At 41.9% G+C, this 144,179-nt stretch overlaps 1 protein-coding gene and 1 long non-coding RNA gene across 3 annotated transcripts; one reads left to right on the top strand and one right to left on the bottom strand.

Annotated features, from left to right (window-relative positions):
- The first annotated feature begins 23,719 nt into the window (after window positions 1-23,719).
- On the top strand, window positions 23,720-27,846 carry LOC140065685 (uncharacterized). Of its 2 annotated transcripts, none has more exons than XR_011848022.1 (4): window positions 23,720-23,929; window positions 24,543-24,629; window positions 26,993-27,130; window positions 27,247-27,846. It is a non-coding gene; the product is annotated as an uncharacterized lncRNA (long non-coding RNA). The 2 variants fall into 2 exon arrangements; XR_011848021.1 differs by having other exon boundaries at window positions 23,720-24,222.
- Window positions 27,847-45,832: 17,986 nt separating this feature from the next.
- Window positions 45,833-132,310, bottom strand: TMEM278 (transmembrane protein 278). The gene is made up of 2 exons (XM_072156050.1): window positions 131,465-132,310; window positions 45,833-47,840 (listed from the first exon to the last, which is right to left on the bottom strand). The coding sequence occupies exons 1-2, from the start codon at window positions 131,732-131,734 to the stop codon at window positions 47,571-47,573; spliced, it is 540 nt and encodes a 179-aa protein (XP_072012151.1). The 5' UTR covers window positions 131,735-132,310; the 3' UTR covers window positions 45,833-47,570.
- Window positions 132,311-144,179: the final 11,869 nt, after the last annotated feature.

The following is a 144,179-nucleotide window of genomic DNA, read 5'->3' as shown; positions in this document are numbered from 1 at the left end:
GTTGTATGAAGCCCTGTATGGCATCTTTCTTTTGATGCACCTGATTTTTCCGAAGTAAAAGGCGGTTGCTTTTTAAGCATGTTAAAGGGGTTGTAGCAGGTCTGAGGAGTCTGACCTCTTAGGTTCCCACCGATCATGAGAACAGAGGTCGCATAAGTACTAAAGGAGCTTCAGAAATTGCAGCTTCTGTAATTAAAGGGCACCTGTCACCAAGGACCTCATTTTTCATTAAAGACAGATTGTAAAAGCCCATGACACCTGCAGTGCAAATATGCCTTTCTGCCTTTTCTAAGCATTTTAAATTACAATATAATTGTGTGTTATAACTTTCTCTTGCATCCTGACAAAATCCTGGGGTAGTCACAGAGGCTGGACTTTGGTTTGGATGCATTTCAAAAAACAACATGTGACTTGTCTGAGCTGCAGGCTGTCTCCATGTTTGTGCTCCTGTACAGCTTGTCCCTCCCCCACTGATGTCAGGCTGACCAGGCTGTGACCTCTGAGAAGGAGCAGGAGGTGGAGCTAGACAGGAGCACAAAGCTGGGGGCCAAGCTCTGAGGAGTGAGTAATAGACAAGTCACATGTTGTTTTTTTAAATGCATCCAAACCAAAGCCCAGCCCCTGTGACTACCCCAGGATTTTGTCAGGATGCAAGAGTAAGTTATAACACACAATTATATTTTAATGCAAATGCTTAGAAAAAGCAGAAAGGCAGATTTGCACTGCAGGTGTCATGGGCTTTTACAATCTGTCTTTAGGGAAAAATGAGGTCCCTGGTGACAGGTTCCCTTTAATGAGAACTTGACCCCTCATCTCATCATTGCCCTGGAGGTTGGACCTTCAACCATCAGATTAGAAGCAAAAGACTGCGATCCAGCACTCCAACGAATAGTGAAATAAAGTTCTTAAAGGGGTGTTCCCATTTCAGCAAATAATCGCAATGGTTCGCATAATGAAAAGTTATACTGTTTTCTAATATACTTATTGTATCGATTCTTCACGGTTTTCTAGATCTCTGTTTGCTCTCCTTCTATAGAAAACTTCTATGTTTACTTCCAGTGGACAGAAATCTGACCATGGTCACACAGGTGCACGGCTCGTTATATCACAGTGCTGATTACTCTCTGTGATGTAACGAGCCGTGCACCTGCGTGACCATGGTCAGATTTACAGTAAACATAGAAGCTTTCTATAGAAGGACAGCAAGCAGAGACTTAAAAAACCATAAGGTATCAATACAAAAATTATATTAGATACAGATAATAACATTAATTTGCCAAAATGGGAATACCCCTATAAGGACTTTATTTCACTATTTGTTGGAGTGCTGGATCGCAATCTTTTTCTTCTACTTTGGAACCTGCTTTGGGGCGTAAGTCTGTGCCACCTTCGGATGTGGAAGGATCAGGTGAGCTGAGAATATGGATTTGCTTCAACCATCAGATTATTACAATATGGTATAACTACTAAGAGGGGGCATATATTTTGAGACTCTACCAAGGAGATTTGGAAAGAGATGAAGAGAGGAGGAATTTGATTTCCTACTAGATAATTTCTGCGACATATGGTAGCCTTTATTCATTTTTTTATCATCTATACCATGAATGGGAAATTTATTGGTAGGCCAACCCCTTTTAATTATCTTCCGGTGAGTCTTATGTTCCTATTCATAACCTCGCTCATAAAATAACCAATTCATCAGTTTTTGTGATAATGCATGGACCACATACTCCAGCTTCTTGCAGCTATATTTAATCTATAATTAGATACCATTGGAGCGTGAAACGTGTTTTTATACCCTGCAGTATGATGGTAATTCTGCAGTCTATTCCTTCTTCTGCCTCAATGCTTCAATAAACTTGAGTTTTACAGCATTAGCTTTATGCGCCAATTTACTCGGGTTTCTTTTTTCAGATTGTCGGACAGGGTAGTGTCTGAACAATATAACTTTCAGAGAGGCTTACAATAACTTTCTGTAATATGGGTAAAGTAGGTAGTAGTAGGTACATGTAGTAAAAATATAAAATTGATGTTAAAGGTAATCTATAATCAAAATCCATCATGATAAACCAGGGACACTCACTCATAGATCCAGGTATCGTGACTGAGATAATCTTCCTAAATTTGTTATCCATGGCCTCCTTCCTTCTAAAATCAACTTTTATAATTATTATAATGAGCCAGAAGGCCTATGGGGTGCGTTATCAGAGCCCCTATGCTGTAGCTTCACAGGCTGTTACACTTCTCTCCTAGCACAGTGTAAGATTACAGCAGGCAGAGGGAGGGGAAGTGCCAAAAGAGCATGGGGTAGGATGAGACAAGGTAATAGTGATTTTAGAAGAAGATATAAGATGATTAGCACAGTCACAGTGTCTGGATCTATGAGTAAGTGCCCCTGATTTATCATGAAGAATTTTGATGGTAGATTTGGGTAGATTTAGTAATCTCTTTACAGAAATCAACAATATGATAATCTTTTAAGAAAGTATAAATGATCTACTTATATTAGTATTATAATAGGGCCTCCCTATTGAGAAGTATATTTATATACTGACACATGTGGGTTACAATCAAACACATTTATACACTCATATATACACACATTTATTTACTTATATGCATACACATACAGTATATACTCACCACATACAGTATATACACACCACATACAACATAAACATACATACAATATATACACACCACATATACACACATACATACAGTACAATATACACCCATTTACTTATATACATACACATACAGTATATACACAACACATACAGTATAAGCATACATACAGTATATACACTCCACGTATACACACATACAAACAGTATATACACACCGCATATACATACAGTATATACACACCACATATACACACACATGCATACAGTACCATATACACCCATGCAGCATACACATCTCGCATACGCCAGCGTATTATAGCCCCGCTGCTGCAAGTTCGCAGCCTGATACATCAAGAGGCTTCCGCGTAGAAAAAAACCCCGCAGCCGGCGACTTTTAACGTATGAAAAGTCGCCGTCAGCAGCAAGTGCGCAGGTGCGGGGACAGTAACGCCCCTCCGCTCAGCCGGCCACGTCCCACTGGCGTGAAGGTGGTGGAACAGGGCAAATAATCGCAAAAGCTAGCAATAAGCTAGCATTTGCGATTATTTCAGGGCCTCTGCGCCACTGGCGTTACGCAGAGGTCCTGATAGATATCCCCCATAGAGTATATACACATCATATCCAAACACAAACAGCAAATACACACAATACCATATACAGACATACAGTTGCAGCACTGGGGACCTGGGTTCTAGTCCCACCGAGGTCAACATCTGAAAAGAGTTTGTATGTTCTCTCTGTGTTTGCGTGGGTTTCCTTCGGGTCTTCTGGTTTCCTCCCACACTCCAAAACATACTGGTAGGTGATTAGATTGTGAGCCCCATGGGGACAGAGACTGATTTGGCAAGTTCTGTGCAGCGCACAGACATACACCATATACACCAGATGCCAGGGCCCCCTGACAATGTGGACCCCATAGCGGCTGCTATGGCTTCTACCCCTGTAGTTACGCCCCTGCTGCTCTCTCTGGCTGTAGTATGCTATGAGCACTAAAAGTAAAGGGGTTAATCTTCACTGTTAGAGCTGTTTAAACACACACAGGGAGATTAGATGTGAGCTCATGCAGCCTCCATAGACACACACTGTACAGGCTGGAATACGCATCTCTATGGGAGGTATAAACTGTATGTTTTTATTACAAACATAGCAGAATGCCCTGATTTATCAGTGAGGGTGCTGGATCTCTGCTTGATGTCATTCCACATGAAGCTTCATTGTTTACTTCCTGGGGTTAGAAAACCGTCTCAGGTGCTCAGCTCTGATTACTCACTAATATATATAAAGCACCATGCACCTGTGTGACACCACATGACCAGGGGCCAATGTCTATCCACTGGAAGTAAACACTGAAGATTTCTATAGACTGAGAGAAAGCAGAAATTAAGAAAACGGTGAGGAAATGATACAGAATGTATATTGAAACATTATATAACTTTTACTTACACAAACAAAACAAATATCAATTATTTGCTGAAAGTAGACAACCCTTTTAACTTTAACCTGAATTAAAGTTAATTGTTTAAGCATCTTTCAGATTAACCCTGACTTTAGTAGGCTCTGATAAAATATTTTAGTGTTACTTCATATGCTGTTACATTGGAGCGCTAGTAGTCATGTTTCCTAGATTGTCATCCACACTCTCATTCTGGATTGATAACATCTCACTAATCTCTTCCTCTGCCCAGGCTGCTCGGGGTTAACATTGCAATCAGTTTTCTCATCTAATCTTCCCAGTCCCATTTTCACTACCTCTCGCCCCCACCGACATAAATCATCTCCTGTATACATTACGGCAACACACATGTGTGCAGCCTATAGCGCAGGACACAACCCCATCATCACTTCATAGCGAGGATCTTCTTCTTGTAATAGAACAGGCTATATTTCACTTATTTCTCAACTAACGGCTTAGGCTGATGTGTCGGCCAGTTATTAAAATTATGATTAACAAAGCCGAATCTTTAATGGATATTAAAATTCATCACGCTTGAATTATGAATGACTGCATAAATTGTCATTGGCATTAGAAGCATGCATGCATTCAGATGTATAATAATTGAGATTGTTGTATAGCTGCTGGAACAGTATTCACCATTGACGTAATTCCTATTAAACAATATAGAAAAGGCGCTGGTTGTCATAACACTCTTCATCAAGCAGGGTCTTGTTAACTCATATGTATATGCTTAGGGCATACTGGGAAATCAATTAATGTTCGGATATGCATATAAATTATTCAGCGTCTTCCATGTAAATACATTATGTCTATATTAATACAAATGTTTGTATCCCGTGTGTAAATTCAGTGTAATGAAGTGATACGGTATTAATATTGCTAGCAACAGAATAAAAAAAAATGTCTGATGATTTATTATCCACCCAAAAAAACTAATAATTCTGTATAGTTATCAATGCCTGGGAATCAGGGCAAACATCATTGTATGGGTTATACCATGAAGGTTAAAAGAAAAGGCTATCATTTTGGAATGGGACCCCTTATACCTTAGAAAATATACATATTTCCATACTCAAACATATGAGTTACAATCACACTCCTTTATACACTCATATATACATATATTTATATACTTATATACATACAAATGCAGACTATAAACTCCATATGCACACATACAGCATAGACATACATAGAGTATACACACACACCACATACAGAATATACATAAACCACATACAGTACCATACAGACCTTTGCAGCATATGCATATATAGCAAATACACACATACATACAGTACTATACATAGACATACAGCATATAGACACACGTACAGTATATACACACCACACATACACAGCGTATACACACCCAATACCACAGATCTCGGGGCCCCCCGACACTGTGGGCCCCATAGTGGTTGCTATAGCTGCTACTCCTGTAGTTACAACCCTGTCTGTTGTGTCCTCCATGCCTAAATTATTCCTTACACTTCCGTGTGTCTAAATGCAACACTTCCCAGAAGGATTGCTAGGAGTGGTATTGTGGTATGTATCAGGCTTCTCTGCTTGCAATATCCCAAGCTGCAACGTGTGCGTTTCTGTGCCACCAGCACACAACTGCGATTCATCAGAGGTGCCTACAAAGATTACTGTTAAGCTTCACGCCCCAGCTCATTGATGGAAGATATTTGTGCATTGCAAGCTATTGTCATTCATCTACATTCCCTAAGTTACTTATTTCTAGTCACTCGGCTTAGAACATTGTCCAACACATTTCAGGTTACCCACCCTTAGCCATTGCCTTTGAAGACTGTATAGCTTTACTTAAAGGTGCTACAAAATGTGGCACAACCTAATTTAAAGTATGCAAATGAGCCTGTGGGGCTCCAGGCTCCATATATGTTAACCTATCGAACCTGGAGCCCCTGAGGCTCATTTGCATGCAAGCTTTCATCCTGGTGGTAAATGTCCTTTAAAAATATTTTAAAAACAGACTGTCTATAATGAATGGTTGTGAGGACCTTAAGCTGCATCCACCGTATAACACTTTTTAAGGTATTACTCCATTAATCCCAGAATTAGCATATTTCTGTCCCCAATATGCTAATGAGGCTTTCTATTGTGTGCTGGGTGGTTCCAAACCAGGACATCTCTTTTGATAGTGGAGGCCCTAATTAGCATATTATGGTCCAAATTTAACAAAAATTGTATGATACCTTTAGGTTTGTGCTTAGAGAAGGCACTAAATGGATCAACCACTTTTTGAGTACTGTAAATACAATTATTAAAGGTACGCTGCATTGAAATTGATTTAACTAAATCAGATTTTTACAGCATATCAGTTTTGCCTGTAATGTTCATATACATTAGGTCTTTCACAGGATTTTCCAAAATAAATTTTCATGTTCTAGTATAATTTAAGTTTTTTTGCAGAGTTTAACTCATCAGCACCAAGTACTTATCTTCAGATAATAAACTGTCCCAAGAGTCACATTTATCGAGTACCCTATTAGCAAACAGGCAGCTCCCCCGCATCTTAATTCCACACTCTAGGTTCACATTAATTCATCTTTAGGCAAGGAATCAAGACAGTAAATATAAACCTGACTACAAATCAATAAATTGTCCCCTGAAACTAGGAAAGTTGGGCAATGTGACACATGAGAAATTAACATTGGAGCTTCCTTGATTAATAATTAAGGTTTGCTCTGGGGACATTGTAGACAATGTTAATATGGGTGATTGTCTGATGTATCTTCTGGGTTCATATTCTGTACACCCTCCATAAATATTATATTATTTTAATTTGCCGCTTATAACTAGACAGTTGAATCCAACATGACAAGACTGATAAAAACCCAACAAGATATTTAAGGCAGGTTACTAGTTCAGTTTTCTATCCCAGTTTAATAGTTCAGTTTGCCCACTGAAGATCTATAATGGTCTAAAGGTGTCCTTATCCCGATATATTACTACTGATTTGACAACAGAAAATCTGAAGAAAATTGCTGGAGAGACATAGCTGTGGAATCTATCAATAGACTGAATGGACTGTTTGCCAAGAACAAAGGAAAGGTTACTTTTGGAACCTGACTACGAGGGAGACTGTTTGTAGTCAGGATCCACTAGTTAACTGCTGAGAGTGGTAAGCAAGAAATATTACACCCAAGAGGGAAACTGGTTTATAACTATGCATATTTGATAAAAATTACTGAAATCTAGTTATGTTTCACCTGACTTTCCTTCGACAGCAGATGTCTGGAAAATAAGGGTTTGTCAATCTTTCTCCCCTCTCATAACATATGTATTTCTGCCAGAGTCATTGTTGTCTATATGTGTCCATGCAGAATTTGGATAAGAGACTGGACGAGCATTTGGTCAATAACAATCTCAAGTGTGTGGCCAGATAAGAGATTTTAACTGTAAACTATTATCACTAGTATCACCATGTGTACCCCTCCAAATTCACAAACAGCGCCTCGCCCAGCAGATTGGAAGTCCTCAGAAGAGAAGGGCATTGCATTATATCTACAAAAAAGACTTTTATTCTTGCCCAAGATGCAGTCAAGGAGGCGGGCTAGCTTGACCGTGCAGTCAAGCACACACCGCCTCCTGCCAGCAGTTTCCACTGCCAACCTGACCTCCTTGTATTTTTATCCATACAAGATGGAGCTGCTGATAATTTTCCTATCAAAGTTTTTGCAGTCTATACCACCCACATGCAACTTCGTAACAAACATTAATTAAAATAAATGCATGTTTGAGTCAGATTGAGCAGATTTATATATTCCACAATATTCCACAACATCAACAACAATTTAAAGGGGTTATGCCACGAAACAATTGACTGCAAAAAGCTGTCGAAGAGGTTAAAATATTTCAAATATCTATTTGTAATGGTTACCTGGAAGTAAAAGTACCTTTCTATTTGTTATTATGATGCTTGTTCAGCCTCTATTCTGCTCCACACAGAAGCAGATGTGGGAGGGGCCTAGCAATCAGCCTTCAGAGTCTCCTTCCACCTGCTTTGCTCAAATAGTCCCTGCATTTACTGATCCAATAGAAGTCCAATAGAAATGTGTCATACGCCCCATGTTAAAAGTGCACCAAAAAAAGTTGGTGCGGTCTGTCAAAGAAGTGCAGGGGGCACCAGATTCATGAAGAACGTGCACCAGAAATCCTGAATCTGGTGCCCCCTGCCCACTACACAGGACACTGCACATAGTACACATGTACTATGTATTCTCACAGCATCATGGTCGGTCAGGCTGACATGCATGGCGGTAGTCTAGGTGGGTGCAGGGGAGGCAAACCCCACGTGTATCGTCACTCCAAAGTGACACTTACCCCTGAGACCTAGCATGATGCTGTGAGAATACACTGAATTGCAACTAAATCACTAGATAGATATTTATGAGATAGATATGAGATGGATAGATAGATGACAGATGATAGATAATAGGACTTGGATAGATAAATAGGTGACAGCTTCTCACATGGTACTGATCTTTAGCCCTGTCAGGGACAGGGACCCCTTTGCAGGACAGCATGGAGGGACAGTGAATGGTGGAGAGTACAGGAGGAGGACTGCAGGAGAGCAGGGTAGCATGGAGGGACAGTGAATGGTGGAGAGTACAGGAGGAGGACTGCAGGAGAGCAGGGTAGCATGGAGGGACAGTGAATGGTGGAGAGTACAGGAGGAGGGCTGCAGGAGAGCAGGATAACATGGAGGAGAGTACAGGAGGAGGACTGCATCAGGAGAGATCAGAGCTCAGCCTGTTACTTGTGTTATCTCTGCAGCCTCCTGTGTGACCTGACTAATGGTGGAGGGAGGAAGGGGCTGCTACATTGCTATGATCCATGTTAGGGGAGGACTCCTCTGTGCAGCAGATAGTCATGTCTGGCTGCAGTTACCTTGTATCTGCTGCTGTAGGCTCCTGTGTGACCTGACTAATGGTGGAGGGAGGAGAGGGCTACATTGCTATGATCCATGTTAGGGGAGGACTCCTCTGAGCAGCAGATAGTCATGTCTGGCTGCAGTTACCTTGTATCTGCTGCTGTAAGGACCTGTGGAGCTGGTAAGCAGTGGCCATCACAGCACAATCTCTGCCCCTCCTCCTTTCTCACTTCCTATTGGCTGCAGTGTGTCAGGTGATCTCTCTGTGTGGAGAGGAGCTGTGAGCCCGGTGGAGTGATCTGTAGTGCAGAGCAGCTGCTCGGCCAGATCAGCTGTTGCTCAGGACGGGACACAGCTACCACTAGAGGGCGCCAGCAACCAGGACAAAATGAGTTATCTCAGTAAGGCTGCATATTTTGTAATAAGTTTAAATGGTGAAAGTACTTGTCACAATGCATTGGACCCAATTACAGCCATTTGCTATGGTGACACAACCCCTTTAAGTAAAAAAATATTATCCTGTCAGCACAGCCTACCATGTATACAAAAATAATTAATTAATTAATTAATCCACAGAACCACCGTCATGCAACTTTGTAGTAAACTCTGACAAAATGCAAAAATTACATTAAAAATGAATTCAAAATTTTGCAGCAAAGGTAACGTTAAAATTTTTAAAGATAATTGCACTAAATGTTACGCAGGTTACTCATGCACTCTCCCTTACACAAAGCAAACCTGAATAAAAACCTATATATTCATAAACCAAGCTAATAAGATCACTTTTAAATGGGTGTAATACATGTACCATTGTATTAGCCATGCAATAACAGAACCTCCTGTTACGTTGTTTATATAATAAGAAAAATGATCACTTCACATATGAAAATCAGAGAGTAATTGTGCTCTCAGATTGTTCTGGGTAACACTGGGTTGATAACATAAATATAAGTTCCTGTTATTCCTTTCCTAAATTTAGCTACAGATAAAGTCAATATTTACTTTATCTGTGAGCTGTGAGAATCTCCTCTCTGCACCTGGAGCCTTCTTCTCCTTGCATCCCGCAGCCTAAGAAGCTAAAAGAGGGGCACTCTTTAGTGGGATATAACATTGGATCTCTGGCACCTAGCATCTCATTCACCCTTAGATATTAACTGCTAAAGTTGCAAATATATATATGATTCACACTCAAAATTGTCACTTTAAACATGAATAGTTTCCTGGCACTTAGAAACTCAATGGGGTAGATTTACTTACCCGGTCCTGCTGTGATCCCGCGGTGCGTTGTCCGATGAGGATTCGGGTCTGCCGCGATTCACTAGGCTTGTGTCCCCAAGTTCCTGCATCCGTCGCCTCAGCGCCGAGGTCCGCCAGAGTTCACATTCTTCTTCCCGATGCTTGTAAATGCGTGTCTTGCGACACAATTCTAAATGTTAAATCCTGCAAGTTGTCCGAATCTACCGTCCAACAGCCTGCCCCCTGATTTCTGTTGCGTGCAAGCCGGTGCTGATGCGCCAAAATCCGATTGCGTGCACCAAAATCCTGGGGCAATTTGGTGCAAAACGGAAATTGCCGGGAAATCCAACGAAAATGCGTCTGATGGATCATTAGTAAATCAGCCCCATTATTAGATTCACATGAAAGAAGAGATTGTAGGTGCCAGGGATCCAAAGTGAATTACATATTCAAGGGAGAGTTTGTCAATATTTTTAAAAAGAGAAAACCCTTTAAAGCTGGAAAAGAAGGCAACTGTATATACTACAAAGTGTCACATGTTCTTATGTTTGTATTTTAGCTTAACCCTTTCACAACCCGTGACCTAAAAGCTCATCACGGGTCGGCTGCAGGTGCATGGAGTGGGATCACAGGCTGAGCCGTCTCCATAGCCGGTAAGTCTTTGCTGCATATGGCAGCAAAGATTTACCAGTAACACCTTCTAGCACCAATCACAAGTGCTAACCCGCACATTGCTGCCGACAAAGCCGTTGGCAGCTTCATTGCCATCTTGTTGGAGATCGTCGCTCCCTGTGACGTCATTGGGGGCAGCGATCGGTTGCCATAACAGCCTTGGGTCTTCCGAAGACCCGAGGCTGTCTGGATTAACCCTTTCATTACAATGTGCTAATTGCACATTGTAGTGAATGAGGATGAAAATCCCCATATATTGGCATACTGTAGTATGGCAGTATATGATAGGATCAATCAGACAACCTCGGGTTAAAGTACCCTAGGGAGTCTGAAAAATAGTAAAAGTAAAAATAAAAAAAAGTTATAATTAAAAAATGCCTGATCTATCAAAATATAATAACTTTTTTAACTGTGTTTAATCCCGTAATGGAAAATAGCGCCCAATTTTGAAACTGGCCCTTTTTTGCCATTTTGAAAAACATAAAAAATTTAATATAAAGTGATCAGAAGGTCATACAGCCCTAAAAATTCTACCATTGAAAATTTTATCAGTAGTCACAAAAAATGATACCACCTACAGTTACGTACACCGAGGTATGAAAAAGTTATTAGCGCCAGAATATGGCGAATATGGTTTTAATTTTTGTAAATGTATGAAAACATTACAAAACCTATACAAATTTGGTATCCCCGTAATCACAACGACCCAAAGAATAAAGTAGATAAATCATTTGTGGCGCACAGTGAAAGCAGTAAAATCCAAGCCCACAAGAAAGCAGCACAAATGCATTTTTTCACCAATTTCACTGCATTTGGAATTTTTTTCCTGCTTTCCAGTACACGGCATGGAAGAACAACTACCATCACTATGAAGTGCAGTTTGTTACCAGAAAACAACCCGCCACACAGCTCTTTATGTGTGAAAAACAAAAAGTTATAGATTTATGTTTGTTGGGAGTGAAAAATACAAATACAAATAAGCTCCCATCTCACTACAGAAAACAGCTTATTCCTTAAGATTTCAGGCTCTCTAAACTCCTGCGTCCTTGACCAATCGGTTAACACATATGTCATCCTGTGTCATTTTCTCTAGATAGTCGACAGATAATACTATTACATTATATATTCAACCTTGTAATCACAATTAGTTATTTATAGATCACATGGTGACACATTCGATTTATAGACTGAGGATGCCTGCCATGTTCTATAATGTGAGATCTTGGGGTTATTATCACGCTGATTAGTGAACACATTAGGCAGCCATAGAACTTTTACCTATTAATATCTGTAGACATAATAATATCTATCTATCTATCTATCTATCTATCTATCTATCTATCTATCTATCCACAATTCAAATAAATGGGACTGCACTCCAAAGATGAGGTGAAAAATACAGGTAGGTACTTTATTAACCCACGTGTGACGTTTCAGATTCAGGATCCTTTTTCAAGCTTTATCCTTAATAGGGCCTGAAACATTGCACTTGGGTTAATAAGGTACCTACCTGTATTTTTCGGCTCCACTTTGGAGTGCGGCCCCTTGTTTGGAATTATGTGTCAAGACCATAGGGGGCATGCAACCTACGTGATAATGCTGCTTGTATGGTGCTGCTGGACTTTTGATCTATCTATCTATCTATCTATCTATCTATCTATCTATCTGTCTTATTACTCATTTATAAGTCCACTTACCTCAATAGAAAGTACAGACTCTCTTTTATCCAGTGACATAAGAATCAATATACCACAAGGTGTCTGAACTCTTCCATATATTTTCATCCGAGCAAACACAGCTAAAAATACTGTCAGAAAAACTTACATCAGCAACTTGTAAACTTATCTCAGGGGCCTGAGGAGCAAACCACACAGTTCCCAAAATGTTATTATTGATGTAAAATGTAATAAATGAAACCTTCAATGTATTTCTCTAAAAATATAAGAAATATTTGAGTTTAATCTTTGTGTACTATACGGTAATTTATAGGCTTTGAATTGCCTAGTACAAACATTATTGGAAATACAAAAGGGAACAATGAAAAAACTAAATAATTGCTTACAAAATTGTCAATAAAAACAATAGATTGGGCATTTCAAGCTAATTTTTTGTATATGACTGCAATAGGGGAATCCTATGAGGTCATGGCCAAAGAGATGGTCCATCCAGCCTTAACACTACTCCTGTTGCCAGTTAAATTTTGTGACATACTGACCTTGCCCATGAGCAACCAATACTATCCAACTTGTATTTAAAATAATGACATTAACAAAAACAAAAAAATCCACACATTGTGACTTTTTTATTTTTTAGTGGGATATTGGATATAAAGCACTGGAAATAAACAGTTAACCAATCCAAAATTTCAGCATGATCAAAAATTCTGCAAAGAGTTGGAAGCAATACTAAAAACATCCGGTCCCTGCACATGAGGTAAGAGAGTTGGGACTCTGGGGAGGGTTGAAGAAGATTACAGATGCTGGGAAATTATGACTCCATGTACTGAGTGTTTTGTTCTTCACGCTTGTCCTAAGAAGGGGTTTTTTTCCATTTCTAAGAAAACACAAGTATATTTTGAGGTTTTAAAGTAACTTACATGACTAGGAATTGACTGTGAGAACAGTACGGCCATGTTCCTTTCTTCTTCCCAGAGTTCTCTGCCCCATGTAACATGGTGTGCTTGTGGCCATTTTGCTAATAAAGGAGAAAAAAAAATAATTAAAAAAAAATCGAAATTTGTTCCCACCAATCCCTGTAAACTTTGGATTCATGATGAATTGAAGTTTTCCTGAAATTCTAAACAAAGTTTAGTTATTTTGCTATCCTGAGTACATATAAGAAACTTGTCTTCTTGGTTTAAGAACCCGGTGGTATGTAGTGCTTTGTAGGAGAGTGGAGCCCCAGCCTCAATGTTAACCCTTAAAAACCTCCCCATAAAAATTATTTTTGAAAATGTTTTTAAATAGACCTTATAGGGAGTTCCAGCACAAAAGTAGCATATGTTTAGAATAACCATCTTTTGGTTCATATCCATGATATTTACTCAACTTATACAAAAGTGTCTTTAGTTACAGGAGGATCTGTATCTTCTCTGTATCACATGGAGTCAAGCCGCCGATTGTTTCTTATAACCACCCCATAATACCTAAACTCCCCTGTAGTGGCACTGCAGGGAATCGGTATAGTTCAACCTCTTACTACAAGGTTTCCCATAGATCAAGCTGATTATTCAGGGTCCCAGAATGTTATCCGCAGGACAATGTATTTGAGTGGAATATTTTGGGGAAAGAGTCCATATATTTCTAATGTTATTATATTTTATCTAACCAGCACACCAAACTTCATCCACATAAAGCTTTACTACTCCTAAACCTGAAGGATCTTAACAACCAAAAAAACGCACAGTAATAACCCATCTAGTCATGTCAACAAAGCTTACAGTGACCCGCCACTGGAAAGACCCTATATGCCCCAATATATGACGGCAATCAGCAAATAAACACCACATCCGCTTGTGAAAATGCTATTGAGACACAAAACAATAAATTATCACAATTTGGCGCTCAATGGGAGAATTGGACCAGAAACCCACACTTGAAGGAATAACTTACTAACCTCATAGCTTCATTCCTAAATGTCCCCAAATTAAATAGCAACACTCTTTCAAACCTAAGTTGGATGTTTTACTTTTTAGTTGTTCCATTCACAATCCTCGGGTAGTTTCTGGATATGTTAAACGAATGGGAGAACGGTATCAAGTTAAACTTATACACACTCGAGAAGTAATAGATCCCGGCAAGAGACTCTGCTGCTATCCTCTGGCACTAACCAATTAAAACACTAACCTACAACTAACTCCAAAAAACACTAACAAATTAAAACACTAACCTACAACTAACTCCAAAAAAACACTAACAAGTTTTACTTGTTAGTGTTTTTTTGGAGTTAGTTGTAGGTTAGTGTTTTAATTGGTTAGTGCCAGAGCATAGCAGCAGCCATGAGTTTACTAGCACCAGCTTATGTAGGAGTAGAATGTTTATGAAGAAAGTATTTGTAAATGCCATCTTTGTAAAAAAAAATATATATATACAGGCAGTCCCCGGGTTACATACAAGATAGGTTCTGTAGGTTTGTTCTTAAGTCGAGTTTGTATGTAAGTCGGAACCCTATACTTTATTATTGTAACCCCAGTAAAAAAAAATTTTGGTCTCTGTGACAATAAATTGTCATAAGAACCAGGATAAACAATAAATCTTAATTACAGGAACCATTGATAACTATTATAGCTGCTTATTGGAGCCTAGGACTAAAGTACAGTAAATTACCAAAATCCAGAGGTCCGTTTGTAACTAGGGTTCGTCTGTAAGTCAGGTGTTCTTAAGTAGGGGACTGCCTGTATATATATATATTTTATCACACATAAACTCTGGAATTCTAGAATGATATAGATTTTTTTCAGTAATATTATAGTAGATTATAGTATTAGTATTATTATCTGTGTGCTGATAAATCTGTCACATATATGTAAGATTAGTCTCTAGTCCATTGTCTAATATATTCTCAGAATTTCCACCTGGATGATAATCTTGATGTTCCCTATTGGAGCTCTGGATCAGTAAATTGATCTTTTCTCACCTGAAGACATGAATGTATATGCTCAATACTATCAGATAATGAATAATCTTATGATTAATTCTATTCATAGAAAGCCAATTACATGGTACATAGGGAGTTGTGCCTCCTTTTCTTGTCTTCCAGGCATGTTGGATGTATATTCTGTGGAGCCATATTTCTCTTCTATATTATTTGTTATTCATTGATAAAGAAATGAGAGGACCCCACATCATTAAAATAGAAACCCAAAAAAACTATGTTATAATTGCATATTTGCCATGCTCTGATCCAAAACATTAACCCCTTAACAACTTGGCCCTTTTTTATTTTTGTGTTTCCGCTTTTCACTTTCCACCTTCAAAAATCTATAACTTTTTATTTTCCCATGTACAGAGCTGTGAGAGCATGGTTTCTGCATGACAGATGACATTTTATTGTAACAGTATTTAATATTCCATGGTGACTACTGGGAAGTGGGAAACCAATTCCAAATGCAGTTGAATTGGTAAAAAAACAGTTTTGCAACATTTTCTTGTGGGCTTGGTTTTTACGACTCTCACTGTGCACTGCAAATGGCATGTACAGGCAGTGCCCGGGTTACGTACAAGATAGGGTCTGGAGGTTTGTTCTTAAGATGAATTTGTATGTAAGTCAAAACTGTATATTTTATAATTGTAGATCCAGACAAAAAAAAAATTTGGCCCCAGTGACAATTGGAGTTTAAACATTTTTTGCTTTAATGGGACCAAGGATTATCAATAAAGCTTCATTACAGACACCTTACAGCTGATCATTGTGCCTGGGGACTAAAGTAAAGCATTCAGAAAGCTTCACCAGAGGTCAGAGGGGTCAGTCTGTAACTATGAGTTGTCTGTAAGTCGGGTGTCCTTAAGTAGGAGACTGCCTGTATTCTTCATTCTTTGGGTGAGTACGATCATGTGGATACCAAATTTATATTAAGGTAAAATGAATACATTTATTTTAATACATTTTATTTTAATTCATTTGAAGAAATTTTATACCAAAGGGAAAAAAAATCCTTGTTTCCCCATCTTCTCACGCCGATAACTTTTTCATATTTCAGTGTAAGGAGCTGTGTAAGGTGTAATTTTTTTGCAGGACAAACTGAGGTTTTCTTTGTTACCATTTTGGGGACTAAATGACCTATTGAACAAATTTTATAAAATTTTATGTTGAAAAAATGGTGAAAAAGTGGTGTTTTGGATAGATTGAGATATTTGGGGTGGAGTGATTACTAACATGTATATAATTTTATTTTTATAATTTTTTTAAACATTTTTTAAAAAAAAAATGTACTATTTTTTTAACCCTAGGTTGTCTGTTCAATCCTACTTTATTCTAGCATATGGATAAATTGTTATAGATTTATAAAAGTGTGCCACTGGGTGGGTACCACCCTGTAGGCCAGACTAAACCCTGACCTACCTTTTCAAGTCCTATCTATGAAACATGTATTTGATAGTTATACTAGGGCAGGAGACATACTAGTACAAGTATTATTATATAGTATTATACTAGTATTATTATATTTGTTAAAAGTCAGTTTCACAACCATTTATTTTAGGCACACAGGGTCTACTGAGAACTAATAATAACCACCATATCACAACAGGATGTGCAGGACATAGTGGCGGTGTAAACTGCGGATCCTCCCACCATGATTTATTAATGATCTCCACATCCTATTATTTGTTTTCTATGCTTCTACTTATTGCATGAAACCCATGACATTCTGTCTTCCCTTGGTTTCCTGCATCTTCGAATTGTTTATATTGTCATGGAATAGGACAAACCTCTTCTTCATTAATTTCTGAATGCACTGCGGTGTAAATATATCCTTCTCTATGAACACTACAGGATGGATAAATTTAGAACACGCCATCAATGTCTAAGTAAAACAAGGATAAAGTAACAAACTTACTGTCTTAAAGGGATCATCCCTATGCATTGAACGTGTATGGTATTGCGCTTTAGTAACATACTTATCAATGGAGCTGCAATAACACACAGCCTGTGGATAGGAGTGGTTCTGTAAAACAAACCCTATAATTTAGTTGTACAAATGTTCCTTAAGGCATTTACGAGGAGTTTTCTTGAATCACATGATGATCCAAATTGGCCAACGTCACTACAAATTGGCCATAGTGCACTGGTGAAAGCTGCTTCCCAGGGCAGTGATGTCTTGGCCATCGGACACAGGCAGCACAGTCATATTCAAGGGAATGGAGCTGAGCAGCAATACCGAGCACCACCACTATAAAATGTATGGTGCTGTTCTTGGTGAGCAGTGAAAAAATGTATTAAAAAGGACAGGTTATAAATGTATATATTCCAGAAAACCCATTTCATTATATTTATCTGGCACTTCCCAATATGCTAATTATTAGAGCAGGTCAGCAAGGAATGCTGGTAGATTTTAGCTGTAAAGCCTATAGACCTCTGTCTTTCTCTTTTATGCCAGGCAGCTTTATCGTGCCCGTGCATGTGAAATATTCAGCTGCTAAGATGATTAAACGTTCTGCTTTATCCCTTTACTGAGAGGAAACAGATGTTCCTGAACAAATCTGCTTGGCCAATATTTGCAAAAAAATTTATATAATTCCAGCAAAATGCTTGTAAATTTAATATGCCGAACGCTCCGATCCTTTATCCAAAACAAATGGAGGATAACAAACTGTTTACTGGGGAGACCCTGAATGCATGTTTTATCAATTTAGACTACAATAAAAAAGATCAATCAGAGACTCTTTATAATTATAAAAATATAACTGGAAGATTTCTTAACCATTTCTAATGTTTTTTTTTTTATCTGAAGATGTTTGGATCTTACAAGTCACTTTGGAACACTTTGATTTGGCATCAGTTATATTAGAATATTTGCTGTACTTTTTCATATTTTTCTCATGGCATTGTTAAAGGGCATCTACCACCAGGATGAAGGATTGTAAACCAACATAATGACTTACTGATGTGTGCCCCCTCTGGGAGGAACAACTCTTCTTCTTTTTTTCTTCTTATGCTTTTAAAATTATGCAAATTCCAGGTTCCATATGCTCATTTGCATAATTTTGAATAGCCTTTTTCTTTTAAAACAAGAGCATAAGAAGATTAAGAAGTGCAGGGCAAACCAGTATGTATGGCTTACAATCCTTTATCCTGGTGGTAGATGCCCTTTAAGTGACATTTTGGATGTTAGTTACTTTGGTGACACCTATCTAAAGTATACATGCACGCACCCAACATTTTCCATTTAATTTTTTTACATGTGTTTTACTGCTTTCAGAAGCCTGGGCTTGCTATGGAGTTTACCAGAGCCTGTCTCCAAAAGCTGAAGTACTCTTATCTGTAGATGGATCCCAGAGTCTCTGGGTGCAAGCACAGCCAAAATGATATAGGATGCAAGGAGCCCCTGTTCAAAAAGCAAACAGGGACTCTAACGTATTTCTCTATGATGCAAGAATCCGCCTCCACCGCTTTGTGACTGGTCTGTGGGATTTAGGAGGATTATTTGTTGTATAGCAAGGCAGCTGAATATATAGTGATATACGTGGTGGTAGAGAACACCAATGACAAATTAAGACTGTGCATTATAATACTGCTTTGACTAGTCCTAGTCCAACAGCTACTTTAAAGAAACTGTTAGGGCATATCCTCTCTCTGGATTTTCTGTGTGGATTGTGGTTTTTACCCTCTGCAATGCAGTCTGCAATAAAAACACACAATTCGGTGCCGTTGTTGTCACAGAAGGTCTCCAGTAGATTGGCAAGAGGTGGTGTAAAAATACTATATCTTCCTCTGGTCCTACTGTTACCCTCAGTCTCTGTTGGAATTCAGAGGCTTAGCCGAGACGGCACCTCAACTACTACAGAACTTGCTTCAGCTTTATCCCCAAGGCAGCAGCAGGTTCACACCGTCAGCTCTACATCACCTCTGGGCCTCTGTATATCAACAGAGATGATGGCAGAAACATAATCCTTTGTGATGAAAAACAGGTTTTAAAAATTATGCAGATGAGCCTCAGGGGTTCCAAGCTCCATTGACATCTATAGAGTCTAGAGCCTCTGAGGCTCATTTGCATAATTAGTGAAACATTTTTATTGTAAATACAAGGCCCTGAGAAGCTAAAAGAAAAGCAGAACCTGTCAGAGGGGGCACTGACCAGTATGTCAGTGTGCTTGGTTTACAATTCTTTATCCTGGTGGTAGATTTCCTTTAAAGCTTTTACTTTAATGTTGGTCCCTGAATGCTCTAAGAATCCATATCCTCGCAGAGTGTGGTTAACTGTGTGACTGCTAGAGAATCAAGAGTGCTTGTCTAGTGGGATAACAAGGTGACTGCTTGTGAGGAAAGAGCAGATGTAGATTTGGGTACATGTTGGCCCCCAGAAAGCAATAGATGATAGCAGCATATATTTAATTTACTAATTTTAAGTGTGAAGACTGTCTTTGGTGTGATTTATGCTTAACTTGTGTCCCGAGTGAAAGGTAAGCCCAAGATTAACTGAGTTAAATAAATTAACCCCTTGCAGTCATAATAAAGATCATTGCTGGTTAAATACAAGCTTGGGTTTGACATTGTAAGTTGCAGTTGCTTTAAGTGAAGTCAGAGACAAAAAGAGTTAATTATGAAGTAATTTCAGTAATTTGCCCCCTTCACCTTTACCCTTACACATACATACAAGACTTTTAGATACATTGATGGAATTTAGAATATGTTAGAAGCCTTTTTTCTATGTTGAGGCGTTCTACCTCTGCAATATCTTGACAGATGGGTTTTCATTTTCTCTCCCGGTCCATGCTTCGGATCATCTCATACATTTCTACACTGATTTGTGTTTTTTTTATATCACAATCTTGAGATTTAGATTGAGACAGGTCAGAGGAAAAAGCTTTTAACCTGTAAAAGCAGTCTAGTGGAAATGATTTCTGCTGGAGGTTGCTATAAAGTAACCTCTTTCCATTTGATATCTCAGATTTGATTTCCTTGAGGCTGACAGCTGTATCACAGGTGTTATATTTCACCTCCAGTCCGGAGTAGAAGATGACGAGTAAAATGTTTTGCTAAAAGCTTCTCAATCATTCTGATGTCCTTGTACATGCTGTATATTGTACAAGGAATAGTGCAGTGATATCATGTTGTTGCATAACAGAGAGGTTCATTAGACAAAACCTATTGCCAAAATTTATTGTAAGAGCTACACATACTTACCGTCCATGATTCATTCATCGCCTTCTACTGTATGTGAGAGCGAAGGGTGAATTAAAAGGGTAACATCTGCTTCCCACCTTCTATAGTCATTAACTTACATGTATGTATTGTAAATGACCCATATCTGATTGATGTCATGTTGTAAACATACAAATTTTTTTCAATAGTGCCACCCCTGTTCACAGGTTGTGAATGGTATTGCATTACATCCAAAGGAGTAAGGAAGAGAGGCTAGACCCCATAGCAGAGCTCTGAATGGGGCCCACTTCCCCTTGAAAAAAGTCATACATATCTATACACACGTTTATACAATAACACAAATTTATATACTCATTTACACATTTATATACTTTTGTACAGACACATAAACAATAATACGATTATACATACAGTATATAAAAATCTAATACACACATGCAGAATATACATATCAAATACAGACAAATGAATGTATTCATATGAATACATATACAGTATATACACACCATAGATACACATGTATACAGCATTAACACACCATATACACACATACATATGGTACCATATATAATATCTAATACAGTATATAAACACACACATACAGTATATATAAAGCATACACAAATTCAAAAGAAAAAGTTTCTGAGGCACAGCAGAGTCACAAAGCAACAGTTCCAATGATTCCACAAGTAGAAGGCATCAAGGGGCAAAACAGCGAAGATACTGATCAATATGTATAGATCCTCGGTGGTGCTCAACTTTAAAAAAGGAAGATGCAAATGCACATAGCGAAGAAAAAAGCAGTGGCACTCACCGGTCAGATGAAAAATAAGCCTAGGCTTGAGAATTCGCATAGTTGCACGAAACGTCCCGTCGCCTGCCGTGGTTAGTGTCTTCCCCGCACTGCCACATGGAACAATAAAGTCCACTTATTTTTCATCCGACCGGTGAGTGCCACTGCTTTTTTCTTCACTGTGTGCATACACCATACACAATTTGCAGCACATACATCCGGCTCAGGCGTGCACTGTTATATATTTAATGGTGCACAACTTCCTTTTATTATTTTGTCATGTTGGGTGGCTGGGCCCCCTGAAACTGCAGGTCCTGTAGCAGCTGCTATGGCTGCTACCCCTGTAGTTACGCTTTGGAAAACAACCCTATTCAATTCAGTTGAGTTGCAATATCAGAAACTAGCCACAATCAGATGTGGATCTCTTTAAGACTAACAGAAATTATTTTATTTTTATTCCTTTGGATCCACTCCAAGTCCCTGGTACTGTCAACCTATATGTATTCTCTGTGCCTAGATTAGCATAAGTTATGCTCTTCTGCAGTAACTTGCTGACAAATTCATACCAGAAAGGAACATAGTATAGACAGTGATGGCCAATTAACTTCTAATTATATGTGAGGAGGGGGAGATCTGCTTTAATTGCATGGAAATTTGTGTTTCTTATTTTCTCATAGAAAATTGGTATTTTACTGCTAGAATTAATTATAATATATCCAGCATTGATTCCTGCAGGAATGTGACTCTCATCATCTAAAGGTGACAGGAGCTTATGACGGGAGATGACCTGTTGTCTGCAAATTAAAATTACACTTTAACTATTTTACATACCAACAGAATACAGCTGTGTTGTGGTAAGGAATTATGAGTTACATAAATCTTAGGCTATATTCACACTGCCGTTGCCCGCCCGTACCGCACCGTAGCGGGCAACGGCAGTGTACGGGAAGAGGAGGAGGAGGTGAGCGCAGCTCACCCCCGCCCCTCTCCATAGCAACCTATGGCGCACGGCGCCGTATTACGGGAAAAGATAGGACATGTCCTATCTTTTTCCCGGGTACGGAACGGTACGGTGCCGCACGTGTGCGGCACCGTACCGCTCCCGTAGGGTGCCGTGCGCCCATAGGAGTGTATGGGGGACGTATATTGACGGTATATACGTCGGCCGTATATACGTCCTCCATACGTTCGTGTGAATGTAGCCTTAGGCTTAATGGGGGGTAATTTCAAGGGCTTACCTACCACAAGATTACCTGAGACTAACCCACTGAGATCAAAAAGGGCAATACTGTGGATGAGATTGAAATTGATCCCATTGTATTGTAGTATATTGTATATTTAATAGCAGGGTACAGGGAGAATATATGAGGGACACGGCTTTGTACCTTTCCTTGTGCACTCTTTAGGTGCCGTCTGGGCACTTTTTTTAGGGGTTTTATAGTTTGTGTTGTTGCTGTATACATTTTTTGCTTATTGAATAAAAGTATTTTACTTGATTTTTGGTCACTTTATGCATCATCTTTTCTCTTTCAAGTGTTGCAAGGTTTTCACTAATGGATAGAATCACTTGTGTGCTTACTGTGAGCAGGGGGCAGATTAAGACATGGCCATGGGCCCTGGGCTATGTGAATATTATAGCCCCTACAAGTCAAAAAATAATTTCTTACATATGGTGCTAGAATCAAACTTTTTAGGTAACGGAAGATGTGTCCCCTCTGACTGCTTTCACTATGTGGAGGACCTGCAAAGGTCCTGAAATGGCTCTTGTTTACATCTTTACAGGGACAGATGTACAAGGATTTCATGGGTGGAGGCCCTTCTCAATATCTGGTGGGGGGTTCGGGTGGCCATGGGCTCCCAAGAAGGCTTGAATCCACTACTGACTGTGAAAGCATATAGCCTAGAAGATTCTGTCATCTTTTAGTTATGTTTTTTTTTTAACTTAAAACAGAACTGGAGATACAAACAATTAAAACAAATGCAAGAACTGGATCTTTATCTACGGCTCACTTTCCCAACTATGGGGCAGATTTATCAAGCAGTCTGAAAGTCAGAATATTTCCAGTTGCCCATGGCAACCAATCACAGCTCAGCTTTCATTTCACCAGTGCTCATGAATATTTTAAAGGGGAGCTGTGATTGGTTGCCATGGGCAACTGGAAATATTCTGACTTTCAGACTGCTTGATAAATCTGCCCCTATGTCTTTAACTGCCCGCTTCTCCAGTTCTTTAGCTCATAGAACCACAAGCCAGATGCTACATTGTGGCCCCGCAGTCTGAAAAGCATTAATAAAGGTTGTCTTTTAGAAACGCTAGAATGTGCCAGATGGACCGAACCACTGAGAGCAGCTAGAAGACCGGCGGTGACAACACAATGAGCTTCAGTGAAGTCAACGACAGATAATTTTGTTACCACTGTGTAAGTCTCACAGGGAGAAGAGGAACATGTGTTACTTGTCAAACTAGAAGATAGAAGAAAGCACAAATGTCTGTACCTCCATCATTCTAAATAATTGGAATAGACTGAGGAATAGTTCCTAACACAGAGCCAAGCTTACAGTGTGGATGATACAATATCGGAGGAATGCATTGTATACAATTCTTTTATATACTGTCATCAAAAATTATATTTATTGGTCAAGTAACAGTAACATGAAGAAGGAGAGATGAAGGAAATACTATTTAGTATTTCTTCCCGGCCAGTGAGTTATGGTAAACTCTACTATGATATTATGGTAACCAGAATTTATCTTCCAGATGGCAATGTTGTTGCATGGACCTGCATGTGTCAGATGTTAAGGGACCCCTTAAATATGTCATGTGTGCGCTGGGGTCCATTTTGCTTAATGGGGGGATCAGTCAGGATGGAGGTCATGTATAACATGACCTAACAAGCAAAGTTACGATTACCTAGCTTGGATCTATGAGTAAGTGTGCAGGTGTATCATGCTTGGTTTTGATGGTATATTTTCTTTAAGGAACCTTCCAATGCTAATTCATCCTCTAACTTTTCTCATTTATATCACTAAAAGCAACAGATACAGACCCTACTTTTCGACAATGGACCTCTTGATGCTGGCAACTTACTGACCTTTACTCCTAGGCTGCAGTAATCAACTGTAAGTTACCATATTTGTCTGCAATGAAGCTTTATTGTTAATTTTCTTTCCCAGGATAACTCGAAACTTTGCATATACAATTGTCCAAGGGAGAAATATAAATTTTGTCTGGAGAGACACTTGCACAGTACAGTATACTTGTTGCAACTTACATACAAATTTTACTTAAAGGGGTTTGCCCATGAAAGAAAGCTCTCAAATTATAATCCCCTAGTGATGTTTACACAGTAAAGATCATTTTTAACCCCCATATTTTACAATTTTACTCAGTTTAATTGTTGTTTAGCTCCTATCACCGTGTATTGTTCCAGTAAGTAGACACATTGGGGCTTTACTAAGAGTCCCGCAGATCTTACTTTCGTCAGCTTTTAGAAATTTTGGGATTTGCACAGCTGTGACAGCTATTTAGAGGGGGATTGTGTTGATCGGATTTTGGCGAATCGCGCTGACTTTCATGCGACAGAAATCAGACTGAGCACGGGATTTAACTTTAAAATTGTGTCGCAAGACATGCACTTACATACACCGGGCAGAAGAAGGTGAACTCCGGCGGACCTGATCGGGGAAGTGACAGATGCAGGAAAACAGGCGCACAATCTGTTAATCACGGCAAAGTTCATTCTTGCCGGACAACACACAGCGGGGATCGCGATGGACCGGGTAAGTAAATGTGCCACATTATGATCCATCTAGTGCTGCGAGATGCTGTGTGCTGACAATGTGCTTAGATTATCAGGTTTAGCTACGCTTTTATTTAGCTTATAAATATACTACTAGTATCTGACACAGAAAAAGAGAGCTGAGACAGATCAGAGATGAGAGATGATGAGATCCAAGAGATGGATAAAAGAAATTCTCAGCTCTGCTTCCTCACCTATAACACAGAGTCAGCTCTGCTATATGCCTCCCTTCCCTGGATAAAGACCTTACCTGTTTGCAGCTAGTAGAGTAAGTCTCTGCACACTGCTTGCTGGCAGGAAGTGCCTGTGTCTGAGCTAGTCTTGTAACCTAGGGGGGAGGGGCAAGAGGCAGAGAGTACTGCAGTGTGCAGACAAGAGAAGTTATTCATGAGAAGAATCCGACCATAGTCAGAAGATTTATGGTCGGATCTAGGGGCAACCAAAATTGTAAACACTAGGACTGATAGAGACAGGATGGAATTATATCTGTGAAATGCTGTATTAATAATGGTAAATTATTTTTGTTATGTTGTTTCTTATTTTGTTTGTTGTTTTGTGTTATTTTTGTTACCCTGAGTATATTTAAGAATCTTGTCTTCATTGAAATACCCCTTTAAGAACAAACCTAAATAACATATCTTGTTTATAACCCTGTATATTAAAGGGGTATTCCCACAAACTACAGTTAGGGCCTAACTTGCTGATCAGTGGGGGTTTCAGTGCTGAGACCCCCACAGATCGCAAAAAATGAGGGGACCCCTCATCGCTCAGTCAGGCTAATGGAGCAGACGGCCGGGCATGAGAGCTGAAACCCCTAATTATCAACAAATTAGGCCTAACTTTAGTTTGTAGGAAAACCCCCTTTAACTAATCATAAATCACAGTTATACAAATAATTTTGACTAAATTGCCAAAATACTTAAAATTTCTTTAAAGCTTTCTCCACTAGTCATTATTAAATTTATTTGACTCTTTATTCCATGCCCTTATAAGAATAAGGTGATAAATTGCAGTTTGGTTTCCCCTGAAGTAGTGAGATAATGGGGTGTGCTTGCAGCCTATTGAGTTTTCCATGGCCCTTGTACTATTTAGATGTATCGTCAGTCGATGGAGCGCCCCCCACCCCACCCTCCTGTCCTCGCTCTATCTCAGTGATGGCAAACCTTTTAGAGGCCGAGTGCCCAAACTACAACAAAGACCCGCTTATTTATCGCAAAGTGCCAACACAGAAATGTAATTTGTGATTTATACTCCCTTCTCTGTCACAGTTTTCATTGATACCAGCACTCTGAGGACACCAATAAAGCAGAATATAGTCCCAGGTAGAGCTGTCACTTTAATATAGCTCTGTGCACAGCAAGTCCTGGGCTGTCTGGGACTGCAGGAAGATACCTGGAGTCATCTCTGGTGATGGCCTGAGTGCCCACAGAAAGGGCTCTGAGTGCCACCTCTGGCACCAGTGCCATAGGTTAGCCATCACTGCTCTATCTCATTTAACTCTTAATGGGCCATACATCATCCTTGTTCTATTCTGTCTGCAATAACTAAAAATGAAATATTTGTTTTGTGCTGCTGCGAATGTGAACATGAACAACATGTGCTTCTCTCAGAGGGACAATTGGTCCTCTGCTCACAGCTGTTGTTTTTGTCCTGATGTTTGTTCTGTTTTACATTGTATCGCAGGAGTATCTACTGGGTATTTCACGCTCTGGTCAGAAGATGAAATGTGAGAATTGAAAAAGTATGTGGAAAATCTGCAGATTCATATTAAAGTGCAACTCCAGGCTGTGTTCACAGTGACGTCTGTGGTATAATTCCCAGGTTCTTAAAATATTCCTAAATTCTGTGTTAAAATATTCAAAAGTTGTTTTGCCTAAATTTTAATCTATAAAAACAGGTGCCTTTTTTCAGATCTGAATTTAATTTTTTGATTCTAGGGTTTTTCTGTTCGGTTTTCCGTACATGGTTATCTTCCCTAAGCTGCGGAGAGAATCTGTTTGGAGTTTGATAGTATAAAGCTTCAGACAGTATTAGGTATTTCCCTGGTGATTGTTTTAGCAAAGTGTCGCAGGAACAGACCAACGTGATGCCTCAGGTAAGACTGTTGTATAACCATCAGGCTTGTTTCCTCACTCTGTAACCACCAGGCCTGTTAAATCCAAAAATGGTGCAAACGATCTACGCATTTTGACGCTATGATCATGACTAAGACGCATAGCATCCAAACAAGCGACCGTTTGCACATTGAGTTTATACTGTTCCTCAGCTGCTAATAAAGAAGACTGCTTTTACATTTACCCTAGTGGCGTCTCGTGAGTTCTGAGTACTTTTCACTTGTTCCATTTTTGGATTCTATGGCTGTCTTTTCAACTACATGCACCGGGGCTGATACCAGAGGACCGTGAACTTCAGTTGTTTGGGCGAGCTGAATTCCCTCCTAACAGGTGTTACACTATTTTTATTGCACCATGCCTGTTACCTCCTTGTGGATAAAGTTCTATAGTTCTCCAACACCAAAGTCCAATAAAATCCTTTATACTCTAAATAATGTGATTTTTACAGCCTTACTCAATCAAGTGCACAGTGAAAAATATATGAAAGGGCCCAATGGACTCTGTTCTCCCACCCTGCTGACAGGTTGTGTACCGCTGACTCAGATAATGGGACATTTTAGTATAATCTCGGTAAAGAGTTTTATGGAATAGATGCTTTGCTATTGCTATCTCAACACTGTAAAATGAGGCTATTTGTATGTAGTCTCTGTAAGCTCTGCTGTTTGCAGGTATATTTATACCAGTCTCTTTATCAGCAAAGCTCAGGCTCAAGATTGAGGCAGTGACTTATTCATCTCTCTGATGGTAGCTGTATCATACTGAGTGAGTGTATAGCCGCCTTAAATCTCCGGCCCACTACACTGCCTTGTACCACCAGCTCCTGGATTACTAAACTCCATATCTATTACATCCACATCTTCTGCTCCGCTATGTGTTCAGCTCAAGGAGATAAATCTCGCAGAAACATTCAAATTGCTCTATTACAAATTTTTTATTACAAGTGAACGAAACAGCTACTGAAAGAGATAGTTACTGCGCGGAGGTTTACAGTTCTCCAGGGTACATGTTCCTGGTGATACTTTTGAGAGAAAAGTAATATATGATAAAAATTGGAACATGAAAAAATAAACAATAGTCAGAAATTTTGTTTCTCAGCTCCAGCATGAGTTGTCTAATATATGTTTAATTGTGATGACCTTATCTTACTTTGGGTCACAGACCGCTGATCAGTGGGGAGTGGGTCCCCAGCAAACACACCAAGAAGTGCAGATAATAACCACAGACTTTTCATTGTCTACCATGTATACATACAGATGTGTAATTGTGGCTGTGGTTGGTCATGAAGTGATGACGCAGAGGTTCATGTCGGCTTCTTAAATCAGTTAGATACACGTGGCGTTTTTGTTGCGTTTTATTCATTCCGTTTTTGCATCCTTGAAAAACGCATCATATTTACATATTGGCTTTTTCAATGGGTTTTAGGTTAAAATGTTTAAATTGGCGTTTTTTCCCCTGCTTTTGTTTGTCTGCGCTTTTTGAGGTGCGTTTTCATTGCATTTTCCAAAGCTGTTGGGTTTTTGAAAACGCATGCATTTGTGGTCTGTGTTTTTAAAAAGCATGAGATTGCATGCACAAACAGCAGGGAGGAGATCACTACATTTTTACAAATTCCAAGAGACACAGCTGCTGGCAATTAACGCACATGAAGCATTGCATTTTTAAAAACACAAATGCAAGCAAACATTTGAAAATTTGTGCATAAAAATGCATGCGTTTTCACCTCATTCGAAATTGCAGCAGAAACGCAACAAAAACGCCACATGTTATATATATATATATATACACGTTTCATAGTTATACCCTTTCCACACGACAGGAGCTAGCAATCTGATCGTTGAGGGTCCAGGTGCTGGGACCACCACTGATCACTAGTACAGACTCCCAAAAATCAGTATAAGATGGGTCCCATTATTACTAATAGATGGAGTGTCTGGTTAATCATACTTACTATTGCTCCATTCAATTGGACGGGAGTGCTGAAGTTACTGAGCACAGCGCTCAGCGATCTCTGGCATTTTCATTCAGTCTATGTGAATGCCAGAGATCGCTGAGAGCTGTGCTCGCCAGTTTCAGATCCTTTTATAGAGTTGAAGGATAGATACTGACTAGAGATGAGCGAGCACTAAAATGCTCGAGTGCTCGTTATTCGAGACGAACTTTTCCTGATGCTGGAGTGCGCGTCTCGAATAACGAACCCCATTGAAGTCAATGGGAGACTCGAGCATTTTTCAAAGGGACCATGGTTCGGGAATAAAATGTGTTATTTAATTGAAAAAGAATGTCTTCTCATAAGTTAGCAGATGTATGCAAACATCTGCAATCTATTCTTCACTGTTCCGCGCGTATATTATCTCCCGACAAGTTAGCAGATGTGAAGAACAGTGAAGAATAGAATAAAAACAGTGAACACAGGATCATTTAAGTGAAAAACACAGTCAAGAATAGATTGCAGATGTTCGGCACATCTGCTTACTTGTCGGGATCCGTGCTGCCCCTCCCCGAGTGTCTCCGTGCTGCCCCTCCCCGAGTGTCTCCGTGCTGCCCCTCCCCGAGTGTCTCCGTGCTGCCCCTCCCCGAGTGTCTCCGTGCTGCCCCTCCCCGAGTGTCTCCGTGCTGCCCCTCCCCGAGTGTCTCCGTGCTGCCCCTCCCCGAGTGTCTCCGCGCTGCCCCGAGTGTCTCCGCGCTGGCCCAGCCCCGATGTATCCGCGCTGCCCCAGCCCCGATGTATCCGCGCTGCCCCAGCCCCGATGTATCCGCGCTGCCCCAGCCCCGATGTATCCGCGCTGCCCGTTCCCCCGATGTCTCCGTTCTGCCCGTTCCCCCGATGTCTCCATGGTGCTGCTCCCCCGATGTCTCCATGGTGCTGCTCCCCCAATGTCTCTGTGCTGCTCCCCGGTGTCTCTGTGCTGCTCCCCGGTGTCTCTGTGCTGCTCCCCGGTGTCTCTGTGCTGCTCCCCGGTGTCTCTGTGCTGCTCCCTGGTGTCTCTGTGCTGCTCCCCGTGTTCTTCAATGTGTTCTTCACACATATATATTGTTCTTCACATACTATTTTGTTCCGCGCGTATCTTCCGACAAGTAAGCAGATGTGCCGAACATCTGTAATCTATTCTTCACTGTATTCTTCACTGTGTTTTTCACTTAGATGATCCTGTGTTCACTGTGTTCACTGTTTTTATTCTATTCTTCATTGTTCTTCACTGTGTATTTTTAATTAAATGCTCGATCTCGAGCAGGGGAAATACTCGTCCCAGCAACGAGCCGTTTCGAGTACCTTAATACTCGAACGAGCATCAAGCTCGGACGAGTATACTCGCTCATCTCTAATACCGACCTACCGATCCATCAATTAGTAAAGTGGGACTAACAATCTATTGTCATGTGGTGGTCCCTGGAGTCAGACCCTTGCCAATCAGAGTGTATTCCGCTATCCCGTGGATAGGAAATAACAGTCAAACTTGCTACAAACCCTTTAGTAGGCACCACATGCTATAAACTGTAAAGTGTAAAAGTAACTAAAGGGGTTTTCCAGGATTTTAGAAACATTATTGTTTTCCTCTAATAACAGGGCCATACTCCAGGATACTTATTGCATTGTAGTTCTGTCCTATTCATTATAATGAAGCTGTGGTACCACACAAAACCAACTGACAGGGTGTAACCACAATTTTTTTCACCCTGGAAAGCCCCTTAATTACTACAATGACCTTTTTTCCTTGAGACATGGACTTTACCGTGATTCTAGTGCATGACAATCGTTTGGAAATGTAATTTTCTTAACTGGAAGATGACGTCATGGGGTTGCGGTTGCTATAGTTATATTCCATTGTTTCTCAATTTCCTCTGCAGGGAGTCCTATAAGTGTCTCCTGGTATATTCAGCTATAAGTGACTCCTGGAAATCATTCACGGCCCAGGTGCTTCCAAGGCCTGACTCGTGCCAGATCCACGAATCCCCCTAGAACGCAGTAATCCATTTACTTCTAGTGTAATTGTCTCCATACTCTGTGATCTACGATACATTGTGCAGCATTTAATCCGCGCTCCGCTTTCATCTTGTCCCATTTTATAAAATCATCATTAAATGTATAGTCAGTGACCGCTGCACCCGAGCCGGGAATATTTGCATGGCTGAAATACTTCATGGCAATTTATTACTTCCAGTTTCTCAGACTTCTCTTTTTTTTAGATACAGTCTTAAGCGCAGTGGAAAATCTCTGTCTTGTAGCTTTTTTAGCACATGATTCATAATTTAATATAGGTCCCATAGGTATTGACTTGGGAAACCAGGAGACCAGGAGAAAGGATGAGGCAATATTACTCTGGTAATTTAAAAGCATTTAAAAAAACTAAGCAGAAGTACCATAAAGAATTGGTGAAAGCTACAATCTGACAAGAATATCTCTGCTAAACTATTATTTATTATTATCATTATTATAGGACTCCCCTTCCCCAATATTTGAACTTCCCTTGTGACCTGTAGAGTTTTCAATTATTAAAGCAGTTGGTGCTCAAGCTGTGGTTCCAACTTGAGGCTGATTTCAGACAAATGTCAAAACCGCCGTATGTTACCCTTACCGTACCGTTGAGGGACAGGTAGCATACGGCCCCATACACTTCAGTGGGCGGTATATCCATCCATTTAATTTCCCACCGTGCTGTTGATTTCAATCTACTACTGTATATACTCAGGTATAAGCAGACCCAAGTATAAGCCTAGGTACCTAATTTTAACACAAAAAACTTAAAAAAAAAAGAAAAAAAAGAAAAAAAAGAAAAATTGACTCGAGTATAAGCCGAGGATAGGAAATGCATTGGTAACAGCCTTCCCCCAGTATACATTTAGCCAGTGCATGCTCCCCAGTATACAGACTGCAGTCCCTGCCCCCCGAATAAATAATATGCAGCCCCTGCCCACCAGTTTATAGCCTGCAGCCCCTGCCCACCAGTTTATAGCCTGCAGCCCCTGCCCCCCAGTATACAGCCAGCAGCCCCTGCTCCCCAGTATATAGCCAGCAGCCCCTGCCCCACAGTATACAACCAGCAGCCCCTGCACCCCAGTATGCACCCAGCAGGCCCCTTGCCCTAGTATACAGCCAACAGCCCCTTGTCCCCTGTATACTGCCTGCAGCCCCTGTCCCTAGTATACAGCCTCCAGCCCCCTGTCCCTAGTTTACAGCCTGCAGCCCCCAGTATACAGCCCCTCACAAGGAATGCCAAGCCTATCAGAAATGCTCGCTGATGTTCTAGTGTGTACGCCGCCCTCGAGCGTCGTCACAGCTCGAGCGTCGGCACCGATGGAGAGAGGGAGCCGGAACATCGATGGACAGAAGAGGACCTTCCGAGGGGGCGTCGGAAGGTGAGTACACTGTTTTTTTTTTTTTTTTAAATGTGCTATTTTCCGTTATGGTGTTTTAGGGCAGGAATAATCTTTTTTATATTTTGATAGAACGGACATTTTAGGATGCGGCACTACCTAACATATTTATGATTTTTACAGCTTATTTATTTTTATATGTGTTCTAGGGAAAAGGTGGTGATTTAAACCTTTACTTTACAGTAATAAAAATAATTATTTATTTATATAGCGTACACAGATTACGCAGCACTGCACAAAGCATGTCAAATTGGTCCCTGTCCCCCATGGGGCTCACAATCTAAACGACCTAACAGTTTGGAGTGTGGGAGGAAACTGGAGTACCCGGAGGAAATCCACGCAAATACGGAGAGAACATACAAACTCTTTGCAGATGTTGACCTGGGTGGGATTCGAACCCAGGACCCCAGCGCTAAAAGGCAGAAGTGCTACCCATCAGCCACTGTGCCACCCTGTATTTTTTAAATATTTTTTTACATTTTTTTTTACTATTATTTAAAACCCTCTATGGTACTTTAACCCTGCAGGGTCTGATTGCTCATACTATATACTGCAATACTAATCTATTGCAGTATGTAGCAATATTACTGCTGATCTCTAATAGTGTGTAACTTATAGGCTATTGGAGATCATTATACATGGCAAACCTACAAGTCTCTATGAGACTGTAGGCGCCATCACAACCGATCGCCACCCTCCGATGAAGTCACGGGGGTCAGCGATCGGCAATCCAAGATGACGGTGTCCATCTGCAACACTGTCAGGTGCTGTGGTGTCAGGTTCGACAGGTTAACTGCCGCAATGAGTGTCAGCACCATCAATGTCCACATGATAGCATAGGAGTCATACAGTCAGACGGTATTTTAAGAGGATATAAGCTCAAGCTGCTCCAATTGAGGCATTACAAAATACAGTTTGGCTTTATATTGTAACAATTCCTTTTAAGGGTTAGTTTATTTTTTTAACTCAGTAACCACTGTTTAGGGACATTTCTGAATAAAGGTTCCGGTACTTGCTTGATGCAATATCAAATGTATTTTTTTTTTTATTGCAGCAATCTAAAAAAATCACGTAGCAGCTTCAGTTTTGCAACGATTCTGAAGCACGGATGTGCAAATACATACTGAGCTCATAGCTGTTAACCCAACTCTTATCTCTTCTTGTCTTCCGGCGGCACATGTGTTTGATAAAGGCTGCCATTGAAGCAGAAACGTTACACAATTTTGTACATTGCCATAATAATAATTTTCACATTTGATATTTCATCAAGCTGGACCTTTATTCAGAACTTATAATAGGAACCCATCCAGTGCACCCAATTCAAAAATATGGGGTGCGATTACAGGACTTTTTTCTGATACTGTTTATGGATAGGCAGAACTGAAGATGGATTAATAGATGCAATAGTGCCAGGACTTCCATCTCAGACTGGAGGCAGCCAAACAATATCTTTACCTAAATATACACTCCAGCTGACCTTACGCTTACTGACGTCAGTAGAAGTCTATTTCTAAACTAGTGAGTCCTAGTCTCACTGTAATGTGACAAATGGGAAATAAGACAAGACTCCGCACATAGGTGCCAAAACCTCTGTGTTTATATCCAGTTGATAATGGAAGTTTAAATATAAAAAATTGTAATAGGAAGTGGAAGGGTTACAGTGATACGACTCTGACTTCCTCAGTAGCTTCAGTGAGGACTTGACTTCCCATTTTTTATGCTTTGGAGCCCTGCAGGGACATAGAGTTTTAATTTGACAGTATATCGTCTCTAGATTGAAGCAGCTTCTCTTGGAAATGTGCATAACAAGAAATGTATGGAAGTGTTTTTCTACTGTCAGGCCAGGCAGCAGACAAAAGCTCTCAAAATTAATAGGGCCATATCCTTCCCCCTGCACAATAAATAAGAGAGGAGCTGCTGATCGGAGGACAAAACCCTGAAGCTTTCTGATATATTTTTGTTTTAGATTTTCACTATTACAATGTCTAAGGCCAAAGGCATTTAAAGGTGAAATAAATCTTTGACTGACAGAAAACAATAATAGATTAAAAATATCCACTTCTCTCCCAGATAGCAAACCATTTCTACTTCTATCTATCTATCCATTTCTATCAATGTATCTATCTATCTATGATTGTCTACTATAGTGATCAGCTCTAAAATGTTCACTAAAATGTTCAGTTCGCAGCTCCAAATTAAACCAATAATCTGTCTAAATACAGAGGAAGAAACAATCCATATATATATATATATATATATATATATATATATATAATGGTAAATCTCACCTGCGGAGTTTAGTAACATGTAGCAACATGCTTTTTTGGTCCTAGCCTTTTCTTGGGGTCTGGAGGCAGCCGGGGCCCAGAATACCGGAATGGCTGGCGGTCGTGGCCTAGGGCGCGGTGATATCACGGTGCTTGGTATGTGGACCGATGGGCTGACCTACAGCTGGCAGATCTCCAGCAGGTGGTGTGTGCAAGAAATATGGAGGGAGAGGCTGAAGTACTTGTTTCTCCCTGGGGCAACCCCTGAGTATCTGTAAGATGAGTCCCTGGGTAATGGATGGGGAGCCCATGGTGGTAGACAGCCATATCCAGGGATCAGACGGAGGCAACGTTGTGCAAATTAACTTATGGTTCTTTATTGAACAGCAGGCAACTGGCCTAAAAGGTTCTGGTACTGGTGGTGGAGAGTGGTCCTCAGGAATAAAGCACCAGCCTGGTAGTAGTTGCAGGCTGGGATAGTTGAGGTGGAGCTGTGTCCAGACAGTGGAAGCTGCAGCTCTGGCTCCTGACTCAGTTCCTGGGATTGGTTTCTGTGACAGCACTAGAGGTGTGCTACACACTGTGGCAGATTTACTTACCCGGTCCGTTCGCGATCCAGCGGCGCGTTCTCTGCGCTGGATTCGGGTCCGGCCGGGATTCATCAAGGTAGTTCCTCCGACGTCCACCAGGTGGCGCTGCTGTGCCGAAGTTCCCTGAAATGCACTGAAGTTCACGATCCTATCCTGGATGAAGGTGAGTGCAAGCTCCGCGACACAATTTCCTTTTTTAAATGCGGCGTTTTTTCCGAACCCGTCGGGTTTTCGTTCGGCCACGGCCCCTGATTTCCGTCGCGTGCATGCAGGTGCCGATGCGCCACAATCCGATCGCGTGCGCCAAAATCCCGGGGCAATTCAGGTACAATCGCCGCAAATCGGAAATATTCTGGTAACGCGGCGGGAAAACGCGAATCGGGCCCTTAGTAAATGACCCCCACTGACTCTCTATTTACTCTGATCTGACTCTCTGCTCTGTAGAAAGACCAGCTAAGACTGGACTAAGACCAGGGATTTATACCCCCCTCCCCGGTCAGGTGATAGCACCTCTTCAATCACACTCCAGTTTACAATACAGCCACATAATTGGATAACAACTTACGACCATTTTACTATTGCCTTCGCAGGTAAAGACTACAGCTGCTATTACATAATCTCTCAGTGCTAGAAACTTACCAGAGGGTTCATGACTCCCTCTGACAGCTCCTAACCTGGAGAGGGCACTATTTGCAGAGGTATTGCACTAGACAGTGGTGATATGCCACTCACATTCCCTCCCACTTATCCCAGACGGCCAGTGACATCAGCCGGCTGTTTGCAAAACTTGCGCATGCACTAGAAGTCTCATCTGGGAGTTTTGCAGACAGCCGGCTGATGTCACTGGCCGTCTGGGATAAGTGGGAGGGAATGAAGATGGTATATAGAGTAGGAGGACACACGCAAATTCCATGAGGCGCTTGGGTAACGTCAGCCAGAGCACTTATTTTTTCGAAATAATGATGCCCTGGAATTAATGAAAAATAGTGCTTTCCTCTATTAGAGGTAACTAGCACGCCTGTGAGGACAGTCTACCATCAGTAATCTGGTGCAAGATGTCCTGTAAAGATAAAAATCTCATCTTTCAGAGAGAGAGAACTGGAGATACAGGTATGTTAAATAAATAGAATCACAAGCCTTTGAAAGATGAAATTCTTATCTTTAAAATAACATCACTACCATGTTTCTAGGTACTATAGAACTCCTGATAGGAGCATTTAACATAAGGTGCCCCCTCTAGCCTCCTAACTTGACTCATCTCAGGCAAAATATGACTTGTCTCGGCTCATATTTATATGATTTTGCATTTGAGGAGATTTTTTTAAATAGGTAAACAGGCAAGATTTCAGATACAATAGGAAATTCTAGAATGGACATGTCATACACTACCTGAGGGGGCTAGTAGTTTAATGGGGTGAAATCTGGTGACAATATCCCTTTATGGCTGCCTATATTAGTATTCTGGCTCCACATGGATTTCTACATTTCTGTGGATGTATATTGTGGGGATTATCTAATCCTATTAAATATTTCCCCATACATGAATTGTATTCACTTTACATGTTGGGTTTCTATTTTCAATCTGTATTTCCATGACCTTCATTGTGCAGGTAGCATTGGATAATGAAAAAGCGGGAAGAAACTTCCGAGAGGTGCAGGTCTCCCATTTTTTGGACCATTAACTTGGCCTATCATATCAGCGCCAAGTACCACGGACTATAAGATGCATAAAAAATCCTTTGATTCTCTCAGAAATCAAGGGTGTGCCTTATAGTCCAGTGCGTCTTATATATGAACCGCACTCACAGACAACAGCTGCCTTGAGCTGTGAACAGGTCTGCCACCTGCTGGTCATTCATCCTTATAATCAGGTGCGCCTTAAAAGCCTTATAGTCCAAAAAATACCTGCCTCCATCTTAGGCAATCAATGTTTGTTCCAATGTTTTTGTGCATGAAATGTTGTATTACTCCCTGTAGTGGGCACTGTAGCGAAAATAATACGCCATCCCCGTGGTATGGATACTTTCTCATATCATGCAGTAAATCCCACGTGCAGTTGCGCACCATTTCCTTTGCCATTAACAAGACATTCTTTACCCTTCAGCGGGTAACTCAATCCCTCATACATTGAGTCATATTTGTCCAGACAATTGAGACTTCATTGTTCTCTTTCTGCAGCCGCTTTGCAGTTTATATCCTTGTATTACATGACCAGAGGAGTTCACCAAACAAAGGACATGGTTTTCTAACCTTTCAGCTTCCATTATCCGAATTGCACTACATAAAGTGTTTTGAAAGACCAAAGAGTTATATTGTGCTATTTAAGGTGAGGATTCGGTAGCAATGTAAGAACACTGTTACTATAGAAAAAATAATTTCCTTTTGGTTGCAGTTTATATAAACTGAATTCAGCCAGAGCACAAGGGGAACACAAGCAATGTTATCTAATCTAGCTGGTCAGCCCCATAAACTGCAATACCTGACACTACCCATGAACATTGTGGCAATGTGAATAGGAATATGCAGAGCCGCTAATGTCCTCATAAGTCAATGGGATCTTTTGGTGGGCCAGGTTTACCCTAATTTTTAGTTTTCTTATCCTATGGCAGTACAAAATGTACACAGAGGAGGTCTTTGTTTAAGTGGTTGTCTGACTAAAGCTCATTGCCCACCAGCAAGTTCTGTCTGAGAAACTTTCTCACTGCCGGGATCAGGAAGTTAGAGTTCTTCTTATGTAGACTTTGCCAATTAAGGCCGCCTTGTAGGCATGTAGTAGACTTATAGCCATTGATGCTCCACTAGGGGATTCTGGGAAATATGCAAATACATTTTCCAGGATGGGACACATTGGGGCACATTTAATAAGGGTCCGTCTTACGCATTTCTGTCAGGTATCCCAAATTTTCCATTTTGCATAGAATTGCCCTGCGGTTTTGGGGCATGCGATCGGATTGTGGCGCATCGGCAACGGCTTTCATGCGACACAAATCAGGGGGCGTGGCCATCGGACATCCCGACTGATTCGGACAAACCGCGGAATTTAAAAATCTAATTGTGTTGCTAGATCAGCACTCACATGCAGGGAAAACAGAAAAAAAACATGTTCCCAACAGTAGACAGCACTGTCTAAAGGGATTGCAGGATTTCCCAGACCAAACCTAACACAAGATAAAAAAATCATGCAGAGTACATGTAATTTAACAGTAAGAAACACGGCTACTTGTAATGTGCACACATTTGTAAATGGTTGAAGGATTAGTGACCGTTTATAGGTTTGTAATATTTTTTGTACTTATCAGGAGAAATTACAAGTAAAGAGTGGGTATACATCTGGAAAATCTAAAAAATATATAATTAAAAAATCTCCTTAAATCTTGGGATTCAGGGAGACCCACGGATGCCATGACTACCACTTTTCCTAAGGAACAAGTTCTAAAATGGACCCACTACTGTTTTTGTCATTAAAGTTTCACAAAACCGATAAACAATTCCTCAGCCAGAACGTCATATTCTACATTTGTTATGTGAGGAAATAATTATTTGACCACAATAAGTTCTTAAAGCCAAGTGTTATGCAATGCAAGATAAATATTTGTACCCTCCTGATTTCAATGCACTGGGGAGATTTCTTTCAGGATTTTAATATATTTTCCAGTTTCTGTTAGAAAAGTGAAATGGTATCCTAACCGTCATTCTGGAGATCTCCCAGCATCTACCCCCTCTTCCATTGTATACTGCAACTGGACTTTTAGCATTTAACATTTTAGCATATCATTGACATAGCAGTGGGGGGTGCAGAGGTAGAAGTCACACCTAAACACTGCTACATGGTTGGTGGAATCCCTATTACAGATTTTGCTTTTTGGCAAATTAACCGGTTCGCGGCGGCGGTCGCGTTCTGATGCATGGAGAGGGCTCGCGGGCCGAGCCCTCTCCATAGCTGGTAAGTCTCTGCTGCATAGTGCAGCAAAGGCTTACCGGTAACACCCGCGATCGGTGCCGGCACCGATCGCGGGTGTTTTCTTGCTGATCGCTGCCGGCAAAGCCGCCGGCGGCTTCAAACTGATGGCGGCGCATGGGCGCCGCCATCTTTCTGAGGATCGCCGCTCCCCGTGACGTCATCGGGGAGCGGCGATCCGTCGCCATGGTAGCTTCGGGTCTCACGAAGACCCGAAGCTACTTCGGGTTAATCCATTCATTACAATGTGCTATCAGCACATTGTAATGTATGAGGAGTAAAATCCCCATATACTGCCATATTGCAGCATGGCAGTATATGGTAGGATCGATCAGACAACCTAGGGTTAAAGTACCCTAGGGAGTCTGAAAAATAGTAAAAATAAAAATAAAAAAAAAGTTAAAATAAAAAAATTATAATAAAAACACCTAAAAATTCAAATCACTCCCCTTTCCCTAGAACTGATATAAATATAAATAAACAGTAAAAATCATAAACACATTAGGTATCGCCGCGTCCGAAAATGCGCGATCTATCAAAATATAATAACAGTTTTTCACTGCGTTTAACCCTGTAACGGAAAATCGCGTCCAAAGTCAAAACTGGCACTTTTTTGCCATTTTAAAAAAAATTAAAAATTCTATAAAAAGTTATCAAAAGGTCGTACAGTCCTAAAAATAATATCATTGAAAACATCATCAAAAGTTGCAAAAGATGACACCACCCTCAACTCCATACAATGAAGTATGGAAAAGTTATAAGCACAAGAAGACGGCAAAAAAAAAAAAAAAAATTTGTTCATGAGGTTTTAATTTTTGTAAATGTATGAAAACATTATAAAACCTATACAAATTTGGTATCTCTGTAATCGTACCGACTCAAAGAATAAATTAGATGCGTCTTGTGGCGTGAAGTGAAAGCCGTAATATCCAAGCCCACAAGAATATGACACAAATGCGGTTTTTCACCATTTTCACTGCATTTGGAATTTTTTTCCCGCTTCCCAGTACATGGCATGGAATATTCAATGCAATCACTATGAAGTGCAATTTGTTACGCAAAAAATGAGCCATCACACAGCTTTTTACGTGTAAAACCAATAAAGTTATAGATTTTTGAAGGTGGGGAGTGAAAAATGGAAATGAAAAAACGGGAAATGGCCTGGTCCTTAACCGGTTAAAGGGGTTTTCCAGGGTGAAAATGTTGGTACTATACCCATAAAGTAGGTCCTCAATGTCAGATTGGTAGGGGCCCAAATCCCAGCACCCCCGAATGTCAGTTGTTGATAAACATAGAATTAAAGGTGATTTTCCCCAAAACAAGTAACACCCTATCCACAGCACCGTACTTAGTAATCTCTGTCAGCTCCATGAAGAAGAACCGGGCAGCGCGGTTCATCTCAGGGAGTGACAAGGGGTCTGACAGGGGTTCATCAGACCCCCGTTCTCGTTGTCTGTGGAGGTCTGACTGAGACCCCAACCATCACTGAGACCCCCACTGACCCCCACTGACTATCCTGTGGATAGTGCTTAACTTGTTTCATGGGAAAACCCCTTTAAACATCGAGCGGCTCTGTTCTTAGTAGGGTGCATGAACCCCAGCGCAAACCCCAGGTATTTTACTGGGGTTTGCGCTGGGACTGTGCCGCATGCAATCGGATTGTGGCGCGGCTGCGCTGGCTTCCATGGTGACAGAAATTGGGGGGCGGACCGTCAGACGATCCGACTAATTCGGACTGAGCGCGGAATTTAACTTTAAAATTGTGTCGGAAGCCCATGCACTTACATGCACCAGGAAGAAGAAGGTGAACTCAGTTGGACCTGAGCGAGGAAGCGACACATGCAGCATATCGGGCGCACGATCTTAGGGAATCGCAACAGAGTGCATGATCGTCAGACAATGCACTTTTGGGAACTCCATGGGACCGGGTAAGTAAATGTACCCAATAGGGTACATACATGATCTTATTACACATATAGCATGTACACACCATATATACACATATATTCAGTATAAACATACAATATACACACATACAGCCTAAACATTTGTACATATAGCATATACAGGCAGTCCCCGGGTTACGTACAAGATAGGTTCTGGAGGTTTGACCTTAAGTTGAATTTGTATGTAAGTTAGAACTGTATATTTTATAATTGTAAACCCAGAGAAAATGTTTTTGATCTATGTGACAATTGGATTTTAAAAATGTTGGTTTGCCATCCGAACCAGGATTAACAATAAAGCTTAATTGTAGATGCCTTTTATAGCTGTTACAGCTGATCATTGTAGCCTAAGGCAAAAATACAGTAAATTACCAATATCCAGAGGTCCAATTGTAACAAGGGGTCGTCTATAAGTCGGGTGTTCTTAAGGTGGGGAACCGCCTATACATACATTATATAAACACACCATACATCATATACACACACATACAGCAAATACAAATCACATGTACACATTCATACATTCATACACACTTGTATATTCTCACTTTCACAAGTCTTCTTATCCCAAGGGGGTGTCAAGAGTCCACATAAATGATTTCATACAGGGCAGTGGCTGCTGACAACATGGGGGAAGTAGACGGCAGGAAGTAGAGATGAGAGATTTCTTGTCCTGTTGTCCCGCTGTCCCCTCCCCCAACATTTCTTATCTGGGCTGCCGGCTTATCTATGCACTTTGGAAGAAGTGCACTGTTATATACTGTACATATGATACTGTACATGGTGCAAATTCTTTAGTGGGCCAGGCCAGATGCTGGGGCACCTTGACACTCTGGGCCCCATAGCAGCTACCATAGCTGCAATCCCAGTAGTTACGCCCCTGGTTGGACCCCCCACTTATCTGATTTTGATTACCTTCTTAGTCCTTGTTAGTCACTATCTGGGGGCTTTTTGTACAACTGTATTTTGCACTATGTAATACCTGTGTATAAAACCAATACAGGGGTTTAAAAAAACATTTTGCCACTTGAATACAGCTGTATGTTCAATTTAATTATAAAAACTTAAAGGGGTTTCCTCCTTTCAGAAAATAATTTATATGGTTTGCATCAGGAAAAGTTATACAATTCCTTATACCTTGTATCAATTCCTCTTAGTTTTCTACATCTCTGCTTGCTCTCCTTCTATAGAAAGCTTCTATGTTTAATTCCAGTGGATAGAAATCTGACCATGGTCACACAGGTGCATTATATCACACAGCTCTTATTACTCTCTATAATACTAATGAGCCTTGCACCTGTGTGACATCACATGATCATGGACAGGTTTCTATTCAGCGGAAGTAAACATAGAAGCTTCCTATTGCAGAACAGCAACAAAGATCTAGAAAACTGTGAGGAATTGATACAGAAAGTATATTAGAAAATTGTATAACTTTTTCTTTCACAAACCATATCCATTATTTGCTGAAAGTGGACAACCCCTTTAACTCACACATCTGCCCCCAGTAAAACCCACTGCATTTCAGATGCTTCTTTTGTGGAGATATAAGTAGGTAAAGGTAGGTTATGTTATCGTAAAATGTACTTGATCCCCTTGACAGGTTTGCAAGTATTATCCACAGGGGATAACTAGCTGATCGATGATGGTTCAACTGCTTGGAACCCCACCAATATTGGGAATGGGACCCCCAGCTCACTTGAGGATAGGGATCCCATTCTCATGGATGGGTTGAGCATTTGCCCTGTTTCTCCATTCAGTTGTACAGTAATGAAATAAATAGTAAAGCACAAAGCTGACCCTATCATAGAAGGTGAATAGAGCAGTAGGACCCGTTCCCGTTATTGTGATCAGTGGGGGTCCCAGCAGTTGGAACCTCACCAATCAGCTTGTTATTGCCTGTCCCGTGAATAGGTGATAACTTAAATACTTGGGACAACCCTTCAAGTGTCTAAAAATGTAGAGTTAATATGAAGGCACCAGTATTATAACTTCACATAGTTTCTAAATTGGGGCTCAAGAGTCTTCTAATCCCCTACCCTTCCCTTTATAGTGATGATATTTCAGGATTGTACAGTGACCTTGCACAAATATACAGTTCATTGAATCTGTCCAGACCCATATAACCTATTTCTTTCTTATACAATGAAGATGACGATATTTCATAGTGAATAGGATTTCATTTTTAGTTCACAGCAATTGATGTGGAAAGCTGTAAAGAGCTCTGGCACCTTGTCATCTGTTCTCAAGATATTGTTTCCTTGTGTGAATATAGCATATACTCTTATACATACAATGAAATGCTCTGCTCTAACATTGACCTGCAGCTATTTATGGCCTTCCTGTCCCTCGAGTATCTTGTATATGTCTAATGGCTTCATCTAAACACATTTTAGACCCCCGTAAATAGCTGAGCATGTTCTTAAAGGGTCATCCTGCTAATCAGTGGGGGTCTAACTGCAACCAGTCATGACAATAGGGGTCAATTGATCCCCCAAAAAATGGAGAAGCTCATCAAACATCCATTTTTACATTTCTGACATGCTTGAGTTACATAGGAGAAGAAATTTGCTGCCAGCTCCATGCAGAATCCTGACATAGACTTTTTCCATACAGCAATTGACATTTTTAATGTTTTTACATCTGTATATGGGAGGTGGGGTAGAAGTGTGGACAACACTCATCATGTGACAGTTCCTAAATGATATAGAAGTCCTGGTCAAACAACCCAAGGAAACAGTACAACAGGAATGCACGAGTGGGGCACCTGAAACTCTCGATCCTTGGGGGGGGGGGGCGGGGGGGTTACAGTATCCATATCTGAGATGTTCAAACAGAGAAACTGCTGGAATTTGTAGTAACAATGCAAGACTTGTCAAGTGCAGCTCAAAGACTACCAAGATTGGTCAAGATAACTGTAGATCTTGAAAACATGTGACAGCTATTACTAGTTAGAAAAAAAGAGATGAGTACAGAGACTTGTTGTGACCACCTTGTAGGGGACATAGTAGGTATGCAAAAAAATCGCCCAAAGACATCCAATACTCTATATATCAAAACAGGAAAATATGGAAAACAATGCACACCAGAATAAAATAGCTGTGTATTTCAAAAATTGTTTCAAATTTTACTGACCCCTCAACAACATGTGAAGTATCTATATGTCACATGTCGTATGTGGGTGTATGGAGAGGACTCACAGGCTGACAAACGCGGGTTTTAACTTAAAAATTGTGTTGCATGCCAAGCACTTATATGCACCGGGAGGAAGATGGTGAACTCCGGCGGACCTGATCGGGAAAGCGACGCATTCAGCAAGTCGGGAGCACAATGTAAGTGAGTCCCGGCACAGTGCATTGTCGTCGGACAATGCACTTTTGGGATCTCCTCCGGAACGAGTAAGTAAATGTGCCCCAATGTGTAAAATCCCCATATACTGCCATACTGAGTATGACAGTATATGGTAGGCTCAATCAGACAACCAAGGGTTAAAGTACCCTAGGGTGAGTAAATTGTAAAAAAATTGTAAAAAGAAATTTAACAAAGTTAAATAATAAATTAAATAAAACTAAAAATACAAATCACCCCCTTTCCCTAGAACTGATATAAAAATAAACAATAAAAATCCATGTTAGGTATTGCCACCTCCAAAAATGTCTAATCTGTCAAAATATAATAACACTTTTTCACCATATTGCAATATGTGAAAAATTTCATCAAAAAGTGATCAAAAGGTCATGGAGTCCCCAAAATGGGGGACACCTCACATACACTCACCGGCCACTTTATTAGGTACACCATGCTAGAAACGGGTTGGACCCCCTTTTGCCCTCAGAACTGCCTCAATTCTTCGTGGCATAGATTCAACAAGGTGCTGGAAGCATTCCTCAGAGATTTTGGTCCATATTGACATGATGGCATCACACAGTTGCCGCAGATTTGTCGGCTGCACATCCATGATGCGAATCTCCCGTTCCACCACATCCCAAAGATGCTCTATTGGATTGAGATCTGGTGACTGTTGAGGCCATTTGAGTACAGTGAACTCATTGTCATGTTCAAGAAACCAGTCTGAGATGATTCCAGCTTTATGACATGGCGCATTATCCTGATGAAAGTAGCCATCAGATGTTGGGTACATTGTGGTCATAAAGGGATGGACATGGTCAGCAACAATACTCAGGTAGGCTGTGGCGTTGCACAAGTATACGGGCACACGGGTCTTTTTTTCTACAAGGTTTGTGGAATGGAGGGATTGACATTTACTTTAAGGGGATCTTTTGGGTTTCTTTCATTGCTATGGCCCCTAGTACAGAAATAATAATTTATGTTTTGGTCACTTTTCTAAAATGTTCTATGTTATCTAAAGTTTATTTCCTTCACCCATTCTTCATTTGCAATTATGATTAATACAGACAGGTTACAAAAGGTATTCAATGTACTATTTTAGTGCTTTTTTCACTTTAATAAAATATTACATCGCAAATTTGTGCTACTTTGTGTGCTTTGACTGCAAGCTACAGCATAACATACTTTATATACTTTATAATAACACAGTGAAAAAAGGAGATAGATATCTTGTTCTTTACAATGTAGAATCTACCACTGGAAATGACTGGACAATCACCAACCACAGGTTAAATATTATAGGTCTTAAGAATATGAGCTTTTATGGTACATAGATAAAGGGACAATCTCATGAGGACATCCTCTGTCTATCTGCCCTATTACAGTATATGGATATAATGGATTGGGGTCTCCATGCTTTGGGAAGCCCCTTTTAGGAGTCGCAGGAAAGAAGCCACTCCTTGGGGTAACCAACCTATTACAGTCAGCCATTCATCTTACATCATGGAATATTAAACTGCACAATAAATATATTGAAAGGTAAAACTTTCTTGGTTGATTTCCACAATATAAGACACATTTAAATGGACTTTCATGGCGTTGCTCACCTTTACTAATATTTGAGAATAGTTCTCTAGATGGGTTAGCCATTTTTTGTATTTCTTTCACAACATAGGGGTGATGTGTAACTGTATTCTTTTGTATATGTGTGGTGTGGATAGGGCCTAACTAGCTTGGTGAAAAAACCTCTTTAAATGAAATTTACCATCAAAATCATGCATGATAAACTGGGGACATTACTCAAAGATCCAGGCACCGTGACTGTGGTAAACTTCTTATTTTTGTTATCCATGGACTCATTCCTTCTAAAATTCTTCTTACGTCAACTGTTACACTGTCTCACCCTCCTCCCTCCTTTGCTTCCTCAGCAGAAGTGATCACTGCAAAAGCAACCAGGGGATGCTTAAGCTGCCCCTCAGACTCATTAGCATAATTATAAGAGTTAAAAATGTTTTATTTTGATGGTAGATTTCCACTAAGACAGACCAACAAGAATATGGTCCTAGAGAAACCTTTAAGCCTCTGTGGAATCATGAGAATATATGATGCCCATTGCATAATGTAAAGTAATTGAGTGGTCTCATGCACACGATAATATATGGGGTCGTAAGCTAATTGCATAAATCGCAGCTACCTCACGGCTCCCATAGAATTTCATTGTGCACAGTCACGGTCTATTGTGACCGAGCTGGACGGCCTCGCTGCAAAATATAGAGCAGTTCCTATTCCTGAACGGTGGCCTTTCAGCTCCCATCTGAACCAAAACGGGCTGCAAACTTTCCCCTCTTTTTGGCCCATTTCTGCACACCAGGTGTAAATGTGTAATTGTACAATATTTATATATATGTTTGTAAACGTTCACAGTCTTATAGGAAATATAAATAAAATAAAGAATATTCTACAGTATATACTGTACAACAATATGGGGTTACATTGGGCATGGCGCTGTATATGCAGCAAACAACAATGTTATTTTCAATGTATCAAATCATTGATACATCATTGATCATTGCTGCTCAAATTTCTTCATGCTCTGATCTTCCACTTTCCATGGACCGTCCTTGTAGATAACAATTAAAAACGAGTTGCACAGTTTTATAAGCCATTATACCCAAGCCTTGACATGATTATTCCATTCCCGGACACAGCTGCATAGACCACCTTCCTCATACCACCTCCACCGAATGCCCTTATAGAGAGCTCTGGTGTAAGGCTGGAACAGCATGAAGAGACGTAGACGTCGAGCAAGGCCACAGTACACGGCCATGGCCAGGACAATGAGAGGAGACATCATGACAAATCCCAGGATGATGAGAGCAGAGGAGCTGTTGTCATCCAGAAGGGTCCTACAGTAGGAGGCATCAGAATGAAGGACCTGGGTAAAAGACAAAAACACAAGGTCATTATAGAATTCTGTATCTGTAGATCAATAGTTCTCATAATTAGAAAAAACTTGTTGAGATGCATGTTTTCTAAGAACAGTGCTACATTTATCCATGGGTAGTGTCTAGTATTCCAGCTTAACCTTATTACCCACTTATCAGCCCATACAACTATACAGGAACCTCAACTTACACCTCAGGACTGGAGAATATTAATCCTATGATGAATAGAGTCTGTTATGGAGCCATAGATTATGGTGGATGATTATTTTAATTGCTGATATCCGAATTGTACTGAAAATAAAATTAGACTTGTAGATGAGGCTTATCCTGAGCCATGAAGGTGACTTGTGTCAGCAGTGTCGCCTGAAATACAAACTAAGTCTGCTTCCCCCTCATTACCGAGGCTTGGTATTACAATATGAAATGTTACAACTGTATTTCACTGAGCCGTTTGCTACCGGAAAGAAACTTGTGATCATATGACGGCACAATGTCTTCTGCATTCAATATAGATCTCTGTATAGTTGTAACATTGATTCAGGAGATTTGCCAAGGGCAGCAGATAGAGGCGATGAATAAAAAGAACTTTCCCTTAGCTATAGAGAGGCAGTAAGGGAACTCGTTTCTGTGTGCAGCCGTGCGAAAAATTACACAACCGGCACTGCTTTAATATCCCAACCTCCAAGTGCTTGTGAAGGTCAATTCCCCTTTGAACTATCACAACTTCTCTCCCACTCCCAGCACTGTTTCTAAATGTATCATTACATTAATTGAGAATTTTTTTTTCTTGTTTTCAAAGTTGAAAAAAATGTATAAAACTTCTGTTCCAGAGACAGCATCACCAGACACGTACAACACAACCTCATTATTTTCTCCAAAAACAGACTCAAAAGGAGTCATTTGTGTGTGTCTTGGTTTTTCTGGGTTATGGACTGGTTAGATTTATCTATATGAGGCAGCTGAGTCTGTATTTTTTTTTTTTTTACTTTTAACTAAAAAGTCACACAAAAGTCTCAAACACTTCTGTAACACTCTTTAAAGTTTTTCCTTTTTTTAAAAAGTCCTATTATTTGATACTTTTTAACCAAGATTTAAGGCAAAATTGCGACATTTCCATACATCCACATTTAGATTTTAAAGATATATCAGGCGCAACACTGAAAAATTATTGTGCAGAGTGTAAAAATACCAAATGTGCCAAAAAAAGTCATAAATGATAAGTCATAAAAAAAGATAAATGACCCCCAAAGAGAGACTGCCTATAAAATGAGAGTCAAAAGTTCCAGCAAAGCCTTTTACCTCAGAAACCAAAGGGAAAATGACATCTGACTGTCCCAGCTAATAATGGAAGAGCGGGTGTAAGGAAAATGGCCACAATCTTGAAAGCTGTCATATTACAATACAATAAAACTTTATTGATCCCTGAGGAAATTGCAGTAGTTTCGGCTTGGTATAATACGATAATGAAGGTCACAGACACAAAGACAGGAATACAAAAAAATAAAAGAAAAATACAAAAAAAATCAACACCAAGTAAGTTGCTGGTGGTCAGAAGGATCTGGGGAGGGTTCGAGGCAGAGGGCTACTAGTCAGCCACTCTTCATATCCACCGATACCGATCACTTCTCGAACATTGATGTTGGAGTAGTATTTGATGTATCGAGTGCCTTTAGTTTTCTATGATCAATTTAAGTTTGTTACAGCTGCTCACCTGCCAAATACTGGCGATGGGACTTTTTTCCAGTGAAAAGTCATGGAGCATGTAATTCAACGGTTACCACACAGACATCCTCCAGAGATTGACATGTCGGTCCATAACTATTTGATCCAGCACCTTCAGCTCTGTGTTCAGCACCACATGTCAAATATCTATGCATCAAGGTGTATGTCCATAGGCCGTAGATGCAACTTTCTCTGTTGGTAACTTTTGATATATTGCAATTCTGATGTTATGCTTCATTACCATATTCCCACTGGAAAACTTGCCTGTCATCCAAAACAAAGGCAATCAAGATGGCAGCCATATACTTGTCCTAGCCTAAAAGATAGATCCCCTTACACTTACCTGCTGGATGAATCAGATGTGTCATGTATCATAATATCACCTAACAATTGGTCTATTAACTAAGAATGCATGCATGATCCAGGGTACTGAATGGCTACATGTCAAAAACACTGATAAAAAAGGTCACCTCTGGGTGTCTAGAACAGATCAGGGGTTAATATTGGCATCTCTAGTTGAAAGAGTGAGTAGTTGTGTATGTGTTTAAGACACAATATTACCTTGAGGTCCAATGAATTGAAGAGGTTTTCACTTCACAGCGGGTTTATTTTCTAGGACAGTGATGGCGAACCTATGGCACTGGTGCCAGAGGTGGCACTCAGAGCCCTTTTTGTGGGCACTCAGGCCATCACCAGAGATGACTCCAGGTATCTTCCTGCAGTCCCAGACAGCCCAGGACTTGCTGTGCATAGAGGTATTTTAAAGTGACAGCTCTACCTGGGACTATTTTCTGCTTTATTGGTGTCCTCAGGTGCTGCTATCAATGAAAACTGTGTCAGAGAAGGGAGTATAAATCACAAATTACATTTCTGTGTTGGCACTTTGCGATAAATAAGCGGGTCTATGTTGTAGTTTGGGCACTCGGTCTCTAAAAGGTTTGCCATCACTGTTCTAGGACCTATGTACATCTTCTACATCAACACTCTGTAATGTTATGCCTGTACATTTTAATATAACGGCCCAGTTCTGTATTATTTTTACATGTGAATAATGTCCCTCCATTGCTGAATAGTAGAACGCTGGTCACGTTTTATAATGTCAGTGCTCTTACATCGGAAAGGCAGGAAAAGGCTGTGAACTTAAATACACTCACGTTTTCCCTGCAGCTACAAATGTGTAAAGTGTCTCTAGACAGTGATATTCGCTTTCATTCATCTGCACCGGGGGGATTGTTCTCATCGGGAACATGAAATATAAAAGTTAATTACATCTCTAATCTGAAAAATGTCATATTTCTGTCATTAATACACTTTGTCATGAACATGTCCGCCCATAATGTTATGTGATCAGCGCTGAGCTCACACAAATAAGTAGCAGTAATGGAATTAGCTCAAAATATAAAGGGACATTTTGGTGGAGAGAAGGAATCGAGGCACAAATAAACTAGGATTTATACCTTGTATATCAGTATAAGAGAATAATGTGTTTAATATTATGTTAAATATTAAAGCTATTATTTGACTTTCTTCCTGTGGGCTTCTATATCGCTACTATTTCCTTTATTATTTTGAGTAGACTGCTCAGCACATTGTGTATGTTAGTTAACAGACAGATTGCTATCTTTAATTATAATTGAGAGCTGATATCTAAAAGAACAACTGTAAAGTTCTTTTGTTTTTCGCAAATCAATAGCTCTTGGGATGTAAACAACTTTGCCTATTATCTTAGTTAACTATATACACAAGTTTCTTTATTATACCCCTCAGATGATGTCAGTGCTGCAACAGCCCCCCCTTGTACCTGTGCTGACAAGCCCTGTGAATCCAAAGTTTGTTTATCTGTTGGTCTCATGGGAGAGGAGTTGCTCCCTGGCTCACAGAAGAGGACATCATGTGATTCTGCTCTCTCTGTCTATGTAGCAAAGCAGGACTGTGTTTAGGACTGTGGATACAGATATCTCCTACACAGAACAGCGAGGTACACGATTTCCTCTGTTTCCTGTCAGTTACTCCATCCCAGTCTGTGATTCTACAGAACTTTCTCCGTCTCGCTCCTCACCTCATGCTGCAGCCCTTCCCCACCTTGTAATTGGCAGTGTAAGCTCTGTGCAGATAAGCTATTAACTATGCTCACACAGCACAGGCTATATACACTTCTTGTACTAATGATGTATACCACTTATTACATGTCCCATGCTACTCCATGTTATTTAAGCTGCCAGGCTATTCAACACATATATCCTGTATGTGCACTGTGCAGTGTTCAATGTATTTATTTGTAGGAATCTCACTGGATTTGCTGCTAAATTACTTTGAGAAAGAAAACAAGGCATCATGGGATCTGTTGGCAAAATAATTGGAATAAGCTTGAGGACATATACAGGAAGACTGTAGTCTCGGCCCACTTCACCTCTGGTGAGAAATATTTTTGTAAAACACTTTTGGAACAGAAAATGTCATAATATTGGACAGAAAAGGGCAAGTAATACAATATGGGCATTGTTCTGGTCATTATAACTTTACAGTTACACTTTAATTATTACATTCTCCTAGGGTGAAGTAATATTCCTCACCCATTTGATGTGGAAATACCTAGAATCAGAGGTGTAGCTACCAGGGGGGTCAAGGGAGCAGTGGCTACAGGCCCCATGGACTTTAGGGGACCCACTTAGGTTTGCTTTACCCCCTATTGCTGAATCCCTAGCTACGCTTCTAACTCAAATCCCAACTTTATAATCTTATACTGAGATGTTTCTGCTCCCTGCCAAAAAAGGGATCAACAGAAAATCAGAAAGGTCACCGACCTATGTCTGCTCTAGTGGCCAGTGTAAAAACTGCAAACTCTCAAGAGTCTGTATGTGGTAATCATATCAGAATTAAAATGTGCGATAGATCTGAGATGACAGATACATGTCACCCACATCTCCAGTCACTGACATATGTTCACATACTTTATTACATCAGAGAGAGAAATAATCAAACAATTTTCATCAGAGCAGGAACAAGTTTATCATCTTCCCAAACACAAGAGGCTCTTTCTTCTATTTGATTCCATCACAAAATTGCCTGTAATGGTCCCAAGTCTTACAGATGACTGGGCTTTGTATTATCTGAGGGACACAAATACCAGACCCCACAGTCAGATGATAGAAAGAAGTTTTTCTGTGCTGCATTTTAGTCATTAAATCTAAAAGCCCAGAAGATGAAAGTGCTAAGAGAGCTGGAGAGCAGTTTGTATCTGGAACGTGGACGAGGACTGCTGAGTCTGATCAGTATCAACAGCGAGGGCACGGGGTCCTTATTGTGTAAAGGATTGTAAAAGTGACATTACCCTGTGCTTTCTGATGGCAGTGCCACAATAACAAGTAAACATTTCTTTTTTTAGCTATCACTTGTTCAATTATCTTACACTCACACCTGTCTAGAGTCTTTGTAAGTCTCTATTTCACTTCTAAAAAGTTATGGTTGTATTGTATTTTGCAGCAAAAAAAGACTTAAAGTGTAACAGTTATTTAAAAAAAACTTTTGATATGTTGTAGGGCATGCAATTTTAAGCCCTTCTGCAATTGGATTAGTTAGCCGAATCTTGGTCCTTCTTCTATGCAGTAACGTTTCCCCTGCTATTAGCCTCTGTCAGTGACTCCTCCAATGGCCGTTGCTAGGGCTGAATACAGAGTAAGAATGTATATGTGAGACACAACCCCTCTCTCTGCTCTCACCTGATTTCCTCATGGCTGCTTCCAGTCATGTGTTGCCAGGAGCCCTAACTAATGTGATAATAACACACCTACACTCTTATCTCTCCCTGTAAACCCTCAGCTTTCCCAACACTTGTATATAAAAAAATAATCCACAAGAAGCTGCAGATTTTACACAGTATCCCCACCCCCTCACACAGGGCAGCAGGAAATGGCAGAAAGAAGAGTGAGAGAAAGAGAGAGAGAGCAGTTATATGTTCTCTGTGCCTCTCCAAGTTTTCAATCTGCTCCATGTCTGCTCCAAGTCTTCAATCTGCTCCTGTGCTGCAGTTTTAGATAGATAGCATACCTCCCAACATTTGTGAAAGGGAAAGAGGGACAATATCCCCCTAAGCCACACCCCCAATCACTCCCTGGCCACGCCCCAAATTTTGGCCATATTATAATAATAAAAATCATCTCAATTAAAAAAAAAAAAAAATTATCCTCTATGGGATTTGAACCTAGAACCTGCAGTGTCCATGTACAATAATGGCACAGCACCTCAACCAACTGAGCTATGACCTCTGTGATTATCTAGGTTTAGAATTTTGGCAACTAAGAACTATGACTACTGTTACACTGTGACACAGATTTAATGCCTTGGTATATAGAGAGGGATTATTGTAATTATTGAGACTATTATTATTATTATGGAGATTATTATTATTATGGAGATTATTATTATTATTATTATTATTATGGAGATTATTATTATTTTTACTATTATTAATAATTGTCTCCATAATAATAAAAATAATAAAATTTATAATAATAATAATAATAGTCTCAATAATTACAATAATGACCTCTGAGAAGATTCCTCTCTATCAGTGCATTAAGTCTGTCATTTGTATATAATAACCAATATCTTTGCTGAACTTTTGATCCCTTGGATGTGATCATGGCTCTGGGCCATCATCAGGGGGGGTTTAGTGTGACTGTGTTCAGGGGCCCTAGCAGGAGACGTGGGCTCCAAGTCACAGAAATCCCTCCTTCGTTCCCAGGTGTAGGGAACTCACTGTGCAAACAGGTCCAGATTATCATTCTGGGGGACCCACAAAATTTGCTAGTCAGGGAGCCCCAAACTTCCTATTGACGGCACTGTCAGGGATACATCACAAGAGGCGCCGTGTTTTTCTAAGATAAGAATGTAGTACATAACAGCATACCATCCTAGTAGACTGTTACTTTGCATATTTAGTATATAACTTCAATAAATTATTCCATCCTGTTTATCCGAGAGCTGTAACAAGCAACATAGTACATCAGCAGGCGACGCTCTCCCGGGGAAAGGTAAATAGTGAGCGGTTTCCTCTGGTAAATGTATCGCACGCTTCTCACTCCAGCTGGCTTTCTGCATTCAACAAATGTTACCGTGTCTTTCTATTTAGGCGGTAATTGGTTTTGCGGATGCAAATATAACTCTAGAACTATTATCACTCCTATTATAAAGATCTTCTGTCGGATTAGAGAAAGTCAGGACTACAACAGCTGCTGCATACCCCCTGGACTCCCTCCTGGAAGCAGTCAGGAAAACATTTATTTGAGGTGTTAATGGGTGAACACTACCTGCTGATTGCTCAGAGATCCTGGGGAGCCATGTGTAGAGGAAGGTCTAGTAATATAATGTAGAATCATTAGAGAGATCAAAGGATTGGGCTACTACAAAGCCTGCTTCATAGGTTGTCATAGTAACCTTTATAACGTGAAACTTTTATCAAATTTATTACAGTAACAATAAATATACATATGTAGAAACAATGTATGTTCAGCTCACCATGTTGGCCTCCACTGCTCAAGTAAATAAAGAATAGACCCAAAGCCTGGTACTCCAATCAGCAGAAAAAGAAGATCTTATCCACCACTCCAAGATCTTGGGGAATAATAGTTTGTTTTATTATCAATCCATCATAAATGTGCAGTTATAGCAAGGCCTAAGTTGATCCTACAGCCAAAGGTGACACGTTTCAACCTACAGGTCTTAGTCCTGGTCTAACTATGACCAAGACGAAATAAATCAAAACACGTCAGATCAGCTTTGGCTTTGCTGTAACTGCACATTTATGTTCGATTGATAATAAAGAAAGATTTTATTTCATAAGACACTGAAGAGCTAGACTTTTTAGATTTCATGTGCAGGGCCAGTTACAGGTTTTGTAGTTGGGCCCAGGGCTTAAAGCTACTTCTATCTGTATTAGTTATATGTTATTTGATGTCTGAGATCCTTTCTGGACAGTTTTTTAAAAAAAAAATGACTTTGTTCTATTAAAAGGGGCTATGTCAAGTGTTAAAGTTACCACTGCTGATCATGAAAATGGGGGTCCTGTTACCTGTTGTGAGGGAAATAAAAGGGAAGCATTCATTCTGCTGATCAATTAACTTTCTATGGTACTACTATGATAAAATGCAGTGCTGTTAATAGCTAGGCCCAGACTGGCTAACAGGTGAATCCATAGATGGGACCCTGAGCTTGTTGGGCCCCCAGGCTCAGACCGAGCTATGCAGAACAATTATAGTATGTCATATAGATATAATTCATCATACAACATTTCCACCACCCTAAAATACTATGGGTAAATTATCTAGAAAATGCCCCAGTTTATTTTTAGACACTGTAGATGCATTGGATGAATGAGATGACATATAGATATAATCTCCAGCCAACCAATATACCTGGACCTTCTCAATCACGCTGCAGGGCCAATCACATTTCCACTGCCTGAGGCCTGCTACCAGGTGGCATGTATTCCTGACTCACAGAACTAACATATCCTAAGTTAAAGGCAGAGGCCAGTCAGCAGGTTACTGACAGGGTCCTCCTAGGACTACAACATCTCAAGGCAAGGGCAAGAATGCATCTATAGAGTAAAAGAGGGATGCAGCGGCTCTCACTGATTGGGTGAGGCCTTATTTGAAACATGCAGTATTACAGCTAACGGCTTTGTTTTAGGAACACTTATATAAGGTAATTGTATGTAGCTGGACAGTGATTGTCCCCAAGAAAAGAAATTACTGGTGGGCCCTAGACATTCCAATCCTACACTTTACATGGTTATCTTAAGCAGTCCCATAAAGTATGAATGGAGTTACACTCCATACAGATGGGGAACGTGTGGTTGAAGGAGATTTTAAAAAGATGATAACCAACTATACATTGTAGTTAAAATTCTGATTCCTATGTGGAATTTCAACTCAACTCTTTTTTCAAAAACATAGTCTGGTTGAAAAAAGAAACATTTCTTGGCTCTAAGCTACTATTTTACCAGGTATAATCTAACCCTGATATTGTATTATTATGGAAAATTCTCCAAGTGCAAGAGATTCCGGTTTGATGGTTGCATAGACTGAAGTTAGTTAAGTTTGGATGCAAATATGAAACTTCTACTGAAAACTAAAAATATGTTTAAAAAATGAGGATGAAATGAAAAAAACTGCTGCAAATTTTAAAAAATATCTATTTATATGTTACAAATTATAATCAGGAGCACAGAATAACCAGAAATAAATCCTACTAGACATGGCCATTGTTACCCATAATGTACAAAGGGGCACAAAATGCCTCAAAATCCTTTGAAAGAAGCCACAAAGAGATGTAAACCTTTGAATTTTTAATCACGAGACCTGGAGCTGTCAGGAGGGAGGTGACACAATAAGACACTGAGGGATTGATGTCACCTCCTCTACTGAATATTTACCTGGACAATACATACTAAGAATTTTCCTGTTTGCTGTTCAGGAAGAATGAGTTCTAAATCTGGAATATAATAAATTATAGATTGAGTTCAACAAATAGGCATGTCGGCAGAGATATGGATAGTGTTCTTATAACATGGCGGAAGAGAATGTGGCTGCACTGCCATTCAAAGATAAAGATGAGACGGAAAACAGGCATTGGTCATGAAAACACCTTTAAGAAGAAGCAAATAGCAACAACTTGAGACCTGGTGCCACATTGAAGATGGGAGTGTCTTCTTATTCTTGAAGGAAATCTACTTACTCCTGGGCTCTGTGCTGCTGATTCCAAAACATATCTTAGTTAGGCACAAAAACCCTTACTTATGGCAAAAAGTCTACTTTAGAAGTATTTCAAATGAAGTTCAGGCGCTGCAGCAACATCTTAGCCTATATTCGGCGGTTCACCGGATTATAATTATGCACACCTCCTCTTTTGCTGGCCTCCTCTCCCTGCCCCAAAGAAACAGGAGGAGAAGGCCGGCAAAGGAGGTGTGCACAATTATAATCCGGAGGACCGCCGAATGTAGGCGGTGTAGCAGGAGCACCTCAGCTTCATTTTAAGGACTTCTAAAGTCGTTTTTTTGCCAAAAGTAAAGTTTTTTGTGCCTAACCAAGATATGTTCTGGAAGCACAGCAGTAAGTGCCATTAGCTAAAAAAAAACATCATAGATTGGTAATAGATTTAGTTTAAATCTAGCGCTAAAGCATATTTTGCAGAGATAGATTTTTTGCCTGACTGCGACCTCCTTAGTGCATTTGAAATCTCAGAAATTCTCCTTAGTCTGTCTTGTGGCAGTAAGTCTGTCAATCTTTTTGCTCACCTGGTGGCACACTCTACAAGCACCGCAAATCAAATGTCTCTCTGTCCTCTAATGGCTTCCTTCTTGGCCCCACCATCACTGAGCAACTCCTAATACTCTATGGTGATGTACCCAACCCCTCAAAGCCTTTACTGTAGAAGTTTCCTCCTAGCCACTAGACATACTCTTTGTTAGTTCTGTGCTCTTGAGCTTCTCAGACTTGTGCACCTATGGCGGTACAACTTTTGAGCTCTGCACATACCGTAGATTTAAAAGAAACCACTTTTTCCCCACTGAGAGCAGTCTATCACACATTTTTGACATATCTGTCAATATTAAAGATACCTGTGTAGTGCTTTTTTGTTGGAATATGTCATTTCACTCTAGTAGGATACAAAACAAAGATTTATCGATATTCATGTATTACCAGTCTGTGCAAAAATATAATAGGCTTGCATCAAAAAAATGTGTAAAATGGTTGGATGAAGTTTTAACAACAGCATAGAAAATAATATTGAGAGTAAATGTCTATTGTGACCATTGTAAACAACTCTCCTATGGACTGTTTAAAGAGCATTTTTTTATGGGGAAAGTGTCACAAACAAGTTAATATGTCTATAGGGAACCATGGTCCTTATCACATTATAACAAATCACTCCCAGGACCCGACTGCAGGAGATTTCTTCATTTCATTCATGATGAAGCATCCTGTTTGCTTTCACTAATGCTGAGAATTGATGGCCTAGAATATAAGTCTATTACTTTTATGAGCAGCTATTATAACTGCTTCCCATTGTTTCTCATCTATGTAGTGGACCATTAAACATTAACATTTTGCATTTGCAATGTAAGTTACAAAGTAGCAAAATGCTGACATTAACTGAGCTATAAGTTTGCAGAGTTATTGTTTTGTGCCCTTGATATTACATTGTAAATGGAGGCATCTTCCGGCCTTTGAGAAGTCTGTCCCCAAAGGGGGATAGATGACATGTGCCTTGTATGAAAGAATGCTGGTGAACCCCCTTATTCTACTAAACTTGGGTGTCATCCAAGGTTTTTACCCCATCAGCACTGCATAGAAACTTGATCTCTGTTGGAGGGAACTCAACCAGGTCACTATATTAAAGGAAATCTAACATTTGTTTTGATGCATTATGAATAGAGATGAGCGAACACTAAAATGCTCGGGTACTCGTTATTCGAGACGAACTTTTCCCGATGCTCGAGTGCTCGTCTCGAATAACGAACCCCATTGAAGTCAATGGGAGACTCGAGCATTTTTCAAGGGGACCAAGGCTCTGCACAGGGAAGCTTGGCCAAACACCTGGGAACCTCAGAAAAGGATGGAAACACCACGGAAATGGACAGGAAACAGCAGGGGCAGCATGCATGGATGCCTCTGAGGCTGCATAATCGCACCATTATGCCAAAATTATGGGCAACAGCATGGCCATGACAGAGTGACAGAATGAAGCTAGATAGCATCTAAAACATCCAATAATTGACCCTGACACTATAGGGGACGGCATGCAGAGGCAGCGGCAGCAGGCTAGAGAGTGTCATGGCGACATACCCTAAATGGACTCAGGCTTCAAACCAATGGGTGGCAGAGAGGAACCAAAGGAGGTGAGCAAGAAGCGCTCAAATAATATCGGTACATGATAAAAGTTTGCCAGTATATTTTGTGGATTACACAGCAGGGTGGCGACAAAGTTAACATGGAAGCCATGAAAACAACCCAAAATTCTGCCTGACACAGCTCGTTTGATAAGGGGACGATGTATGGAGGCAGTGAACTAGTAGTAGATTAAAGGTGCTGCAGTTAAAACTATGTTAGTTGGATCTTGGCATGGAGCTGGCGCTCCGCTGCCAGGCGAGCTTTCGCCAATCCAAGCCCCTGTCTCTAGGCTACTCCCCAAACAGCACTTCTAAGAACCTTTTGTATAAGATCAAGTGTAGTAGCGTTCTTATAAGTTTAGGATATGCCGGGTGAGGGGAATGTAAACAGATGCGCAAGAAGCGCTGAAATAATATCCCTAAATGGTAAAAGTTTGCAAGTATATTTTGGGGATTACACAGCAGGGTGGCGACAAAGTTAACAACTTTGATGTGGAATGCCCTGTAATAGCTCTTGGGCGGTGTGCCTTTTATCGCCTAGGCTCAGCAGTTTCAGCACCGCCTGCTGTCGCTTAGCGACGGCACTGCTGCTGTGCCTAGAGCTACCGACTGATGGCGCCATGCCCACGGATGGTAATTCGGAGGAGGAGGAGGTGGAGGAGGGGTGGGAGGAGGTATAGTAGGCCTTTGAGACCTGGACCGAGGTAGGCCCCGCAATTCTCTGCGTCGGCAGTATATGACCAGCCCCAGGGTCAGACTCGGTCCCAGCCTGCACCAAGTTAAGTGTAGTAGCGTTCTTATAAGTTTGGGATATGGCGGGTGAGGGGAATGTAAACAGATGCGCAAGAAGCGCATGATGCGCATGGAGCTGGCGTTCCGCTGCCAGGCGAGCTTTCGCCAATCCAAGCCCCTGTCTCTAGGCTACTCCCCAAACAGCACTTCTAAGAACCTTTTGTATAAGATCAAGTGTAGTAGCGTTCTTATAAGTTTAGGATATGCCGGGTGAGGGGAATGTAAACAGATGCGCAAGAAGCGCTGAAATAATATCCCTAAATGGTAAAAGTTTGCCAGTATATTTTGGGGATTACACAGCAGGGTGGCGACAAAGTTAACAACTTTGATGTGGAATCCATGAAAACAACCCAAATTTCTGCCTGACACACCTCGTTTGATAAAGGGACGATGTATGGAGGCAGCTATATGGACGACTTTTGGAGGTAGCAATGGAGACAACGTGTGGAGGCTGCTATGGAGACAATTTAATTTGGATAGTGCCTGTATGTGGCAGTCCCAAACATTTTTCAAACCAGAGGAGCAGGTAGGTGGCCCTCCAGTAAAATGGGATAGATTGAGTGCCTGTATGTGGCAGTCCCAAAAATGTTTCAAACCAGAGGAGCAGGTAGGTGGCCCTCCAGTAAAATGGAATAGATTGAGTGCCTGTATGTGGCAGTCCCAAAAATTGTTCAAACCAGAGGAGCAGGTAGGTGGCCCTGCAGTAAAATGGAATAGATTGAGTGCCTGTATGTGGCAGTCCCAAAAATTGTTCAAACCAGAGGAGCAGGTAGGTGGCCCTGCAGTAAAATGGAATAGATTGAGTGCCTGTATGTGGCAGTCCCAAAAATTGTTCAAACCAGAGGAGCAGGTAGGTGGCCCTGCAGTAAAATGGAATAGATTGAGTGCCTGTATGTGGCAGTCCCAAAAATGTTTCAAACCAGAGGAGCAGGTAGGTGGCCCTCCAGTAAAATGGAATAGATTGAGTGCCTGTATGTGGCAGTCCCAAAAATTGTTCAAACCAGAGGAGCAGGTAGGTGGCCCTGCAGTAAAATGGAATAGATTGAGTGCCTGTATGTGGCAGTCCCAAAAATTGTTCAAACCAGAGGAGCAGGTAGGTGGCCCTGCAGTAAAATGGAATAGATTGAGTGCCTGTATGTGGCAGTCCCAAAAATTGTTCAAACCAGAGGAGCAGGTAGGTGGCCCTGCAGTAAAATGGAATAGATTGAGTGCCTGTATGTGGCAGTCCCAAAAATTGTTCAAACCAGAGGAGCAGGTAGGTGGCCCTGCAGTAAAATGGAATAGATTGAGTGCCTGTATGTGGCAGTCCCAAAAATTGTTCAAACCAGAGGAGCAGGTAGGTGGCCCTGCAGTAAAATGGAATAGATTGAGTGCCTGTATGTGGCAGTCCCAAAAATGTTTCAAACCAGAGGAGCAGGTAGGTGGCCCTCCAGTAAAATGGAATAGATTGAGTGCCTGTATGTGGCAGTCCCAAAAATTGTTCAAACCAGAGGAGCAGGTAGGTGGCCCTGCAGTAAAATGGAATAGATTGAGTGCCTGTATGTGGCAGTCCCAAAAATGTTTCAAACCAGAGGAGCAGGTAGGTGGCCCTCCAGTAAAATGGAATAGATTGAGTGCCTGTATGTGGCAGTCCCAAAAATTGTTCAAACCAGAGGAGCAGGTAGGTGGCCCTGCAGTAAAATGGAATAGATTGAGTGCCTGTATGTGGCAGTCCCAAAAATTGTTCAAACCAGAGGAGCAGGTAGGTGGCCCTGCAGTAAAATGGAATAGATTGAGTGCCTGTATGTGGCAGTCCCAAAAATGTTTCAAACCAGAGGAGCAGGTAGGTGGCCCTCCAGTAAAATGGAATAGATTGAGTGCCTGTATGTGGCAGTCCCAAAAATTGTTCAAACCAGAGGAGCAGGTAGGTGGCCCTGCAGTAAAATGGAATAGATTGAGTGCCTGTATGTGGCAGTCCCAAAAATTTTTTAAAACAGAGGACCGGGTAGGTGGCCCTCCAGAAAAATGGAATAGATTGAGTGCCTGTATGTGGCACTCACAAAAATTGTTTCAAACAGAGGACCGGGTAGGTGGCCCTCCAGAAAAATTAAATGCATAAAGTACTATAGGTAGAGCCAGTGGGCCCTGTCAAAAAATAGCCAGTTTCCTCTGCTTTACTGTACAAAGAGCAGGAGAAGGAGGAAAATGAGGAGGAGGAGGAGGAGTGGATAAATTATTCAGGTTGAGCTTCCTTCACCTGCTGGAGATTGGAAATTAGGAGAAATCCATGCTTTATTCATCTTGATAAGCGTCAGCCTGTCAGCGCTGTCAGTCGACAGGCGTGTACGCTTATCGGTGATGATGCCACCAGCTGCACTGAAAACCCGCTCGGACAAGACGCTAGCGGCAGGGCAGGCAAGAACCTCCAAGGCGTAGAGCGCCAGTTCGTGCCACATGTCCAGCTTTGAAACCCAGTAGTTGTAGGGAGCTGTGTGATCATTTAGGACGATGGTATGGTCAGCTACGTACTCCCTCACCATCTTTCTGTAAAGATCAGCCCTACTCTGCCGAGACTGGGGACAGGTGACAGTGTCTTGCTGGGGTGACATAAAGCTGGCAAAAGCCTTGTAAAGCGTACCCTTGCCAGTGCTGGACAAGCTGCCTGCTCGCCTACTCTCCCTCGCTACTTGTCCCGCAGAACTACGCACTCTGCCGCTAGCGCTGTCAGAAGGGAAATACTGTTTCAGCTTGTGCACCAGGGCCTGCTGGTATTCATGCATTCTCACACTCCTTTCCTCTCCAGGGATGAGAGTGGGAAGATTTTGCTTGTACCGTGGGTCCAGGAGAGTGAACACCCAGTAATCGGTGCTGGAATAAATTCTTTGAACACGAGGGTCACGGGATAGGCAGCCTAGCATGAAATCTGCCATATGCGCCAGAGTACCAACGCGTAAGAATTCACTCCCCTCACTGGCCTGACTGTCCATTTCCTCCTCCTCCAACTCCTCCAACTCCTCTTCTTCTGCCCATACACGCTGAACAGTGAAGGACTCAACAATGGTCCCCTCTTGTGTCTCGCCAACATTCTCCTCCTCTTCCTCCTCATCCTCCTCCACCTCCACCTCCTCCGATATGCGCTGAGAAACAGACCTCAGGGTGCTTTGGCTATCAACAAGGGAATATTCTTCCCCCGTCTCTTGTGACGAGCGCAAAGCTTCCGACTTCATGCTGACCAGAGAGTTTTTCAACAGGCCAAGCAGCGGGATGGTGAGGCTGATGATGGCGGCATCGCCACTGACCATCTGTGTTGACTCCTCAAAGTTACTCAGCACCTGACAGATATCAGACATCCACGTCCACTCCTCATTGTAGACTTGAGGAAGCTGACTGACCTGACTACCAGTTCTGGTGGAAGTTGACATCTGGCAGTCTACAATCGCTCTGCGCTGCTGGTAAACTCTGGATAACATGGTCAGTGTTGAATTCCACCTCGTGGGCACGTCGCACAACAGTCGGTGAGCGGGCAGTTGGAGGCGGCGCTGCGCTGCCCTGAGAGTGGCAGCATCTGGGCTGGACTTCCTGAAATGCGCACAGATGCGGCGCACCTTCGTGAGCAAATCAGACAGATTGGGGTATGTCTTGAGGAAACGCTGCACTATCAGATTTAACACATGGGCCAGGCATGGCACATGTGTCAGTCTGCCGAGTTGCAGAGCCGCCACCAGGTTACGGCCGTTGTCACACACAACCATTCCCGGCTTGAGGTTCAGCGGTGCCAGCCACAGATCAGTCTGCGCCGTGATGCCCTGTAATAGCTCTTGGGCGGTGTGCCTTTTGTCGCCTAGGCTCAGCAGTTTGAGCACCGCCTGCTGTCGCTTAGCGACGGCACTGCTGCTGTGCCTAGAGCTACCGACTGATGGCGCCGTGCCCACGGATGGTAGTTCGGAGGAGGGGTGGGAGGAGGAGGAGGCATAGTAGGCCTGAAACACCTGGACCGAGGTAGGCCCCGCAATCCTCGGCGTCGGCAGTATATGAGCAGCCCCAGGGTCAGACTCGGTCCCAGCCTCCACCAAGTTAACCCAATGTGCCGTCAGCGATATATAGTGGCCCTGCCCGGCAGCACTCGTCCACGTGTCCGTGGTCAGGTGGACCTTGTCAGAAACGGCGTTGGTCAGGGCACGGATGATGTTGTCTGACACGTGCTGGTGCAGGGCTGGGACGGCACATCGGGAAAAGTAGTGGCGGCTGGGGACCGAATACCGAGGGGCGGCCGCCGCCATGAGGTTGCGAAAGGCCTCGGTCTCTACTAGCCTATAGGGCAGCATCTCCAGGCTAAGCAATCTGGAGATGTGCACATTAAGGGCTTGGGCGTGCGGGTGGGTTGCACTATATTTGCGTTTCCGCTCCAGCGTCTGGGGTATGGAGAGCTGAACGCTGGTGGATGCTGTGGAGGATCGTGGAGGCGACGATGGGGTTTTTGTGGCAGGGTCCTGGGCAGGGGGCTGACTAGCAGCTGACACAGGGGAAGGAGCAGTGGTGTGCACGGCCGGAGGTGAACGGGCTTGTTGCCACTGAGTGGGGTGCTTAGCATTCATATGCCTGCGCATACTGGTGGTAGTTAAGCTAGTAGTGGTGGAACCCCTGCTGAGCCTGGTTTGGCAAATGTTGCACACCACAGTCCGTCGGTCATCCGGTGTTTCCTTAAAGAACCTCCACACTTCTGAAGATCTAGCCCTCGCCGCAAGAGCCCTCACCACGGGAGCTTCACTAGTTGACAGTGGCGCTGATGCACCAGCTCTGGCCCTGCCTCTCCGTCTGGCCCCACCACTGCCTCTTCCAACCTGTTCAGGTCGAGGACTCTCCTCCGTCTCAGAAGCAATGTGTTCACCCGGCCTCTCAACCCAGCTTGGGTCTGTCACCTCATCATCCTCCGATCCCTCAGTCTGCTCCCCCCTCGGACTTCCTGCCCTGACAACAACTTCCCCACTGTCTGACAACCGTGTCTCCTCATCGTCGGACACCTCTTTACACACTTCCACTACGTCAAGAAGGTCATCATCACCCACAGACTGTGACTGGTGGAAAACCTGGGCATCGGAAAATTGCTCAGCAGCAACCGGACAAGTGGTTTGTGACTGTGGGAAGGGTCCAGAAAACAGTTCCTCATAGTATGCCGGTTCAAATGCCAAATTTTCCTGGGAGGGGGCAGACTGGGGGGGAGGAGGCTGAGGTGCAGGAGCTGGAGGAGTGGCGATTTCGGTGACATGGGTGGACTGCGTGGAAGACTGACTGGTGGTGGACAAATTGCTCGAAGCATTGTCAGCAATCCACGACATCACCTGTTCGCACTGTTCTGGCCTCAACAGTGCTCTACCACGAGTCCCAGTAACTTCAGACATGAACCTAGGGAGTGTAGCTCTGCGGCGTTCCCCTGCTCCCTCATCAGCAGGTGGTGTCTCACCCCGCCCAGGACCACGGCCTCTGACCCCTGCAGTAGTTGGACGCCCACGTCCCCGCCCTCGTCCTCTACCCCTAGCCCTCGGGTTAAACATTTTTAAAATGAGAGTTATAACTTTATTTTTTTTTTTACTTTTTTTTTTTTTTTTTTGTGTTTTTTTTTTTTTTTTTGTGTTTTTTGTTTTTTTTTGAGTTTTTAAAACCAAACAATGCTATCCTATTGCTATGGCTATTTTCTAGCCAAGTATCAAAGGAAGCACAGTACTATGCCAGATGAGATGACACTGAGTTATTGCCTAATAGAAATCCAACCCCTACTGAATTTTGCCACTTCGGCCTTTGCTATGGATATGTGCGCCACTAAGCGCAGAACACAGCGGTCGCAAGTCCCACTACAAATTGCTCAGAATTGGCAAGTACATGCACTGCAGAAACTACAGCCACCAGCAGATCAACCAGAAATCAAATATATAGAACGCTACTGTAGGCTTCAAGATCAAGAAGCTGTTTGTATTCTCCTATGGCTATTTTCTAGCCAAGTATCAAAGGAAGCACAGTACTATGCCGGATGAGATGACACTGAGTTATTGCCTAATAGAAATCCAACCCCTACTGAATTTTGCCACTTCGGCCTTTGCTATGGATATGTGCGCCACTAAGCGCAGAACACAGCGGTCGCAAGTCCCACTACAAATTGCTCAGAATTGGCAAGTACATGCACTGCAGAAACTACAGCCACCAGCAGATCAACCAGAAATCAAATATATAGAACGCTACTGTAGGCTTCAAGATCAAGAAGCTGTTTGTATTCTCCTATGGCTATTTTCTAGCCAAGTATCAAAGGAAGCACAGTACTATGCCGGATGAGATGACACTGAGTTATTGCCTAATAGAAATCCAACCCCTACTGAATTTTGCCACTTCGGCCTTTGCTATGGATATGTGCGCCACTAAGCGCAGAACACAGCGGTCGCAAGTCTCACTACAAATTGCTCAGAATTGGCAAGTACATGCACTGCAGAAACTACAGCCACCAGCAGATCAACCAGAAATCAAATATATAGAACGCTACTGTAGGCTTCAAGATCAAGAAGCTGTTTGTATTCTCCTATGGCTATTTTCTAGCCAAGTATCAAAGGAAGCACAGTACTATGCCGGATGAGATGACACTGAGTTATTGCCTAATAGAAATCCAACCCCTACTGAATTTTGCCACTTCGGCCTTTGCTATGGATATGTGCGCCACTAAGCGCAGAACACAGCGGTCGCAAGTCCCACTACAAATTGCTCAGAATTGGCAAGTACATGCACTGCAGAAACTACAGCCACCAGCAGATCAACCAGAAATCAAATATATAGAACGCTACTGTAGGCTTCAAGAAGCTGTTTGTATTCTCCTATGGCTATTTTCTAGCCAAGTATCAAAGGAAGCACAGTACTATGCCAGATGAGATGACACTGAGTTATTGCCTAATAGAAATCCAACCCCTACTGAATTTTGCCACTTCGGCCTTTGCTATGGATATGTGCGCCACTAAGCGCAGAACACAGCGGTCGCAAGTCTCACTACAAATTGCTCAGAATTGGCAAGTACATGCACTGCAGAAACTACAGCCACCAGCAGATCAACCAGAAATCAAATATATAGAACGCTACTGTAGGCTTCAAGAAGCTGTTTGTATTCTCCTATGGCTATTTTCTAGCCAAGTATCAAAGGAAGCACAGTACTATGCCAGATGAGATGACACTGAGTTATTGCCTAATAGAAATCCAACCCCTACTTAATTTTGCCACTTCAGCCTTTGCTATGGATATGTGCGCCACTAAGCGCAGAACACAGCGGTCGCAAGTCTCACTACAAATTGCTCAGAATTGGCAAGTACATGCACTGCAGAAACTACAGCCACCAGCAGATCAACCAGAAATCAAATATATAGAACGCTACTGTAGGCTTCAAGAAGCTGTTTGTATTCTCCTATGGCTATTTTCTAGCCAAGTATCAAAGGAAGCACAGTACTATGCCAGATGAGATGACACTGAGTTATTGCCTAATAGAAATCCAACCCCTACTGAATTTTGCCACTTCAGCCTTTGCTATGGATATGTGCGCCACTAAGCGCAGAACACAGCGGTCGCAAGTCTCACTACAAATTGCTCAGAATTGGCAAGTACATGCACTGCAGAAACTACAGCCACCAGCAGATCAACCAGAAATCAAATATATAGAACGCTACTGTAGGCTTCAAGAAGCTGTTTGTATTCTCCTATGGCTATTTTCTAGCCAAGTATCAAAGGAAGCACAGTACTATGCCAGATGAGATGACACTGAGTTATTGCCTAATAGAAATCCAACCCCTACTGAATTTTCCCACTTCGGTCTTTGCTATGGATATGTGTGCCACTAAGAGCTAAACACAACGGTAGCAAGTCCCCCTGCTAATTCCTCACAAAATGGTAAAAGATGCAAATTAAAATAAAAAAAGTAGAACGTTATTGTAGCCCTAAGAAGGGCTGTTGGGTTCTTTGAGAATCACTCCTGCCTAACAGTAAGCTAATAGAACACCCTAACGCTTTCCCTGAGCAGCAGCAGCTCTCTCCCTAGCGGCATCCAGAGACAGAATGATCCGAGCAGCGCGGCCAGCGGCTAGTCTATCCCAGGGTCACCTGATCTGGCCAGCCAACCACTGCTATCGACGTGTAAGGGTACCACGTCATGCTGGGTGGAGTGCAGAGTCTCCTGGCTTGTGATTGGCTCTGTTTCTGGCCGCCAAAAAGCAAAACGGCGGGAGCTGCCATTTTCTCGAGCGGGCGAAGTATTCGTCCGAGTAACGAGCAGTTTCGAGTACCCTAATGCTCGACCGAGCATCAAGCTCGGACGAGCATGTTCGCTCATCTCTAATTATGAACCAAACATACCTTGAGAATGCTGTAGCTACACAGAAGCAGAAACATCTCTTATAATTTTGCTAAAAAAACAATTATAAAATTATAATAATGAGGCTCTGTCGCTCTTGTGGCTGCCCTGGCGCTTTTCCTCTTATCCTAATTATACACAGCTTCAGAGAATGCTATATTCACTTTGTTAACCCTGACAGGCAGAAGTAATCAATCACTGCACCATCCCCAGATGCTGTGGATGAGCCATCCAGCTCAGGTTTATTAGTCCTGTCTGGACCCTTCAGGCAGCTCTTTTATGCATGGAAGAAAGTCTGAACCCAGCTTTCCCAAAGTCCTGCATTTTATAATTATTTTTTGAGCAAAACCACTTGGTTCAGGGATTAAATAAGATATGTTTCTGCATCTTCAGCATTCTCAAGGTATGTTTGCTTCACAATGAATAAAAACAAAGGGTAGATTTCCTTTAACCCCTTAACGCTCTGCGCCGTAGCTCTACAGCGCAGAGGTATAAGGGTTAATGTACCCTAGATGGTCTAAAAAATAGTGAAAAAAAAAGATAAAAAAAAGTTTAAAAAACAAAAAAAATTAATAAAATATTAAAAGTTCAAATCACCCCCCTTTCCCTAGAACGGATATAAAACATAATAAACAGTAAAAAATCACAAACATATTAGGTATCGCCGCGTCCCAAAATGCCCGATCTATCAAAATATAAAAACGGTTACGGGCGGTGGTGACCTCCGAGGCGGGAAATGGCGCCCAAATGTCCGAAATGCGACTTTTACACCTTTTTACATAACATAAAAAATGAAATAAAAAATGATCAAAATGTCGCACAGACCTCAAAATGGTAGCAATTAAAACGTCGCCTCAAAAAAAAGATTAAAAAAAGTTTAAAAAACAAAAAAAATTAATAAAATATTAAAAGTTCAAATCACCCCCCTTTCCCTAGAACGGATATAAAACATAATAAACAGTAAAAAATCACAAACATATTAGGTATCGCCGCTTCCCAAAATGCCCGATCTATCAAAATATAAAAACGGTTATGGGCGGCGGTGACCTCCGAGGCGGGAAATGGCGCCCAAATGTCCGAAATGCGACTTTTACACCTTTTTACATAACATAAAAAATGAAATAAAAAATGATCAAAATGTCGCACAGACCTCAAAATGGTAGCAATGAAAACGTCGCCTCATTTCACAAAAAAATGACCCCTAACACATCTCCGTGCGCCAAAGTATGAAAAAGTTATTGGCGTCAGCCTGTAAACCTAAGCAATGAGGTCCTAAAGCTGTATGCAAATGACCTGTGAAATGTCCAATGAAGCATTAGCATATTCGAGCTGTCCACTCTATTCATGAATGGGAGGCCCAGCCACACCCCCAGTGCATGACTGACAGCCTGTATAATGATGTGCTTCCTGGTGCTGGAGGCCACGCCCCCTGCAGCCTGTGTGTGCATGTGTGTGTGTTTAGGAGAGATACAGCAGCTCCAGGATGCAGCCATGTGTATAGCAGAACATGTCAGATTCATGTGTAGCTGATGTCTGTGTCTCTCACCTGTATATTAGGAGGATGCAGCATGTCAGCAGATAAAGCACAGACACCAGCCATGCTTTACTATACATTACACACAGACATGAGCAGGGGGAGGAAAGGGGAGGGGTAACAGGAGTGACATCACTGCCTCTGACCATGTGACCAGCCTCATTTACATCATAAAGAAAAGATGATTTTACAATGAATAATGTATAAAATAACTAGATAAAGGCTGGGATGGGATCCTTGTGAGCTGCTCCAACAGGTAGTAGTGACAGGACAAGTGACAAAGACCTGATGACAGGTGTCCTTTAAGGGGTTAAGAGTAGTACAAATTGTCAGGGTTCGGGATCAGTGGATCCCCTGGATCACAGCGGGAGGTGGTACTAGCCGACACCTGGTACCGAAATCTAAGTGGAACCTGGTCTTCACCAGAGCACGGCAGAGATGCAAAGTCAAGTACAATCCGGGGTCAGCAACGGGAAGTCCAGGCAGATGGGAACGGGAACTCATGCACACGGGAGACAGAAACGCAGGAACACAGCAATACAGCAACACAGCAATACAAGACTCAGGAGCAGGAACACACTGGAATGCAGGATAACTCAGGAATTGTGGCAAGGAAGCTTTCTCAATGGCGTAAGCACAAAGATCCAGCAGGAAGTGTAGGATGAGGCAGGCTTAAGTACTTTTTTCTAAAAATGGCCAGCGCCAATTAATGGCATGCTGACCCTTTAAATTTACTGAAGGTGGCGTGTGTAGCTCTTACATTGCTACCTTTTTGCTCAGGCACATTCCCCTATCTGAAATTGCCTGATCAAGATAATTATTTGGGTTACAAAATCGGGTGATGAGGATTGGCTGGGAGATGAATGCTGGCCTTTTTAAAAAGCAAACAGAGCACATATACACCTTGTAAAGGATACCAGTAGTAGAAACCAGTAGTTGCTGGGAGTGAAGCCATAATTTCATAATGGCAGAGAAGATAAGCTGGCATCTGGGAAAGTTGGGTGGTTAAAGGTGAGCACAGGAGCCAGAAGCCAGCAAAGTGCTATAGTTTCTAAGCAAAAGAGGACATCCAGAGTAATATATGTACGGCATTATTTGGATTCTGTATGGCAGTGCATTATATGACATTAACACTTGCTCTTTAAATGCCGATAATATTTTGATTCTGTATGACAGCATTACTGTACTGTATGGCAGATTTATTTATGGTAGCACTATGTGCTAGTTTTACAATAAAACAAGAAGCTAACTGTGTATTTACATGCATGGAAAGTCACTTTCAGATTGAAAATAGCCATTTTTCTCACATTTTGTCAATGGTGCTGATGTTTAGTGTAAAAGAGTAGAGAAGTGGAATTTTTTTTTTCACAACTTATTGGATGTGAGAGTCATCACAGAGGTGTTAGTATATAACCTGCTGGTGATAATGAAGAGTCTGATTATCCTCCCTTAGAGCACTGTGCAGGTGATAAACTTGCTCGGTATGTCGAAGGGATGTGCATTTTATAGAGCTTATATATATAAATACACAGAGATTAGGAATGGGTAAAGGTATAAGTCTTTTGTATACAGGATTTTCAGTATAATTTAGTAGTATAGACAGAGGATACCAGGATGATCAGTCATCAATCAGTGACCATTGGTGACCCATTATTATTGTTTTTGGTCAAAAAGGAAACTGATTTATTAATCCATTAAAATACTGATGGATAGAGACGCGTGTAGAGGAATTGACGCACACTTTAATTTACATTAGCAGCATTGTAGGGCGGTATTATAAATTATCCCATCCACGTAGTTTGAAAAAAAACCCTGTAGCGTAAAATGATTTGCTGCGGGCTTAGAATCGGCAGCATGTCAATTACTGCTGCAGGTTCTAATTGTCTCATTCAGCCTTTTTCTAATTTAGAGCTGCTGCATCTTCATCACTGCCACTACTAGCTGATGTCACAGCTCACCTACATCTCCTATCTGCACAGAACGTGCCTTTAAATCCATAGACCTCAATGAGTCAGCTCCAGCTCACAATTGACTATGGCAGTGATGGCGACCAAGTGCTCAAACGACGACCAAACCCACCTTAAATGCAAAGTGCCAACATGGCAATTTAAACAGTAACTGTTGCTACCTGTTTAGTCACGGCTTTTAATTGCATCTGTGTCCTGGGGACACCAATACAGTTTACAGAAAGAGGAGACATTCAGATAATCATTGTAACTTCCTTCCAGGGGCCCCTGAACAGGAAGAATTGTGGGGCCCACAGCAGGAGCTCCAATAATAATGCAGCCTTGTCTGCATCTCCTTGCTTCTCCTGTAGTATCAGGCAGCTGAGGATGTGTAGCTTTAAAATAGCACTAACCACAGCACATCCTGGGTGGCCAGGGAATGCAGGAGGTGGTTTCCAGAGTCCTGTCTGGAAACTCTGTGCTGGGGGGTGAAGGCCTGGGTGCCCACAGAGAGTATTCCGAGTGCCACCTCTGACACCCGTGCCATAGGTTCGCCACCACTGGACTATGGCCATGAGACTGCTGTAAAGTACATCACTGCATGCTGTTACCTAGAGTTAAGGCAAGATGGCTGCCCGCATAATCATAGGCAGAAACCAGAACAATAAAAATCTACAATCAGAAAATAAAGATAGATTAGGAAAATGTGATCTATTTTGTTATCTGTTTTAATGAGTAAAAATAAAATATTTGCCACATTTCCCTTTTAATCCTCACAATTGTTAAGAATATCTAAAAATCTAGAAACCCACTCATCTACACCATGTTAGTTTGTCTGGGTTTTGCTTTACTTATATTTTATGACATAATGGGGCACATTTACAAAAAACATTGCAAACTGCACTATGGGCATAGGGTACCAGATTCATGATTTCTGGAGCACGTTCTTCATGAATCCGGTGCCCCCTGCACTTGCTCGACAGAGTGAACCAATTTTTTTTGGTGCACCTTTAACATAGGGTGTGTGACACACATAGGATCACGTGCGCCAAATATGTGGCATGGACACTTCTTAAATAACTGTGCAATCAGTTAGCACATGAAAGAACATACAAAGTCGGACAGAAAACTGGAGCATGGACCTTAGTAAACGTGCACCAATGACTGCTGGCAACGTTTGTAGTGCATACATTTATTCAGTTATACTCTCTGAACAGCAAAGTGTGGCAGGAATTAAATGAAAATCCGAATACTTAATATATTCAGGCTAATGAACCACATATTTCTAAAATGTATGTCTGTAATTAAATTACTGTGAAGACCATATAATTCCATTAAAGGAAACTAAAGATGTAAAATGGCCTTATGATGATGAGCAGACAAGCCAATACACCAATAGTGACATAACAGAAGCTACTATGCATAATGTGATAGGCTAACCGAAACCAATGATGTGGAAGGAGGGGCCACAATTGGCATTCACCCATGTCCGTGGTAACATGGCATCAAGTAAAACTCCATGAATAATAATGATAAAAAACAAATTCTTCTCCTAACAGAAATCAGTGGACGGAATAAAAACTATGGATTGTGGATCCCATGGATCAGATAGATATGGATAGGGGGTAACAAAACCCATTTAAGGCATCTACATGTATTTTTCGGCAGATTTACAACAGATTTTACTTGGGATAGACAAATACAAAATATTTATTCTATCTTTCAAACCAATTAATGTTTACATGTACTTTTATGTAAAATCTTTTTGCTATAATAAATAACCACCTGTCATTTTGTGTCTTCAGCTCCAGTGCACACCCAGGTGTTTCCATGGTTACATACTACAAACAACCCTGTGTAGTCTGATCAGGGCCGGATTAAGGGTGGTGGGGGCCCCTGGGCGCAAACTGGTGGGGGCCCTTCCAACAATGCTTTTGGAGGTATATAGCCTGCAGCCCCCTGTAGTATATAGCCTGCCAGCCCCCTGTAGTATGTAGCCTTCCAGTCCCCTGTAGAAAATGGCGATCTCGGCGATCTCCCCCAGCAAAGGCAGCTGTGTCTCACTGACACAGCTGACATCCTAGACCCCTATGTGCGTTGCGGGTGGCCACGGGCCAATGCACATTGCACACAGAGACAGTCTGTCGGAAACTGATGCGGGCCCCTTAAAAAGGGAAAGTGGTGGGGGCCCCAGGGCTCGAGCCCCAGGAGCCCCTCCTTTAATCCGGCCCTGAGTCTGATGCTGCAGTCATGTAGCAATATTTTTTTCCAATTGTCCCGATTGTTGACCTTCTGCATTTATATTTTCTGGATGATTGATCCAGAAAATATACACGCATTGATATAAATGATGACTGACATATATATATACATTGTACAAAAAATTATGCTGTATGGTGATAAAGTATCAACGCTATGGTCCCAAAGGATAAAGAATGACTAGTGATAATGTCCCTTGGTCATAGATACTGATTTGATATTGAAGGCAGCATCCTATTTAGGTGGATTAGGTCCTGCAGCTACTCTTCACTATCCTGCGTCTTGATCTAGATATATAATGGAGCCCTGAGGTCAGCCTCCAGGCATTCTAGTTGGTCAAATTCAGGTTGTCATTATGATGGAGATCTGTGTGATCAACACATCCGATAAATGTGTCCTGCAACATCCTGCAGACAGCAAGTTTATTCGATCCCTACTCTTGAGTAATGGCACACATTTCTACCAAATAATACATTTACAAACTGTCAATACATGCCTATCCCGAAAAGGGAGTTCTCCTGCACTGTATAAAGATAAGAGCATACGTTTATGTTACAACATGAAGCTTGTTTTAAGACATACTCCGCAGACAATGCTTTACCACCTGTTTCCCAGCTGAAACTAAACAAAATTTCATATTTCCAAGACATGTTATTTGAACTTTGAGATGATCTTCTGTGTAAATGAGAATAAAACAAACAGTGAACATTTTCCGCTTGCAATAACTGAATGGAAACTGTCATTGCTTAGCTCCAGAGGAAGTGTAGTTTATAGTAATTCAATGTACAGGGCCCATCTCAAAAAGCACCCCATCCCTACCCATTTCAGTAAAACAATGCCTACTAATTTAAATATAATAGTTAGAACAAACACAGCCATTCAAATCAAATATATTAAATACAATGCTTATGGATACATTATAGTGTATGCAGCACTATCCTCTTACTTAGTTTATACAATATTTCCCCCAAATATACAATGACTCCTTCTTTAATTAAAATAAGTACAGTGCCTCCAAATTATAATATACTGCATACCATGATTTACTATGAAAACACAGTACCAGAACCAAGCTTGCATGCAAAAATACAGCACCATAGCGAGCGTCCATACATATATATATATATATATATATATATATATATATATATATATAGATACAGTACTTCCAAGTAACATGTAATTAATTCTGTAATGAAATTCTGTAATGAATCAATTCTATGTCCCTATAATGCATTAATATGTACTGTGCCCCCCTTTAATTAATTAATTTATTTATTCTTGTATAATTTAGAGAAGAGGGGACTCCTCCAATCGGTTGCACTCCCTGCCTGTTGGGTGCACAACTATGTTAACTAAGGGCTTAATATCATGACAGACGAGGCAAATACTATAGGTCCTATGGAAGGTAGAGATCTAGAGTAGGATGCCTCTCCTATTGTAATAGTGGTGAGAAGCTGAGAAGGTATCCACTTCTACCTGTCATACAAATGAACTAGGAGAAGTGATAAATTCAATGGACAAACATCTGTATAGCTACATAAAATGCAGATCAGTTCAAGCAGAATGAAGGCTGTTACTATAGTGCCATCTAGCGAAGACACTTAAACAACCTAAAATTATGACTAGAGATATTTAACCATTATTCAGATACCATAATGCATCCATATTATATGGAAGTCACTATGGGTGGTAAAGTCCATCCCTAATACCCATCTACTTTAGCAGTATCATAAGGTTCACCAAATTACAATTATTTAACATATTGTTGGAACAGAAATTAAATCCTTTATTTGTATTGTTTAATACAGATGCATATAAACGTAGACATAGTCAGGCCTGTTTGACTGCGCCACCCTTTTGTTCTGGAGGACCCGAGAGGCTTGTGAGGATGTAACGCAGGCTTGTGATATTGATGGCAGCAGCAGCTTGGGAGCGTAAGTGGAGGTAAGTAGATGATTTATTATTTTTATTTCTCGGGGGCTTTGTATACTTGGGAGTGGGGGGGGGTTGTGTATACAGGGGGTGCTGTGTATACAGGCGGAGGCTGTGTATACTTTGGGGGTGTTGTGTATACAGGGGGAGGTTGTGTATATAGGAGTAGGCTGTGTATACAGTAGTCTGCTGAATGTACTTGGGGTATGTTGTGTATAAAGGGGGAGGCTGTGTATATACTAGGCAGTGGCGTAACTTAGAGAGGCAGGGCCCCCTAGCAGGCTACTGCATGGGGCCCCCCCCTTCCCATGTAAAAAAATATACATATTAGTATGCTCACACATGCGAGTTACAATCACATATAAATACACTCATGTGCATATACACACACATACAGTGCCATATGCAACATACTCACATGTATACAAACACAATATACACATCAGAGATACTGCATATATACATCATATTATATGTTATATACATGTTATGCTGTTATAGCGACTGCTATGGCTGCTACCGCTGTAGTTACACCCCTGATACTGGGGGGAGGCTTTATATATACTGGCGGAGGTTGTGTATACAGGGGAGGCTGTGTATATACTGTGGGGCAGCTGTCTGTATACTCGGGGAGGCTGTGTGTATATTAGGGGAATGTGTATATACTGGGGGAAGCTGTGTATATACTAGGTGAGGCTGTGTATATACTGGGGGAGGCTGTATATACTTGGGGGTATTGTGTATACAGGGGGAGGCTGTGTATACTTAGGGAGAGTGTTGTGTATACAGAAGAGGCTGTGTATATACTGTGGGGTGGTTGTGTGTGTGTAGTGGGGGACTGTGTGTATACTGGGAGGCTGTGTATATACTGTGGGAGATAGATACAACTAGGGGTGGCATGGCTATGTATACTGTCTGTGGGGGATCTGTATATAGGGGCTGAATTTTAATTAAACAGGGTGGCCTTATATGGGGCATTGTATATAATTTAATTTAGGAGTATGTATATGGGGGCTGTTATAAATAAATTAGGGGAACAAACTGTATATTAATAAAATAGGTGTGTATATAAATTAGCTGGCCCTGGATATAAGGACTCCTGGTCTGCCAATCGAAATTCAGCACTAGTACTGTAAGAACTGTGACAGGGTCAGCGCTGCATTGCCTGGCAGTATCTGTATCCAGGCAAACTGGCAAACTGTATCCATTAGGAAGGGGTATTACAGTCTCTTATATTTCCCATTCCTGCTGGGTCCAGTTCTAGTACTGGATCATAAACTGCAGTAGTGTTGTTCCAAATATCTTTGTGTTTAAATCCATCCTCATATAACAATTGTACTGCATTTGGTACCTACCTGGGCATCCCGACCTCTGGGCCCATTGGCACTGCTGAGGTTGTAGTTACTCCGGAGTTTATATTTTATCCATTTACAAATGAATGAAAATAGTCAGAACGTCGAGACAGAGGCCAGTTTAATTTTTTATAATTAAGTGAGAAGCAATGATCTAAATGGTTGCAATGGTCAACATTTAGTACTTTAAAATATTTTTTTTAATTACATCAGTTCTTGGCAGTATTTTTAAAACATTGTTTTTATTTGTTGCTAAGGGCAATAAAAATATCTTTAATAAAAAAAAGTCACATGAAAATAGCGAAATGTGGTTTCAGAATAATTACAATCGATATCTTGCTAAAATGAAATGGAAAAAAACCCAAAACTTATGAAAAAATTCAATCTCGGTTATTATAAAAACATTTTAGAAGCACAGGGGAGTAATGAGAGATGACATTCACAGTGCTAGTCTGTAGAGAACGTGTCTGTACTATTTGTTCATTTCCAAATGCTGGCATTTTATTACTAAACTACTGCATGTTTATACAGAACTGGAACGCAACCTGCAGTACACCAGATTCCCTAGGCACGTCAATGTCAGGTTCACCTTAGTCTTTTTCAGAGAAGCTGTATCTATCAGGATACAGGTATGAGGCAGTCATACCTGTATCCTGCCATTCTGGGTATACTTACCTTTTCAAGGTCCAGAATTGCACCTGGACAAATTCCTTGTTTCCTAGGCTACATTCACATGACCATTAGGGAACGTATATACAGCTGCAAGCTCGCAGCCGTATATACGTTCCCCATAGGTCGGCAATGGGCGCATAGAGCAGCACCGTACCTCTCCGTCATCACGGCCATGCTATATAGTGATCACAGGCAGGAAGAGCGCCTGAATCAATGACACACATTGAATTGATTTTTTATCGCTTCTCTTGGGCCAGGCCCGGTCGCCCACCCTGTACCGGCCATTGTTACACCCCTGGATAGTGGTTTGAAGATCTTGCTTACATCTTAATATATTACGTGGTTTAAAGAACATCTACCATCAAATATACCAATGGTAGACTCCTATAAGTTTTTTATTACTTTCCAGAGTATCGTTATTTTTGAAATATAGACTTACATTTAATATGCAATGAGCCCACCTTGCAACCACACAAATCCTATCAAGCCGGCTATGCAAGGAAAGTCTCAGCGTGTGCCTGAGCACCTCAAGCTCATTAGCATGTTGAATATAAGTCGATATTTCAAAAATAACGATACTCTGGAAAGTAATAAAAAACATTTAATAAAGCCGAGAAGAGCTGAGTTTTAGGAGCCTACTTTCGGTATTTCTGATGGTAGATGTCCTTTAACCCTTTACCGAAATGTGTCGTAGTATTAAGTCACATGCCGGGTCCCGGTGCATGGAGAGGGCTCACGGGCTGCCGGCGGCTTCAAAAAGATGGCGGCGTATGGGCACGCCATCTTGCCAAGGATCATCGCTCCCTGTGATGTCATTGGGGAACGGCAATCTGTCGCCATGACAGCCTCGGGTCTTCTGAAGACCAAGGCTGTCTCGTTTTAACCCCTTCATTATAATGTGCTTTTAGCACATTTTTATGAATGAGGAGGAAAATCTCCATATACTGCCATACTGTAGTATGGCAGTACATGGTAGGATTGCTCAGACAACCTAGGGTTAACGTACCCTAGGGAGTCTGAAAAATAGTAAAAATAAAAATAAAGAAAAGTTTAAAAAAAATAATAATAAAAAAACCTAAAAATTCTAATTTTATTACATTTTATTTTATCAAATTTTATTATATAAATAAACAGTAAAAATCATAAACACATTAGGTATCGCCGCGTCCGAAAATGCCAAATCTATCAAAATATAATAATTCTCTCACGCAATCTTAATGAATTGCTGCACACAGCATTATAGACAGACAATGCTTTTTTAGTGGAATTCGTTAACCCTGTAAGTAAATGTGCCCCGTTTTCTTTTACAGTGTTTAGCATAATATGTTGCACATCTTCCATTCTTTAGTCTTAGGTTGGATGATGGGGCTCCCTGACACTGTGGGCCCCATAGCTGCTACTATGGCTGCTACCATTGGAGTTACCCCCTTGCACCTCTCCCACCTGAGTAAGTATTCGAACAGAAGCTGCTACAGTAATGAGAAGGGCTGTGCAGAGATCTCACACACCAGTGAACTGGAAACAAATCCATCAACAGTCATGGAATGTAAATACATTTTCACTGTACTGCTGCTACTAACAACAGATACAATGGAAAAGTTACACAGATGTCATTGGCCAATACTGAACACTGTAGCTTTGTTTGCTCTTTAAGAAAGCAGGAAAGCCACAAAACACAAGTAATGTTAATACTCTCCAGATCGACATGTAATTGTTCCTATAGCTTCAGCAGTTACAGGAGGGAAGTCATACCACTATACTAGGGAATATTTTTGGCATTCACATAAAAATACAATCTATACTCACACATTAAAGAATGAGAACTGAGGATTTAACAGCCTCTCACAACTGAGCTGTTCTTGCCAAAAATGCAATTTGAATATGTAAATGAACACATTATCATATAAGGCTTCCTGTTTGATGCTTGTTTCAGGAAGGGGGAATGAAAAGGAAATTAGCAAACTATTAAGTTTATTGTACATCTCGTTCTATAATAAACCAAATGTGCTCTGTTCTAACTTGACAATGTCCCCATGTGTTTGTCATGATGTAGTTGTGCACTGGATTTACAAGGATTGTTTTGACCCAGAAACTGTTATACAAAGAGCTTCTCAAAGGCCATTTCCATAGACCGGCTCTTACTCACAGAAGGCGTCCATTTCCATTTAATGGGCCACTTAAAGGATGTCCAATTACAGTGAATAGAACTCAAATGCATCGAAAGGCTCACAAATGTTTCTCCAAGGCAACACAACAATGCTGCTGTGCCAACAACATAATGACATTTCTATGGAGACTCTTCATTTTGCTTCCGTTCAGACTTTGCTCTTTTTATGAGCCAAAAACCCAAACATGAAACTTTTCTTTTCCATTTCCAACTCCTGTGGTTTTATACGGTCTCCTACTGTACATCCAGCTGGAATTAACCTTGTTGTTCTGGCTGGCTCGCATCTAAAATAATCACATTGGTCGCTAAGCAGTATGACATCCTAGAAGAACAATAAGCTCGACCTCATTTGAAGAAGTGTCCTTTACTGTCTAGAGATGCAATGGAAAAAGTTACAGCAACCAAGATTTTTCCATTATATGAACTTCTTGCGCTGAACAGCTAAAACTTGTAGCATTGACAATGAATACTTTGGAACACATAAAAATGGACATTTTGTATAGACAATAAAGGACAAGTACATTAATGTAACAGCAAGGACAGTTCACATTAGTTCCTCATACAAGAAGCTCTGATTACATATTAAACTGTGACATACCATATAGCTTTCCCTCCATTATCATCCAAAGAATTGAAAGGTCACTGGTTTCAGCAAAATTAACATACTCTTCTTCTGAGGTCATTAGTAAAGTGTAGAGATGAGCGACTATACTCGTCCGAGTATACTGCTCGGCCGAGTATTAGCATACTCGGAGCGGCTCATTATTTGTATATGAGCTTCTAGTTTTATATTTTTGTACTTTTATATAGCTGGCAAATACTAAAGTTTTTCCTCTTCAGCAATATGCTCAGATATATTACTTAAGATGGCGCCGGCATCCACACAGCCAACACCCTATTTCCAGGAATAGAACAACATTCCTGATTCCAAAAAGGCTTCATCCCTCATAATGAAACTCAACGCCCAGGACATTATCTGCCCAGATACTGGAACTGACCAACCAGGGCACATCGGATGCTAGACAAATTTGTTTAACCCTTGCCCATTATGATGCTAAATGATGTATAACCACACCTTTTTCTCTTTTGTATAAAAGCTACAAACACGGAAATAAAGTCAATCTTGCTGTCATGAAAGCTGGAGTGCAGAGCTTGTTTAAGATTAAAACTGAATAATCTTATCTCAGATTTTATCTTGAAAACGTGCACACTTGCTCTATCTAATTTGAGGTGACTGACTGGACCGGTTAATTGTCGATTACGACCCTGACAGGTACACCAGCTACTTCTGTGGCACCTATAGCTACAGTATACCCTTGAATCCTGCTTACAACCATTAAGCATCATTGTAGTATTGATGAAAAAAACAGCACCCATTGTATGTACTATAACTATACTATGCCACAATATCTATGTTGTATCTTTGTAGGTAACCATAATTTTTTTAACTTATAGATTCTGTTACATTGGGAAAAACTATGAAAGCTGTGGTAGTAGACAGTGGTATGTATTTGCTGTGGGGAGATGTTTAAGCATACTTTTTTGTGTTTTTAGTAGAAGCAGAACTGTAAAAAATGCAATTATTTTCAAGTTTTGTAGCTAGACTTGGCGTACTCTGGTGCATTGCTGTGTGAGATCACACTGAATAGACCATCTTTTCTGTTCTGAGTCAATGTTGTAGCAGGTTTCTGTTTGAATATTACAGCAGCTACTAAGGAGGGAAGGACAGAGCTGTGTCCAATAAAGACGTCTCACTAATGCACTAAAATTCTTCAAGTCTAGCTACTATTGTGGATTATAAATGTATTTTTCACAGTCCTGCTGTAACTAACAACATTCACAAAAGTATATTTACATAAATCACCAGGGCTGCTACCTAACACTGTCTGCCACTGTGTATGGCCAAAACGACTGACACGTTCCACTTAACAACCTTCATGTTCTACATGTGGCCCAACAATGAAATTCTTTAAATTCCTCAAAGAGAAGAACGTTGCTACTGGGGCATTGCAGGAGAATCACATGGTCCAGCGGACACAAGGATCGAGGTCTTACTGGATCATTCAAAAAGAACCTATTAGTCCTAGTTGACATTGTGTATATTGCATTATAGCAACAATACAATTCAAGTCAATTGTACATGGTCTATAGAGATGGATTATGCACTCTCAGAATCATCTCCTCTGGTGGGTCTAAGAAGCTACAGACCAATAATTTAGCCATTAACCATTGATTTTCCCTACAAACACTTCATCGATATAGTTGTAGTGCAGGTTTTATTTCTTTGCCATTGTCAGACAACTCAGCTCCCACTGTTACGTAGAATATACTGATCACGGACGCTTAATTAACGGATAAGTGCCCATTACAATATTCCGAGAAAGAGAAGAAACCCATAGACTCCACTGGGGCAGGGTCTGATTAGAAGAAAACTCTGGTAATTATTATCACTTTACATAAATATTTATCCACTATTCAAATCTTCGGGGAAATTTCATATTCGATTTCGTAGAACTCAAAGAGCACAGTGTTATATGCAATAATTAGTGTAACGAGCACATTGTTTCAGCTTTGTGATCCTTTATGTCTCCATTTCTCAGCTGCAAAAAATTCTAGAAAGAATATTCTAATAGGAAAAAAAGTAAATAAAAGGAATTACTCTTCCCCTATCCAGAGTCTGCTTAACCGGAAGCAAAAAAGGATAAGCCCATTCTATTGTAGAGGAAACAAAACCACTAGGATTTATTTTAAAGGACAATCTGAGTTAATTGGCTCAAAATAGAAAAACAAACATTCTAATTTTGTGTGGTAATGCTTTCTTTTAATGTTAGAATTCAATAACGAGATATTGTACTTCAGTTTTATATTGTATGCACAATATCTTTTATAGAAAAGATAGTTTAGAGGGTGACCTAATAACTGTATAAATAGGGATCAGTCCCAATATTCCTACTGTACTCAGGACTGTAACAAGTGAAACCCAGTGGATAAGATTTCTATAACCACATAGATTCTTTACAGTAAAATGAACTGCCCAAGTCAGCAACTGAGGGTGGGTTTTAGTTTGTTGAATTCCTTTAGGATTCCCTTGAAGTTCTGGGATGTGACTTGGTGCTACTTCCACGGAAAGCTGTGTTTGAGGGACCATCTGAAGTGTAGGAGCTCTTAGGAAAGGGGTTGTTCCCGGAATGAGTGTGGTGGCCTACTGGAGAGCATGGACCACTTCTTGCTTCAGGGCCCCTTTAACACAGAGGTGTACAACCGGGTAGGCGCTTCCATCCATTGACCCAGGTTGGACGGTCTCCCCTATGCAGATTGGGCCTATGGGGCATTCAGAGGCCTGGGTGGTTGGGACCGCTGCACTTTATTTCTAGTCAGTCTAGTAGTCAAGTACTACAGATGGAATGCACGGTGTCTAGTATCGAACAGTGTAAAATCTTCCTGGGATGGTTAGGAACATTCTGGGTGACCTGGTGAGGGTGCGCTCTCTGGAGTATGAGAGGCTGGGAAAAGGGAGTACCTCTCTCCTTTGCAGGGGGTTCTGCTTTAGGGTACCTTAGTCTGTCATCTCCCCTCGTGGTGATGGACCGACGCTGGCACAGTAGATTTTTGTTTTCTGAGTATTTAGAGATTGGGGCTTGCAGACGCCGAATCTGGACCTTGCGGTATTGATTGATGTTGTTCAGCTTTTGTTTTTGTGTTATGTTTTCTTCATGTTAAGTTGTAAATAGTGTAATAGTGCATATATTGTATAAAGTGTGTTTTGGAACATAGTGTAAGGTTGGGAGGGGGTTGATGGTGGTGGGATTTATGAACTGATCTTGGACACTGGTCTGGACTTAACGCAAACTTTGGACGTTAGACGAGTGTCTGAAAGGAAGGGGAGGGGGTGGGCATGGGATTTAGTTTAGTTTAGTATATTGTGTTTTCTGTGTTTGTTAACATATATTAAAAAAAAAAAAACGGATGTGGGATATGGTCTGTGTGGGGTGATCTGTTATTGAAAGGTGTGGGGTGTGTTTATTTATGGTAATGTATGTTTATTTGTGGGTGTGGCATGTCTTTGTTTATAGGTTTGTTTCAGGATGTGATAAATGTTTGGGTGGAGGTTGTGGTATTTGTATAGGTGTGAATGGGGCTGGACCAGCAGGTAGGTTATTGTAAATATTTTGTGTATATTGTATATTATGTTTGGTTTATGTTATATATTGTTATGTTTTATACTTTAATAAAAGTTCTACATAATAAGCAGTAAAAATATGGAATGTAATTACTGGAAGAAGTTGATGCTAAAAGGGTTCTTGGATTCCAAAAAGTGCAGCCTCCATAACCCCACAACAGGTATTAAAAAAGTATGGAATCCCAGTGAATTCTGGAATCACACAGTCCAAACTACAAAAATAGAAAATCAGACCCAACTACAACAAAATACAATAGCTTTATTTATCTTGCTTGATAAAGATTGTTAGTTTGAAATGTATTGAAGGGAAGTGATGCCCTCATCCCTTCAGAGGATGTTGGACATGTGCTTGTGATGTAATTTTAAATGATGAATTAATAAATATGTTTTTTATTCTATTTCATTTGAGCTGGGTCCAGTTTTCTTATTTGTATCTATACAGGCTTCGCCCCCCCTTCATGCTGGCATGAAGGGGAAATTAAATGCAAATTCTAGCGATACACCAATGTTCTGGGGCAGGAGCCCTGATAAATAACCCTGTGTTAGATAGTAAGGTCTTGTGAGCAGGGCACTCACTTCTATTGTTTCATATGACCATGTCATTACTTTGTAATGTCTTGTTTTTTTTGTATATGTACCCCATGATTTGTAAAGCACTACAGAATATGATGGCGCTATGTTAAGGAAAAACGTATTAGAGATTATCAAGATCCCTTGATGGCCATTGATGCTAATTGGGACATGAATAGGAAATTGTATCATCACTATGATACCATTTTTTACTTTGGACCTATTCAAACAACACCTATTCTTATTTCTATCAGTTCATAAAATTTTAGGATTCCAGCAATATCCCACACCCCTAACATGGATACCAAGCTACACTAATAGGCTTTGGAATACCCAAACTTTGAAGAAAAGATCTGTCCACAAATGACACCATGAGTTCTAGGCTAATGAAATTACATCTGATATTTTAAAATCCTAGTCATTTTTCCATTATTAAGGCCCTAAATCAAGAACTGAAGATCAGAGGTCGGCATTAGATTATATTGGGCAAGTGCGGGACAGCCCTTTACAGATGGAGCCTTTTCCCCTGTCATTTCATTGACTTGCGCCAATATCTTGAGAAAATCAGCAAGATGAGGAAGAAGTCAGAGATAGTGTATTGCCACCTCTAATAATCATTACTTTACTGGCAGCCAAGAAATGTTTGGCAAAGAAATAGCTTGACAAAGAAGTTTCTACTATAGAAGTTTTGGTAAACCAAATTAAAGTGATAGAGCGGAAGCATAAAAGAGGGAAGAATTTAAGGCTAAGAGCTTTTTTCGCAGATGGAGAAAGTTTATCTCTTTTCAATTGATTGAGGAGGAAATACATGATTTAATTTAATACACAAAATAGTACCTAATGGAAAACCTAAAGGGTAAATTGGGATAATTACTTCCCTTCAGAACCAATGTAGTTTGAGCACAAAACCCATTTCTCAATAAGGAGGGGGGGGGGGGGTATAGAGGTATAGACTGTTATAAGCTATATTATACAGGCGGTCCCCTACTTAAGAACTCCCAACTTACAGATGACCCCTAGTTACAAACAGACCTCTAGATGTTGGTAATTTACTAGACTTTAGCATTAGACTACAATAAACAGCTATAACAGTTATAACATGTGTCTGCAATTAAGCTTTATTATTAATCCTGGTTCTTATGACAATGCAACATTTTTAAAATCCAGTTGTCACAAAGACCCAAAAATATTTGGGTGGGGTTACAATTATAAAATATACAGTTTCGACTTACATGCAAATTCAACTTAAGAACAAACCTCCACAACCTATCTTGTATGTAACCCGGGGACTGCCTGTACTATATAGGGTATTAGGTAAGGCTGGTGCACAGCTAATGTGTTTTTGGCTGTTGGTTGGGGCATGTTGTCTTGTCATCTATACTGGAGGGGTGTTTGTTAACTGCCCTACTTTCTTTAGGTTCAAAATTGACTTATTGCGCTGATATGTGGTACATGAAATCCAGTGTCTCATTTGTAATTTATATGAAAAGAACTGAAGATCATTTCCACAGATCATAACATATGGGCATGAAATCCTCAAGTAGTGTCCCGCTGTGTGTACCAAGCCATACTTTCTGGAAGTACACTAGTACACTGCAACTTCTGGACAAACACAATGGAGATCAATACCAAAACTATTTGTAGAAATATCAGGCTGTGCTCAATCAAAGGGTATGTGAGACACAAAAATGTCACAGCTCAATTTTTTCAATTATTATTATTTTTTCAATTATTATTTCTGAAAGATCAAAATATGAGTTGGCAAAAGTATAGATCTCAGGGAGACCTTGTAAATAAACAATTTATGAAGACAATTTTTACCTTAAATGATTTATGCCTAGAAATGCTCTTTCATCCAGGGATACACATTGGGGCACATTTACTTACCCGGTCCCTCCCCAATCCCCGATCCGGAATGTCCAACGATTCATGTAGATTGTGCGCCTGATATCCTGCATGTGTCGCTTCCCCGCTTAGGTCCGCCGGAGTTCACCTTCTTCTTCCCGGTGTATGTAAGTGCTTGGCTTGCGACACAATTTCAAAGTTAAATCCCACGCTTAGTTGGAATCATGGCCCGCCTCCCCCCTGAGTTGTGTCGAATGAAATCTGATCGCGTTCACCAAAATCCTCTGCTAAATGCGGCGCGGATCAGAAATCGTCGGACTATCCGACCAAAGTGCGGCTGCAGGACCCTTAGTAAATGAGCCCCATTGTGATGGATAACTGAATATTAAGGTTAATATTGGTTACTCATAAAACATATTTCAACAAATGTGAACCAGTAAACTATATAAAGTGTTGATTAAAAACACAGATACAAGGCTGCTATTCCCAGCTATTGTTTCCATATTGTGTGTGAGAATAGATTGAAGTAAAAATAAGGAAAAAGTGTGAAAAGAAAAGAGCCTAGTGCAAAAAAACTATAGTGTAGTATTTCTTGAAGGTTGGCAGGTTAGATTAAAATAATACGAAGTGGGTGCTCACCTTCTTTTGGTTGTGTTACGTCACAAACCTACAATGCACATAGGTATGTGTATCCTAGTTATTTTTATATTACATATTTTTAAAATTCAGTTTATAAAGGGCTAAATTTCCATGATCACATGATTAATACGCCAGTTTTAATAAAGTACTTTTATCTGTACGGAAGGAACTGCCTAGTTCACTTTCCCTCATTTCAATCTACCTTCCACCCCAATTCATTGGGAACATGATTTGCCACATTTGTGTCATCCTCAGGTGTGCCAGGGCTATATGGATGAGCAGGACGCCAACCCAATCTTTTATCATTTTAGGTGATGGGTTCACAATAGATGGTAAGATAGAAGACCAATCAAACTCTGATCTGTCATCAATTGGAGGTTTTTCATTAAAGGGAAGTGTCATTTTTGCACGATGACATGTTCCAATAGCCAATAGCAACATAATTTAAAAAAATGCCTTTGTCCTGTATCTGAATAATTCCACTGCTATTAAATTGTTAACTCATTACCCTCCCCTTCTCTCAGCCTCTTCTTTGCCCTCTCCTCCCTGCTTATGGCAGCTCCCTGCTCTAATAAATTCTCATTTGTACTGCCCCCCTCCCCTTGGACTAACAACTCACTACTGGCAGTGAAGCTTTATTTATATGCACAAAAAGGCTTTTTTTAAATCAACATCCCAGAGGCTTATTGGAACCCGTCATCATGTACAAAATTACCTTCCTGATGATAGGTTTCCTTTAAGCATGTTACAAGAACTAAAAATAAACATTGATTTTGCGCATCATGGGCGGTTTCATACAGATATATTGTTGGTAGAGATGGGCGAATTTATGTAAATTCGATTCAAACCGAATCTAATCACGGCAATATGACGTAATGGTACGTCACATGCCAGGTGCTGGTGCATGAAGAGGGCTCACGTGCTGAGCCCTCTCTATAGCCGGTAAGTCTTTGAGGAATATTGCTGAAGAGGCTTACCGTTAACACCCGCGGTCGGTGCTAACATCTTGCAGAGGATCGTCGCTCCCAGTTACGTCATCGGGCAGCGGCGATCCGTTGCCATGACAGCCTCGGGTCTTCCAAAGAACCGAGGCTGCCTCAGTTTAACCCCTTCAATACAATGTGCAATCAGCACATTGTAATGAATGAGGAGGGAAACCCCCATTTACTGCCATACTGTAGTATGGCTGTATATGATAGGATCGATCAGACAACTTAGGGCAAAAGCCGCGAATCACCCACAGCTCCAGTTATTAGCGCCAGAAGACGGCAAAATAATTTTTCTGTTTGTACAGGAGGTTTTAATTTTTGTAAATGTATGAAAACATTATTTTCATTACATTACATTACATTTTCATTTACATTATCATTATAAAGCCTGTACAAATTTGGTATCCCTACCGCCATACAATGAGGAACACAACCCCCATACAGTGGGGAACACCACCCCCACTCAGTGAGGAACACCACCCCCACTCAGTGAGGAACACCACCCCCATAAAGTAAGGAATACTACCTCCATACAGTGAGGAACACTACCCCCATACAGTGAAGAACACAGTCATACAGTGAGGAACACTACCACCATACAGTGAGGAACACTACCACCATACAGTGAGGAATACTGACACATAGTGAGGAAAACTACCACCATACAGTGAGTTACACTACTGCCATACAGTGAGGAACACTACCCCCATACAATGAGGGACACTACCCCCATACAGTGAGGGACACGACCCCCATACAGTGAAGAATACAGCAATACAGTGAGGAACACTACCCCCATACAGTGAGGAACACTACCGCCATACAGTGAGAAACACTAGCACCATACAGTGAGGAACACTACCCCCATACAGTGAGGAACACTACCGCCATACAGTGAGGAACACTAGCGCCATACAGTGAGGAACACTAGCGCCATACAGTGAGGAACACTACCTCCATACAGTGAGGAATACAACCCCCATACAGTGAGGAACACTACCCCCATACAGTGAGGAACAGTAGCGCCATATAGTAAGGAACAGTAGCACCATACAGTGAGAAACACTAGCGCCATACAGTATGGAACACTACCCCCATAAAGTGAGGAATACTACCCCATACAGTGAGGAACACTACCCCCATACAGTGAGGAACACTACCTCCACACAGTGCGGGACACTTCTGCCATACAGTGAGGAACACTACCCCCATACAGTGAGGAGCACTACCGTCATACAGTGAGGAACACTACCGTCATACAGTAAGGAACACTACCATCATATAGTGAAGAATACAGCCATACAGTGAGGAACACTACCCCCATACATTGAGGGATACTACCCCCATACAGTGAGGAATACCGCCATACAGTGAGAAACACTACCTCAATACATTAAAGAATACAGCCATACAGTGAGGAACACTACCGCCATACAGTGAGGAACACTACCCATATACAGTGAGGAACACTACCCATATACAGTGAGGAACACTACCTCCATACAGTGAGGAACACTACCTCCATACAATGAGGAACACTACACCCATTCAGTGAGGAACACTACCGCCATACAATAAGGAACACTACCCCCATTCAGTGAGGAACACTACCGCCATACAATAAGGAACACTACCACCATACAGTGAGGAACACTAAAACCATACAGTGAGGAACACTACCCCCATACAATGAGGAATACAGCCATACAGTGAGGAACACTACCCCCATACAGTGAGGAACACTACCCCCATACAGTGAGGAACACTACCGCAATACAGTGAGGGACACTACCCCTATACAGTGAGGAACACTAAAACCATACAGTAAGGAACACTACCCCCATACAATGAGGAATACAGCCATACAGTGAGGAACACTACCCCCATACAGTGAGGAACACTACCCCCATACAGTGAGGAACACTACCTCCATACAGTGAGGAACACTAAAACCATACAGTGAGGAACACTACCACCATACAGTGAGGAACACTACCGCCATACAGTGAGGAACACTACCCCTATACAGTGAGGAACACTACCACCATACAGTAAGGAACACTAAAACCATACAGTGAGGAACACTACCCCCATACAGTGAGGAACACTACCGCCATAGAGTGAGGAACACTACCCCCATACAGTGAGGGACACTACCCCTATACAGTGAGGAAAACTACCCCTATACAGTGAGGAACACTAAAACCATACAGTGAGGAACACTACCCCCATACAATGAGGAATACAGCCATACAGTGAGGAACACTACTCCCATATAGTGAGGAACACTACCCCCATACAGTGAGGAACACTACCTCCATACAGTGAGGAACACTAAAACCATACAGTGAGGAACACTACCACCATACAGTGAGGAACACTACCGCCATACAGTGAGGAACACTACCCCTATACAGTGAGGAACACTACCACCATACAGTAAGGAACACTAAAACCATACAGTGAGGAACACTACCCCCATACAGTGAGGAACACTACCGCCATAGAGTGAGGAACACTACCCCCATACAGTGAGGGACACTACCCCTATACAGTGAGGAAAACTACCCCTATACAGTGAGGAACACTACCACCATACAGTGAGGAACACTACCACCATACAGTGAGGAACACTACCGCCATACAGTGAGGAACACTACCGCATATAGTGAGCAACACTACCCCCAGACAGTGAGGAACACTACCGCCATACAGCGAGGAATACAGCCATACAGTGAGGAACACTACCACTATACAGTGAGGAACACTACCACTATACAGTGAGGAACACTACCCCCATACAGTGAGGAACACTACCCCTATACAGTGAGGAACACTACCGCCATACAGTGAGGAACACTAAAACCATACAGTGAGGAACACTACCACCATACAGTGAGGAACACTAAAACCATACAGTAATGAACACTAAAACCATACAGTGAGGAACACTACCGCCATACAGTGAAGAATACAGCCATACAGTGAGGAACACTACCGCCATACAGTGAAGAATACAGCCATACAGTGAGGAACACTACCACCATACAGTGAGGAACACTACCCCCATACAGTGAGGAACACTACTGCCATAGAGTGAGGAAAACTACCCCCATACAGTGGGGAACACTACTACCATACAGTGAGGAACACTACTACCATACAGTGAGGAACACTACCACCATACAGTGAGGAACACTAAAACCATACAGTGAGGAACACTACCACCATACAGTGAGGAACACTACCGCCATACAGTGAGGAACACTACCGCATATAGTGAGCAACACTACCCCCAGACAGTGAGGAACACTACCGCCATACAGCGAGGAATACAGCCATATAGTGAGGAACACTACCACTATACAGTGAGGAACACTACCCCCATACAGTGAGGAACACTACCCCCATACAGTGAGGAACACTACCCCTATACAGTGAGGAACACTACCGCCATACAGTGAGGAACACTAAAACCATACAGTGAGGAACACTACCACCATACAGTGAGGAACACTAAAACCATACAGTAATGAACATTAAAACCATACAGTGAGGAACACTACCGCCATACAGTGAAGAATACAGCCATACAGTGAGGAACACTACCACCATACAGTGAGGAACACTACCCCCATACAGTGAGGAACACTACTGCCATAGAGTGAGGAAAACTACCCCCATACAGTGGGGAACACTACTACCATACAGTGAGGAACACTACTACCATACAGTGAGGAACACTACCCCCGTGCAGTTAGGAACACTACCCCCACACAGGGAGGAACACTACCCCCACACAGTGAGGAACACTACCCCCATACAGTGAGGAACACTACCCCCATACAGTGAGGAACACTACCTCCATACAGTGAGGAACACTAAAACCATACAGTGAGGAACACTACCACCATACAGTGAGGAACACTACCGCCATACAGTGAGGAACACTACCACCATACAGTGAGGAACACTACCACCATACAGTGAGGAACACTACCCCCATACAGTGAGGAACACTACCGCCATACAGTGAGGAACACTACCTCCATACAGTGAGGAACACTAAAACCATACAGTGAGGAACACTACCACCATACAGTGAGGAACACTACCGCCATACAGTGAGGAACACTACCCCTATACAGTGAGGAACACTACCACCATACAGTGAGGAACACTAAAACCATACAGTGAGGAACACTACCACCATACAGTGAGGAACACTACCGCCATACAGTGAGGAACACTACCGCATATAGTGAGCAACACTACCCCCAGACAGTGAGGAACACTACCGCCATACAGCGAGGAATACAGCCATACAGTGAGGAACACTACCCCCATACAGTGAGGAACACTACCCCCATACAGTGAGGAACACTACCCCCATACAGTGAGGAACACTACCCCCATACAGTGAGGAACACTACCCCTATACAGTGAGGAACACTACCGCCATACAGTGAGGAACACTAAAACCATACAGTGAGGAACACTACCACCATACAGTGAGGAACACTAAAACCATACAGTAATGAACACTAAAACCATACAGTGAGGAACACTACCGCCATACAGTGAAGAATACAGCCATACAGTGAGGAACACTACCACCATACAGTGAGGAACACTACCCCCATACAGTGAGGAACACTACTGCCATAGAGTGGGGAACACTACTACCATACAGTGAGGAACACTACCCCCATACAGTGAGGAACACTACCGCCATACAGTGAGGAACACTACCTCCATACAGTGAGGAACACTAAAACCATACAGTGAGGAACACTACCACCATACAGTGAGGAACACTACCGCCATACAGTGAGGAACACTACCCCTATACAGTGAGGAACACTACCACCATACAGTGAGGAACACTAAAACCATACAGTGAGGAACACTACCACCATACAGTGAGGAACACTACCCCCATACAGTGAGGAACACTACCGCATATAGTGAGCAACACTACCCCCAGACAGTGAGGAACACTACCGCCATACAGCGAGGAATACAGCCATACAGTGAGGAACACTACCACTATACAGTGAGGAACACTACCCCCATACAGTGAGGAACACTACCCCCATACAGTGAGGAACACTACCCCTATACAGTGAGGAACACTACCGCCATACAGTGAGGAACACTAAAACCATACAGCGAGGAACACTACCACCATACAGTGAGGAACACTAAAACCATACAGTAATGAACACTAAAACCATACAGTGAGGAACACTACCGCCATACAGTGAAGAATACAGCCATACAGTGAGGAACACTACCACCATACAGTGAGGAACACTACCCCCATACAGTGAGGAACACTACTGCCATGGAGTGAGGAAAACTACCCCCATACAGTGGGGAACACTACTACCATACAGTGAGGAACACTACTACCATACAGTGAGGAACACTACCCCCGTGCAGTTAGGAACACTACCCCCACACAGGGAGGAACACTACCCCCACACAGGGAGGAACACTACCCCCGTGCAGTGAGGAACACTGCCCCCATACAGTGAGGAACAGTACCCCCATACAGTGAGGAACACTACCGCCATACAGTGAGGAACACTACCACCATACAGTGAGGAACACTACCCCCATACAGTGAGGGACAGTACCGCCATACAGTGAGGAACACTACCGCCATACAGTGAGGAACACTACCGCCATACAGTGAGGAACGCTACCACCATACAGTGAGGAACACTACCACCATACAGTGAGGAACGCTACCACCATACAGTGAGGAACACTACCCCCATACAGTGAGGGACACTACCACCATACAGTGAGGAACACTACCGCCATACAGCGAGGAACACTACCTCCACACAGTGAGGAACACTACCTCCATACAGTGAGGAACAGTACCGCCATGTTCCTTTCTTCTTCCCAGACTTCTATGCCCCTTGTAACATGTTGTGCTCACTGCCATTTTGCTAATAAAGGGGGGAAAAATTGTTCCTACGAATCACTGTAAACTTTGGATTCCTGATCAAATTTTTTCTGAAATTCTAAACTAATTAAGAATCGATAATCAATATAATTGATATAATTGTTGGCCATATTGACCAAATTTAAGAAATATAGTAGATAATTGTTTTCGGACTTACACAACAAACCCTTTTACCCAACTACAGACCATAGACCACACTGTAGTGTTTTTTATTATGACTAACATAATCAAGAAGCATATAAGAAAATGCCACAACTATGTTTATTTTACCACTTGTACTGGATTAGGAATTTTTCCCATACTCCCATTAGACGCATGCACAACCTGCTGCTCTACACATTATTGAGAATGGGACCTTCCATCTCCAATTTAGTGAGGATTCTCATGATCATGATAACAGGACCCCAAATTGTTATCCCCTATCCTGAGGATAAGATATAACATGCAAACTTTGTGCAAACGCTTTAATGATTTATATATTACCAGGAAAATAACCAGTGATGAGTAAATTCAAATATTCACAAACGTAATAAAAATAGGCCAATGTTGGGAATATTCTAGACACTAATTTTCATTTTTAGCTGTGTTTTGTGCATATTAAGTAGATTTCTTCTTGAGCACAATATAAATAGATGTTTCCTATAATTATGTCTGGAGAATAATAATTATCCAGTGTGCAGTCCTCATTCCTGACACGTATGATATTTTGTACAACCTAAAGCCTATTTCTGTATAAGATCTGAGATGGATCAGTGCAGTGTTCTGCCAGTTACTTAATGTTCACTTCACCATGGGCTTTGTTCATAATTGTATAAACAGATCTATTGTGTCACAAATTTCATCAGATTTGAGTGAAGTATTAACACTAAATGAATGCTCTTAGTAATGGAAGTCAAAGCACCTTGCATGATCTAGTGATCCCCATGGACTTATAATGGCATTTGTAATGTTAAAGGGAACCTGTCACCTCATGTCCCTCCCCAAAACCCCAAAAAGTACCTTGTCCTGCAGTTTTATAAGTCTTCTGAAGGTGTTTTACTAGCTTTTATTCATGCCTAAGAAAAAGTCAAGGAGGTGGTAGCGTGAAATTAGAAATGGAGAGCATAGAAATAAAATTATTATGTGTCTATGCCCCCTATACAAATCAAAAACTTTTCTTTGAAAATTTAACTTTAACGTTATTGGAAGATAGTGGCAGGAAACTTATATTCTATGGTGATTTAAATTTAGCAGTGGACAATGAGGAAAACAGGCTGCCACCATCCAATCCCTATAGAGAAGGAACACCAACAATTTTTGGTAACCTATTAAATATAACGGGCATGATTGACACATGGAGGTATTTAAATCCAGTAGAACATGATTTAACTTTTTTTCCCCAATATTCATGGATGCATATTCAGGCTTGACTACCACTTTATTTCAAAGGACCTTTTCACGTTTGTCAACAAGGTGAAAATACAAGATATTGATATCAGCTACGAAGCAGACCCAGTCCATACAATTCCAAATAAGAACCGCTTCTTTTTTTGGGATGCAAGCCAGTGTGTTATGAGAGGTGAAATTATAAAGTACTCTACAGTGCCTACAAGTAGTATTCAACCCCCTGCAGATTTAGCAGGTTTGATAAGAAGCAAATAAGTTAGAGCCTTCAAACTTCAAACAAGAGCAGGATTTATTAACAGATGCATAAATAATACAAACCAAAAAGTTATGTTGCTTAGTTATATTTTAATAAATTTTAAACATAAAAGTGTGGGTCAAATATTATTCAACCCCTAGGTTTAATATTTTGTGGAATAACCCTTCTTTGCAATTACAGCTAATAATCGTCTTTTATAAGACCTGATCAGGCCGGCACAGGTCTCTGGAGTTATCTTGGCCCACTCCTCCATGCAGATCTTCTCCAAGTTATCTAGTTTCTTTGGATGTCTCATGTGGACTTTAATCTTGAGCTCCTTCCACAAGTTTTCAATTGGGTTAAGGTCAGAAGACTGACTAGGCCACTGCAACACCTTGATTTTTTCCCTCTTGAACCAGGCCTTGGTTTTCTTGGCTGTGTGCTTTGGGTTGTTGTCTTGTTGGAAGATGAAATGACGACGCATCTTAAGATCCTTGATGGAGGAGCGGAGGTTCTTGGCCAAAATCTCCAAGTAGGCCGTGCTATCCATCTTCCCATGGATGCGGACCAGATGGCCAGGCCCCTTGGCTGAGAAGCAGCTCCACAGCATGATGCTGCCACCACCATGCTTGACTGTAGGGATGGTATTCTTGGGGTCGTATGCAGTGCCATTCAGTCTCCAAACGTCACGTGTGTGGTTGGCACCAAAGATCTCGATCTTGGTCTCATCAGACCAGAGAACCTTGAACCAGTCTGTCTAAGAGTTCTCCAAGTGATCATGAGCAAACTGTAAACGAGCCTTTACATGACGCTTTGAAAGTAAAGGTACCTTACGTGCTCGTCTGGAACGGAGACCATTGCGGTGGAGTACGTTACTTATGGTATTGACTGAAACCGATGTCCCCACTGCCATGAGATCTTCCCGGAGCTCCTTCCTTGTTATCCTTGGGTTAGCCTTGACTCTTCGGACAAGCCTGGCCTCGGCACAGGAGGAAACTTTCAAAGGCTGTCCAGGCCGTGGAAGGCTAACAGTAGTTCCATAAGCCTTCCACTTCCGGATGATGCTCCCAACAGTGGAGACAGATAGGCCTAACTCCTTGGAAAGGGTTTTGTACCCCTTGCCAGCCTTGTGACCCTCCACAATCTTGTCTCTAATGGCCTTGGAATGCTCCTTTGTCTTTCCCATGTTGACCATGTATGAGGCTGTTCACAAGTTTGGGGAGGGTCTTAAATAGTCAGAAAAGGCTGGAAAAACAGATAATTAATCCAAACATGTGAAGCTCATTGTTCTTTGTACCTGAACTACTTCTTAATACTTTAGGGGAACCAAACTGAATTCTGGTGGTTTGAGGGGTTGAATAATAATTGACCCATACTTTTATGTTTAAAATTTATTAAAATTTAACTGAGCAACATAACTTTTTGGTTTGTAAGATTTATGCATCTGTTAATAAATCCTGCTCTTGTTTGAAGTTTGAAGGCTCTAACTTATTTGCTTCTTATCAAACCTGCTAAATCTACAGGGGGCTGAATACTAGTTGTAGGCACTGTATATCTGCAAGGAAAAAAGCGTTGGAAGACATGTAGCAGGATATATAGGAGCAGCTACAAAAAATATATTGAGGCTCCTACAGTAGAAAATAGAAAATCTATGATAGATGCCCAAAGGAACTATGACAATTATTTTATTATTATATAAAATATTAAAATCTATGGAAGATAGAAAATGGGATAAATATGGAAACAAAGGGGGCAGAATATTAGCTTCTCTTACAAAGCCTTATAAACCTAACTATGCAATATGTGAAATGATGGACAATAAAGCTAATATAGTCAAAGACTCAAAATATTTTTTTACAATATTCATTGAATATTATAAAAAAACTTTATAGCTCCTCTAAAATTGATATTAGGAAAAGCAATATGTTATTTGAGGAGATTACAGTAGAACACACCCAATTACATTTTTTAAATACTACTATAACTGATGATGAAATTGAGAAGGTCATAATAGAAAGGGCAAGTGGAAAGGTCCCGGGACCCAGTAGCTATACAGACTACTAAAAATTGCTAAAAAATCATATAAAATGCTGTTAAACAAACTATTTAATTATATGCTATCAAACAGGGACATTACGCCAACAGTCAAAAGTGCACATTTGAAAAGCTTTTTAAAACCAGGTAGAGATCCACTCCAACCATCATCATATAGACCATGAACCATGATCAACCAACATGTTGGCTGAACCTTTGCTGCTGTTTAAAGCCATTGCCTGTTTTCTCAATAAAGAACTGTAAGTTATTCTTCACCAACTTGCACCTGAGTGATCCCTGGATCCGGCTGTATACCACCAGGGATTCCATCACCAGGGATTCATTTTAAACATTGGGGTTGCCCCAAGGAGAAACCTACTCTGTCAGCCTCTCCCTCCATTTTCTTGCACACACCACCTGCTGCAGACCTGCCAGGCTGCAAACAAGGACTCCACTCCTGATGCCAAGCCCAGTGATCATATACAGCCACTCCGGCAATTCCTCCAACCGCCGAAAAAGGTCAGGCCTCGGTAGGAGATGTTGCCGCACAGGAAATGGCCGCACAGGCGCGGAGAGATCTAAATAGGGTAATTAACTATGTTTGTTTTTTTTTATTGTGGGCACAGAGAAAGCACTCAACCACCAGTACATAAAGACATAGACATATTCCCTTTAAAGATAAAGGTTCAACAAAAGTAAGACACATCTAAAGGGTCCACTTTGGCAAGCCCTAAAGCTCTACACCTAAAATATGTTAAGATGAATTACCTACAGAGCCCACAGTGTTTTCTTGCCACATTAATATAATCATGATACAAATTAAAAATGTGTTGTTTTTGTCCATATGACTCCCATAAAATCTATAGCTATATAAACACAAAGAAACTTAATTTTATTCACCCATGGCACAGGGGCGAAGATTTAGCTCCTCAATGTAGCTATTTTAAAGCATATTTAAAATCTGACATAAATCATTACAATAAGTACTCTTTCACACTAACGTATGCTTGTCTGTAGCCTGGGTCAGCATACCACCACATGCTGGAGAGAGCGCTGCTCACCCCCTGACTTTCCATAGCGAGGCATGGTGTCCTGTCGTATTTATGGTGAAAAGATAGAGCAGGGCCTTTTTCCTGTGGATGGCATGGAAAGGGGACACACGTGTGTGATCAACGTACCATGTCGGGGCACCTTGGGCTTCTATGGAGATCAATATCTGGTCACAAACGATGCCATATACACCTAACTGATGTACTAGGGTATTAAAAGGTGAGATACTTTTTACCTTTCACCATAGTCCCTGGTGCTCCAAGATATGGCTCCAAGTTGTGTATTTCCTGGGAATTCATATCCTGTGATTCTCACCTACACAAAGGAATTGTCTGAAACTCTTGATAAAAGTTGACATTACATGGCCTTCCCCCCTGATGGTGATGATGTTCTTTTATGAGGCTTACTTTCTGCAAGTCATTCTGATGCAAATTTACACAGCCGAACACCTCTTCTATAGTTGGGGGGGCAGTAATGTTACAATGATGAAGAAAAAGATGAAAAGAGCTCGTGCTGTTAGTATTTAGTCTATCAGCCGCACTGACAAGCTCAGGAGAGACACACAAAAGGAAATCGTCAGCATCGCCCTCAGACGCGCACATCATGCTTCCCTCAGTGTGGCTGTTGTGGTGCGCAGCCTGTCACAATGTAATTGTTAGGTACAGATTGCTGACAGCAAGAAGCAGGGGAGTTACTCATGTAATTAAAGATAACAATTGACAAGGACTCTCAAAACCGCTTTTCCGTGATTTCATCTTTTCATTCATGTTCCTCCCCCCTGATTTCCATAGGGAGTCCTGTCTACCCAAGGAAGAAGAACATGAAAGAAGAAAAACAATTATATGAAAAGACACAACATGTTTTATGTCTTGTTTTTTTAAATATATTTCCCAAAAAACAAGACTATCGTCTGAATTAACAATTCCTCTGAGGGGCCTAAAGACAAAAACAAACAAACAAACAAAAACTTATTACCGTTCATAGCCAAGTGCCCGTGTCAAGATCCAAAACACAAAGAAGAACAATGAAATAAGAGACTGTTCACAAGAGTATCTTTGAGGGATCAAGGCAACTTAAATATGGGACAAGTCAAACAATGCTCATTGGTGGTGGTTCAGCTGCTTGGACACCAAGTGATCAAAAGAGCAGGGTTTGTGTTTCCAATATGAATGTAGAGACTGTTTGATCATGAGCTATGATACTACTCTGTTCATTCTTTAAGGGACTCCTGAAATAGCGAAGCAAGCACTGTCTTCTAGACTGTGAATGGAGCTGCAAGGTGCATACTCAACCTGACGACCCATTCATTCCATTCTCATGATTGTATTTGGTATAAATATATTTTAAATTGGAAGTATATTAAACATTTTGAGGGTTGGTTCCCCTTACAAAATAGCATGGGGAGATCTGACTCAGGGAATAGGGAGAAGAGTGGGAAAGTATGGGTTCGATGAGGTGGACATTATCAATTATTATTTTTATTAATTATTATTTGTTTTGATCTTATGTGGACAAATAGCAAAATGGTTTCCATAGGGTAATGTAGTGCCACCTCTGGCCATTCCATTCTGTCAACTTTTGGATGAACAAGGTCTTAGAACGAGGGCATGTAGTTACTGTTCTCATGATTTATGTGGTCCCAGCAGAGGCACACCGACCAATCATCAAGTTAGCATCTATTCTGCTGATAAAAATAACTACTTTCATGCTTAAAGAAATGAAACAACAGGTCAAGCTCCAAATTTAAATCTACTATGCAGATGACTAGTGGTTTTCTGTACACGACCGGACTTGTACAGTATGTAAATATTTTCCAAGAACAACAATCCAATTGTCAATGAGTTGTTGATCTGACTTACAATGCTATGTACAACTCATGGTAAAGTTTGATGTTGCTTTTTTTTTTTTAAAGAAAACTAAAACTGGACAACTCAGTTACCAGTATGTATCTAGGATAACACATTAGGACACAACAGGCAATTACCAATGCAACTTTAACCAGGTCTAACCTTTGCATCGAATGTTTAACTGTGAAAGTGAGATGTCTACACAGATTAGCTCCTCTTAATTAAGATTAATGTTCTTATTGGTGGGAAAAGAATAAAGGAGCTCAAACTCCTTTCTACATGTACAAGACTTATTCCCAATGCGCTGTAAACAAAAGGTCTGACCTTGAAAGTGGCACATAAATGGCTCCATATTATAACCCTCATATCTGTATCAAGGTTCTCAGAACTGCATCCATGTACATGAAAGTTATATTTCCAGCTGTAATCATAACCATTACTCTCCCTCTACAATTTACCTCATTACAGCTGCAAGCACATCTAGCAAAATACAATTTTGAGGCATCATAATTACAGTTATGATAGATGCATTGCATTATAGAATTAACCAAAGACCTCCTGCTCAAACAGTGAGTCCAGCAATGGTTTTATTAAACAAACTAATTAAAGCAATCTATTAGGAGGAGTAATTTCATTGGATGCTAATGGTGGATGTCTGGCTTCTGGTAAGCTGAAATTTTTATTTCACTTAAAGGGACAGAAATTGCGGTGTACATAGATGTGATTTTAATACCTTATAAATGACTAGGCAGGTGGCAGCAAAATTGGACACAAGTACCAATGGGATAGAGTAATGTAAGGGTACAGTACCCTCACAGACCAAACCTCCCACTACCACATATGATCATGTGTAAAAAAAATAACTCTCTAAAGCCTCAAAAATGTCTAGCTCTTCCGTCTTTATGGGATTCCAGGGGTATGTATTGGCATAGGAATAACATATATACATAGACATGAGAGTGTAAAGTACAGAACAAATATAATGGGACTCCTCTTATATTCATGACATCATCCAAATTATTATTCCAAAAATTCCAAAAATTCCAGAATACTCTACCCATGTAACAACATTACCAACACTTCCCTCGTGGGCCCATTAATAACCCATTGGGGTCATTTACTAAGGGCCCGATTTGCGTTTTCCCGACGTCTTAACCGAATATTTCAGATTTGCGCAGATTTTTCCTGAATTGTCCCGGGTTTTTGGCGCTCGCGATCAGATCGTGGCGCATTGGCGCCGTCGTGCACGCGACGGAAATGGGGGGTGGGGGCGTGGCCGAACGAAAACCTGACGGATTTGGAGAAACCACCGCATTTATTAAAAAAAAAAAAGTGACGCTGGACACGCGCTTACCTTCACCTGGAATAGGATCGTGAACTCCGGCGGACCTCGGCGGACTTCAGCGCAGCAGCGACACCTGGTGGAGGTCGGAGGAACTGCCTTAGTGAATCGCCGGAAGACCCGAATCCACCGCAGAGAACGCGCCGCTGGATTGCGAATGGACCGGGTAAGTAAATCTGTCCCATTGTGTCTTTCCACAATATATATTTCCTTGCTTATGATTTATCTACATGAAAAAAAGAAAGTTAAGTTCTTCCTGTATGTAGATAGATGACCTGGTGACCATAAAATGCCTTTCCATGGAATACTTGTCCGAAGCCCCCTCCACTTAACGTAGGAATTATAGTGTCAAAACAAGGAACAAGTTCAAGCTCGGTACATCCCACAACTGTTCCTTGCCACCATACGCTATATTGTAAGCGACAACTGTGAGACAGTCCCTGTGCTAGATTCATACACAAAAAAGTAACACAAACAATCAGAGAGACAGATAAATAGTGTGGTCTGGCAAAGTGATTCAAATCCAGGAGATGCATACAAAATTCAAAGTATGTACAAAATCGTAAGGCAATAGAATGGTCAAAGACACAAGCAAAGGGTCAGAGACACAGCAAAAGTACAGTAGAGTATACAGTGATCAAGAGCCAAATGACTTGTCTAACAGGCACTGAATGAAGCCACAAGTGAGTTTGAATGGAGTGTCTGGACACTGACCCAGTAGCTGATTTGGTGACCATTGGTTACTCCAACTGGCATCTATGACACCAACCAAGCTCAGAGAAGCAGGAAGAAGTCAATCACTATCTGCAGACCTGGGTGTGGTACTCATCCAGCAGAACTGAAACTGCAGAACTAAAACCTGACAAATAGCTTTAGAGTACAAAGAAATGAATAAAAATGTAGTTTTACTAAGTGTAAAAAAGAGACTTTAAAAGGTCACTTAATTTTCAACAATCTTTGTATAATATACCTTAACAAAACAACATGCTTATTTTTCCATTCACCCCCTCCCTTTCCTTCTTAATCTGATTTTCATTCTGAAATATCTGTTGAATTAATTGTTGTTGGGTTGCATAGATGCTCTATGGAGACGGGAGGGGGAGAGGTGACACACAGCAGGTAGGTCTCCACCTACAAGCACAAAGAGGACTGCACATTTACAAAAGAGAATATAAAATATCTGCTAAAAAATAAAGATGAAATAATCACATCTGTACAAAATCTGCACTACTGATTTCTGCAAAATTTGACATGCTCTCAAAATCAGGCTTGCTCTCATTTTTTGGTACACAAGAACCTACTGAAACTGATAAGATACATTTCTACTACAGAATTCATAGTTGCTGGCAGCAGAAATGGTATAAAAAAATGTCACCTACTGCCAATTATGCTCATTTGCATAGGATTTAACAAAATCTTCTTATCCCAGTAGCCAGGGAGTTATGAAGGCGATGAAGGGACGGGCTGCTCAGGGTCGCACACTCATTGTTATTTTATATCTTTAAATATTGATATGCTGGAGGACTAGAGGTCACTACCCATCATTAATTAGAATTTGTCTGAGACCTTTATGGAACTCCATGACGGACAACACAAGAAAAGATTGTGTTCTTAATAATTGGATGTGGGGCTAGATGCTCCCCAGACTAATAAATATTATCATGAGTGCTCTGCTAAAAGTCCATCAGGCAATTTCGGTCGGATTAGCACATTTGTTAGAATATATAATCACATTCATGAGAAGGAGGTCAGTATACTGTACACAGGAGACAGTTTATGAATTCAGGGGGATCAATTGTTTCCACTGTAGCCTGCTGTGTTACCAACTAAAGACATACATCACCATGACCCTAAATGCCACTTCTATCACTTGGCCATGGTGCATGGTGCCTGCAAGGCTGAATTGGTTTGATAAACAGCACTGATAGAGAGCCTCACTTCCCACCGTAGATGTGTCTGATAGCAAAGGTTGGGGAGATTGTAAGAAGCAAAGATAATATGAAGGGAAAGTTGCTTCCTCCATATTTATATACAAAAGAAACCCATTCCTTATATGCAGGAAATGTGTCATTGAATGGGAGAAGGTGAGCACATTGTACATTGTGTCCTATCTGCAGCCAGCGGGTTATAGAGCAGGAGGAGCTGAGCCCATTGGGGCACATTTACTAAGGGTCTGTCAGGTTTCCCAACTATTACCGTTTTTGCGCCGCATTTAACAGGGGTGTTTGGCACGCGCAATCAGATTTTTGCACTCACATACACTGGGAAGAAGAAGTGAACTCCGGCGGATCTGAGCAGGGAAGCGACACATGCAGGATCTCGGGCGCTCGATCTTATTGAAATGCGGCAGACTTCATCCTCAACGGACAATGCACCTCGGGGATCGCGCAGGGACCGGGTGAGTAAATGTGCCCCATTGTAAACAGTGTCCTATCTGCTGCCAGAAGTTTATAGAGCAGAAGCAGCTGAGCAGATTGCACATAGTGTCCTGACAGCAGGCAGCATGTTATAGAGCAGTAGGAGCTGAGCACATTATACAAAGTGTTCTTTCTACAGGCAGCATGTTATAGAGCAGGAGGAGCTGAGCAGATTGTACATAGTGTCCTAACTGCAGGCAGCATGTGAGTGGACCTCACCATATTGTACATAGTTTCCACTGTATATAGTATATTATACATTTATTAAAGATTTTGCGCCAGTTTTCTATCTCAGTTTGCACTGAAAAGAACGTGCAAACTGCTTGCACATGTATATATAAAGTGATTGCCTCAAATTCAGACTTCCAGAGCAGTGCAGGGGGCACCAGCTCTGCACTGTTGGAGCTGGAGACATATTAATGAATTCCCCTTAATGTCCTATCAGCAGGCAGCATGTTATAGAGCGGGTGTAGCTGAGAAGATTGTCTCTAGGGTCCTATGTGCAGGCAGCATGTTATAAGGCAAGAGTAGTGATATTTAGGGTCCCTTTCTTCTTGCATAAGCCATAGAACAGGAGCTGAACAGATTGTTGATAGTTTAACCCCTGGGATTGTGGAATAAGATTGAGTTAGGTTCAAGAGAATACTAAATAAAATTGAGCAGTCAGTGCTGTATAATTCTTCTGCAATTTGTATTACAGGATATCAACTCATGATACATAAATTTCTATCTCTAGGGCTCTTTCTATATTCACACCATTGGGTCTGGTGGATCCATTTCCAACGGGATCCCAATGCATGAATAACAATAATTAAGGAAGGAAAGGACAAAGCAAGACCCAGGAATAATCCCCCCACTGCATTTCACTCATTACTTGTTTAATTAACCAGATTAGCCGCAGTAATTTCCAGTACAGTCACAGCAACCACAGAACTAACGAGATATAATTAGTGATACTAATCCAACCCCAGTCTTGTTTTTCCAAGCCCCCAATTATATAAATTATAGTTACCATAGATGGGACTAGAGACGCTTCCGTCTACACTATTAATCTTCTGATAGAGAAATGGTAAGGGAACAAGTATTATTAACTGTGATGAGATTGAAGTATACTGTAAGTGGTACTCGGATGGATTAGTGTCAGGGCTCTTTCACATTGGCGTTGTTTTTAACGTTGGTGGTTCAGTGATTTCTATGGATGCCTCACAAAGCCTTTGATTTCTGTGGGTGTTTTCACATTGGCGTGTATTTTCACTCATCCGTTGTCCGTGGAAAAAATTATGAAACATTTGCAATTTGTTTCATGAATGCGTATAATGGAAGGCAAAAAAAAGTCTATGGGTCCCCCCAAAATCCTGATAAGGCTGGAAAACCAGATGTGATATTTTCAAAGCAATGTTAAACCTTCAGTTTTTTTTTGCAGACACAGAAACAAAAACGGAAGAAAAATGGAGACACAACAGAGACAAAACGCAGCTGATGTGCAACTGAAGCTGAGCCCTCACTGAAGCACCAGCTGAGCCCTCACTGTGTTACTATGACATAGATAAGAGGAATATGAATACAGAACTGGCTACAAACATGTCTCTATCTTCTGGAGGACTCATTATATACTGTATATATTCATTTTGTTTCAATGGGTATCATGTATGTGCCCTCTGGTGATGCCACGGAAAAGTAAACTCTTGCAATTTGGTTCTCACACAAATTACACTTAATCTTTCGAGATTTAAGCGTTGTCACATCCGGTGATCACCTATTACTGGAGGATGTTTCATTCCAAAAAAGGATAATCAAAAGGCTCATAATGGTGTACAACAATACAGTAGCCCACATTTATCAAAAACAGTGCAAACTGTACTAGGTGCAGTTTGCCTGCAAAGTGTGCGGCAGATACATGAATTGTGGTACATGAACTTCACAAATCTGGCGCTCCCTGCACAGCTCTGAAAGTATGCACCTTTTTTTTTTTTGGGTGCACCATGATACAGAATTGTGTTGCACAGTCTGACTTAGCACTAACATAGTCCTTTTGGTGCCCAGTTGTTCTGTCGCGCAGCCACAAAACTGAAGCAAACACTTCATAAAAAGATGTACAAGCAGTTTGCATGTTCTTTCTAGAGCAAAGTCAGACAGAAAACTGGTGCGAACACTTCAACAAATGTGGGCCAATAAGTTTTACCTACTTCATCAACTTCCCACTGCCTCATCATGCTCTATTTTCAGAATAGAAAAACTGTCCACATTAGCTGAGGCAGATCACCACTACAGCCAGTGATTGACTGGACAGTCACTTCCTGCATGTTAATGGAAATCTACCATCAAAATCCATGATAACCCAGGGGCACTTACTCATAGATACAGACACAGTGACTGTGGTAATCTTCTTATATTTGTTATCCATGGCCTCCTTTCTTCTAAAATCAACTTTTAAAATTATGCTACTGGTGCGGTTCCAAAAGCCCATTTGTGCTGCAGAATGAGAGGTTGTTACTCGGTCTCCCCTTCCTCACTGTTCCGTCACCAATTTCCCCCTTCCTCTGCCTGATGTTATCTCACTACAGAACATGAAGTTTAAGCATATAATGGGAGGTGTAAATGCTCCTGCACGGTGTAACAGCCTATTTTAGAAGGAAGGAGGCCATGGATAACAAATATAAGAAGATTACCACGGTCACAGTGTCTGGATCAGTGTCCCAGCTTTATTTTAATGGTTCCTTTAAGAAGGAACAGGAAGCAGCAACCAGAAAATAAATCCAGTAAATATCAAAACAGAATTAATAGAGCTCTTTATTTGTGGTCACTTTTCCAAAAACTTTTTTGTGGAAGGAGCTTCTGATGGTTTTATTAGAAGAGAACAAGCTAAATAATTAAAAGCAAGGTAAACTGCCAACTGCAGTATTTAAGCTGAAGTCTTATTTGTCTTGGTAGATGAGGAAAAATTGATTTTCCTCTAAGTGTATTAACCTATACACACTGAAGTACAGACGTTGACGGTAAAATCACATTTATTCTATAGGGAAAACTTCAAATAACTTCTCAGATATTACTCATCTTCATAAAAAGAGAAATATATCTGTAATGTAGTTTGTTTAGTTGAAATCTTCTATTAAGCTTTCAAAGTTTTCCTAGTCATGGCTGCAGTTAGTCTGGTTGCTATTTCTAGCATAGTATCAGGGGGTGAGCAGACGTGAGATAAGTTGAGCCTTTCACCTCGGGCGGCACCACCTGCAGCAAGATGGAGGGCAGCATCAGGGGTGCAGTCACCTGATGCAAACTCAGGATCTGACACTTAAAAAATATTGTCTCTTCACACCTGATGTTAGCATGGGTGCGATACACTGCATTAAGAACCCACTTACTAAATAAAACCTGTTATATAACTACAGGCTGTTTTTTTAGCCTGCATCAGGCAGCAAAGAGTTTAGGTTCATCTCTGGTTAGTGAGCATTGATTGCATTTAGTACATGGTTGACTGTACAGAAACGTAGGTCAAAGAACCATCTGGGATGTCAGATTGGAAAAGAAATGATTCTTTAGGTTAGAAATGATTTCTTTAGGTTTCCCCAAAGTGCTGAGTCTCAATGACTTAGTAGTTGGAGATGCACACTGCGGTAGATTACTTGCTTACAGTAATTTTTCAATTGTCCAAAGTTGCTCACGTTAGCAACCTCAGACTCATTGAAAAGATACCCTTTGTCACGTACAGTATCGGTATAATGATTAGATATAATAGAATCTCATCCAAAAGCTGCAAAGAAAAACTGCAACACAAAATAAAAACCTGCAGCATGTCAATTTTGGTTACATTCATTCAGCTGTATGCGGCGGGGCGGGAATATTGCTTTGTGCTGGAGAGGAGGAGGTGACGCCTCCCCCCATTGAGAACAGTGGCACATGGCCACACATGGGGAAAGACGTGTGTGGGGCACCGTACTGTTGCCGGGCCGCAATTGCTGTCTATGGGGACTTATATGCAGCCATATATACATCCCTCCAGGCGGCCATGTGAATGTACCCTTATACTACAGAATTTCCATGAGACTTTCAAGTGTTGCAGTGCAAAGGCTCAAAAATGATTGTGATTCCTTTAGGAATGTTTAATATCCTCTCAGTTGTCCCACAGTAACAGACCAAATATAACTAGAGAAAATTTGGAAAATGATCTGGGTGTTTTCCAAATTTTCTGTGCTTAACCCTTTGGCTGTGGGACGTCCGTGGACGCGATACCTTTGAAGGATGGTGAGCTGAATGACATTTTCTTCCTCCCTTTACATTTGTTTCCATACTACAAAACTAGTTACATGCTGAAAAAGCAGTCAATGGATGGCAGCATGTAACATATAACAGTAAAGGTGATTCACTGCTATTGCTCTATGTGGATCTGTGTCAGACACTTCATTAGCAGCATTAAATACCAGGCATTGCACAGAATCTCTTGAACCCCATCCTATATAACAACCACTTATATTGAAACGGTTACTTTGTCATCTACTGATGGTAACAATAGCTCCTACACCATCCACATGTCTAGTAGATGACTGAATTAAAAGCAACTACATTTAGATTACCGAAGGTCAGTAAAAGCATGAATGATGCCAGAAGAATGAATTCATAGTGAGAGAAGGACATTTCTTCACATCAAGACCATGACGACAGAAGATATCAAGTGCAGGAGTCACGAGGCTTTGCCTTTGAATGCAGCTTAGTGTCCTCAATGGAAAACATACACTACATAAAGTGGATTCAAATAATGACACATAAGTTATAACGGGTGGCTGAACATAAAACTCCACTTGGTTCACATCAATACATATCATCAACAGACCTATCATTGGTTTAAGCTACAAACAGGGTAAAGTTCTGAAGAAGGGCCCTGTTGAATGCCTCCTTCTCCACTACACTGTCCCAACCTCCCCCCTTCTCCCTCAGCATGCACACATTCACAAATGGCGGCTGTGAGCTAGAAGCAATAAAGGCCAATAGCTCATGGCTGCCATAGACGTGCATTGAGCACAAGTCTCGGGTGGCTGCTCCGTAATAGATAGTGCAGGTCATATTTCTGTCCGGCATCACGGTGCCGCTGCTCAGCTCCCTATGGAGATGGGAGTGGTGAGAAGACGTGTGCATGGAGCCACTATCAATATTGCTGTACAGTGCAAAAATGTTGTCCCTAAATACAGTGCCTACATAGTACAGTAATTTAATACTGAAATAACTCTGTCACGTAACTCACAAACTATACCAGTATAGAGTACCAACATAATAACACCACACAGACACAGCCCTCAAAGTCCAATGCCGAGAGTTACCATCCTGTCCTTGGCGCACCTGCTATGGGGGTGGTTATGACGGAGAAGACAGTAATGCCTTTATGACCCCCTCCATCTCCTGGGAAGCAGGAGGGACATCACAGAGACTTCTTGCTTCTCGGGGGTCACGTAAAACTTCTCCAGATCAGGGTAAGTACTATATGAGTGACCTTATTAGGGTCTTCTACTTACCTTGGTAAAGTTTTGTAATGGACGCCAACCCTTTAAAGGTTTCAGATTACATAGAAGCACTATGCAGAAGGCAGGGGGAGCAGTGAGTCAGAGCAGCTAGGTCTCCACCCATTACTTGAGAGAGGACTACAGAAATAAAGTTACCATTGCTAATGTACACACCGGACTAGTTCGTTAAAAGGTCAGGTAAGAAAACATGCACTAAAGCTGCAAAGTCTGAACAGGGCACCAAATATTTAGGACGGGCATCTTTTGTATGGTTGAAAGTTTCTGCAGACTCCATGACTACTGAACAGACTCCCCGCTCGCTCCATAGGCCGGCATTGACTGCCGCGCGCTAGGTGGCAGTCACCGCCCCTAGTCACGCCCCGCCCCCTCATGAATACGTCGGACAGCTTTGCGAGCTGTCCGACAATTACACTATACCCTGTCGTAGTGTTAGATAGTGCTACCGGAGGTTTCCGGTAACGCTATCACTCTAACACTGCGGCGTTTGTTCAAGCACTAGGAGCTGCTTACATTAGTAATAAATAATGATAAATGAGGTGACAGGTCCTCTTTAAGCATGTAATGCCTCTTTTGACATAATCTACCTTGAGTATTCATGTACCGTAGTCATGTACAACTCCCAGCTCTGTCCAGCCACCTCTATAAAGCATAAAAAGGGAACCTAGTACATTTATTTATGTTATACATCAAAATTAAGAACCCACAGAGAATTTTACAAGCAGAGCAACCCTGGTACATCAGATTTATAAGGGATGCTTGAGATAGCAGCCAAGTCATTAGTCACCTCACATTTCTTTTTTATGTTTTAATAGCTGACCCTTAACCGCTGAATTTACTACATAATATCTGCCTTCTGAGGCCACAAATAAAGAGGTTTCACAATGGTTGGATGAGTATTTACAGTGATGTCCGACAGAACTGGCTTCAGTGAAGTGTGTGATTATGGGGTGTTATGAGTAGAGATGAGCGAGCACTAAAATGCTCGGGTACTCGTTATTCGAGACGAACTTTTCCCGATGCTCGAGTGCTCGTCTCGAATAACGAGCCCCATTGAAGTCAATGGGAGACTCGAGCATTTTTCAAGGGGACCAAGGCTCTGCACAGGGAAGCTTGGCCAAACACCTGGAAACCTCAGAAAAGGATGGAAACACCACGGAAATGGACAGGAAACAGCAGGGGCAGCATGCATGGATGCCTCTGAGGCTGCTTAAACGCACCATTATGCCAAATGCGGCAGGCTAGAGAGTGGCATGGCGACATTCCCTAAATGGACTCAGGCTTCAAACCAATGGGTGGCAGAGAGGAACCAAAGGAGGTGAGCAAGAAGCGCTCAAATAATATCGGTACATGATAAAAGTTTGCCAGTATATTTTGTGGATTACACAGCAGGGTGGCGACAAAGTTAACATGGAAGCCATGAAAACAATCCAAAATTCTGCCTGACACAGCTCGTTTGATAAGGGGACCATGTATGGAGGCAGTGAACTAGTAGTAGATTAAAGGTGCTGCAGTTAAAACTATGTTAGTTGGATCTTGGGATGGAGCTGGCGCTCCGCTGCCAGGCGAGCTTTCGCCAATCCAAGCCCCTGTCTCTAGGCTACTCCCCAAACAGCACTTCTAAGAACCTTTTGTATAAGATCAAGTGTAGTAGCGTTCTTATAAGTTTAGGATATGGCGGGTGAGGGGAATGTAAACAGATGCGCAAGAAGCGCTGAAATAATATCGGTAAATGATAAAAGTTTGCCAGTATATTTTGTGGATTACACAGCAGGGTGGCGACAAAGTTAACAAGTTTGTTGTGGAAGCCATGAAAACAACCCAAAATTCTGCCTGACACAGCTCGTTTGATAAGGGGACCATGTATGCCTACAGTTCATGCCAGTCGCTGCACTGGCTGCCAGTCTCCTTTCGAATACAGTTTAAAATAATAACCCTCATCCATAAAGCTCTGTATAATGCTGCACCCCCCTACCTCTCCTCTCTTATCTCAGTCTATCGCCCAACCCGTGCTCTTAGATCCGCCAGTGATCTGAGATTAACCTCTACCCTAGTGCGGACCTCCCACTCGCGTCTCCAAGACTTCTCTAGAGCTGCACCAATTCTATGGAATGCTCTGCCCCGGACTATCAGACTAATACCTAACCTCCAAAGTTTCAAACGTGCTCTTAAAACCCATTTCTTTAGGCAAGCCTATAACACTCTTTAACTGCATGAAGTTTTAACTCTTCTACTAACCCGTCCTGTGTCGTCCTCCCATCTGTTATCCAGCAACCAACAGGCACCAGACTTCTCTGCAGTCCCATTCACCCTGGACCTGGTATATAAGATGACGGCTGAGTGGTTCAAGCGACAGCAATTCCATTTATTATATTTTGTTCTATTCCCTAAGAAGAATGGCTTGACCATTAAATATTCTTTTACCTCGTGTTACCCCATCATCTTCATAAACCGTAAGCTCAGGCGAGCAGGGACCTCACTCCTGTTGTTCCATACAAATGTTGTGCTCTGTTACATTACATTTGTATTTGTTTCCTATGATTTGTAAAGCGCTACGGAATATGATGGCGCTATATAAAAAAAGATTATTATTATTATTATTATGGAGGCAGTGAACTAGTAGTAGATTAAAGGTGCTGCAGTTAAAACTATGTTAGTTGGATCTTGGGATGGAGCTGGCGCTCCGCTTCCAGACGAGCTTTCGCCAATCCAAGCCCCTGTCTCTAGGCTACTCCCCAAACAGCACTTCTAAGAACCTTTTGTATAAGATCAAGTGTAGTAGCGTTCTTATAAGTTTGGGATATGGGGGGTGAGGGGAATGTAAACAGATGCGCAAGAAGCGCTGAAATAATATTGGTAAATGGTAAAAGTTTGCCAGTATATTTTGTGGATTACACAGCAGGGTGGCGACAAAGTTAACAACTTTGATGTGGAATCCATGAAAACAACCCAAATTTCTGCCTGACACACCTTGTTTGATAAGGGGACGATGTATGGAGGCAGCTATATGGACGACTTTTGGAGGTAGCAATGGAGACAACGTGTGGAGGCTGCTATGGAGACAATTTAATTTGGATAGTGCCTGTATGTGGCAGTCCAAAAAAGTTTTCAAACCAGAGGAGCAGGTAGGTGGCCCTCCAGAAAAATGAAATAGATTGAGTGCCTGTATGTGGCAGTCCAAAAAAGTTTTCAAACCAGAGGAGCAGGTAGGTGGCCCTCCAGAAAAATTGAATAGATTGAGTGCCTGTATGTGGCAGTCCAAAAAAGTTTTCAAACCAGAGGAGCAGGTAGGTGGCCCTCCAGAAAAATGAAATAGATTGAGTGCCTGTATGTGGCAGTCCAAAAAAGTTTTCAAACCAGAGGAGCAGGTAGGTGGCCCTCCAGAAAAATTGAATAGATTGAGTGCCTGTATGTGGCAGTCCCAAAAATTGTTTAAAAAAGAGGACCGGGTAGGTGGCCCTCCAGAAAAATTAAATGCATAAAGTACTATAGCTAGAGCCAGTGGGCCCTGTCAAAAAATAGCCAGTTTCCTCTGCTTTAGTGTACAAAGAGGTGGAGAAGGAGGAAAATGAGGAGGAGGAGTGCATAAATTATTCAGGTTGAGCTTCCTTCACCTGGTGGAGATTGGAAATTATGAGAAATCCAGGCTTTATTCATCTTAACAAGCGTCAGCCTGTCAGCGCTGTCAGTCGACAGGCGTGTACGCTTATCGGTGATGATGCCACCAGCTGCACTGAAAACCCGCTCGGACAACACGCTAGCGGCAGGGCAGGCAAGAACCTCCAAGGCGTACAGCGCCAGTTCGTGCCACATGTCCAGCTTTGAAACCCAGTAGTTGTAGGGAGCTGTGTGATCATTTAGGACGATGGTATGGTCAGCTACGTACTCCCTCACCATCTTTCTGTAAAGATCAGCCCTACTCTGCCGAGACTGGGGACAGGTGACAGTGTCTTGCTGGGGTGACATAAAGCTGGCAAAAGCCTTGTAAAGCGTACCCTTGCCAGTGCTGGACAAGCTGCCTGCTCGCCTACTCTCCCTCGCTACCTGTCCCGCAGAACTACGCACTCTGCCGCTAGCGCTGTCAGAAGGGAAATACTGTTTCAGCTTGTGCACCAGGGCCTCCTGGTATTCATGCATTCTCACAATCCTTTCCTCTCCAGGGATGAGAGTGGAAAGATTTTGCTTGTACCGTGGGTCCAGGAGAGTGAATACCCAGTAATCGGTGCTGGAATAAATTCTTTGAACGCGAGGGTCACGGGATAGGCAGCCTAGCATGAAATCTGCCATATGCGCCAGAGTACCAACGCGCAAGAATTCACTCCCCTCACTGGCCTGACTGTCCATTTCCTCCTCCTCCAACTCCTCCAACTCCTCTTCTTCTGCCCATACTCGCTGAACAGTGAAGGACTGAACAATGGTCCCCTCTTGTGTCTCGCCAACATTCTCCTCCTCTTCCTCCTCATCCTCCTCCACCTCCACCTCCTCCAATATGCGCTGAGAAACAGACCTAAGGGTGCTTTGGCTATCAACAAGGGAATCTTCTTCCCCCGTCTCTTGTGACGAGCGCAAAGCTTCCAACTTCATGCTGATCAGAGAGTTTTTCAACAGGCCAAGCAGCGGGATGGTGAGGCTGATGATGGCGGCATCGCCACTGACCATCTGTGTTGACTCCTCGAAGTTACTCAGCACCTGACAGATATCAGACATCCACATCCACTCCTCATTGTAGACTTGAGGAAGCTGACTGACCTGACTACCAGTTCTGGTGGAAGTTGACATCTGGCAGTCTACAATCGCTCTGCGCTGCTGGTAAACTCTGGATAACATGGTTAATGTTGAATTCCACCTCGTGGGCACGTCGCTCAACAGTCGGTGAGCGGGCAGTTGGAGGCGGCGCTGCGCTGCCCTGAGAGTGGCAGCATCTGTGCTGGACTTCCTGAAATGCGCACAGATGCGGCGCACCTTCGTGAGCAAATCAGACAGATTGGGGTATGTCTTGAGGAAACGCTGAACTATCAGATTTAACACATGGGCCAGGCATGGCACATGTGTCAGTCTGCCGAGTTGCAGAGCCGCCACCAGGTTACGGCCGTTGTCACACACAACCATGCCTGGCTTCAGGTTCAGCGGTGCCAGCCACAGATCAGTCTGCGCCGTGATGCCCTGTAATAGTTCTTGGGCGGTGTGCCTTTTATCGCCTAGGCTCAGCAGTTTGAGCACCGCCTGCTGTCGCTTAGCGACGGCACTGCTGCTGTGCCTAGAGCTAGCAACTGATGGCGCCATGCTCACGGATGGTAGTTCGGAGGAGGAGGTGGAGGAGGGGTGGGAGGAGGAGGAGGCATAGTAGGCCTGAAAGATCTGGACCGAGGTAGGCCCCGCAATCCTCGGCGTCGGCAGTATATGACCAGCCGCAGGGTCAGACTCGGTCCCAGCCTCCACCAAGTTTACCCAATGTGCGGTCAGCGATATATAGTGGCCCTGCCCGGCAGCACTCGTCCACGTGTCCGTGGTCAGGTGGACCTTGTCAGAAACGGCGTTGGTCAGGGCACGGATGATGTTGTCTGACATGTGCTGGTGCAGGGCTGGGACGGCACATCGGGAAAAGTAGTGGCGGCTGGGGACCGAATACCGAGGGGCGGCCGCCGCCATGAGGTTGCGAAAGGCCTCGGTCTCTACTAGCCTATAGGGCAGCATCTCCAGGCTAAGCAATCTGGAGATGTGGACATTAAGGGCTTGGGCGTGCGGGTGGGTTGCACTATATTTCCTTTTCCGCTCCAGCGTCTGGGGTATGGAGAGCTGAACGCTGGTGGATGCTGTGGAGGATCGTGGAGGCGACGATGGGGTTTTTGTGCCAGGGTCCTGGGCAGGGGGCTGACTATCAGCTGACACAGGGGAAGGAGCAGTGGTGTGCACGGCCGGAGGTGAACGGGCTTGGTGCCACTGAGTGGGGTGTTTAGCATTCATATGCCTGCGCATACTGGTGGTAGTTAAGCTAGTAGTGGTGGAACCCCTGCTGATCCTGGTTTGGCAAATGTTGCACACCACAGTCCGTCGGTCATCCGGTGTTTCCTTAAAGAACCTCCAGACTTCTGAAAATCTAGCCCTCGCCGCGGGAGCCCTCGCCACGGGAGCTTCACTACGTGACACATTTGGCGCTGATGCACCTGCTCTGGCCCTGCCTCTCCGTCTGGCCCCACCACTGCCTCTTCCAACCTGTTCTGGTCGAGGACTCTCCTCCGTCTCAGAAGCACTGTGTTCACCCGGCCTCTCAACCCAGCTTGGGTCTGTCACCTCATCATCCTCCGATCCCTCAGTCTGCTCCCCCCTCGGACTTCCTGCCCTGACAACAACTTCACCACTGTCTGACAACCGTGTCTCCTCATTGTCGGACACCTCTTTACACACTTCTTGCACTACGTCAAGAAGGTCATCATCACCCAAAGACTGCGACTGGTGGAAAACCTGGGCATCGGAAAATTGCTCAGCATCAACCGGACAAGTGGTTTGTGACTGTGGGAAGGGCCCAGAAAACAGTTCCTCAGAGTATGCCGGTTCAAATGCCAAATTTTGCTGGGAGGGGGCAGACTGGGGGGAGGAGGCTGAGGTGCAGGAGCTGGAGGAGTGCCGATTTTGGTGACATGGGTGGACTGCGTGGAAGACTGACTGGTGGACAAATTGCTCGAAGCATTGTCGGCAATCCACGTCATCACCTGTTCGCACTGTTCTGGCCTCAACAGTGCTCTACCACGAGTCCCAGTAACTTCAGACATGAACCTAGGGAGTGTAGCTCTGCGGCGTTCCCCTGCTCCCTCATCAGCAGGTGGTGTCTCACCCCGCCCAGGACCACGGCCTCTGACCCCTGCAGTAGTTGGACGCCCACGTCCCCGCCCTCGTCCTCTACCCCTAGCCCTCGGGTTAAACATTTTGAAAATGAAAGTTATAACTTTAATTTTTTTTAAACTTTTTTTTGTGTTTTTTTTTTTTGTGTTTTTTAGTTTTTAAAACCAAACGATGCTATCCTATTGCTATGGCTATTTTCTAGCCAAGTATGAAAGCACACTGCTATGCCAGATGAGATGACGCTGAGTTACGAAAAAATAAACGTAAAATAAAAAGTAAATGGCAGACTGTGCCTAATTGAAATCAAACCCCTAATAAATTTTCCCACTTCGGTCTTTGCGATGGATATGTGCGTCACTAAGCGCTAAACACAACGGTCGCAAGTCTCACTACAAATTCCTCACAATATGGTAGTAGATGCACTGCAGCAAGGACAGCCACCAGCAGATCAACCAGAAATAAAATATATAACGCTATTGTAGGCCTAAGTAAGCCGTTTGGATTCTCCTATGGCTATTTTCTAGCCAAGTATGAAAGCACACTGCTATGCCAGATGAGATGACGCTGAGTTACGAAAAAATAAACGTAAAATAAAAAGTAAATGGCAGACTGTGCCTAATTGAAATCAAACCCCTAATAAATTTTCCCACTTTGGTGTTTGAGGTGGATATGTGTGTCACTAAGAGCTAAACACAACGGTAGCAAGTCCCCCTGCATATTCCTCACAATATGGTACTAGCTGCAAATAAAAAAAAAAAAAGTATAACGTTATTGTAGCCCTAAGAAGGGCTGTTGGGTTCTTGTAGAATCACTCCTGCCTAACACTATTCTAATAGAACACCCTAACGCTTTCCCTGACCAGCAGCAGCTCTCTCCCTAGCGGCATCCAGAAACAGAATGATCCGAGCAGCGCAGGCAGGGGCTAGCCTATTCCAGGGTCACCTGATCTGGCCAGCCAACCACAGCTATCGACGTGTAAGGGTACCACGTCATGCTGGGTGGAGTGCAGAGTCTCCTGGCTTGTGATTGGCTCTGTTTCTGGCCGCCAAAAAGCAAAACGGCGGGAGATGCCATATTCTCGAGCGGGCGAAGTATTCGTCCGAGCAACGAGCAGTTTCGAATACGCTAATGCTCGAACGAGCATCAAGCTCGGACGAGTATGTTCGCTCATCTCTAGTTATGAGGCATCTCTCTGGTTCTTCCTAATCCACTGACTAGAAGTTGTTATTGTCTGAAGCAGTACTGAGAATGGGGCTCCAGCATGGCCACTGTCGCTGCCTCTACCATCCTGCTAGGTCAAATGAATTCCTCAGGGGTCAATGCCATACATATATGGGATCTTGGGTTGTCATATCAACCCCAGTGTCTGGACTATTAAGGGGTATTAACTGGGATCGAGGTGTTGAAAAACTATAATTTGAATTATCTATGATTGCAGGTACCAGATCTCCGGAGATCGCACCAAGTCAATACTATGGGTGTAGGACCCTCAGCAATAAAGGGGTTGTCCAGTCACAAACCCTATAAATAGGGGATAACTTGCTGATACGCAAAGGGACCACCACAGAACATGGTAGTTTTGTAACCCCAAATGACCAAATGATCTGGCTGTTCGTGCACCTGCTGCTCTATTCACCTCTATGGCACTGACAGAGATAGCCGAGTGCAGTAGTTGGTCACTTCCATCCATGTCAGAATGGAGTGGCATCATGCATGTTCAACCTGCAGCTTCATTAACTTGGGTTACATCAAGCCCCTGTTTTTGTGATCCATGAGGATTCCACCACTGGGATTTTTTTTTTCTTTGTAATTAGTTCACATGCTTTAAATGTTTATTTTTTTATTTATTTAAAAATATTTGCATTCACAGCTTATTGCATTGTATTAGGTACTTCTAAATTCAGCTTACTTTAAATCTTTTGTTTTGTGGCTCAATTACATGTGTTTATATAAGTTGTAATTTCCAGTAGTCAATTTTATTTGTCACCATTACCCAGGGGTGCAGTTAGAGTGCGTAAAAATGCAGACTGCAGCCTCAAATGCATTCATCCAAAATTTACAGTTGTGTTCACTTTACATACCCCCACCCCCTCACATGGCTTGTGTCCGTGTTGATTTGGGACATTTGCAACAAAAAATCTTAATAAAAAACCCAATAGTCGCCCCTACCAGGACAGGAAATACTAAACATGTAACGCAAAAAAATGACATTGACATACACGTTAAGATAAGATATATGTCCCACACAGAATAAAACAGTTCTTTACATCATCATTTTTCATTCATCATAAAAATCATTATTTTTTAAATGGATGCTGATCAGTCAAATAAATGTAGGCACTAAATATGTGAATCAGTTTCCTCCAGGCCCCTTCTGTCTAATCAATTCTCTGTATGTTCTGCTGAAATTTTTCACTTTCTCAATGTTATCAGAGTTTTGCACATTTCATATCTATGACAAGGATTATGTCTAATTATAGTAAGAGAACAATTGCATAGAGCAAATAAACATCTCTAAATAAACCTCTTGATATTTTCTGTAGTACATCTTGATGTACTGCAGATCTTAATAAATTGTCTGCCACATAAATAACCCAATTAATTCTTCCATGTAGCGACTGATAACACCCACCTGACACTTACCCAGGACTGAACCAGAGATATATAAATGAGAAACATATCTAATTCCATAATAACCTTCATATTTACATTAGAGGGGTTTCCTCCCCAAGCTAGTTAGGACCTATCCACAAGATAGGACCTAGCTTGCTGATTGGTGGGAATCTTAGTGATGAGACCCCTAGAGATCACGAGCATGGCGCTCAGCAATTCATCTGGGGAAGCGACGAGGGACCTCGGACCCTGTCGGACCCCCTGTTCTCTTGATCTGATCATCACTGAGACCCACACCAATCAGCAAATTAAGCCCAATGCTGTGGATAGGGAAAGCCAACTTGCTTGGTAGGAAATCCCCTATAATGTTATACAAATTGTACAGTATTAAATCTACAAACATCAATACAATATACAGTATGGGGCACATTTACTTACCCGGTCCAGTCGCGATCCAGCGGCGGGTTCTCCGGCGCTGATTCGGGTTCTGCCGGGATTCACTAAGGTCCGTGCGCCGATATTCACCAGGTGTCGCTGCTGCGCCGAGGTCCGCCGGAGTTCACCTGCTTTTTTCTGGTGTATGTGAGTGCTTGATCTTGCGACACAAATGGCTTTTTAAATTCCGCGGTTTCTCCGAATCCTTCGGGTTGGCCGGTGGCCACGCCCCCGATTTCTGTTGCGCGAAAGTCGGCGCGAAATACAGTGCAAAGCGGAAATATTCGGGAAAAACCCGACGGATTCGCGGCTGCGGACCCTTAGTAAATGTGCCCCTATATGTGGAAGGTCGTTACTTTTTCTCTATTGATCATCTTGAAGATGTTTCTACACCTGGATCAGAGACCAACTCTGGTAAACTTGGTTCAATGGACATTATTTGGTAACATACATCTATATCTATATAAGGTCCTACAATGGAGATCAGAAAAATGTCATGAGGAAGAAAGAACTTTCTGTAGAGCTCATAGACAGGATTGTATGGAGGCAAAGATCTGGAGAAGGCTACCAAACAATGTGTGCTTCAGTGAATGTTCCCGGGAGCTCAGTGACTTCCATTATTCTTACCTGGAGGAGGTTTGGAAGAACATGAAAGACCATATGAATAGGCATATTCATAGACTGTAAACTGAGCAGGGCCCTCGTTCCTATTGTTTCATGTGACTGTTATTACTCTATAATGTCTTATTTTATTTGTACATGTTCACCAGAATCTGTGAAGCACTTTGAAATATGATGGCTATATGTAAATAAAGATTATTAATATTATTTTATATGCACATATGTACTCTCAAACTAGATTCTCTGGTCTGTTGAAGCCAGTTGTTTGAAGTCTGGAGGAAACGTATCCCCTCCAAATGCCTTAGCAGTATTCTGAATCATTTCAGTAATTTATAATAGTTTATTTCACATTACCTGGCTCACCTGGCGAGTCCCAGGGAGAACAGCTGCAGCAGTATATGTTTATGTGCATGTGTCTGCATAGCAAAGGCTACTGGAACCTGTCACCAGCTAAAATGGACATTCAACTAAAAGTACCCATCCTACGTGATAAATGGAGCCAAAGACTTTCCATGTGCACTGTATAAAGGAATTACACTGGACTTCTATCATGCTTACTCTTATACCAAGTGTTCAAGGACTTTAATAATTATGGCCAACCTAACATCAGTATAGAGTTACTGGGTTTTCCAAGAACTAAGATAAGCTATCAATATCAGATAAGCAGATGTCTGTCACCCAGAAACCACACTGATTCACTGAACAAAGAAGATGCAGTGGTACTACATAAAAGCAGACATATCTTCTTATACATATGTAACGTCCGTGCCAAAACGCTTCTCTATCCGCAGTTGGCAGAATAGGTGGCGTTAACTGTGGCTTGGATTTTCTGAGCCACACCCTGCTCCATGCATTTCAGCCCTGCCCAGCAAGGGTTACTAGCCTACTCCCATAAGACCTTGCTGGTTAATTCTAGTGCTCTTGCTATTGTGTTACTTGCTATTCTGTGTATTGACTTCTGCTTGCCTTATTTCCATTCTATTGCTATATGATTCTGTACCTTAGCCGCCATCTTGGTTTTGACCCAGTTTGTTTGACTCCACTTGTCTGTCTGTATCTGTTGTTTGTCTCTCGGTATCGTTTATCTCCTAATGTGACCCCACTTTCCTGTCTCAGTCTTGTGTCGGTTTCTGTGCACCAGTGTGAACACTGGTCTATACCTGTATTCCAGTTACCTGTCTGCTCCGCCATCCAGCACTTGCCAGATAAGGTAAGTCCTCCCTGTCATCTTGTAGGGTTGCTCAGGGGCCATCAGTGAGGTTCCTGATAGCGGGTTCGCCCTTGTCAGGGTGGTTTATCTGCTTTAGGCAGGGCCTTAGCCCGCAGGAACGTCGCATGGTGAGTTTGTCACCACTTACCTAGTCTGACAGCTAGCGCCAAGCCTGGTTGTGGTTGCGCGGTTGCTGGACAGGTGCTGACAACATAAAGTGATTTCCTGTTCCCGACTTTGTTTCTCTGCTGCCAGTCCGACCTTCTGATTTGTTCTCACCACGACTCCATCTCTTCCTTCCAATTTTATACTTTGCCTTGGCCACCACCGCAAAGTCGTGCCTGAGGAGCTACCTTGTGGTATCCCGTCGCAGCATGTCCAACCTGCTTTGCGGCAGGCTCTAGTGGATACCAGGTGCCACTTAAACTCTGCTCCCAGGTGTCGGCTTACGTCATCGCTCGCGGTGGTTCAGTGGGTCCACAACCTCAGACCCTGACATGCTTTCTGTGCCCAGCAATTAGTCCCTGTTTTTACAGACTGTGGGGGACATTTATTAAGACATATAAGTAAATTTTTGGCATATAACTGAAATTAAGCAGACAATTCTGTTCTAAACATTTTTAAGGAAAAGCTACTAACTCACTTAAAAGGAGTCTACCAGCAGATTTGACTATACTAAGTAGATTACAGTCTTAGGTATTAGACCTAGTGATGTATCTAACCATAGCCTTGTGTATGTAGATGTGTGTGAAAATGCATTTATATCCAAGGATTGTAGCAGGACTTAGTGATGTGTGAGATGTCTTTAGTGAAAAAAGCAGCTATTCATCTCTGCTATGTGTCACTGCTGTGGCAAGCTTCTGGTTAGATGTTTCAGCAGTAGGGTAGAGCTTTACAACAGTGTAATTGTCAAAACCCTCTGAATGGAGTTCTGAGCTTGTTAACCACAGCAATGGCTTCTCTTCTGGAGCTGTGATTGATCCCCTTTGGTGAGCTGAGTGTGTGTTTTGTGGAAAGCTGGGTGGTTTTATCATGCTTCTGAGCGGGGGGAAAGGGTGATTAGGGTTCAGATGTGGTTTGATTGATGAACATGGGGGGCCAGACAGCTCCAAGGGCAGCATCCAGAAATGCCTTAATATCTAAACCTCATTTCACTTAGAGCTGGTTATACTTTCTCCTGGGATTTGAAGTACTTTTGTATGTTTGTATCTTGCTGGACCTGTATCCTATACCTGGCCTGAATCCTGCTTGATGTGGTATCCTAAACCTCAGCCTAATCAGAAACCCAAAACCTGAACCTGAATCTAGCCTGAACCTCATACCGGAGCTCGTTCGCTGATTCTCTTGTGTCCTTATATTTATCTGTCTGTCTCTCTGTTCATTGTTATTCTGTTCTGAGCACATACGCAGAGAAAGGATAGTCTTCAATTTGTCCCTTCCTGCTAGGGTAAGAGATTAGGTAGGTAAGTGGAATTGTGGGTGAGTTTTGGGCTGGCACCTCTTTCTGTAAGAATAATAATAATGCAGTGATCTCACACCATAGCAATCTTAGGAATGGCCCCACAACTTAAAGGGGTATTCTCATCTGGCCATTCACATTCAGTTTAATTAGTCTGCCAAATATAAACATTTCTTCAATTGGATGTCATTAAAAAAAATGTTCCTGTGTGAAGATAAAGATGTAGTGGTATGGTCCCTTAGAAACGAGATAGCTTGCTCAGTTACGACCAACCCGCACTCTGGCAGCAATGGCCAGACATGCGCTATTGAGTCCTGCCTGACCACCTGGATTCAGCGTTCATTACTAAAGGACGGCTGTGGGACATGTAGTAATTCCCGGACATTTCATATACAAAAACTTTTTGTTTCTTTGTGCAATCCCTCCAGCAGAGGTGGTCATATCCAGGGACGCAGTCTTGTTTCTAAGGGACCATATGACTACATTTATGAGAAATTATCTTCACACAGGAAGATTTTTTTAAATAACATCTAATTGAAGAAATGTTTATATATAATGAAACTGAATGTGAATTCCTAGACGAGAATACCCCTTTAAGCCTACAACTCTGAAATATAAATACATTTGTAACAGTCCTGCTACTACTAACTGAAGTATAGATACACACGTGTCCAGTACTGCTTCCTAACACTGTATACAGCTTTGTATGGTTAAAACTGCTGATAAACTCCCTTTAAAGCTGTACATTTTGCCTTTTTTAGACACATTTTTACAATGCTTACCTATAACCAGGGGCACTTCATTGACGCAAGCCAACAAAACAATCTATAAAACAATGGACTTTAAATCGTCCAATTGATTAGTATTTGAGAGAAGTGTCGATTTACTCCTCTTTTAAATAGGATTATGTAATAGGATTCACGGTCTTTGACCTCTATTTTTTATCATTTGACCTGTCTTAATTGGCAAAATTGTCCTTTTAAAGTAGTCCCTATGGGATTTTTTCATAAAGTTTTCACAACGGGAAGACACTGCACATTTTTATCAGTAGGGATTAAGCCATTAAATGCATTCATGACAACGGCAGGAAGACAAGAGCATATTGCACATATTTAGGAGCCAATTGAATAATTTACTGGCAGCTTTTTATATACATATAATTCTATTACTAGGTAAATGGAGGTTGATACTGTGCAAGGACTCATTCAGACGGGCGTTTTTGAGGTCCATATGCTATCCGTTTTTTTTTTTTTGTGGATGGCATACGGACCCTTTGATTCCTATGGGTCTATTCAGACCTACAGACCTCCATAGAAGTCAATGGATCAGAAATCCCACAGATGATATCCTTATGTGTCACTAGGCAACCAACTGGAAAGGACAAAAAGTAGATTAGAATCCCATACGTTTTTGTTGCAGATGTGAAAAAAAACGGATGACATAAGAACGTTAAAAAAGGGATGTGGATACAATACGGATTGAACACGGACATTACACGTACCCCTTTTTCGCAAATGCACAGTGGAAACACCCATCTGAATAAGCCCTAATACTGTTAAGTATATCTGCCATGTGCATCAATAAAACCCATGAAAGAAGAGGGAAAATGATGAAGTAAAACATGTTATGCTCTCCATGTATGCCACTTCTCTCTAGTTGTTTGTCTTCTTGGCTTTGGGTGCTGTACACCAGTTGTTGCCTGCAGGGTGCGCTGGTCCTTTAAGAAACTTTCATCCCAGAAGTCTTATGTAAGCCAATCTCCTGCAAGTGGGCTATGAAAGAGGACGTATAACTGCATCCAGTAACTCCAACACTTTGATTATTTTAGTAGGTGTTTCTCAACTGACTCTGGTGTCTCTGATGTAGTATAAAGGGTATTGCACCTGGGTTTATGGCTCATTACATGGACTCACTTCAATCCCCACAAGAGACTGACTCCAGACCAGGGGCGGACTGGCCATTGAACCATTGATTCTGCACTATTTGTTCGTTTATCTTCTGGCACAGGACTAAGAGTGCACCACGGACACGGGGCTGGTTCAGGGGTGCATTGGAATCCAGTGTTCAGGAGAACGTAGAAAAGGCAGGAGGAACCTAGGAGATCCTCAATTTCTAACTGAAGGGAAGGTGGTGAGATTACCTACTGAATGTGAATTGTGACTTATAAGAGTTGAGCACTGACCTTTTTTTATCTGGCCTTTGAACCCAACCGGGGGAAAATCCTTGTGGGCCGGCTGGCTTGGGGCTGGTGTGGGGACGGTTTGGGACTCGTGGGGCCGGTCTTAAAAAAATAAACAATGAACTCACCTTTCTGATGCTCTAACGAAGTTCTGCTGATCCAGTACGGCTGGTGGTGACAGCTCTGTGTGGTTCGTCTGCGCACAGAATATGACGTTGGCAAGCTACTGACGTCAGAATGTGTGCGACCCCAGCGCTCATGGAGCTGTCACCGCCGGCCGGACTGGATCAGCGGAGCTTCATTAGAGCGTCGGAAAGGTGAGTTCAATGTTTATTTTTTTTATGTGCTGGGCAGGAGGGGGGCAAGCTGGCTATATACTGTGGGGGTGGGGACTGCCTGGCTATATACTGTGGGAGGCTGGCTATATACTATGGAGGCCGTTTGGCTATATGCCGTGGGGGGCTGGCTATATACTGTGGGGGGGGCTGGCTATATACCGGGGGGGGGGCAGGCTGGCTGCATACTGTGGTGGGAGATGGCTGGCTATATACTGTGGGGGGGGCTGGCTATATACTGGGGAGCGGCTGGTTGGCTATATACTGAGGTAGGCTGCTATATACTGTGGGGGGGGGGCTGGTTGGCTATATTCTGGGGGGCAGGCTGGTTATATACTGTGGGGGTGGGGGCTGCCTGGCTATATACTGTGGAGGCCGTCTGGCTATAAGCTGTGGGAGGGGGTGGCTTGTGTTGTGTTTTTCTCTTAGTGCTTCATTTGTATCCATGCCTGAAGAAGGGGCCTGTGTGCCCTGAAAGCTTGCACCAAATATCATGTTTCTGGCTAGCCAATAAAGGTATCATTCCTTAAGCACTTTTGTAGTTTTAACACAAAAGAATTTACATCAGAATTTTTCTTTTTCCTGGCTAACACTGTACACTTTCCCGACCAATCTGCACTGATGCTGTAGCACCTAATAAACAAATTTGTCTCTTTACTGTACTCTTGAATAATGTAGTATTAAGAGATAATGCAAAGAGTAGATGTTGAGGGAGGTAAAAATACTTTTTTAAGGTCACCTTCCATAGTTGGATTATGCCTGAGAAAAAGACATTCCTACTGTAGGTTGCTGGTTCATGCATCTGATATTGTGTATGCTTATTATGTGTATTGTGACCTAAGCTTGTTTCTCTGACACTGAACCTGTGCTGCCTGACCTGACCCCATCACTTGTTTACTGGATTGTACAAACTCTACCTGCCCAGGCCTAAGCTTGTTTCTGTGGCATTTAACCTGTACTGCCTGCCCTAACCCAATCACTTGTTTACTGGATTGTAACTCTGCCTGCCCTGACCTCAGCTTGTTTCTGTAGAACTGAATTTGTGCTTCCATCACTTATTTACTGGATTAAACAAACACTGCTTTCCATAACCTTAGACAGAGCCTTGGCGTCTCTCAACCTAACAGTGTCATTTGTAACTGAATGGAGACTACAACAGGTAGAAATATAGGCGTTTTGATGCATTGATGTCCAATTACCTGAATAGGAGCTATGAACATTCAGTTAGTTTCCAATTTTTTAAAAGGTAAAAGTGAGTAAGTGTTCCCTTGTTCTTAGTGGAGAGGTACCGGTATATATGCTAATATCCAGTGTTTCTTGTTTTCTCAGTTGATAAAGGTTTCAATGGTAAATTGTATTATCTTTATTATTTTAGAGTGGTTGAGGGAGTTTTTTTGGGTTTCATCTGTGGCCATTGTTGTTTAAACATATTTCTCACAACCTCTCCCTTGTAGTGGCACAGGGCACATCAATGCATTGGGCTGCTGTGATTAACTTCAGACATATGCCATAGTTTGCTGTGGGTAGAAAGAAGACGGCAAAATTGTGTTAGGTACAGTACATGTTAGGGGATTTATTATGCCTTGTCCTCCAGTCTTCTGGCAGATAAAGCATGTAATAAGCCTCTTTTCTAAATTCTGCCCCACATGACACTTTGGGTGTAACAAAGAGGGGATCATTGTGGAAAGGTAAAAACTGGTGAAGCCTCTTAGTAGATCAGAGCACGTGTGGGGGTGGGGTGGGGGATTAGGACTGGTGTTCAAAAAGCATGTGATGTTTTACCTTTCAGAAGGGAAATTAAATTAATTCATTTCATTATATACTATTGCTTTTAGATATTAAAAATTGTGAAACAATCAGGAGAAAAAGCAATTTGTGCCCTGGAATATTGGATACATAAAACCTTCAAGGAGGGTGATGCTCAGCGCACTTATATCTTCACATGTGATAATTGTAGTTGTCACCGTGTCCCCGTGCATTGATTTACTGTCAGTAGCATCATACGATGGAATCAGTGAAGTTGCAGGAGAATATCATCCATATTCAGACAAAAATCAGTTAAAGGAAAAGCATATAATTACTGCAGTTGATTCTTGCTGAGATGTCCCAGGGGACATGACCGTAATAATATAGACTTAAATGAGAAGGGCACTGTAAGAAGAGAGAGAAGAACATACAGAGAAAGGGGTTGCTAAATAATTGAATATGTGTCAAATACGGAAGGTATACAGACCATACTGTATATGCTGTATCCAACTCTCCACCTTCCTTACCAGCAAATCTGACTATAAGTGATGCTATATTGCTAGAAAATGCCATGAATTTTTGATTGATGAGGGGCTTACTGCTTTCTACATTTAGAAGACCTGTCAGCTCTCCTGAGATGTCAGTTTAAGTAACAATGAACAATCCTTCATTAAAAAATAATGATGTTGCATTTCTTTCATATATTCTGTTTTTCTGCAAATTCTCTGTTATTCCTCTTGGAAATCTAAAATCAATTTACAGCCTGGAGTTACTCCCTGCAAATCTTACTAGATTCACTGATAACATTAGTGCTAAATGGACGGTTTCAGAACTTACAGGAACATTTCTAATTGACATCAAAAGCGCTCACACCCAGTTGTCAATTTAGTCACCTTCACCGTATCATAAGTGCACCATAACCGTACCGTGTAAACGTATCCTAACAAGGTCCTTGTAATTTAATATTACAGACCAGTTATCCTCTTCCTTTAGAAATACTTCTGCATTATACTGCATGTATTGGAGTAATACAGCAGTGTGACTGATGCCTATGTATTACTAAATATCCATTGTAGACTCAGTATTCTGTAGGGTTCGTTCACACGTGGCAGTAAGGCTAGATTCACATCACGTTTTTTGCATCCGCTTGATATATGCTAAAACATATATATATATTTAAAAATTGACAAAAGCGTATACATTTTGTGTTATCCAAATATGTTTATTTGACGTATACTTCATATCCATTTGCCTCCATTTCTACACTTTAAGAACTTGTACATTTTCTATTTTCACTTCCACTTCCTGCCCATGCTGAAGCCATGTGTCCTTACCAAGGTGGAGAATTTTAAGATCCAAGTATGGGCATGAAAACGGATGTGTGTTTAGCATCTATAGACACCAATGTTACAAAAAGTATATACGTTTTTCATACATTATCAAATAGAACATGGAAAAAGTAGAATGGCAAAAAAGGATACAGACACACGGATTTGTGCATCCGACTGTCTATAAACATTAATGATTACCTGTAGCGCACGTTTAGATACGTTTTTTGCAGTCAAAAACGTGTTCATCAGGCCGATGCAAAAAAGTTATGTGATCCAAGCCTAACGCAACAGAGCAGCTGTGAATAGGAGTTTTGCCTGATTACATAGCAGTTAACATAGCGTTTACAAAATGCATGTTAACGCATACGTTATCATAGTGTTAACAAACACATATGTTAACATGTGGTTTAACGCATGCGCTTTGTAAACGCAGTGCTAACAGCTATAAGCCAATTCTCCTTTTCTCAGCTGTTCTGATGTAATTGAAAACGTATGCGTAATTGTGATGTTATGAACGCACCCTCATGGGCCTCTATCTTTTCATCCTCTAAAATGACCCCCACAACAGATCCCCCCAACAGAAACCCATCAATACCCAATTTTTTACAAATTGATGACTTACATCTTTCAAATTGTTTTGTTTCTGTAATGAAGAAACCCAACAGATGCCCCAATGTTACGTGTGACACTCGCCATATTTGTAAGATTAAAACAATAACCCAAATCCACTGATTTTATTTCTTGCATTCATCACTTTACATATAAGAAACCTGCTTTCAAGCAAAGCAAAAGTAGCCTTGTGTGAATAGAACTGATAATCCTGCAATAGGCATACTATTAATTGCATGTAATGGAAAATATCACTTCATTATGAACCATCATGCAGTTCTGTCCATGTTTATTTAGGATCACTACACCTGATACCCCACTAGGGCAGAAGTGACACAATTTACAGTAGCAGCACATGAATAGAATTTATATATGAAATAATCCACATGCAGAATAGAAAAACCGCACTGCAAAATATTATTAATTATTACTGCAGGTTTCACGTGCAGTTTTCTATTTTGCAAGGCAAAGGTTGAATGGCAAAAGAGCCATAGACAAACAAACTGCAAAAAAATGGCTTATTTCAGTTATTTTTGCAGAACGATGTCTGCACCTGTTTCTGGACTAAAGAAACATCTTTATGGCCAAAAGCTTGGGCTGGTTGAAAATGTCCTTACTTTGCTGCATTCTTCAGTCTACATTATCGCTGGAGTTCTACAGTTTTAACATAGGTAACCCGAAACGCAATGGTGATTAAAAATGTGTTAGAGTTCCCTGTAAAGGGTCTATTAGATGCTAAAATGTGGCCCTGTTTTAACAAATTGGAGCAAGCATAAAGGACTCCCGTATAGAAGAGTATAGTCACCTGCACCAGCCAACTTTGTACAGGAACAGATGATGTTGGGCAATAGAAGTTTAAAGACACAGAAAATTGTTTTCCCATAAATATTTTAAGTGTCAGGTCACAACTTACTCCATTTTTCTTCACTTGGCTGAACCAAGCATGCATGTCTAAGAATGGATCAAGAGGAATAGATATCAGCCAACACTTATTACATTGAGGGTTATTGAAGTTATATATAGAGGATTTCTATCTAGTGCTGCTTGAACACTGCTATTTCAAGCATGGAAGGAATTGACAGTGGTGTTTTTCAATAGATTGACTCAGTACTACTAAAAGGGATTCTCCTGTCACATCAAGTTAGCCCATATCCACATGATAGTGTCTAACTTGATGATCAGTGGAGGTCTCATCATCAGTGGAGGTCATCATGAGAATGGGAGTCCATTGCACCCAGAAGAATAGAGCAGATAGGGGCTAACTTGTTGTCGCAAAGCACAAACCTTGTTGTGATGGACAAAGTTGCGTGTGATGTATGTTCTTGCATTCTTTGTTTACCACCTTTAGTATCAAAACTTTACCTGCAACTAAATGTCCTTTATGCAATATAGTATACAGCACCCCTATCTCACTTATGTTACCTGGAATGTGTGCACCAGGTGGGTAAAGCATCAATCTACCATGTAGATGGTAGAGTTCCAAACAAAGCTTTTATCCCATCGATCTCTGAACATACAGTATGTTCTGACACGATAACATTCTATTAAACGTATCATAGAACCATAGATCACACAATCTTAATGTACTCACCCTTGAATGACATTTAAATCCGAAATAAACCACTACGATGGTTGGGGTCAGAACGATGGTGAATATGATAGCCAGGATGATTGAGTTAACAAGAAAAGCCAAAAAGTTAGCTCCAGAAACAAAGATAGTCCACATCCAGCACCCCCACCTACTCCGAGACTCCATGGGCAGGAGTTGGTCATCCATATTATAAGGGGGGAGCCCTGGTATCATTCTTGAAGTGTCCGACATGCTGTCCACATCAAAGTCATCAATCTCTTGATCAGACATTTTTGGCTCTAACTTACTCTAAGATTTCTAAAATATCCAAAAAGGTTCTCCTGTGTAATTTCAGTGTGATCACACTTATTTCACTGTGATCTATGAATTACCAATAAACTTGGTAAAATGTGCTTCTTATATGTAAAAAGCCTTTACTTCTGGATCCATAGATGAGATGCTTGGTACAGCTGTGGAGAAGGCTTCTTCTGACCAAGTTGTCATAATGGTCTTCCTCTTGGCATTGAGATGCTACTTCCTAGAGACCCTGTCTCCAGTAGAGATGCTGGCAGAGTGAGAAGCTGCTCTGTTCTCTGCTGGTTCTTTCAGGCTTGATGTTTCCCTGTTCACCGCCTCAGCTTTGTGAGCTTGCTTCGAAGAACTGTCTAGTGCTACTAGCCAATCGGCTGCTGACTGAGCCACACAAGCCGTCTCCCTGCTTTGCATGCATGCAGCTAGCACATCTACACTTAGGTCCTGCTCCATCAATTCAGGTTATTACAGGTGGAAGCTAATGACATTATTCCATACACCCATTCTGACTTTGTCACACTTACCAGTTGGGGGGAAATGAGGCAGAGTTTTTCAATTTCTGAAGCTTAGATGTCCCTGTGAGTTACAGATGTGAGTGTCACTTTGTGTTTGCCACATGTAGAGATGAATCAATGATGACTTGATCTTCTAGGATTCAACTGTATATAGGTAACAAGGTGGTTAAAATAACAGTAATGGGATGTAGGAGACCATAGAAATACATGAGGATGTGTCCTAGCCGAAAGACAACATTTGTGTGCATGAGCCCTAAGGTTTATATGCACCAATATCAGCACATTGGGTTCTTCAACTACATGTGTCTCCAATATTGATAGAAGTATACAGAGGCTTCCTTTCAGATTTTGTAAGCAAAGTCACAGCATGTTCCACCTGAAGCTGTATTACTGCAATATTGTACCCTAAAAACGCAGTTGAACCCTAGATCTAGGACTGTCCAGTGTACCAGCGGAAAATAACAAGCAGATGATGTCCAAGGTGTCAGCCAGCTGTCTTTCATTACACTATTAATATAGTGCACCATAATATTGTAATGTATTTAGAATGGTGCATCACGTTAAAAGTGTAGCTCACCACATACTAGTACAATAAGCTACAAAAGCAAGTCACAAGAGCACGTATCCGGACAATACCTAATTATAAAACATAGCTTTTATTCCAGTTTTTTTAAAAATAATTAATGTGAATAGTGCTCAAAAAACAAATAAGTCAATCGTTGTACTGCTAGCAGCAGACTGTATGCTGATGTATGATGATATCCATTCAGATGTCTCTGTCCCTATGTATGATCTGCCATAACTATTTCTGATATCTTCTCAGATTAGTAAAGAGTTGTAAGGTCTGATAAATTCTCAGACATTTACATGTCTTTTAAATATCTGAGTGGAGGATGCATCATTTTAGCAAACGCTTATTTCTCTATCTGGGACTCTATACATCTAATAGTCTAGTATTTGCAAATGGATCACTGCTATTGTCCACCACTGCTGAATAGATCCTGCTCTGCTGTTAACGCTGCTAAGGGTGCTGTCAAACGCTGCCTTCTTGGTCCGTTTTTTTTAAGCATCGAAACACATACGTTTTTGCATGTTTAACATGCATTTGGCTGGTTTGAATGCAATTTTTCTTTATTTCCCTAAATGTAAGCAGTTGTATTAACATTTTCAAAGCTGCTTACACTTCCAGAAATAAAAAAAAATGTATTCAAACCAGGCATGGTAAACATGCGTTCTGGGTGCAGTTTTTGAAGCCAAAAGCAGGTGTGGATCATAATGGGTGAGGACTTACCATTAAAAAGTGCTACTCCTCCTCTATTTTCACTCCCCTCCTGGTTTAGACATCAAAAACTGCATTTGAAAAACTGAACGTGTGTGGACGCACCCTTAAAAACCCACCAAGAATGGACCAAGAATGCACAGTGTGACTGCACCCTAACTGATTAGCCCCCTGACATGTTTAAAAAAACTGGAATAAAAGCTTTGTTTTAAAATTAGGTGTTGCCCGGATATGGGCTCTCGTGTCTACCTTTGGTAGTTTATTGTACTCCAATGTAAATTAAACCCTGCTGTGTCAAAGGTCCACTGTTCTTTGTAAATATTTACGACCCCAGAATCACGGCAAACAGACTTAGACCGCATGCACACAGCCATTTTTTGCTATGTTTTATCAGAACAATGCATTCAATTAAACAATAGAGCATGTTCTAGTCAAAACCATTTTTTATGGATCCCTCATAAACTAAAGTTTATGAAGATCCCTTAAAAATGTACACCAAAGTAATTGAAATTGACTGTGAAAAACAGATGTTAGTGTCTAGAGATGAGCGAATATACTTATCCGAGCTTGATGCTCGTTCGAGCATTAGGATACTCGCAACTGCTCGGTGCTCGGACAAGTATTTCGCCTGCTCAAGAAAATGTCATCTTGCGGCGTTTAGACAGAAACAGAGCCAATCACAAGCCAGGAGACTCTGCACTACACCCAGCATCACGTGGTACACGTGGTATCATGTCGATAGCAATGGTTGGCTGGCTTTTTTTCTTTCAAAACTGAAAGTCACAGGCACAGCACAAAATTCTGTTGTGTGCTGTCAGTATAGGTTAGAAACTAGCCATAGGAATCATCATCTTCTGTGGTTGCTGTGTGATTTCTTCTGCACATTTTGTTATATAAAAAAATAAAAAAACACAAAAAAATAAAAAAGATATAAAAACAAAAAAAAAATAAAAAAAATAAAACCCACAAAAACACACAAAAAACACAAAAATTTTTTACAGTTTATATTTACTCCTCCAGCTCCTCCACCTCAACCTCCTTCCCCCCAGTCTGCCCCCTCCCAGGAAAATTTGGCATTTGAACCAGCATACTCTGAGGATCTGTTCTGGACCCTTCCCAGAGTCACAAACCACTTGTCCGGTTGCTGCTGAGCTCTTTCCCGATGCCCAGGTTTTTCACCGGTCCCAGTCTGTGGGTCATGATGACATTGTTGACGTAGTGGAAGAAGTGTGTAAAGAGGTGTCGGACGATGAGGAGACACGGTTGTCAGACAGTGGTGAAGTTGTTGTCAGGGCAGGAAGTCCGAGGGGGGAGCAGACTGAGGGATCGTAGGATGATGAGGTGACAGACCCAAGCTGGGTTGATAGGCCGGGTGAACACAGTGCTTGTGAGACAGAAGTGAGTCCTATACCAGAACAGGTTGGAAGAGGCAGTGGTGGGGCCAGACGGAGAGGCAGGGCCAGAGCTGGTGCATCAGCGCCAAATGTTTCACGTAGTGAAGCTTCCGTGGCAAGGGTTAGATTTTCAGAAGTCTGGAGGTTCTTTAAAGAAACACCGGATGACCGACGGACTGTGGTGTGCAACCTGTGCCACACCAGGATCAGCAGGGGTTCCACCACTGCTAGCTTAACCACCACCAGTATGTGCAGGCATATGAATGCTAAGCACCCCACTCAATGGAACCAAGGCCATTCACCTCCGGCCGGGTCCACCACTGCTGCTTCCCCTGTGTCATTTGCTTCCTCTGCTAGTCAGCCCCCTGCCCAGGACCCCGGCACAAACACCTCCCGGGTGAAAACCACACCTTCGCCTCCACGATCCCCCACAGCGTCCACCAAAGTCTGCATGCGCAGCGTCCAGCTCTCTATACCCCATACGCTGGAGCGCAAGAGGAAATAATGTGCAACCCACCCACACGCCCAAGCCATCAAAGTCCACATCTCCAAATTACTCAGTCTGGAGATGCTGCCCTATAGGCTGGTAGAGACCAAGGCCTTTCGCAACCTCATGGAAGCGGCCGCCCCTCAGTATTCGGTCCCCAGCCGCCCCAGCCGATGTGCCGCCCCAGCCCTGCACCAGCACGTGTCAGACAACATCACCTGTGCCCTTACCAACGCCGTTTCTGACAAGGTTCACCTGACCACGGACACGTGGACGAGTGCTGCCGGGCAGGGCCTCTATATATCGCTGACGGCACATTGAGTTAACTTGCTGAAGACTGGGACCGAGTCTACCCTGGGGCTGCTCATATACTGCCGACGCCGAGGATTGCGGGGCCTACCTCGGTCCAGGTCTCTCAGGCCTACTATGCCTCCTCCTCCGAATTACCATCCGTGGGCATGGCGCCATGAGTCGGTAGCTCTGGGCACAGCAGCAGTGCCATCGCTAAACGACAGCAGCCGTTGCTCAAACTTCTGAGCCTAGGTGATAAAAGGCACACCACCCAAGAGCTATTAAAGGGCATCACGGCGCAGACTAATCTGTGTCTGGCACCGCTGAACCTGAAGCCAGGCATGGTTGTGTGTGACAATGGCTGTAACCTGGTGGCGGCTCTACAACTCGGCAGACTGACACATGAGCCATGCCTGGCCCATGTGTTAAATCTCATAGTTCAGCGGTTCCTCAAGACATACCCCAATCTGTCTGATTTGTTCACGAAGGTGCGCCGCATCTGTGCACATTTCAGGAAGTCCAGCACAGATGCTGCCACTCTCAGGGCAGCGCAGCGCTGCCCGCTCACCGACTGTTGTGCGACGTGCCCACGAGGTGGAATTCAACATTAACCATGTTATCCAGAGTTTACCAGCAGCGCAGAGCGATTGTAGACTGCCAGATGTCAACTTCCACCAGAACTGGTAGTCAGGTCAGTCAGCTTCCTCAAGTCTACAATGAGGAGTGGACATGGGTGTCTGATATCTGTCAGGTGCTGAGTAACTTTGAGGAGTCAACACAGATGGTCAGTGGTGATGCCGCCATCATCAGCCTCACCATCTCGCTGCTTGGCCTGTTGAAAAACTCTCTGGTCAGCATGAAGTCGGAAGCTTTGCGCTCGTCACAAGAGATGGGGGAAGAAGATTCCCTTGTTGATAGCCAAAGCACCCTCAGGTCTGTTTCTCAGCGCGTATCGGAGGAGGTGGAAGAGGATGAGGAGGAAGAGGAGGAGAATGTTGGCAAGACAGAAGAGGGGAGCATTGCTCAGTCCTTCACTGTTCAGCGTGTATGGGCAGAAGAAGAGAAGTTGGAGGAGGAGGAAATGGAGAGTCAGGCCAGTGAGGGGAGTGAATTCTTGCGCGTTGGGACTCTGGCGCATATGGCAGATTTCATGCTAGACTGCCTATCCCGTGACCCTCGCGTTCAAAGAATTTATTCCAGCACTGATTACTGGGTATTTACTCTACTGGACCCATGGTACAAGCAAAATCTTTCCACTCTCATCCCTGTAGAGGAAAGGAGTGTGAGAATGCATGAATACCAGCAGACACTGGTGCACAAGCTGAAAGAGTATTTCACTTCTAACAGCGCTAGCGGCAGAGGGCGTACTTCTGCGGGACAAGTAGCGAGGGAGAGTAGGCGACCAGGCAGCTTGTCCAGCACTGGCAGGGGTATGCTTTACAAGGCCTTTGCCAGTTCTATGTCACCCCAGCAAGACACTGTCACCTGTCCCCAGTCTCGGCAGAGTAGGGCTGATCTTTACAGAAAGATGGTGAGGGAGTACGTAGCTGACCATACCATCGTCCTAAATGATCACACAGCTCCCTACAACTACTGGGTTTCAAAGCTGGACATGTAGCACGAACTGGCGCTGTACGCCTTGGAGGTTCTTGCCTACCCTGCCACTAGCGTGTTGTCAGAGCGGGTTTTCAGTGCAGCTGGTGGCATCATCACCGATAAGCGTACATGCCTGTCGACTGACAGCACTGACAGGCTGACGCTTATCAAGATGAATAAAGCCTGGATTTCTCAGGATTTCCATTCTCTTTTTGGACTGCCACATACAGGCACTCAATCTATTTATTTTTTCTGAAGGGCCACCCACCTGCTCCTCTGGTTTGAAAACTTTTTTGGACTGCTACATACAGGCACTATCCAAATTTAATTGTCTCCATAGCAGCCTCCACACATCATCTTTATAGCTGCCTCCACATTTTGTCTCCATTGCTACCTCTACACGTCATCTCCATAGCTGCCTCCAAAAGTCATCCCCATAGCTGCCTCCATACATCCTCCCCATAGCAAATGAGCTGTGTCAGGCAGAATTTTGGGTTGTTTTCACGGCTTCCACATCAAACTTGTTAATTTTGTCACCACCCTGCTGTGTTATCCACAAAATATACTGCCAATCTTTTATAATTTACTGATATTATTTCAGCGCTACTTGTGCATCTGTTTACGTTCCCCTCCCCCGCCATATCCAGGCCAATTACTTATAAGAACAGTACTACACTTGATCTTATACAAAAGGTTCTTAGAAGTGCTGTTTGTAGCGCCCGCCTGCTTTGAAAATTATAATTTTTTCAAAGTAAACGCTTCTGGCCCCCAGGCCCATTTTTGTTGGGGAGGAGCCGAGAGACAGGGGCTTGGACAGGCGAAAGCTCGTCTGGCAGCGGACCGACAGCTCCATTCCAAGATCCAACTAACATAGTTTTAACTATAGCACCTTTAATCTACTACTACCTTACTGCCTCCATACATCGTCCCCTTATCAAACGAGCTGTGTCAGGCAGAATTTTCGGGTGTTTCACCAGATATATAATGGAACTCGGCCCATCTGTCGCCGCCATGCTGGAGACCTGAAGTTACAATCATAGCAGCGCAATATGGATGCCCCATACTGTCGCTCTTAATCATGGAAGTCGTCTCCATGGCTGCCTACTCATGTCGTCCCCTTAGCAAACGAGCTGTGTCAGTCTCATTTTTCGGGTGTTTCACCAGATACGTTATGGAACTTGGTCACTATGTCGCCACCATGCTGTGTTATCGACTAAATATACCGTCAACCTTTTGTTCACATAGGAAATCATTTCAGCGCTTCTTGCTCACCTCCTTTGGTTCTTCTCTGTCGCCTTAACCAGGCAAAATACTGATACATACAGTGCTACAGTTAGCCTTGCCAAAAGGAATTTTTTTAATTGGTTTGAAGCCTGAGTCCATTTGGGGTGTGTCGCCATGCCACTCTCTAGCCTGCCGCTGCTGCCGCTGCATGCGGTCTTCTATAGTGTCAGGGTCAATTATTGGATGTTTTAGATGCTATCTAGCCTAATTCGGTCACTCGGTCATCGCCATGCTGTTGCCTATAATTTTGGCATAATGATGCGATTAAGCAGCCTCAGAGGCATCCATGCATGCTGCCCCTGCTGTTTCCTGTCCATTTCCATGGTGTTTCATCATTTTCTGAGGTTTCCAGGTGTTTGGCCAAGCCTCCCTGTGCAGTGCCTTGGTCCCCTTGAAAAATGCTCGAGTCTCCCATTGACTTCAATGGGTTTTGTAATTCGAAACGAGCATTGAGCATCGGAAAAAGTTTGACTTGAGTAACGAGCACTCGAGCATTTTAGTGCTCGCTCATCTCTATTAGTGTCCCTTTTTCACAGGCGTCAATGGTATATTTCTGTGCATCCAAACTCAGGGTACTGTCACTGAGAGCGCTTTCATTCTCATTAGAAACGGCGTCAAAGCGCCCAGGGGCATGCCACGGCCTAAATGCAAATGCATTTCTATGCAGTTCCCCACCATAAACACTAGGTGAACTGAAGTTTCTAATTAAGGCTTTGACTGTATAAGTTCCTTCACCAGGAGGCTGTTCATAAAAAAATTTATCAGGGGCCAGAAGTCCCCTTTAGGAATCCACAGCAATAATTCATTACGGTGGATTTTTAAAAAAATTATTTTTTTGTGTAGTATAAGTAGTAAAGGATTCACATTTTCGATTCTAGTCTTTACGAAGCAGGTTTACCCACCCCGATGACTTCTCAATACATCTTGCAAATCAAAATATTCTCTTTGATTAAAATGGTGGTAATGCTCTTCTCATGCCACTCCACTGAATGTCTATGAGACATGTATTGTACTTGGCAATCTTCACCAGTCTCACATGAATTCAGAGGTTGTGCTGGTCTATTCTTGGGCTCCAGTGTAAAATCTTTTGTAAATTGTGCCCTTCATGGTTGTACTTCTCTGGAGACCCTGATTAATACCGACAAAAAGAGGTGTAATTCATGGTATCTGTTCTGTTATAACTCATTATGCAAAGATATGTTTGTGGGCATATTGTAAACACGGATCTCGGTGTCAAAGTGACAGCTGTCTGCCATTGAGGCGTCTTTATCGAAGCGTTGAGATCACTGAGCTCATCAATTACCTCTGGTTACAGATAATTATCACTTTTCCTCTTGAAAAGAGAAGAGGCTGCAAAACAAGAAACGTCTCCAGCGCCTTGCTTCTTCTTCGTATAACATGATTGAAAGTGACTTAACTCAATTAATTACCACAGAAAAGAGGTGGGTCCCTGTATTCACTAATACTACAAACTGCTTTATCACACCTGGTTATTGGGTTTAGCCAGTCATGTTAACCAGTGCGGCATCTGTCATGTCATGATGAGAATTGTCATAGAAAAAAATTGCAACTTCTGATGTGCCTCAAAAGTTATCCACACCGAAAGTTATCACAACCAGTAACATTCCCTGTAATATACCACTATTTGACATGTTGTCCACCATGGACACACAGAGAGGCACTGGATACGCTCATTATGAACCCACTTTAGAATTGCTGGTTGATAATGTTTGAAATAATTGCTATTCTGATTGGAACAATTGATTTTTGTGATAATTCTGGTCTTTAACATGGTACATGACCACCATTACATTGGATAAAAATGCCCTTGAGCCAATATGGTAGCTTTCAAATTGACAGGCATTTTACAGACAAGTTTCATAGCCAGTTACAGACACAATGTAAATTCCTGGGGGTGGAGCTTAGCCCAATCGCCCATTGTTTAAATGCAACACATTGGGCACTGGTTACTGATCACATCCATTTCAATCGAAATGCAAATATGATCAGGCCAGCCCTGGGCATTTGGAAATGCAATACAAATGGCATGTGTGATCACACCCACAGGGTTTAAGTCACTTTGGCACATCATTTTTACAAAGTCAGTGAAAACTGGAAAGTTTGGATGCCAGTTAAACAGGGTTTGCCAGATAATGTAATGAAATTAACACCAGGTGCCAGATTAACACCAATAATGTTCAGGTATTTCAAATGTTCTCTAATTTTGATGAGTGTCTTTTAAAATTATCTCAAATTTTTATTCTGTGCTTTATAACATCTACAATTTATAAAATAAGCTGAAAATACTTCTATATTAGACATGTTAGAATATATTCACAAGGCTATACAATGACCTTGACATTGAAGGTGCGTTAGCATGTGGCATTTTGGGCATGCCTGACCTCCTGCCCTTTCCTTTCACAGCTGCATACACTTCTCACATTGAAAGAAAACACTTTCAAGGTGCAATGGCATTTTGGATGCATTAAAACGCATGCATCAGGACGGATGCTTCAGAACACATGCATTTTTAAATGTTATCATGCGATTACACTTTCAGCAATGAAGAAAAATGCTTCCAGAATAGCCAAATGCATTTATTTTTTTGTACAAAAGAGGGGAGCAGAGGAGAGGGCCTTAATAAGGAGGGAAGTAGAGAAGGGAGCACAATAAGCGGGGGAGCAGAGAAGGGGGTATAATAATAGGGAGAGCAGAAAAGAGGTGCACAATGAGATGGGGAGCAGATCAGGGGGCAAAATGAGATGGGAAGTAGAGGAGGCACAGTAAAAGAGAGATCAGAGAAGGGGGCACAATGAAAGAGGAGAGAGATCAGAGAGAGAGGGGCAATAATAAGAGGGGGGAAGGAGCAGAGAAGAGTGGTACAATAAAAAGGGAAAGAAGATACCTGTCCAGATAACATCTGGATTCCACCCTGTATGCAGTCATAATCAAATGCATGCATGTGTTAAAGACACACATACAATTGATTCTCCTCACCTTCATGGACCTGCAAACTTCCTGCTGGAAGATACAGGCATCCTCCAATACCGGCCTGGTCTGCGACCGCAATCATTATGTCCCAGGTCATACAGATCTGTAACATATTTATCTGCTCTTCTTTTGGATCCACAAGCTTTTTCCCCTCTTCTTATTATAAAGTTTGGATGCCAGTTAAACAGGCTTTGGCAGATAATGTAATGAAATTAACACCAGGTGCCAGATTAACACCAATAATGTTCAGGTATTTCAAGTGTTCTCTAATTTTGATGAGTGTCTTTTAAAATTATCTCACATTTTTATTCTGTTCTTCTTTTGGATCCACAAGCTTTTTCCCCTCTTCCTATTATGTCTTCTAGCCATTTAACCCCTTAACGCTCTGCGCCGTAGCTCTACGGCGCAGAGGTATAAGGGATGTATGAAGAGGGCTCACGGGCTGAGTCCTCTTCATACAAAGGTGGGGGTTTTTGCATAATGCATAAAACCCCCACCGCTCGCGGCTATAAACCCCCCCGTTGCCGCCGGCAAAGTCGCCGGCGGCATTTAAAAGACGGCGGCGCGCAGGCGCCGCCATCTTTTTTTCGATCGCCACGCCCCTGAACGTCATCGGGGGGCGGCGATCGGTTGCCATGGTAGCCTCGTGTCTTCTTTTGACACGAGGCTATCTGGCAGCTGCAGATTTGTTACAATGAGCCAGTGGCTCATTGTAATGAATGTGCTGCAAAAATGCCATATATTGCAATACAGAAGTATTGCAGTATATGGTAGCAGCGATCTGACCATCTAGGGTTAATGTAGATGGTAAAAATCACAAACATATTAGGTATCTCCGCGTCCCAAAATGCCCGATCTATCAAAATATAAAAACGGTTACGGGCGGCGGTGACCTCCGAGACGGGAAATGGCGCCCAAACGTCCGAAATGCGACTTTTACACCTTTTTACATAACATAAAAAATGAAATAAAAAATGATCAAAATGTCGCACAGACCTCAAAATGGTAGCAATGAAAACGTCGCCTCATTTCGCAAAAAATGACCCCTCACACAGCTCCGTGCGCCAAAGTATGAAAAAGTTATTAGCATCAGAAGATGGCAAAAAAATTTTTTTCTTTTTTGTACACATTCGTTTAATTTTTGAAAAAGTATTAAAACACAATAAAACCTATATAAATTTGGTATCACCGCGATCGCACCGAACCAAAGAATAAAGTAGGCATGTTATTTGGAGCGAAGAGTGAAAATCGTAAAAACTGAGCCCACAAGAACGTGACGCACGTGCAGTTTTTTTAAAATTTTTCCACATTTGGAATTTTTTTTCAGCTTCGCGGTACACGGCATGTTAAAATAAATAACATTACGGGAAAGTAAAATTTGTTACGCACAAAATAAGCCCTCACACAGGTCTGTACACGGAAAAATGAAAAAGTTATGGATTTTTGAAGTTGGAAAGCGAGAAATGAGCCGAAAAACCCTGCGTCCTTAAGGGGTTAACAAGCAGATCTCAAGGTAATATAAGTGAGGAAGCAAACCCACATTTAAAGCAAAACTTGGCTTTCTAAAATGGCAGAAACACCTCAATTGTCTAAAAAACCTCCAAACTCTATTCTTACCAGTTGCTTGTGGCCCCTTACACTATAGTCCTACAACAAAGCCTGCAATCGTAGTAATATTTTTCACATCCACCTGACAAATTGACTTCACATTCATCATGCCTGCCACGTTCATCATGGGGAAGCTGACATCTCTCTGTGATTAACCCTCATCGTCTCCAAGCTTGGATATGTTTTGGAGCTGCATAGGACTATCAATCTTTGCTGATCTTTACAAAGAGGGAATTTCAAACAGTCAGCTACTCCCAAAAACTTGTGTGCATTTTCAAAAAATGTTATAATTATGTTCAGTTAAAAGTAAAATAAATATTAGACCTTAGTCATCTGGATCCAAATACATATTTTTTACAATAATGATATTTTTATACTTTAATGCTTTGGGCCAATTGGTGTAAAATTGAAAAATAAAGTACATCTCCTCATCCCTGGTGCTCTGTACCTGCTTCTGCATGTGATGGGACCACCAGGATCTCTTAGTAGTCACATATTGAAGAATCTTCAACAATATTGATTAACAACCATGGGACCATGAGAAGTTAACATTAGGAAAAGGTAACATTAGCTACTGGCTGTCAGTGCTAAAACTGAGCCAAAACTTCAGATGCTTGAAAACACATTATGGAAAAACCCTACAACACAGCACAGTCAGACTATCAAACCTGAGTACCATAGGTTACTGCGATAGGCCCATTATAGGCCTAAAGAGCCATGCTGAAAGTCAAAGTCAAAATCAAACATGATTTACCAGGGACACTTAATCATAGATCCAGATCATGGATTCTATTTGTTATCCATGGACTTCTTCCATTTAAAATCAATGTTTGCAATTATGCAAATGAGCCTAAAGGGGTTGTTTACAGAGCTTCACAGATTGTTAGACTCTCTCCTGCTCTCCCTCAGCATTTCCTAAGCACTTCCTTCTGCCTGATGTAATCTCACTGAAACAGAAGAAGTTTTAACAGTGGGAGGG

This window comes from Engystomops pustulosus, chromosome 6, assembly GCF_040894005.1.
Source record: "Engystomops pustulosus chromosome 6, aEngPut4.maternal, whole genome shotgun sequence".
In the NCBI taxonomy this organism is placed as follows: domain Eukaryota; kingdom Metazoa; phylum Chordata; class Amphibia; order Anura; family Leptodactylidae; genus Engystomops; species Engystomops pustulosus.
This window is presented reverse-complemented; position numbering and strand designations above follow the sequence as displayed.

Excerpts from the sequence above, each read along its gene's own strand:
- TMEM278 (XM_072156050.1), bottom strand. The coding sequence starts at position 131,734 with ATGTCTGATCAAGAGATTGATGACTTTGATGTGGACAGCATGTCGGAC. Across the intron at positions 47,841-131,464 it reads GATTTAAATGTCATTCAAGG|GTCCTTCATTCTGATGCCTC; the intron begins GTGAGTACATTA and ends TCTTTTACCCAG.